The following is a 144179-nucleotide window of genomic DNA, read 5'->3' on the forward strand; positions in this document are numbered from 1 at the left end:
ACAGTGGATCTCTTGGCAGAAACTCTACAAGCCAGAAGAGAGTGGGGGCCAATATTCAACATTCTTAAAGAAAAGAATTTTCAACCCAGAATTTCATATCCAGCCAAACTAAGCTTCATAAGTGAAGGATAAATAAAATCCTTTACAGACAAGCAAATGCTGAGGGATTTTGTCACTACTAGGCCTGCTTTACAAGAGCTCCTGAAGGAAGCACTAAACATGGAAAGGGACAACTGGTACCAGCCACTGCAAAAACTTGCCAAACTGTAAAGACCATCGATGCTAGGAAGAAACTGCATCAACTAACCAGCAAAATAACCAGCTAACATCGTAATGACAGGATCAAATTCACACATAACAATATTAACCTTAAATGTAAATGGGCTAAATGTCCCAATTAAAAGACACAGACTGGCAAATTTGATAAAGAGTCAAGACCCATCAGTGTGCTGTATTCAGGAGACCCATCTCAGATGCAGAGACACACATAGGCTCAAAATAAAGGGATGGAGGAAGATCTACCAAGCAAATGAAAAGCAAAAAAAAAAAAAAAAAAAAAGCAGGGGTTACAATCCTAGGCTCTGATAAAACAGACTTTAAACCAACAAAGATCAAAAGAGACAAAGAAGGCCATTTCATAATGGTAAAGGGATCAATTCAACAAGAAGAGCTAACTATCCTAAATATATATGCACCCAATACAGGAGCACCCAGATTTAAAGCAAGTCCTTAGAGACCTACAAAGAGACTTAGACTCCCACACAATAATAATGGGAGACTTTAACACCCTACTCTCAACATTAGACAGATCAATGAGACAGAAGGTTAACAAGGATATACAGAACTTGAACTCAGCTCTGCACCAAGCGGACCTAATAGACATCTACAGAACTCTCCACCCCAAATCAACAGAATATACATTCTTTTCAGCCCCACATCACACTCATTCCAAAATTGACCACATAATTGGAAGTAAAGCACTCCTCAGCAAATGTAAAAGAACAGAAATCACAACAAACTGTCTCTTAGACCACAGTGCAATCAAATTAGAACTCAGGATTAAGAAACTCACTCAAAACTGCACAACTACAGGGAAACTGAACAACCTGCTCCTGAATGACAACTGGGTACATAACGAAATGAAGGCAGAAATAAAGATGTTCTTTGAAACCAAGGAGAACAAAGACACAACATACTAGAATCTCTGGGACACATTTAAAGCAGTATGTAGAGGGAAATTTATAGCACTAAATGCCCACAAGAGAAAGCAGGAAAGATCTAAAATGGACACCCTAAAATCACAATTAAAAGAACTAGAGAAGCAAGAGCAAATAAATTCAAAAGCTAGCAGAAGGCAAGAAATAACCAAGATTAGATCAGAACTGAAGGAGATAGAGACACAAAAAAATCCTTCAAAAAATCAATGAATCCAGGAGCTGATTTTTTGAAAAGATCAACAAAATAGATAGACCACTAGCAAGACTAACAAAGAAGAAAAGAGAGAAGAATCAAATAGACACAATAAAAAATGATAAAGGGGATATCACCACCAATCCCACAGAAATGCAAACTACCATCAGAGAATACTATAAACACCTCTATGTAATAAACTAGAAAATCTAGAAGAAATAGATAAATTCCTGGACACATACACCCTCCCAAGACTAAACCAGGAACATGTTGAATCCCTGAACAGACCAATAAAAGGCTCTGAAATTGAGACAATAATTAATAGCCTACCAACCAAAAAAAAGTCCAGGACCAGATAGATTAACAGCTGAATTCTACCAGAGGTACAAAGAGGAGGTGGTCTCACTCCTTCTGAAACTATTCCAATCAATAGAACAAGAGAGAATCCTCTCTAACTTATTTTATGAGGCCAGAATCATCCTGATACCAAAGCCTGGCAGAGACACAACAAAAAAAGAGAATTTCAGACCAGTATCCTTGATGAACATCGACGCAAAAATCCTCAATAAAATACTGGCAAACAGAATCCAGCAGCACATCAAAAAGCTTATCCACCAAGATCAAGTTGACTTCATCACTCGGATGCAAAGCTGGTTCAACCTACACAAATCAATAAACGTAATCCATCACATAAACAGAACCAAACACAAAAAGAAAATGATTATCTCAATAGATGCAGAAAAGGCCTTCAACAACATTCAACAGCCCTTCATGCTAATAATTCTCAATAAACTAGGTATTGATGGAACATATCTCAGAATAATAATAACAGCTATTTATGACAAACCCACAGCCAATATCATACTGAATGGGCAAAAACTGGAAGCATTCCCTTTGAAAACTGGCACAAGACAGGGATGCCCTCTCTCACCACTCCTATTCAACATAGCGTAGGAAGGTCTGGCCAGGGCAATCGGGAAAGAGAAATAAATAAAGGGTATTCAATTAGGAAAAGAGGAAGTCAAATTGTCCCTGTTTGCAGATGACATGATTGTATACTTAGAAAACCCCATCATCTCAGCCTAAAATCTCATTAAGCTGATAAGCAACTTCAGCAAAGTCCCAAGATACAAAATCAATGTGCAAAGATCACAAGCATTCTTATACACCAATAACAGACAGAGAGCCAAATCATGGGTAAACTCCCATTCACAATTGCTACAAAGAGAATAAAATGCCTAGGAATCCAACTTACAAGGGATGTGAAGGACTTCTTCGAGGAGAACTACAAACCACTGCTCAAGGAAATAAAAGAGGACACAAACAAAAGGCAGAACATTCCATGCTCATGGATAGGGAGAATCAATATTGTGAAAATGGCCATACTGCCCAAGATAATTTGTAGATTCAATGCCATTCCCATCAAGCTACCAATGACTTTCACCACAGAACTGGAAAAAACTACTTTAAAGTTCATATGGAACCAAAAAAGAGCCAGCATTGCCAAGACACTCCTAAGCAAAAAAGAACAAAGCTGGAGGCATCACGCTACCTGACTTCGAACTATACTATAAGTCTACGGTAACCAGAACAGCATGGTACTGATACCAAAACAGAGATATAGACCAATGGAACAGAACAGAGGCCTCAGAAATAACACCACACATCTGCAACTATCTGATCTTTGACAAACCTGAGGAAAACAAGCAATGGGGAAAGGATTCCCTATTTAATAAATGGTGCTGGGAAAACTGGCTAGCCATATGTAGAAAGCTGAAACTGGATCCCTTCCTTACACCTTATACAAAAATTAATTCAAGATGGGTTAAAGACTTAAATGTTAGACCTAAAACCATAAAAACCCTAGAAGAAAACCTAGGCAATACCATGCAGGACATAGGCATGGGCAAGGACTTCATGACTAAAACACCAAAAGCAATGGCAATGAAAGCCAAAATAGACAAATGGGATCTAATTAAACTAAAGAGCTTCTGCACAGCAAAAGAAATTACCATCAGAGTGAACAGGCAACCTACAGAATGGGAGAAAATTTTTGCAATCTACTCATCTGACAAAGGGCTAACATACAGAATCTACAAGGAACTTAAACAAATTTACAACAAAACATCAAACAACCCCATCAAAAAGTAGGCAAAGGATATGAACAGACACTTTTCAAAAGAAGACATGTATGCAGCCAACAGTTACATGAAAAAATGCTCGTCATCACTGGTCATCAGAGAAATGCAAATCAAAACCACAATGAGATACCATCTCACACCAGTTAGAATAGCGATCATTAAAAAGTCAGGAAACAACAGGTGCTGGAGAGGATGTGGAGAAATAGGAACACTTTTACACTGTTGGTGGGACTGTAAACTAGTTCAACCATTGTGGAAAACAGTGTGGTGATTCCTCAGGGATCTAGAACTAGAAATACCATTTGACCCAGCCATCCCATTACTGGGTATATACCCAAAGGAATATAAATCATGCTGCTGTAAAGACACATGCACACGTATGTTTACTGAGGCACTACTCACAATAGCAAAGACTTGGAACCAATCCAAATGTCCAACAATGATAGACTGGAGTAAGAAAACGTGGCACATATACACCATGGAATACTATGCAGCCATAAAAAATGATGAGTTCATGTCCCTTGTAGGGACATGGATGAAGCTGGAAACCATCATCCTCAGCATACTATCACAAGGACAAAAAAACCAAACACCGCATGTTCTCACTCATAGATGGGAACTGAACAATGAGAACACTTGGACACAGGAAGGGGAACATCACACACCAGGGCCTGTCGTGGAGTGGGGGGATGGGGGAGGGATAACATTATGAGAACTACCTAATGCAAATGACAAATTAATGGGTGCAGCAAACCAACATTGGACAGGTACACACATGTAACAAATCTGCACATTTTGCACATGTACCCTAGAACTTAAAGTATAATAATAAAAATAAGAATTTGTTGATCTTTCTACAAATATTGAATTCTGTGTCTTATACTATTCATCTAAGTTTTTGGAGCATAATTTTGGCTCTTAGTTTAGCTTCAGGCAAGGGATATGTGTGATTCTAAGTCACTTGTGTTCCTAGTTCCATGTTGCTGAGATTCTGTATTTGTCAAATTATTATGTTCTGCCTACCAGTTTTCATATTATGAAGTGATATGGGGACATACATGTTCATATATACATATGTGCTCACAAGCCTTGTGGGTAAAGGAGCGAGCATGTATCTCTCCTTGTACCTCAATTGATAAACCTATTTTCAAAAGCTCTTCTTATGGTTAATAAAGTAAATATTGACATTAATATGTAACTAAAATTGATCATGGTCTATTTCCTTCCTATTACAAAAAATGTTAAATTATTATTATGAACAGAATGAAATGAATGACATCTAGTGCAAAAATAAGTTAAGTCCATATTATTACTACTGAAACTACCCTGAAGAAGATATAATAAATAACTAAATTTAGAGTTTTTAATAGTCTATTTCTTTTAGACTCCTTGAAATAGCCTTTCACATTCAGTAATGCCACCAAGGAGTTATATGGCTTTTGAAGTCAAAATATTCATTTTCAGTCATTTAAAAATATCACCACAGATGAAAATAAGTACAGTTTAATGCTTTTGATAAGCAAAGTTTTAAAAGGTTATAAAAATTTATATTCTTCCCTTTACAAAAATGTTAACAAAGTATGTAAGAAAACTTAAATTGATTCTCACTTTGAAGGTGTTAATCTAAACTGAAATCTTAAGACCCTTTTCAGCAATGCTTTGGGCTTTGTTAATTTTTATGTCAAATTAATCTTCTGTCCTTTAAAAAATTATCCAAGTACAATTTGTTGTATCCCAGGTTTAGACTTTTACATTTTATTTAATTATTATTTTGCTTTGATATAAAAAGAAACTATTGTCTTAAAACTTATTTTATATGTTACTTTTTAAAAAATATAATTATTTGACGTAAGACTCATAGATTAAAATTTTAGAGAGATATTCAGACTGTTTTTAATGAGCATCTATATTCCCTAAAAGGTATTTATGTGTTATGCTGACCATGGTGGGAGTATAGTGACTCCTAGAAATACTAGAAGTTAGAAGGAACAATTCTATCAAGCTTTGGTGAATTTCATTTAGGCAATAACATTTTCTATTAAGATTTCATGTAGAAATAGCAAATAAGTGAGTTACCTGATTTATTATTCTTACATAGGTTAAAGTTTATTGCTTTTTTTTCTGCAGCCCTAATTCCCTATTTCTTCTCACATGTAGTAAACGACGAGGTTTTTTTTCTTTTTCTTTTTTTTGCATGTTTCCATCTAGTAAACATTAAAAAATAATAGAATAAATATTAAAACATATAAATTGTTATGAAGAAATTTTATTTAGAAAACATATAATTTCAAAAGAACTAACAAAATGTTCTTCAAATAAAACCAAAAAGGGAAAAATGTACGTACGTATTTCCTATTTGAATGGAATCATAACTGAAATTTACCAAGAAATGCTTTCAGTAATTAGCCTATGATCTATGGTCATTGTTAAGTTCTTCAAAAAGAAAAAAGACAAAGATTACTGTGCCAAACATTACTTCTTCTATTCTTGGCTTAGAAATATGGTTATGGTAACATATTGATAACCAATCTTCTTCATTAAAATAGTGAGGAAAATGAGTAAATGAGCATAACTCATCATTTGCCTTTCTTTTGACTAAGCTAAACAATTTCATCTTTTACATTCATATAGATTTTTAGAGGCTTTTGGTTTAAATTCTATATAGTCTTCACATACACATGATTATGAAGCCAAGCAATTATAAAATAAAAACCAAACCCTGTGTCACAGCATATTTCTGGATTCCTAGAGCCCTGGGAATCATGTTCAAGTCAAAAAGTCTAAGAAAATCATTGGAATACTTTATGTAGGCATTGATCCCACCCTGATAATCATGCTTGATCAGAGCATTTTCCAATAGAAGTGTAACCTGAGCCATATATGTAATGTTTAAAATCAACTTTAATACTATTTTGTGTTTAGCCTAATATGTTATATTTTTAAATCAAGACATAAAACAAGATGATTTCTCAAATACTAATTCTTTGAAATCTACTTTATATTTTATATGTACAGCTTATTTTAATTCAGATACTAAATTTTCATCGAAAGCATTTTATGTGTATTTAGATTTTATGAATTTACGTTTGAAAAAGTAATTTCACATACGCGAGTTGTTGCAAATATACTCAAAAGTTTTCCAATAAATGAATCAATATGAAGAAAAAAATTTTGCTTTAGTATTTGTATCCACATGAACAAAATGAGTTTCAGTTTTAAAATGAAATTTAAGTTTGTTTTTTTTCTTTGTTTGATTAAAAAAGAAATAGATAACATTCAGAGAGTGTGATTAAATGTAATATTAACTCAGACTGTTAAAAATCTTCTGGGCTGGGTGCAGTGGCTCACGCCTGTAAGCCTGTAATCCCAGCACTTTGGAGGGCCAAGGCGGGCAGATCACGAGGTCAAGAGATCGAGACTATCCTGGCCAGCATGGTGAAAACCCATCTCTACTAAAAATACAAAAATTAGCTGGGCATGGTGGTGTATGCCTGTAGTCCCAGCTACTCGGGAGGCTGAGGCAGGAGATTTGCTTGAACCCAGGAGGCGGAGGTTGCAGTGGGCCAAGATCACAGCACTGCACTCCAACCTGGCAACAGAGCAAGACTCCTTCTCAAAAAAGAAAAAAAAAAATTCTGAAAAAATCAACAGGATACATCTCAGAAAAGCTGGCAATTCTTTGGTGGAAAGTAAGTTGCATACTTATCCAAGCTGCCCAAATGATTATCAAGGCAAGTTTGTTTTTCAAAAATAGGTTTTAACATATATTAAATAAACTATACAGATATTCCCTAACAGTACAAAATTTTGACAATGAAGTTAAAGTATATAGCAAAGCCAAATATGACAATACACATGACTAATTTATAAAGTAAGCCTTTCAATCCTAGAAATCTAAAATGGGGAGAACGTACTGAAGGGTAGCATACATAAAATGAGGACAAATATCAAGGAACAATCTTAAACATTTTCCCAATGACTGACTAAGCCTCAAAAAGACAGCTTAGGAAAAGGATTAATATGTACTTTTTCTTTTTATCCTAGCCAATTCAGTCCTACTTAGATAAATCTGGTTACTAATCAATGCACATATAAATCAGAGGAATTTTTTTCTACTCAATTACTACCATATTTTCCTCTTTCACCTTTTCCCTAATTTTGTCTAGCAACACTTTTCCTTTGGTTTGGTCAGTTGAACCCAAAAGTTTTGGTGCCTAAAATCAGTATCAACTCTTATTGAAATAGCATTTGGGAAACGCAGTCCTAATGAAGGCAAATATTCAACCGAGATGGTTTGACAGAGTTAAATATCCATCTCAATATGACACGTCTCCCAGGTTCATCACTGGGTTAATGGCTGCTCTTGGCTAGATACACGCCTCTGCATAGTGGAATGCTCCCTGGTGAGGTACTGCAGAGCTATTGTGCACAAACACCCTCCAATTTAAGCTTTCAATAAATACAAAGCATCATTTTAAACCACTTCAGTAGAATAAATAAAAAATATTGTCTTTCTATTGGCCTGCTTTGCTTCTTGAGCTGGCTTGGAGTGCTGTTTGTGACATAGAAGACACAATAGTTCATTAGTGGCTACTCCAAGCTCTTTAGACGTCAGCACTTACTGTTCTTCAAGCCTCAGCACTTTTTTGCAACAATAATGGTATTCTTCATTAGCATCGCCACCGTCATGAGGCCAACACCTCCAGGAAGTGGCCTGATGTAACCGGCTTTTTATCTGACTCCTTCAAAATCCATGTCTCCAACCAATTTGGGTTTAGCAGTTACGGGATCTTGAACTCTAGTTATTCCCACATCAATAACTGCTGTTTTTTCCTTGATTATATCTATTGTGAACAGGTTTAGAATTCCTGCAGCGGATCTTACAATATCTGCAAAAATTCTGTTTCTTCAACTGCTCTTTGGGAGTATATCCATGAGATATTGTAACGGTGGCATCATATCTGGGACGTTCATGCACCCCATGTATGTGCAGTGACATTACAATGGGCATTCCAACAATTTTTGACCTTCCAGTCACAACCACATTCTTCCCTAAGGTTGGAATGTCAGTTCGCTTAATTATTTCCTACACACCCCATGGGGTAGCCGGTAACATGGAATATTGGTCCAAACACTTTTGTCCTACATTCATTACAGGAAAGCCATCAACATCCTTGTCTGGAGAAAAAGCATTGCAGATCTTTCTCTCATCAGTGTGCTCTGGAAGAGGCAGCTGAACAAGGTGGCCATCTAATTATCAACATTACTCAGTTTATTTATTAACTTCAACAATTCTTCCTCAGAAATTGAAGCTGGTTTCACAATTGTCTCACTGGTGATTCCAAAATGCCGTGCTGTGGAAGGTGCGAGAGCGCAGGCGGCAGTTCTGCGGGGGACAGAGCAGTTGGGCAGCCAACGCAGACATGAGGGAAGCCACAGCCATAGCCTATGCCTGGAAGGAGGAAATTTAACTTAGAGGCAAATGTGTAACAATTCCAAAAATACCACTTCCTAAGTTAAATCAATCTACTAACTGTGTCAACTCAGTAGCGTTAACATTAAATTTAAATATAGGCATTTGATAAATTAAAATCAACTGTTTATTAATATCAGCAAAGCATTCCTCAAAATTTTCTTAGAAAAAAAGTAGTTTTGCAGCCAATTTACATGACACTGTCAATTACAATAAACACCTTCTGCATATTTATCCTGTTAGAGGAATATGTTATTATCATAGATTTGTATTGTGAAAAATTTCAATTTCTACTAAATTTAGCTTCATATTAGTTAACATATATTGTGATATTGGTGAGAAAGCATAAATCACTTGAATTTCGGGGGGTCTTAACTATCGAATATTGGCATGCATTTCTCTTGTTTCAAGAAAATATTTAATTGGAAATTACAGTACAGAAAATCTGTGTGAAACTTTTTGCCATTCAAACAACAATCATTGGTAGAGAACACAGTATCGTTAAGTTAATTGGCTGGGCACGATGGCTCAGGCCTGTAATCCCAGCACTCTGAGAGGCTGAGAAGGGTGGATCACTTGAGGCCAGGAGTTCGAGGCCAGCCTGGCCAATATGGTGAAACCCCATCTCTACCAAAAATACAAAAATTAGCCGGGCTTGTGGCACACGCCTGTAATCCTAACTACTAGGGTGGCTGAGGCAAGATAATCGCTTAAACTGGGAGGCAGAGTTTTCAGTGAACTGAGATTGCCCCACTGCACTCCAGCCTGGGTGACAGAGTGAGACTCTGTCTCAAAAAGAACCCCAAAAATGTTAATTGACTGCCTTCTTTTTCTTTCAAGATTTGCATAACCTGTTGATGATTTATATATCGCATACACATATTAAATGGTTTTAACAACTGAACATCCATGAAACTTTTCATTAAGTTTGATCAGAAAATGTATATTTTCAATGTGTTTCTAATAGTAGAACAAAATGTGAAGAGGAATGCAGTCTGTTTTAGAATTCTAATTAATAGAAAATGTTGTCTAGTTGGAGCTGAGGACCACCCGTTGTGATAGAAAATAACATCTTTATATCTAGCAGATTATCTTCTTTGACATATGTTAATGATATAATATATGACAAAAGTTGAATAATGTAAGCCACAAATTGACAGCATTTCTTTGCAAAAATTGAAATAAAACATAACCAATGTATTAATTGAAGAGTGCTTTTTATTTCATGTTTCATTTTAGGCTAAAGAAAAATACTTACATTATTTCAATATTCGAATCAATTGATTTTTGATATTAGTAGAAAGATCTTGTATACTATAGACAATTGTTTGATAGCTTTTTGAGATCTTTTGTTTTGTAAAATATTCTTTTCTGGTCTTTTCCTGATAAGTTTTTGAAAAGTTTGAAAAGTTTTCCATACCTGAAATAATAACTATTTTTTTATTATTATTATTACACTTTAAGTTTTAGGGTACATGTGCACAATGTGCAGGTTAGTTACATATGTATACATGTGCCATGTTGGTGCGCTGCACCCACTAACTCATCATCTACCATTAGGTATATCTCCCAATGCTATCCCTCCCCCCTCCCCCCACCCCACAACAGTCCCCAGAGTGTGATGTTCCCCTTCCTGTGTCCATGTGTTCTCATGGTTCAATTTCCACCTATGAGTGAGAATATGCGGTGTTTGGTTTTTTGTTCTTGTGATAGTTTACTGATAATGATGATTTCCAATTTCATCCATGTCCCTACAAAGGACATGAACTCATCATTTTTTATGGCTGCATAATATTCCATGGTGTATATGTGCCACATTTTCTTAATCCAGTCTATCATTGTTGGACATTTGGGTTGGTTCCAAGTCTTTGCTATTGTGAATAATGCCACAATAAACATACGTGTGCATGTGTCTTTATAGCAGCATGATTTACAGTCCTTTGGGTATATACCCAGTAATGGGATGGCTGGGTCAAATTGTATTTCTAGTTCTAGATCCCTGAGGAATCGCCACACTGACTTCCACAATGGTTGAACTAGTTTACAGTCCCACCAACAGTGTAAAAGTGTTCCTATTTCTCCACATCCTTTCCAGCACCTGTTGTTTCCTGACTTTTTAATGATTGCCATTCTAACTGGTGTGAAATGGTATCTCGTTGTGGTTTTGATTTGCATTTCTCTGATGGCCAGTGATGATGAGCATTTTTCATGTGTTTTTTGGCTGCATAAATGTCTTCTTTTGAGAAGTGTCTGTTCATGTCCTTCACCGAATTGTTGATGGGGTTGTTTGTTTTTTTCTTGTAAATTTGTTTGAGTTCATTGTAGATTCTGGATATTAGCTCTTTGTCAGATGAGTAGGTTCCGAAAATTTTCTCCCATTTTGTAGGTTGCCTGTTCACTCTGATGGTAGTTTCTTTTGCTGTGCAGAAGCTCTTTAGTTTAATTAGATCCCATTTGTCAATTTTGGCTTTCATTGCCATTGCTTTTGGTGTTTTAGACATGAAGTCCTTGCCCATGCCTATGTCCTGCATGGTATTGCCTAGGTTTTCTTCTAGGGTTTTTATGGTTTTAGGTCTAACATTTAAGTCTTTAATCCATCTTGAATTGATTTTTGTATAAGGCGTAAGGAAGGGATCCAGTTTCAGCTTTCTACATATGGCTAGCCAGTTTTCCCAGCACCATTTATTAAATAGGGAATCCTTTCCCCATTGCTTGTTTTTCTCAGGTTTGTTAAAGATCAGATAGTTGTAGATATGCGGCGTTATTTCTGAGGCCTCTGTTCTGTTCCATTGATCTATATCTCTGTTTTGGTACCAGTACCATGCTGTTTTGGTTACTGTAGCCTTGTAGTATAGTTTGAAGTCAGGTAGTGTGATGCCTCCAGCTTTGTTCTTTTTGCTTAGGATTGACTTAGCAATGCTGGCTCTTTTTTGGTTCCATATGAACTTTAAAGTAGTTTTTTCCAGTTCTGTGAAGAAAGTCATTGGTAGCTTGATGGGGATGGCATTGAATCTGTAAATTACCTTGGGCAGTATGGCCATTTTCATGATATTGATTCTTCCTACCCATGAGCATGGAATGTTCTTCCATTTGTTTGTATCCTCTTTTATTTCCTTGAGCAGTGGTTTGTAGTTCTCCTTGAAAGGTCCTTCACATCCCTTGTAAGTTGGATTCCTAGGTATTTTATTCTCTTTGAAGCAATTGTGAATGGGAGTTCACTCACGATTTGGCTCTCTGTTTGTCTGTTCTTGGTGTATAAGAATGCTTGTGATTTTTGTACATTGATTTTGTATCCTGAGACTTTGCTGAAGTTGCTTATCAGCTTAAGGAGATTTTGGGCTGAGACAATGGGGTTTTCTAAGTATACAATCATGTCCTCTGCAAACAGGGACAATTTGACTTCCTCTTTTCCTAATTGAATACCCTTTATTTCCTTCTGCCTAATTGCCCTGGCCAGAACTTCCAACACTATATTGAATAGGAGTGGTGAGAGAGGGCATCCCTGTCTCGTGCCAGTTTTCAAAGGGAATGCTTCCAGTTTTTGCCCATTCAGTATGATATTGGCTGTGGGTTTGTCATAAATAGCTCTTATTATTTTGAGATACGTCCCATCAATACCTAATTTATTGAGAGTTTTTAGCATGAAGGGTTGTTGAATTTTTTCAAAGGCCTTTTCTGCATCTATTGAGATAATCATGTGGTTTTTGTCTTTGGTTCTGTTTATATGCTGGATTACATTTATTGATTTGCATATATTGAACCAGCCTTGCATCCTAGGGATGAAGCCCACTTGATCATGGTGGATAAGCTTTTTGATGTGCTGCTGGATTCGGTTTGCCAGTATTTTATTGAGGATTTTTGCATCAATGTTCATCAAGGATATTGGTCTAAAATTCTCTTTTTTGGTTGTGTCTCTGCCCGGCTTTGGTATCAGAATGATGCTGGCCTCATAAAATGAGTTAGGGAGGATTCCCTCTTTTTCTATTGATTGGAATAGTTTCAGAAGGAATGGTACCAGTTCCTCCTTGTACCTCTGGTAGAATTCGGCTGTGAATCCATCTGGTCCTGGACTCTTTTTGGTTGGTAAGCCATTGATTATTGCCACAATTTCAGATCCTGTTAGTGGTCTATTCAGAGATTCAACTTCTTCCTAGTTTAGTCTTGGGAAAGTGTATTTGTCGAGGAATTTATCCATTTCTTCTAGATTTTCTAGTTTATTTGCGTAGAAGTGTTTGTAGTATTCTCTGATGGTAGTTTGTATTTCTGTAGAATCGGTGGTGATATCCCCTTTATCATTTTTTATTGCGTCTATTTGATTCTTCTCTCTTTTTTTCTTCATTAGTCTTGCTAGCGGTCTATCAATTTTGTTGATCCTTTCAAAAAACCAGCTCCTGGATTCATTAATTTTTTGAAGGGTTTTTTGTGTGTCTATTTCCTTCAGTTCTGCTCTGATTTTAGTTATTTCTTGCCTTCTGCTAGCTTTTGAATGGGTTTGCTGTTGCTTTTCTGGTTCTTTTAATTGTGATGTTAGGGTGTCAATTTTGGATCTTTCCTGTTTTCTCTTGTGGGCATTTAGTGCTATAAATTTCCCTCTACACACTGCTTTGAATGCGTCCCAGGGATTCTGGTATGTTGTGTCTTTGCTCTCGTTGGTTTCAAAGAACATCTTTATTTCTGCCTTCATTTCGTTATGTACCCAGTAGTCATTCAGGAACAGGTTGTTCAGTTTCCATGTAGTTGAGTGGTTTTGAGTGAGATTCTTAATCTTGAGTTCTAGTTTGATTGCACTGTGGTCTGAGAGATAGTTTGTTATAATTTCTGTTCTTTTACATTTGCTGAGGAGAGCTTTACTTCCAAGTATGTGATCAATTTTGGAATAGGTGTGGTGTGGTGCTGAAAAAAATGTATATTCTGTTGATTTGGGGTGGAGAGTTCTGTAGATGTCTATTAGGTCTGCTTGGTGCAGAGCTGAGTTCAATTCCTAGGTATCCTTGTTGACTTTCCGTCTCGTTGATCTGTCTAATGTTGACAGTGGGGTGTTAAAGTCTCCCATTATTAATGTGTGGGAGTCTGAGTCTCTTTGTAGGTCACTCAGGACTTGCTTTATGAATCTGGGTGCTCCTGTATTGGGTGCATATATATTTAGGATAGTTATCTCTTCTTGTTGAATTGATCCCTTTACCATTATGTAATGGCCTTCTTTGTCTCTTTTGATCTTTGTTGGTTTAAAGTCTGTTTTATCAGAGACTAGGATTGCAAACCCTGCCTTTTTTGTGTTCCATTTGCTTGGTAGATCTTCCTCCATCCTTTTATTTTGAGCCTATGTGTGTCTCTGCACGTGAGATGGGTTTCCTGAATACAGCACATTGATGGGTCTTGACTCTTTATCCAATTTGCCAGTCTGTGTCTTTTAATTAGAGCATTTAGTCCATTTACATTTAAAGTTAATATTATTATGTGTAAATTTGATCCTGTCATTATGATGTTAGCTGGTCATTTTGCTCTTTAGTTGATGCAGTTTATTCCTAGTCTCGATGGTCTTTACATTTTGGCATGATTTTGCAGCGGCTGGTACCAGTTGTTCCTTTCCATGTTTAGCTCTTTTAGGGCAGGCCTGGTGGTGACAAAAGCTCTCAGCACTTGCTTGTCTGTAAAGTATTTTATTTCTCCTTCACTCATGAAGCTTAGTTTGGCTGGATATGAAATTCTGGGTTGAAAATTCTTTTCTTTAAGAATGTTGAATATTGGCCCCCACTCTCTTCTGGCTTGTAGAGTTTCTGCCAAGAGATCTGCTGTTAGTCTGATGGGCTTCCCTTTGAGGGTAACCTGACCTTTCTCTCTGGTTGCCCTTAACATTTTTTCCTTCATTTCAACTTTGGTGAATCTGACAATTATGTGTCTTGGAGTTGCTCTTCTCGAGGAGTATCTTTGTGGCATTCTCTGTATTTCCTGAATCTGAATGTTGGCCTGCCTTGCTAGATTGGGGAAGTTCTCCTGGATAATATCCTGCAGAGTGTTTTCCAACTTGGTTCCATTCTCCCCGTCACTTTCAGGTACACCAGTCAGATGTAGATTTGGTCTTTTCACATAGTTCCATATTTCTTGGAGGCTTTGCTCATTTCTTTTTATTCTTTTTTCTCTAAACTTCCCTTTTTGCTTCGTTTCATTCATTTCATCTTCCATCGCTGATACCCTTTCTTCTAGTTGATCACATTGGCTCCTGAGTCTTCTGCATTCTTCACGTAGTTCTCGAGCCTTGGTTTTCAGCTCCATCAGCTCCTTTAAGCACTTCTCTGTATTGGTTATTCTAGTTATACATTCTTCTAAATTTTTTTCAAAGTTTTCAATTTCTTTGCCTTTGGTTTGAATGTCCTCCCGTAGCACAGAGTAATTTGATCATCTGAAGCCTTCTTCTCTCAGCTCGTCAAAGTCATTCTCCGTCCAGCTTTGTTCCGTTGCTGGTGAGGAACTGCATTCCTTTGGAGGAGGAGAGGCGCTCTGCTCTTTAGAATTTTCAGTTTTTCTGCTCTGTTTTTTACCCATCTTTGTGGTTTTATCTACTTTTGGTCTTTGATGATGGTGATGTACAGATGGGTTTTTGGTGTGGATGTCCTTTCTGTTTGTTAGTTTTCCTTCTAACAGACAGGACCCTCAGCTGCAGGTCTGTTGGAGTACCCGGCCATGTGAGGTGTCAGTCTGCCCCTGCTGGGGGTTGCCTCCCAGTTAGGCTGCTCGGGGGTCAGGGGTCAGGGACCCACTTGAGGAGGCAGTCTGCCTATTCTGAGATCTCCAGCTGCGTGCTGGGAGAATCACTGCTCTCTTCAAAGCTGTCAGACAGGGACATTTAAGTCTGCAGAGGTTACTGCTGTCTTTTTGTTTGTCTGTGCCCTGCCCCCAGAGGTGGAGCCTACAGAGGCAGGCAGGCCTCCTTGAGCTGTGGTGGGCTCCACCCAGTTGGAGCTTCCCGGCTGCTTTGTTTATCTCAGCAAGCCTGGGCAATGGCGGGCACCCCTCCCCCAGCCTCGCTGCCACCTTGCAGTTTGATCTCAGACTGCTGTGCTAGCAATCAGTGAGACTCCATGGGCGTAGGACCCTATGAGCCAAGTGCGGGATATAATCTCCTGGTGCGCTGTTTTTTAAGCCCGTCGGAAAAGCACAGTATTCGGGTGGGAGTGACCCGATTTTCCAGGTGCCTTCTATCACCCCTTTCTTTGACTAGGAAAGGGAACTCCCTGACCCCTTGCACTTCCCGAGTGAGGCAATGCCTCGCCCTGCTTCGGCTCGTGCACGATGCACGCACCCACTGACCCGCGCCCACTGTCTGGCACTCCCTAGTGAGATGAACCCAGTACCTCAGATGGAAATGCAGAAATCACCCGTCTTCTGCATCCCTCACGCTGGGAGCTGTAGACCGGAGCTCTTCCTATTTGGCCATCTTGGTTCCGATCCCTAACTGAAATAATAACTTATTTCAGGTATAATAATTTATTTAACCACCACTTCACCTAAAACCTTACACACAGAGCCTGAATAGAATTTTATTTAAACAGTATTTAAAAATAAGTTAAAAATAATTTTGTGCATGAAACAAAGTTGTGTACATTAAAACATCAGAAAGCAAAAGTGTCTATCTCAGCTACCTATCTGGATCACTTCTGGTTATTTGACATCCCCATCATTCCTAACTGAAGTTTTATGCTATAGATAAGCAATTATTTTCTTATACATATTCAGACATAAGTACTTAACAGTAAGAAATATGACATGCCATTAAGACAGTGGAAAAATAACGTGTCAGGTGTGGAATTTTCCACTCGTGGTGTTATGTTGGCATTCAAAAACTTCAGATTTTGGAGAATTTTAGATTTCACATTTTTAGATTAGGGATGCTCAATCTGTAGTAGCTTCTGTATCCCCACTCAATTCTGTAGCAGAAGTAAGGTTCGTTTTAAATTTATAAATATGACCATACTTTTTTACTTCAATGAGAAAAATAATTTAATTTGAAGGAAAATAAGTATAAGAAACACTTTAAAATACTTAGTACTTACAATTACATTATCAAAATCTGAGAATTTACATAGATATCACTCTAATCTGCTATGTGAAATGTTCAAATACACATATTACAACATTAAATCATTGTGTTGAAAAGATTCATTTAAACTGAAACAATGCAATGACATTTTCTAGAAAAGTGATGTATTTATGTGTAATACCAGAAACTGCTTATGCATCTGCCACATGAACTACAACTATAAAATCTGGCAGAATGCAATGATCAAAGTGAAATGTAGCTATACCAAACCAATAAACTTGTGTTTAATCAAAAACTTATTTTACACAATTTGTTTTCAAATTTAAATAGTCAATTCAATAATATAAATTGAAAATTCCATTTTTCCATTGAACTGGCTACATTTCATGTGCTCAATATCAACTTACACCTAGTGACTAATATATTGAACAACACCACTTTAGAGTAATGAATACACATAAGTAGACATGCAAGATATCATTTTATAACTTAAATAGAGATGATTGCCAAGTTATGTTGCCCTACTCACTAGAGTCACTTTTTAAATTCTTTTTCATTTGTTTTATAATCAAATACAGTTATTTTCACATGTTTGATATCAGACTCAGTCTTTGCTTTGCTTAGTCACTTTCGGAGATGATAAAGTATATATACTGGCATATGTTCTAAAAATCCATTGACACAAAGCACATCAAAATGCACAGAAAAATTCTTTGGAGACCTATGCACCATAAGATGGGTTTATTATTTTGGAAAATCCAGTCAAAGCTTGGATTTGGAATTGATTTGGAAAGTAAATCCAAGGCTAGGTATGTGAGTCATGTAAGATGACACTATAGTCATTATACTGACTGAAGGGATCACATTCATTTCTTTCCAAAATGTAATATTTCGTATACAAAACCAACTGCAAATATTGAGACTTAGTATCTAGAAAATACAAATGTAGCCACTAAAGCGAGGTGGCTTGTTCTAGGAAATCAACTTAATAAGATGACAATGATATTATTACAACCTTAAGAGCTTTCCAAGAGAATAAGTCACTAACAAAGACTGAAAATGTAAAAACAGTTCCCTGATCATTTTTGTAGAAGTGAAATATTGAGAAACTTCATATTTCAATACAAATAATATGTGAACATCTTATTTTATATAGTCTACGTGTTCTCAGTACTAAATATTAGTTCAAATTTTAAGACACAAACAGAGGATTTTAATACAACAGTTAGGTGCCTTCCCATTGAATTGCTTCTCTGTATTTGCAGATTTTAAATAGCAGACTGATGGCAGAGAGGTTGAGAAAAGTGTTCTGCTTGCCTAAATTTATGATAAAACCAGTTCATAAAATTTACTTGTTTAAACTAATAAAAGTCAAGTAGTTTGGATAGTTGCAATAAGCAAAGTCCTCTCTTAGTAAATGCTTGAATGGTAGCCTTCGACTTCATCTAGTTTGTATATTTTCACTTCTATTCACACAATGATTACCTGATAAGGCTATATTTAGGAAATATATTGCACTCTTTAAGGGAAAATTAACATTTATGAAAAGTATCCATTTGACTAAAGATCTTATGTGCTATGTATCAGGGGGTAATTTTGCATTTACAACACAGAATTTCCGCTCTAACGATGTTCCAAAACTATTCCACCATGGCCACCCTGCAACCATTCTCTCAGTCTACACTCCTTTCCATTCCTGGAGTTTCAGTCTTTTCTTTACAAAACAAATTGTTTAAAAATTGCCTGGAAAATTTGATATAAATGACTTTGTGGTAGTATTAAGTTATATATATAAGAGCTCATGAAAGGACTTGGATATAAAAATATCCAAATGAGTATGAAAGTACAGCAAGACTGCAGCGTCTCATACTTTTGTATAAAACAAACTTTTTAAAGGAGAGCTTAACTTTTATATGTCTCACAAACTGTGGATAGGTGTTAACAAGAATACATTATTTTCAAAATCTGCAATAGTATAAAAGAGATGAATTAAAAAAGTCAAGGATGGCACTAGGTAGATAAGCAACCCAGATACAGTAGGAAGGCATGAGACAAAATGTAAAAAAACAACACTTACTAAGCTATTCAGTTATGTAAATGAAAAAAAGAATGTGTAAGGCTTCAATTCAAGTTTCTAGAAATGAATTGCCTAAAAGGGACAATGCATTTAAAGACCATTAAAAGAATATATAGCAAACGGTATATGGCAACTAAACTTATTTTAATTATGAGGTATTATTTTTAAGAAGATTAAAAAGTCCATAGCTGGACTAGAAGATGTAAAGATAAAACTGGAAGAAAAATATTAGTGTTGGCGGATGTCAAATAACTGCATTTATTCAACCAGAACTGATCATCATTTAGAGTGAAATGATCAATTATTGGAGTAAAATGCATTTCGTTTGCAAGAGAAATAGAGATCATTCCACAAATTTGTCAAAATGTCAAAGTGTTTTTGAGAAAGTAACTGTAGCATTAGAAAACATCATGGAATTTAGAAATTAATGTATTTGACATAATTTTTCTGCTTTCTATCCACTGACTGCTGCTTGGCATGAGTGATGGCTAATGGATTAATTATAACCGTGAATTTAGGACAAAATCAAGTTTAATTGGCAAGATGACTTTCCTGGGTGTTTAAATCCCAAAACTGCATGCTTTGAAAAAAACAAAGTGGAACTTATTAACGAAACAATTGTGTTGCACAATTTGAAGAGGTTGTATATTTGGTATCATTTTTCTGTAGATTACAATAAGCAATATACCATTCCATAGGTAGACTAAAATAAGAAATATATATAGGATACATATACACAAATGCACATACATACATACATACATACATATGGGGGAGCTTATAAAAAAAGATACGCTTTTATGCTTTCTCTATATTTCACAGCACATATTCCACTCTTACTATTTCTAATCCTTTTTCCACACTGTTAACTGAGAGGTGTGACTCATACAAGCCTGACCATATCTGTTCTACCAATGATATCACACTGCTTTTATGATAGAATCAAAATGCCTCTGTACCGTTTGCTCAGTTTATCATTTTAGGCTACATGGATTATTTTTCACTTTACACTTATTACTTCAGTTTGCTCTTTATATTTGTCATACTGTTTCAGTTTATCTGATATTTTCTCTTTATCATTGGCATTTACTAATTCTTTCTTCTTGAAAGAGAGAGAAGGTAAAGCCATTTTCTCTCCCATCCTTCAACATTCCTGATCAATACCTAAACTTGTTCTACTTCTTATTTCCCTGTAGGGAGGTTCCTGATCACCGCCCCAGATGTGGTTTCTCTTCCATATGGGATGGTAACAATGTTTACTTCTTCCATTAAATACATTTTTCTGCTTAATCCTCTAGATTTTATGCTATATGGTTTTCTATGATTTGATCACCATTATATTTCCAAAAGAAGCACACTGCTTATTTTCAATAAATGCTTATATAACAAATAATGAATTAAAAAAATCACAATCCTAGAAGTCTCAGAAATGTCTATTCAATTCTGGGGTTTTACTATCAAACTATGGGTAAGTAAAATAAAGCACAGCTAGATATTTGAGGGTTAAGGAAATGAGTTTAGACAGATAAAACCACATTGTTTTAGTGACAACAGTAACATCTTTGTAGTCTATGAATCTTATGTTTTTCCAGTGATGATACCACTCAATTTTAAACACATGAACTTTACTATGTGTTTTTATTCTGCTGACATCTTTTATTTCTTTTTATGTGCAATTGTAGCAGAAGGTATCTAAAGAAATACCAAAAATGGAGAAGATACGTAAACTAGTAAATGCAGTATATCCGAAACAAAGCTAATAATATGAAAAGAGACCATTTGAGACAGAGCAGGCTAATATTTATTAATTCAAATTCAATGTTATCACCATTATTGAGTGTCTTTAAAAGTGAAAGTATGGATAGATAGCTAGATCAATTAATAGGTTTACATTTATGTGGATTGTAGGTCCATTGGCCCTTAAAAATTTCAATGTGTAAAAACAAAATTTTATATGGTAATTTAACTATAGTTCAATTGGAAACTATTAATTCCAAAAATGTAAATTTAGAATAAAATTAAAAGAATAGTACAAGATCATGCCACATCTTTTTCTCAACTTTTATTTATTATTGTATTAAATTATACAATTAAAATATAAAGTATTTCCATATGACTCTTAACTTTATGTACAATCTGTTCAAGTAGTTTTTCAGCCAATAAAATGAAGCTGCCAAATCTATTTGCTTCAGAAAATCCAGAAAATCAGAACCAAAGATATAGCACACACAAAAAAGTCATTTTATTGTGAAGAGCAAATAAGACTTGCATAAAAATTTAAGTATATTAATAACTCATATTTAACAATGACTGGTTAAATTAGTTAAAGTTATGTTGCTAGCTAGAGATGTTGAATCCAGTGAAGAAAACTAATTGAAATTGTTAATTTTATTCTAGTAAGAACTTACGTTTTTCATCAGAGGCTGGAGTTACATTTCTTTCTTTTTTTGTTTTGTTTTTTTTTTTTTTTTTTGAGACGGAGTCCCGCTCAGTCGCCAGGCTGGAGTGCAATGGTGCGATCTCAGCTCACTGCAACCTCTGCCTCCCAGGTTCAAGCGATTCTCCAGCCTCAGCCTCTCGAGTAGCTGGGACTACAGGCTCACACCACCAAGCCCAGCTAATTTTTGTATTTTTAGCAGGAACGTGGTTTCACCATGTTGGCCAGGATTGTTTCGATCTCTTGACCTCATGATCCACCTGCCTTGGCCTCCCAAAGTGCTGTGATTACAGGCGTGAGCCACTGCGCCAGGCCTGGGGTTGAATTTCTAAGGTAAATAATTTAAAGAGAACTTAAATAAGTATGAATTTTTTATAAGAGTTTAGTGGTTTAAGTTAGTTAGCTAACAGAAATGTTCACCACTGAAAAATTCTTAAGTTTAGGAAAAAATGTCAATACATCCATTGTAGAATATTCCTTATGTTCCAGGAGGTATAAAAATGTAATGTAATTATTACTAGAATGCCAACATAGGATTGTTTGGGAAGTGAAACATGAAGTAGGATGAAATTATCTTAGATTTCATATGAATAAATGAATACTAGATAGATAAGGAATCTTTTGCAAAGATAAATAATAATGGGTGATGAGATTTCCTAGTATCAGAAAAATCTATAATGCCATACTAATTTAATCATATTGGTACAGATATAGAAAAACAATCCATGGAACCAAATAAAGAGTTTGTCCTTAGATCCCATTTTATATTTATATTTATCAGACTAGAGCTATGACTAAAGTAGTTACCTTCTAAGAGAAAAATCACGATTAGTTATTAAAGAGTATTTTATATAAGAGGCTATTTATCTGTAAGAAAATTAAAAAGTTTATATTATTTTATGTCTTATAAAACAAATAGACAAAAGACTTAATATTAAAATAGTAAAATATCCTGAAGAAAATTATGAACTCTATATGTAACATTTTCACTCAGTGTGCTTCAGAATTTATAATATTAAGAAAACATTTACTTAGCAAAGAATAGCAAAGAAAATATATGTTATGATAAAGTAAATATATGATAGATCTGAAATATATTTATAAAGCAGAAGAAAGATTAAAGAGTCAATTTCTATAGTAATACAGAGATCTCTTACAAATTAAGAAAAAATAAAACAACAGATAGGATTTTAATTGATAACTCACAAAAAGCAACCCAAATTATCAAAGAAATGAGATGATAAAATACATTATGAAAATCTAAATTAAATACAATAAGATTCTCTTCCTTTCAGAGTCATTAAAAAATATAATATTTAATTACAGAATATTTAGTTACAGAATCTACTGGTGGCTGGGATGTAGAGAAAATGACACATTGGTCTTAAAAATATGAAGTATTATATCCTTTTGATCATTTATTCGAGAAATACAAATTGAGCTTAATAAATTGTAGTCACACATCTAAGCATTTTGGATACATTGTTGAACAATAAAAAATTCTAAGCACTCTTCTAGATACTTGGGACATATTATTGGATGGCAACAAAGCTCTTTGCAGACCTTGTATTCTAGTACAGTCTCTAAACTCAAATAAGCATGTGCATTTCAACACAGAAATTCCAAACCTGATATTATAACCCATAAAAACAAAGGCATAACTTATTGACATTTAAACATTATAGTATATAATTTTGTAATAGGGAAATCACCTTAAAATCAAGCGAATGCTCAACCTTCAATAAAGGACTAATTATGTATATTCTAGAAAATATTATGCAGTCATTCAAAAAGGTGTAAGAGCTACCTCAGAGGACTTGGAATAATTTATAGAAATTATCTTTGAAAAAATAGCATATTGCAAATAACAGTTTGTTTTTGTAAAACTTAAAAAGTAATGTATATATGGGTGTACATGAATATAAAACTCTACAGATATATGTCAATAAGAGATTATGGTGGATTCTACTGTTATTCTATACTGCCTGGGGAAACAGGGAAGCAGAGTGGCCAGAAAGAAATACACAAAATAAAAGCAAAAATAATAAGCTAAACAAGTAAGTTTGTGCTTATGTAATATATACCTGTTTTTTCCACATAAAATAAAAGAAGCCCTTTGTGACAGACACTCTTTATAAATTTTTATCATTTCCTGGTATCATGCTACCAAATTCCATTCAATCTTCACCCATGTTCTACCAGAGTCATACCATTATTATCCTCACTTGGCAAATGTGGACATGAAGGTTAGAACACTCCCTTCCTTTGTCCATGTTCACACAGCTGGTAAGTGGTGGGACTGAAAATTATACAAAAGCAGTCTACTGTAGTCTACTGCCTTCCCAATGTATTAATATTTCAAAATACAGCATAACCTGGTAAATGCTAAAGGTAAAATGACTTTACAACAATACTGAATAGGAGTTTTATTTTTTTCTTAAAGAAAATGCAATTCTGTCTTTGAAATAAGTTAAATGTCTGCTTTGCAATTTTATCTCAATTTCATTAAAAGGTCATAGCTGAGTGATGCAATCTGTAGTAAGAGTATGCCAAAAAATTGCTTGCGATTATTTATGCAGAATCAGTGGACTTTGTATAATTGGTGAAAAGGCCAATTTTATTTCTTCTACTGTTGTCTCTGTATTATTAATTTTATTCCTATTGACGCCATTTTAGTGAAGCCATCTGTGCTCACAGTTATTATTGATTATGACAGCAAGTCGTTTACCTTTGAGAAACCTAAAGGTGTTGATCTTTACAACACTGGTACTGCCTTCTAACTACGATTTTTTTTTCTAGTCCTACTTGCTACCATGACATGCTAGTGTATTTAACATTTCGTTGGGCATTGCATTACCCAAGGGAGAACTAGTCACGCAATGACTTTGGATTGAATGTGTGCTTTTCTTAGAAGGTAAGTCTCCTTGAATTGTGATGACAAAAGATTTAAAGCTGCTTAATTTATTAAGAAACAATTTTTGTGACGTTTAACCTGTGACTGAGATATCGCATTAGATGTAATAAGTCCCGTCTTTATGTAATTTAACATAAAATTATTCAGAAATATGTATCTATTATTTAGAAGAGTAATATATGATTCTGATATCATGACGACTTTTAAGAATAGAAGAGGTTTCTATTTGCTTTTTATAGGAGGCAGGTACCTAACAATGTGATTTCAAAAAGCCAATATCAACTATTTGCTAACATTTTACTAGAAAGCAAGAGCTATCAGAATAAGTAAAATAAATTAATTAATTAGACTGTTTCCATGTGATACCAGAACATAAAAAAGCATCATAGCCATAATGTTCAAGCACAACTAACAACAATTTTTGTACATGTCAGTAAGTTAATTATAAATTTAAAGTTATCAGTTATATTTGAAGAAAACTTGCACTAATAGTTTTCAATATATTTTTAATATCTTTGCATTTCATTTTGTTACCCTAATAGAATTTTGAGAACATATGTAATTCATTGAAGTTTTATCTCTAAAGTATGTTGGGCAACTTATAAAAATTATTGTAATTTGTATGTGCTTTCCCCATGGAGCATCTGGTTAATTATCTGTCACTAATTGACATTTAAGTGATATTTACTCTAGTTGCTGCTCTTCTAAAAGTCATCTGTCAAAAATAACCTTAAAAATTACTAAACATCTGAAAACCAACTTCAAGTTTTTCCATTTGTAAAGAATAATAATTGTATTCATTTCTCCATGTTACAAATATCCAGAGAAGACTAAATATAAAACACTTTCTGACCTATAGATAATATATAACAAAATGTTTAGCAAAGTATTATTATGGGTCCATTTTTATATAAATTTATACATTTTAAGGCCATGCTATTAGGAGTCCAGAAAATACCTGGGTTAATGAGTTTTTGTGAACACTTTTTGTGGTGTTTCTGAACAGAATACCACAGACTGGGTAATTTATTAAGAAAGGAAACTTATTGCTTATGGTTCTAAAAGATAGGCAGCCCAGTATCCAGGTGCCAGGATCTGGCAAGAATCTTTATGCTGCATCATCCCATGTTAAGATGTTAAGAGGGTAAAAGAATGAGAGAAACAGACAAAAGGGGAACTAAACTCATTTTTAAAAATCAAGAACACATTGCCACAACAATGGCATTATTACATTCACGAAGGCGCTGCCTTCTTAATTACTTCTTAAAATTACTTCTTAAAAGGTCTCACCTGTTAACACTCCTGCACTGTAGATTAAGTTTCCACCACATAAACTTTGGGGGACATATTCAAACCACAGCATTCCACCCTTGGCCCTGAAAATTTATGTCCTTCTCACATGCAAAATACATTCATTCCAGTCCAACACCCCCAAATTCTTAATTTATTAAAGCATTAACTCAAAAAAGTCGAAGTCCAGAGTCTCATCTAAATCAGATATGAGTGAGTCTCAAAGCACAATTCATCCTGAGGCAAATTTTCCTCCAGAGGTAAGCCTGTGAAATCAAAGCAAATTATCTACTCCCAAAATACAATGGTGTAACAAGCATAGGAAAGACATTTGTATTCAAAAAAGGAGAAATAATTCAGAAGAAAGGAGTAACAGGTCCCAAGTACAAAACACAACAACAATGAGCACAACATTAAATTGTAAAGTTCCAGAATAATATTTCTTGACTCCATGTTCCTCCTCCTGGACATATAGCTGGACATGCTGGACTGGGGGTGGGCCTTCAAAGTCTCAGGCAGCCACACTTGTATGTCTTTGTTGGACATAGGCTACACCACAACTCTCACAGGTTGGAATCTCAGGCTTGCAACTCTCCCAGGCTGAAGTTTTATGCTGATAGCTCTACAGTTCTAGAGTTTATGTAATATCCCTGACCCTACATTTCTGCTGGGCATTGCCCCAGTGAGGGCTCTCTGTGGTGGCTCTGTTCCTGTATCAAGTTTCTGCCCTGCCTGGGCCCCAAGGCTGTCCAATACATCCTTTGAAATCCAGGTGGAGGCCACCACAGCCCTACAGCTTGTGCACTCAGTGTGTCCGCAGAGTCAGCACCATATGGATGCTGCCAAGGCTTACTGTTTGTGCCCTCCAGTGTGGTGAGCCAAGCTGCAACTAGGCCCACTGAGCTCTGGGTAGTGGTGGGGGCTGAGAAGTGCTCCACCACAATGCAGTGAGCCAATGTTTGAAGGAGCACAGGATGGTGAATCCTGAGGTCCCACAGGCTCCTCTCTGAAAACTGCCTTCAAGGTTCTGCTCTGGACCAGCCTTGGAAGGGGCAGCCTAATATCTCTGAAATGCCTTGAGAGTTTTACCTCATTGTCCTGATGAATACTACCTGGCTCCCTTCTACCCAATCGTAATCTCTTTAGCAAAGGGTAGTCACTTGGCCACACCCTTGGTTTCCTCTCCTAAACATGCCTTTTCATTCTTTACATGACTAGCCTAAATATTTTCAAAATTTTTACTTTCTGCTTCCTTTTTAATTATAAATTCCATCTTTAGATCATTCCTCTGTTCTCTCCTTTTACGGTGAATGGCCTAAAGAAGCCATGTAGCACTTTCTACCCTTTGCTGCTTAGATATTTCTTCTTCTACAAGATAATTTAGCTCATCTCTCTTAAGTTCTGCCTTGCATAAGGCCCTAAGTCAGAAACACAATTCCAACAAGTTCTTTGCAACTGTGTAACAAAGGTGGCCTCTACTCTAGCTTCCAGTATCTTGTTTCTCAATTTCATTTGAGACCTCATCAGACTGGCCTTTAGTGTCCGTATTTCTACCAACATTCTCATTTCAACCATTTAAGTAACCTCTAGGAAATTTCAGTTTCCCTGCAGCTCTTCTCTCCTTCTGGGCCCTCACCAGAAATGCCTTTAACACTCAATTCACAGCAATTTAAGTTTTTTAAGTCTGCTTATCCAAATTCTTCCAGTCTGTACCCAATACCCAGTTCCAAAGGTGCTTCCACATTTTTTGGGTAATTGCTATAGCAATAAACCAACTTCTGGTACTAATTTTCTGCTTTAGTCCATTTTGTGTTGCTAAAACAGAATACCATAGACTGGGTAATTTATAGAAAAAAATTATTTCTCACAATTCTGGAGGCTCGGCAGTCTAATATCACACTACTAGCATCTGCTGAGGCCTTCTTGATGCTTTATCCTACGGTGGAAGGTGAGAGTGTGAGAGAGGGCAAGAAAGAGAGAGACAAAAGGGACTGAACTTATGCTTTTTATCAGGAATCCACTCTCACAATAGCTAAATTGCACTTGCAATAATGGTATTAATCCATTCATGAGGGCAGAACTCTCATGACCTAATTATACCTTAAACACGCATTGGGCATACATTTCTAACACCTGAGCTTTGAGGGACACATTTAAACCATAAAAATGTGTTGAATCAAAAACATGCTATTTTGTTTCTAAAAGGATCCATTTAGCTATGACTTAGCAACTAGCAGAAATACTGTGTAAGGGAATTCATTTCATTAGGTGAACTCATGACCTCAATTTTCACAGGTAAATAGTAGAACAGTTTGACTAATCTTCTAAAGCCAATCCACTTATATTTGACATGGCAATGCTTGTTAGGAAATATTTCATAGGCAAAACAGGATAGCAGAACTATTTGTGTTTTCCCCTCCAGTGAAATGTGAAACAAGTGACATTAAATAGTCCAAGACTGGTTTTAGATAGAGGAAAAAAATGTATGAATTTAATAACAGTATTATGAAAAATCAGTTTCATAATTGTTAGAGAACAGGATATATTATTATGTGTACCTGAAAGATCATCAAGAACTACAGAAATAAATGCCATTTCTGTTTACTCTCCTATTTGTAGCATTATAAGCAAATATTAAACCTGTATGAAATTATTACATGCAACTATAGTTAAAATTGTTTCAGGAATTATTACTTCAAAACACTTTCTAAGGTGGAATAATTTTAACTGAAAAACAAAATAATTTTGTACTTTGCCTTTTGTTTATTGTATATCGTAGCATACTTGGCAAAATCTCTGCTAATTCTGTCATGTATACATTGACATTATGTGAAGCAAATGGTTTGGATTAAAGAGAAAATTCTTCTTTCATGCTGTGCTTAAAATAACCTAACTGGCTTGAAAACCATGTGGATCAAAACCAGCATGACTGAATGATTCAACCTGATACTTCATAGTACTAAAAGCAGATTGAAACAAAAATGTGTAGCTTATAAAATGCAAACATTATTTTAGAGTATGCAAAAATGCCAGTTCTTGTAAACATCAGTTGGATACCGAAGATGTTTAAAAATTTACCTTTAATATTGGTGTGTAGTCTGTGCTTTTGATGCCTGCGCTTTTATAGTGGTTAACAGATACTTTTAAAAAATGGGTGATTCAATTCAGTTTTCCATTAAAAGAAATAAAAAATGTATACCAAATATATACCAAAATATTTTCGAATTTAATAACATTTTATTAGAGTTCTGTAGTTCAAGCTACTTTTATAATGATTTATGTATAGAAGATTTCTTCAAAAAAAGCTTGTCAATGAAAAATCTTTTCACTTACTAAATCAAGAGGTACTCTATACCTTGCTAAATATAGAAATGCAACGTGACATGTAGCCTAATCAAAAATTTAAAGAGGAAAATATAGTACTTTATTTTCAGATTTTGTAGCATTTTCAATAACATTATTTGACAAACCATGCTACTCTTATAATATCTTTGTTTTTTTATAGCACGTTTGTTAAGATTGGCATACTCAAATGTCTCCAGTTGGATCTATAAACAAAAAGGAGTTTCATGATCAGTTTCTTTGAGAACATCAGTGTTTCTTGGTCTAAGTTACACGCTAAATTAAAACAACATAAAGGGAATATTCACTCTTTTTATTATTATTACTATGACTGTTGTTACTTTTACCTAGCACAGTTGTGAAATTGAGAGACAGAACACAAATGTTGTTAGAAAGAAATGGCTATGATTATTTCATATAAAATGAGGAATGAAAGAAATCGTTAGCTAGAAATATCAGGTATAGAGTGGGGGCTGAGAAGTGCTGTGCCACAATGCAGTGAGCAGATGTTTGAAGCAGCACAGGAAGGTGAATACTGACCATGGTTTTAAGGCAGAAGCAAGATCTGAGAAATAAATCAAAAAGGAGATAATCAAATGTTTAGTCAGATTGTCCCAAAGACAGACATAAGTTATAGCTACATATAAACCCAATTTCTCCTCATTAAAATAAATTATTGGGGAAAATGTTATTCCTAGTAATAGATTGCCTTGACAATTGAAGTTTACTTTTTCAGAAACTTTTTGCCATTATTATTTAAAACAAATAAATTTAAAACAACCCTTATTTCTAAAACATTGCATACATCTAACAGAACTGACCATTTCTTACCTTATTAGCTTGGAGTGCTCTAATTTTTTTTTTTTTTTCAATTCCAAAGTACCTTCTCCCCAAATGCTGTATGTCTAAGGGTCCTTTGCTTTTGTCATTGTTTTGGGAGTGAACACACGGACTTCAGATACTTCTGCGTAACTAGATGTTGGGGGTGGACAATGGCGGCTTCCATCCAAATAGTAACTTAGGTGAAACGATGAAGTCCTTGGTGAAATTTCCACTCACATGAAGTGGAGATATTTAGCAGACAAGGACTCTCAGCAACATGAACACTCATGGTTTACTGTCTCAGTTTGATCCTTCTCACCAGCCCTTAATATCTGAATATTGGAATAAATAACTCCACCTAATATAGCAAAGAAAAAGACAAAATCTAACCTGACTTTTAAGATATGAAGTATGTTGAGGGGTCATATTCTATTAGACATATTTTCTTTTCTTTGTTTTTAAATATACAATTAGTATATTTCAAAATGTTAAATATAATTTAACTTTTCCTTAATTCTAGGTCATATTATTGATGAGGTTTTATTTCCTTTTCCTTGCTTTATTTTGTCAATTTCCTTTTATTTTCTTTTTATTAAACCAATATCTAGCATCATCCTTAACAAAAAAGCATTATGAATAACATATTAGGTAATTAAAAAATTAAAAATATGAAGGGTGTATATTACTACACTTCACAGTTTCCTGGAAGTAGTAATTTATTTAATAAAGCTGTAAATAGTTATAAATATTTGGTAGTTTTAAAAAAGTGGTGAACATTAAAAAGATAGAAGAAATCACATTAAAATACGTTAAAGTATAAAAATATTTTACAAAAAGAATTTAGCTAATATTAATATGTTTTTATATATTTAATTTAGAATATAAATTAAAAGAGTTCCAGTCAATTTTTTTTCTTTTCCTAGAATCTCATATCTGACTTGAATAAGATATGCAATTACATGTATTGGTTATTGCCAATCTTTAAAAAATTATTGAAAAATTACTCTATGCATGGCAATGCTAGGTACTGTAAATAGAGGGTTTATTTATTAGTTGTTTATTTATAATATTTATTAAACTGTTCACAAATTTATTTCACATCATCATTGAAAGGATAATTGTGTCCTTACAAGTAATAGACCTGTATTCATTCTTGGAAAGTGTCTCCAATATTATTTCAGATAGCTAACTTTAAAATTAGAGTCTGTCAATTTAAAGTATTTATTTCCCTCATCCAACAACATCTTATGAGAAAACTACATATAATGCAAACCTACTCTGGATAACCTTGGCAGATGTACAATAAAACAGAATGTCACCATGTGGCTAACATGATTGCCAGGAAGGTGAGAGGATCAAGTTAGAACAAAATCAGGGTAGGTACTGAGGAAACCTACAAAGTCATGTCATTCCTAGCATGGCCATTCAGATGGCCACAGGATTTTACTGGGAGTAGGGTTAGCACTGCTTCGGTGAAACCATTGCTGCTGCACAGCTGGACTCTCAATTTTGATATTATCATCATGGATAATTTTTAACTGTTTCACATCAGGATGACTTCCTTTCCTCTGGGCTCCACATCTCCATTCCTGGTGTAAATGAGGACTGAAGATATATATTCTATTGGCTCCCAATGTTGAATCAGTGATGTAAGCTCTTTCCATCAAAACATGAAATCAATTTCTCTATCCTTGATTTTGGTCTGTTTTAGGAATACATCATGAGAAGGAGATGAGTCATCATAAATATCCCTAAGAAAAAGTTATATAGGCTGATGTTCATTTAGTACATACCTTTCATGGATTGAAAATATGGGAAAAAAATGAAAGGGTACAATGGATAAGGGGAAAATAGATAAAGTAGAAGGAAGGCAGGAAGGAATTATCAATAATATGGCCGGGAGTGTTGGCTCATGCCTGTAATCCCAGCACTTTGGGAGGCCGAGGTGGGCACATCACCTGAGGTCAGGAGTTCGAGACCAGCCTGGCCAACATGGAGAAACCCCATCTCTACTAAAATTCCAAAACTAGCCCGGCATGGTGGTGCATGCCTGTAATCCCAGCTACTCAGGAGGCTGAGGCAGGAGAATCGCTTGAACCTGGGAGGCAGAGGTTGCAGTGAGCCAAGATCACACCATTGCACTCCAGCCTGGGCAACAAGAGTGAAACTCCATCAAAACAAGAAAGAGAGAAAGAAAGAGAGAAAGAGAGAAAGAGAGAGAGGAAGAGAGGAAGGGAGGAAGGGAGAAAGGAAGAAAGAGAGAAAGGGAGGGAGGGAGGAAGGAAGGAAGAAAGGAAGGAAGAAAGGAAGGAAGAGCAAGCCCTCATTTTTGTAGCTTGGTATAATTAAAATAGCGAAATAGTTTAGAGAATGGATCTTTTAGATTTGAAATTGGCTTTTTAACACTTTTTCAATTTTTATAAATTTAAACTCCATTTTTCTTCTTAAAACCTGAGGGAAATTCAACCACAAATGTCACACACCTTTTGGATAAAAATGTACTAGAGTATTGACTGAGAATAGTAAGATTATGTGACAAGAATCAAAGTGTCATAGGCAGAAGTTACTCATCAGCTTCATCAGAGAAAGGATATTGTGTCAACCTGTTTCTTAATCTGATTAATAGCTTTTCTATAGATTGTAATTTATTATCCTCACACCTAATCATTATGCTCCAGTTGAAGCCAGCTGGGAAACACTAAGAGAATTTTAATATTTGTTTTCTAATTAGGATGATCATTTTCAATTAGCCTCCACTTAAAGCTCTTAAATAAAATAGAGTTGCTGAAACCCTCAGACCTGTCATTAAACAGAAACTTGTGGGCCTTTTATTGCATCCCCTATATTTAGCTTTCCAAATTACTCATAATGCTCTCTATCTTCTGCTGGACATTTTATAAATTCTATCCACATACCCAAAGCTGTAAGCTGGGAATAAAAAGAGGACTTTATCACTTGCTAGGGATATTCCTTTCCAGTTAAACTTCCTTGTAGCCAATGAATTTGTCAGATCAGAGGACTATCTTTTGTGAGAGTTCCTCTGAACTAAAGCTGACAGGGTTAGGCTAGGGTCAGCTGTCTGATAAATCAAAGTGAAAGATAACTTAAAGCACTACAGTAGAGAGGGTTAGGGATTAGCACAGATGGCATTATCTGGGAGTTCACATTGATAAAAATCATATTTGTAAGAGTTAGCCTGCAAGACTTTTTTTTTCCCAACTCTTCTATTCCCTGCCCTCTCAAATGACATTCAGATTAATTAGAAAAGTTAGAAAAGAACGGGACTCATAAGCCATTTATCTAACAAGTGGTAAGATTTTTAAAAATTAAAGCTTGATGGTCTTCAATAAAACAGCTTAATAAAGATTAAGGGTTGTCAATCTTTGCTCTAAGCTATCAAAACTAAGTGACCTTAAATTATATTGAAGTGATATGCAGTAACAAAGTGACAGACACTTTATTGAAGGTTACAATTCTGAGAACATTCAGATATTTATTTACTAAAAGTTTATAAATTTTATGAAGAAAAAATAACTTTTTCAAAATATCTATATTTATCAGAAATAATCTTTTGCCTCTAAAGTAGAGTTCATAATTATATTCTTAACTTACAATTTAATTTCAGTAGAAAATATTGCTATGTTTGAGTCTAAGAATTCCAAACGTTGAAGCCAATAAATTAAAACAACTTATGTTTCTAAGTTTTAAAATCAATCATAAAAAACTTCCTAATTTATAGGTAATTTATATGCATGAGATAATACACAATGCATCTAATTGTTGTGCCAAGTTGTCTTAAAATAAAAGTGTGATGAGTGGGTAATACTAAGTCTTTTTTCTCCAGTACAATATCACAGTCATTCTGTGCGGCTCAAATGGAGAGGTAAAGGCATGCAGATCATCAATCGTCTAAAATGTCACCACACACTTTACAAAAAAGAAGACTTATTACTAGCTGAGGATCTGAAAAATGTTAAAGTGAAGTGTTTTCCAAAAATATACCAAAAGACATTCTGTCTCTAACTCTTCTGCCTTCATAAGAAGTCACCAAACCAAACAGGGTTTTTGTTTTTGTTTTTGTTTGCTACTGTTGTTGTTTTTTTCTCATACTGCAAAAAAGTTTCCAAGGAAGGGAACTAATTTAGCGAATTACAAAAATTTACCTCTGTCAGGCCAGGAGCGGTGGCTCACGCCTGTAATCTCAGCACTTTGGGAGGCCGAGGCAGGTGGATCATGAGGTCAGGAAATCAAGACCATCCTGGCTAACACAGTGAAACCCCGTCTCCACTAAAAATACAAAGAAAAAAAAAATTAGCCTGGCGTGGTGGCGGGCACCTGTAGTCCCAGCTACTTGGGAGGCTGAGGCAGGAGAATGGCCGGAACCCAGGAGGCAGAGCTTGCAGTGAGCTGAGATTACGCCACTGCACTCCAGCCTGGGGGACAGAGCCAGGCTCTGTCTCAAAAAAAAAAAAAAGAAAAAAAAAGAAAAAAATTTACCTCTGTAAATAAAAATAAATAAAAATATTTATTCCCATAGGCTCTTGGACTTTTAATTTAGTGACCCTTGATTTTTATGTAAAATTGCAATAAAATATTTCAATAGAATATAAACTTATACTTACTCTATAAGAAGAAAAGACAATTTACTGAAACAGGACAAAAAGAGAAAAAATAAATTTAAAAAAGTTGAGAGTGTATAAGATATTTTACAGTATTCTGTGAATCACAAGAAGTTTTACCTATTAAATTATCTCCAGAATTAAACATAAGAATCTTATAAGTGCTATAGATTTATAAGATTATAAGTGCTATAGGGTTTATGAGATTCAATTTGTTACAAATGATTTTCTGATGAAATATTTGAAGAAATATTATTTCAGATAAATTTAAGAAAATGTGGTAATCAAACATTCATTGCATAAACTTTCTTATAATAGTCAGTTTTACGAAGTTACATTTTGAACAAAATTCCACATCTAAAGCAATATATTAAATAAAACATATTAAATACTTAAAGATTTAAAATAAAAATCAACCGTGAATATTCATTCTTAAATAATTTATATTCTAAGATATTTGCTGTGTTCATATATTTCATATGTCCAGGGAATCTAGATGCAAAGTAATTTCTTGCTTTCACAGGGATTGAAAAAATAAATCTGATAACATAGAGGAGCTTCTTTAAGGTAATTATGAGAAATCAAAATTGAAATGTAAAGTAAGAAAGACTGATATTAACATTCGGATACTTTTTGTAAATAATCCTGTTACTCAATCTTTAGTTCCTCTTTCTCTTCCTCCTTTTTCTTCTTTACTTGGCATAACTTTTTAATTTATGAATTAGAAAAAAAATTTACACTTTTTATGACAATGTAAACAATTTAATCTCCATAATTGGTAAATTAACTGAAAATAAAACCAAAAGATATTTTTAGATGCTACAGTAAATACAGACATCTATCTACTGTTTAAAAGGTATTCTGCATTGTAACCAAAAAATTTATTTTTGTTTTCCGAACTTTACAGTTTGTTTGGCTCAAAAATGCACAATTTTGGGGGGAAAAGGAAAAGTAAGTTGAAAACAAATGACAGTGTCACTAATCAAAGTAAAATATATTTAAAATCTGGAAGTACACACAATTTTTTATAAAAATGAAATTCCTCAAAGGGCTTGATATTTATTCAGGCTTTATGCATCAGCAGGTACCTGTAAGAAAAACTCTATTAGGGTAGTGATGACAAACAGGTATACACTTATGTACTTACATAATATCCAGGAAATTGGAGTTGTTCCACCACAATGAAGAAATGAAGTTTCAGAAGGTTTCTTGAATGAGAAGGAAGAGAGCAAGCAATTCCATCCAAGTGAGCTTGCTTCATCCACAATTGGGTGAGGGGAGAGGGAAAAGCCTATTTGTAGTTTGAGAATAGATTAGAATAAATACTTTTCTTGAATGTCACAAAAAGCTAACTGAGATGGTTTTCCAGGTTCCCAATCCATGGTAAAACATGGCTACTGAACTCAGAGGAAATGAAAAACATGACACATCTGACCATAATTATTGAAAGGTGAGATACTCTAATAGTAACATCAGATGAGGTAAATAGAAGAGGACAGCAAGACTGCTGTTCCTCAATGAAATATTTCCAAATGTTTCTTAAGACCCAATGAATATTTCAGAGATAGCATTTCTGGACACATGAGTCTCATTAAAAGCAGAAGACATAAACATGATAGCTGTAACTTTCATCGCTGGATTAGTCTATGGGTTGAGCCAAAAGCATCATCATGAAAACTGTCATTAAAGATGTACTATCATGACTTACATCAAAGACATATGTTCTTTCCAAACAAATGAAGTATCCCCACATGAATGGGAGGAGAGTTTTTACAAAATAACTCTGTCATTCCTTGGCATTTTTCTTAAATTATGAGTAAAATTGCACCTTACAGTCGATTGCATTAATGCTATGAAACTGAATGTTTTAGGATATATAGCAAAAAAATTACTGGTAATTGCTCATTGCCGAGGCTTCCCCAAATGTAGAAAAGTTGTGGAGCTCTTTTTCAAGATAATTTAAATCCCCTCCCACACTTAGAATAAAGAGAGGCACTTATCCAACATCCAGATCTCTTCTTGGCACACATATTGGAATAAAACATCAGGGTTGAATTGGGCTTTGATGAATAATGGCATGGTTCTTCAAAGGGAGTGAAAGAAAAAAGACATTTGACATCATTCATCAAAGAAGGCTCAAAATGGCACAGATCAAAAGCAACTGTGGTTCCAAACATCTCTAGATAGTTCTTCAGAAATGGGAGAAGCCTCCTGGATTTCCTTGATTAGTTTTTCATCTAGCATTCCAATTAAAATTAAAAGTGTCAAGTCACAATTATGTTCACTTCCGTATGTGTTCCCATTCAAGATTTAAATGATGAAAAAAAAAGTAGGAATCAAAGTTTTTGTAGGCACTTCAGACCACATTGAGTTAGGTGAAGGTCCTTTTTCTCAAAGAAGATCATGGAGATTTTTTCAACAGCAGGAGTGACAGAGACACTACTCTTAAGAATCTTCACCCTATTCTTCAAGAGAAATGGAAGATTTTTTGAGATTTCCGTGTCAGCTTTTTCATTATTCATAAATTATTCACTAAACACTTGCTTTTGAATGTTTCTTTCAGACAGAAATCTCTTGTATGATCTGGATGTTTTTTCATCTCCAGCAAGATTTTTTCTGATTTAATTGGAACCTTACTCTTTTAAAATAAATTATCACAATTGACTAGATGTCATTACTTATGACATAATGATATTCCATACACTGCGCATGTCAACAATATTTTTTATCAAATATACATATTTCATTATTACATTAATTGAATTTTTTCATTCTGTTCTTATAACTGAGAATAGAACATTATACTTTTGAATGTATAGAACCATCGATTACTACATCCTTTGGTACTTCAAATTATCCACTTCAGTAAGGCATGGTGGCACACACCTGTAGTTCCAGCTACTCCAGAGGCTGAGGTGGGAGGATTACTTGAACCCAGCAGTTTGAGACCAATCTGGGAAATATAACAAGACCTAGTCTCTAAAGTAATAATGAAAAAAGAATAAGAAAAATGCCCAGATCACAGACCTTTGGTCTTCACACAATGTATAAACAGATAGACTAGCATATTGCTTCATAGATTTTGGCTAAAAGAAAATACCACTTGCTATGCCATTTGGTAAGACTTACTGGCTTTTATCAGCATTTTACAATATACCTTCTGAGTTTCCGGGCTCCTTTCTTCAAATGCATTCAAATGACCAGCCTCTGCCAACCATGAGGAATATTGAGCACACTAGTGTTTTGAACTTTTCCATTCTCCAGCAGACTTACTTCTTCCTCTGATGTAAAATGGTCTATATTCTCTTCAACTACTGCTATATTAAATTTCTGGCACCTTTTGTGTTTTGTTTGTTTTATGTCAGTAAATACCACAGAGGTTCCATAACGGTAATTGTCATTGAAAATAATTTTTTAACTGCATCCATGTTGGTAGCCTCTTGTCTATTTAGCCTCATAGGAATATAGCGTATTTTGCCCATAACAATTATTATTGTGATTTGAAGAGAACAACAAAAAGACCCACATTTTTCTCACATTATTGATCATGCTGGCCTTTCACCCTAATCTAAGCTTTGAAGACTGGCATGCATCGTGGCAGCATCATGCTAAGAATGAGACATAGACTCAACTGCTCTGCATTCTGCTCCTCATCAAAGAAGCTCTTCATGACAATCACCACCTGCACAGGTCCAGGTCCCTGTGTGTGTGTATGTGTGTGTGTGTGTGTGTGTGTATCTTGGTTCATAAAGATACTTCTAATATTTATTTATATTTAATTTATATAAATATATATTCATATTTTTATTTTTATGTGTTATATTTATAGAGAATAACCACTATTATGAAACAGTAAAACCATGGCTGGGGGCGGTGGCTCACGCCTGTAATCCCAGCACTTTGGGAGGCCGAGGTGGGCGAATCTCGAGGTCAGGAGTTTTAGACCAGACTGGCCAACATAGTGAAACCCTGTCTTTACTAAAAATACGAAAAATTAGCTGGGACTGGTGGCGGGCACCTGTAATCCCAGCTATTTGGGAGACTGAAGCAGGAGAATCGCTTGAACCCGGGAGGCGGAGGTTGCAGTGAGCCGAGATCGCGCCACTACACTCCAGCCCGGTTGACAGTGCGAGGCTCCGTCTCAAAAAACAAACTAACAACAACAACAATAACAACAAAACCAGTAAAACCACACTGTCAGAGCACACAGCACTTACGTATTCTCTCTTTATATATCTATCTATCTATCTCCTACTTTGCTTCAGTCTGCAAATGACTGTATCTTTAAGAGTTATCAGTGTTCCTTAGGTCTCTAGTCACTTCGGTTTTGTGAAGCACATCCTCTAGTAGATTTCTAAAGACCTAAGGAAAGCAATATTCTCTGTTTATTCTGCATTGATAATAACAGGCTGTCTATGCACTTTATCATTTTGGGAATAGACACTGTGAATTACTGGAGAGAGGAGGAGGTGTTTGGTTAAAAAAAAAAAACACAAACTACCTATCAGGTATTTTGCTTACTGCCTGGGTAACAACATCTGGATTGACAAACAATGGTCTCAACTGGAATCCAGATCACTGTCTGTTTAGGCAGACTGCCTAAAATATTCACTATCTGGCCCTCCATGAAGAAAGTTTGGCAACTCCTGGTCTAGATTCCCAAGAAACTTTATTTTCTTTGTGATTAAATATCAATAATTTTATGATAATATATGTTATTAGCCATTCTTTTCAGGAATATTATAAGCTACTTTAATAAGTAATTTCATATCTTTTTAATCCTGGAAAGTTTGCTTAAAATATAGTTTTTAGTATTTATTCTGTTCCCTATTATTTTCATCTTCAGTGTTTCTTTACGTTGAAATGTTGCATATTCTTTATTAATCTTCGTTGTTCATTTTACTTAAATCCCTTTATGTTTTCTCTTATATTTTGAAAATTTAAAAAATGTTCCTTCTTTTTCTTCCATTTCTGAAACAAAATTATCTGTTGCATATAAACAGTCTTGTGTTAGTTGCAGTTTAATCTTCAAATCTCACTTTATTTTGTTCTTTTATTTTCCAAAGACCTGCAATCCAATTTGAGTTTTCTAATTACGTTGTATTTTTCATACAATTTGTTTTTTCAGCTCATTTGAATAGTAGATTATAGTTTCATAATCTGATCGCTTTTGTATGCTTATCTCACTGGTAAATTTGTTTTTATTGTCTGTGGAAATGCCATTCTGCTATTCCTTATCTTGCAACTCTGTTACTTTGTTTCCTAATAAAAATGCTGTAAGGGCTGGGCGCGGTGGCTCACGCCTGTAATCCCAGCACTTTGGGAGCCTGAGGCGGGCAGGTCACGAGGTCAGGAGATCGAGACCATCCTGGCTAACATGATGAAACCCCGTCTCTACTAACAATACAAAAAACTAGCTGGGCGTGGTGGCGGGTGCCCGTAGGCCCAGCTATTCGGGAGGCTGAGGCAGGAGAATGGCGTGAACCCGGGAGGCGGAGCTTGCAGTGAGCCGAGATCGCGCCACTGCACTCCAGCCTGGGCGACAAAAAAAAAAAAAAAAAAAAAAAAGTGTTGTATGAAACTTGACCTTGATTATTTTTGGTAGCTCGCTTTTATATAAAATCTGGTTCCCTAAAAATTTAGAAATTTCATTTCAAGATAATTTTGTGATTTCACAGATCTTCCATTGTTATCTATAGTCTGAAAAATTATGGAGATTTTCTATGAGATTTCCTGGCTCTTTTCCTGTCTCTTATATTTAGCTGGATCGTCTTTTTCTTTGCTGTCCTTTCAGTACAATTTTTATTTAATTTCCAGACATTTCTCTTAAATGTGTAGCCCTTACTTCATATTGCTCTTTGATTCGTCACTTTTGAGTGTAAATTTGAACTAAACTATTCAAATTCCTTCTGACCTTATAGCCACCCTTACTCTCATGCAATGTTTGGATGAAACCCGTCCAAAATTCAGATGCTATTCTCAAATTAGCCTTCAATGTTTTCTAGAAATATCTGTTGCTTATGTATGTATTTTTCCTGTTCTCAGGTCCATCAGACACCTCATTGCTTTCAACCTGTTTCTCTCCAAGAGAAGGTGATATTATAAATATCATGTGCTTGTTTGTTAGTGATTTTTGCCACTCATTTGTTTTTTAGGGTTGTTGAAAATACCTTCTTGGCTAGGATTTTTGCAGATGTTGCCCATGTTATTTTTAGTTTTGATATCCAGATATTCCTGTCTTATCTTCACAAGAAGTTTTGGATTCAAAAACTGTATTACCACCACGATGGCCTCAGTATTTTTTTGTTGTGTTGAAACATGGTCTTGTTTGTCACACAGGCTGGAGTTCAGTGGTGTGATCAGGACTTACTTCAGCTTTATCTCCCGAGCTCATTTGATCCTTCAGGCTCCAGTGTGCCTCCCACCTCAGCTTCCTGAGTAGCTGGGACTACAGGTGTATGTCATCATGTCTAGCTAGTTTTAAAGTATTTCTGTATAAACAGGGTCTTACTATGTTGCCCAGGCTTGTCTTGACCTCCTGAGCTTAAGTAGTGCTCTGACCTCAGAGAATTACAGGCACGAGACACCGTGCCTGGCCCTAGTATTCTTATAAATACCTTTTTTTCTTTTCTTTTTTTTTAAATCAGTATTTGTTCCCTGCCTTATTTTTCTGTGGCTACAGAATCCTAAACTAAAGGCAATCTTTTAATGTCTATCTAACCTACACATTCACTAGACAAAATTAAAATCCTTTACTGTGTCTTTTATAGATATCATCAAAAACATCAATTGATCATTTTCAAAAACATTTAGGGAACTCAGAGCATCATCTATTTTAATATAAATAAATAAATATACAAATCTAAATGAATACAGAATAATTATTTTTTAAACAAATCTGAGGTACCTGGATACTGGTTTTTAACACAAAGAGGAAAACAAAAATATCATAACATTTCTGTTACATATTTCGTTTATCTTCTTTGGGCTTATTAGAAGACCTTGCACTGGGTAGTTATGTAATTACTAGTATTCTATTTTGATTTTGGAAGCGTTTTGGATCTTGTGATCATTTATTTATATTATATAAAGCTTATTTTTCAATCAATAGATACACATATGTTTTTTTTTGCAGTTTGTATGAAATATCTGCTTCAAAACAGGACAAATGCTTGTGACTTTTATTGTAATTTCTGATGTGTTATGATGTCATTTTGCCATAAAAGATGAAGTTTGTTTGTAAACAATTTAGTTCATTCAAAACAAGTTTTAAGTTTCCTCAAAAATAATCAAATTAATGAATATTCAAATATATACATCTATTATGCTCATCATAGACATATTTGCTTCCTAATTTTATGAGAATTTACAGAGGTGGACTTTTTTTAAATAATGCTTCTTTTATCCTTTATCTCCAAAATGATACCTATTTCTTACCCATATAAACATTGTACAAATAACCAATTTACAATTTTATGGATTATATTATAAAGACAGAGACATAATTTTCACTTATTCATGAAGTATTCATAATCTCATTTTTGTAACATTTTCTAGTTGGATCTGAGCACCATTCTTATAAATAAGGAGGATTAATAAGAATGTATAAACATGATGTCCCTGCTTAAATTTACAAATATTGTCAGTGATGGAATTGATAAAATACCTACAACTTGCATAAATGTGCTCATACTTCATATTTTATCTTTTTTAGACAGCAAATGTCTTCCAAAGACTTATTAATCGCATGACAAATGTTTCTTATTTTAAATTATTTTTGACAAATGATAAAGCAACAACTGTTAATATTGAGTAATTGTCCCTTTTAATGTTTTTGTTTGTCTCCTTTCTTTATGCTATTCTTTAATTTACAGGTCAGCAAACTATGACCTATGGGCCAAAGCCTGTCAACTACATGCTGTTGTACAGCTCACAGGCTAAAAATAGTTTTTACATTGTATTAATAATTTAAAAATCAAAAGAAAGATAATACTTTACTACATATGAAGATAAAATTCAAATTTCAGTGTGCATAAAATATTTTATGGAATAAAGTTTTATTGGAAGAGGGCCACAGTTAATTATTTACACATTGGCAGTGTTTTCTGTTCCATAACACTAGAGTGTAGTAGGTGTGAAAGAAACGGTGTGGTCCTCCAAGCCAGAAAATATTTACTCTCTGATCCTTTACAGAAAGAGTTTCCTGAGTACTGTTTTAAATTATTCTGCCTTGTTCAGATAAAGATTTTATAGGGCTGACTAGTCTCATAAATAGCAATGACAAAAAGACTCATGGCTTTTAAATTGGAGCAATAAAAAGCCAATCAAATGAAACGTTTCCAATAGATTAATTGGTTAACGTTATTGAACACAAATTGTTCTGCTATGTTGAATTACTATGAGGTGATTGTGGCTTTGCTCATGGTTAATAGAGTAACCCAGACCATTGAGTTGGAACTGGACAAAACGAGTATCAACTTCTTTCTAACTTGTAGATTTTTGTCACTTCTTAGTTGGAAAAGAAGTCAGAAAAATTAGCATTTTATATATAATGCTCAACGTAGCATTATAATAAACCATGATGTCAGAAAATAAACTGTATTTCTCAATCAGAGCCACGTCTATTGTCCTGGCTCTTCTTGAGATCAAACTCTATGTACTCCCTTTGGCTCATGGCCATAAGATTTGAAAACATGCTGAAGAATATCAAGGAGAATTCTGAAAAGGAAAATGGAGCAGAATCATATGTACCGTAGCTAGAGGTTATAGGTTTGTGATAGGGTAGAATTACTCTCATAATATGGATTTGGTATTGCGACTTGGTAGCACCTCCTTCATGCTCACTGTTCTGCTGGATGGTTGCCCATCTCTCCTGTGCTGTCATTCCACTCCTCAAAGCATGGAGGCAAAAGATAGTGCATGGAATAGCTACACCTAGTGTAGAATCTCCTCATATTGCCAGAGTGATATAAGATAAAGCATGTGGGACTCTTTTCTTTTCTATTGTAATTCTGGGCAATTTACTTTTTGAGTTTTGTGTTCCATATCTTTAAAAGGTGGAAAATACTCATCATGATTGAGAAAAGAGAGTTATATCTAATATGCTTAGCACATAATGTTGAGGCTACTTCCATTACATAACTGATGTGCTAGAAATGTAACATAGTAAAAACCTATACTTTATACAAAAATGTTTTATCACATTGCAGTAAAAAATATTTAGTTGGTTTTGCCATAAATATGTATCTATGCAACATATAGGTGAGCACCAACCTTAGGTCATATTTCTTGTGCTGACATCCACCTGTAATATCTCCTAGCTGTTGGAATTTGGAGAGGTCCCTTCACAGAGCTGAGCTTCTTTTTCTTTTTTTTTAATATAAAGCTGGGAAAATATTACCAACACTTGCATTTGTTAGGAGAATTAAATAAAATACTATATGAAAAGTATATTAAGTGCTCTATACATGTGAAATACATTAATACAAATGCAATGAATCTTTTAACAACTTTTTTAAAGTGTGATGTAAATATTTGCTAAGTGCGTTGGCTACTTGCTGTGCTAACATAACAAATTATTCTGAAAATCTCTGCTATACTGAAAGCATACAGGCATTCATCAAGTACCTGATCATTCAATCTAGCATTAATACTATGGGTGTCTGCAAGCCTCAACGGAGAACACCATGATCCTTTTCAGAATCTGAAAGGTAACTTCCAAGAAGCATTGCCTTTGCAGTTCTGAGATTCACTATTTAAAATGGGACAGGCCCATCGTGGTAGTTCATGCCTGTATTCTTGGCATTTTGGGGGCAAAGGTGGGCTGATTGCTTGAGCCTAGGAGTTCAAGATCACTCTGGAAAACATAGCAAAACCTCATTTATACAAAATAATTAAAGAAAAAAATAGCTGGATGTAGTGCATGCACCTGTGGTCCCAGCTACTTGGGAGGCTGAGATGGGAGGATCACTTGAGCCCAGGAGGTCAAAGCTCCATTGAGCTGTGATCACACCATTGCATTCCAGCCTGGGTGAAAGAGTGAGATGCTGCCTCAAAAAACAAAAACAAAAACAAAACCCAAAACACCAAATGTGACACTTCCTCTCTTTCCACATGTGTCTATTGTTCACATTATATACATTTGTAACAAACCTTCACATGTACACCCTGATTCTAAAATAAAAGTTGAAAAAAATTAAAAAACTTTTTAAAAAGGAAAAATGGTGATTTCAAAAATTGACACATCCAAATACTTTGTCCACAGAACTGCTCTATTAATCCAGCTGTAACATCCAGTTTGTGATTTATCTCCATACTCTAGCATTCCATTAGATTTGTACATGTATTTGGCAATGTTTTTGTAAGTAAATTTCTTGTTATAAAATCAATAAAGTTTCAACAAAAAAAGGCCAGATATCATACCACATACATACAGACATACAAATAAATTAAAATAAGAAATCATTTTAAAAATGAGCAATTAAAATTATCCTTATTAGGAAGACACGTTTATATATTTATATATATATTTATATAAATATATATATTATATAAATATATATATTTATATAAATATATATATATTTATATATATTGATATATATTTATATATTATATGTATAATATATATATTCCAACTATTACATATATATTATATATATTTATATATATTTATATTTTATATATATTTATATAATATATATGTAATAGTTGGAACAGATAATATAACAGGAATATAATAGTTAATATTATATAAATATATATATTTATATAATATATATATGTAATAGTTGGAACAGAGAAAGTATAATGATTTCAAAATATAATTACACCTATGATTTAAAAGTAACAAATTTGAGAAAAATGCAGCTAAAACAATAATTCAGGTAATATTGACTAGATTTTATACACTAAAAGTAAATATAATTTGTTCCATTGGTTCTCTGAATTATATCTTCCATAGAGTTTCTTGATATCCCCACAGTGAAGACCAGGTGATGGATTTAATTGAATTGGGGTAGGTGGTGATGGTAGATTTGGGGTAGGAGCAGACCTGGGCAGTACTGCAAAGAAGTGGGCTCTAATGGACACCTCTGCATGACTTCACGTCATCTTGGCCTCATCTGACTGAGACCTTATCTGATTTCAGCCTCAGGTTTTAACAATAGCTCTGCCTAGGCTTTGTGCCATTTGGGGTTTACACTGACTTACTTTAAACATCTGACATGCACCTCTTCCTTCTATCCTTAGAGATTTTATGATCCCAAACGTGTGGATGTCTGCTGGAGCCCACTCAGTGGCACCACACCTAACACAGAACTAAGGTGGATTAATATCTTTTCACCCCTGCCACCCCAAGACCATCCTTAACCAATAGAAGTTAAGTCAAATACACTAAAGCTTCTTCCTTGCATTACTCAGATAAACAATTGTAAAATATATTTTATAAGTCTACTTATACATTATCAGTAGGCTTGATCACCTGTTACCCACAGTGATAGCCAAGTTTATTTTAATCCTTTATTGGCTTTTCCTAATTCCCTTTTCCTCCTTTCCCATTTCACACACTTCCTAGTTATTCATGTGTGCTAATAAGTGAACCGTCATTTATTTCCAAATAAATTCCCTTTAGGTGAACCCTTTCCTCATGCTCTGATTTTGTGGAATCCAGACAGGGCACATGGTACATGACTATTTGATCCAGTGCTGTGCTAGCACTGGGGATGAAATTTCACATAGAAACACTTCTGTCTTTATCTTTCTAATATGTATTATCCAGTTTTCATAGCTTTTTGACTTTATTCAAGTTGTATAAAGTACAAAAAAAGCCACAATAATTATTTTAGTTAACACATGATCCAGCTGTGTTTCATATATAATCTATTTATTTCTTCTAAGTAAAAGTAATTCTCCTTTTTAAGAAATGCTTTATATCCTGCTTCATAGTTACACATTGTTTGGTTTTTAATTTTTGTCTTCTTTATATAGTACCTCATGTACTTCAAACCAGAGGGAAAAATAATAAGTAATATTAATCTGTTCTTCAGGTTTTTTGGTTGTTGTTCCCCACACACAACATTCTCCTAATCTCTTTACTTTTTCTTCTTTTTTGAGTCTTTAAAATTTTCCTTGACGTGTTTTCTCATAAGCAAGACTCCACACTAATAAGATTGGCCATATACATGGGAAATAAAATATTAGGAAAGTTGAACTGTATTTTCTTTTGGGAAATGTCAAGCTAAACTTTACATTTACAAATATTTTTTACTTATAGATAGAAAACAAATTAAAATTTATTTTCTCTTTCAGGGGATAGTTGGAAATGTTTTGTAGTTACAGTTCCAATGCAGAATACTTCTTCATACATATTTTGCCTAGACTTATAGACATAACAGCAAGGATATATTTAAAAAATCAGTCTTTCAAATATTCAGAAAAGTAAAATGGCACTTTTTAAAATCCAGATGTTAATATTATATCCACATAGCCTCCTAAGAATGTGACAAATTCAGTAAAGCAAACCAGAGACATATATTTCAACGTAAATGTTTACTTGTTTAACAATGCAAGTAAGCTACATCAACATATAGTTGTTATTCACATATGGAACTCCATACACAGTCTTAGTGTATCAGAATTTACTATTGTTGGACAGACATTGAAGATCTTTTCTGTGTAGAATGATATCACTCTACTCATTCACTTGACAAATACCTATGCATCACTCTGTCTTAAACACGGACTGAAAAATATTATTTAACATTCTAAGAAGTCTTGGCGTATTGTTATGCTTTTCTTTTTCATATATTTCCATTGATATTTGTAAATTGTTCCATTATAGCAATTCTTATAGATTGTGTATCATTAAATATTTGTGTCTTCTCATTGCCCTATGTGCTGTCCAGCCTTGGTTCACATGCTCAGCATCTCTTGCTTGAAATATCTCAAGTTCTTTTCTTTTTCCATATGGCCAGATCAATTTATATAACACAAATATATTTATATCAGTACGTGAACCATATGCTAGTTTAAAGTTCTTAATTTGGAGGTACGGAGACCTCTAAAACAATCAGAATTAGATTAAATTATTTTGTCTGCATTTAGTAGTTTCAAAGCTTTTTTTCCCCTAAATATTCTTTTTTGAACAAATCTCCAAATGGAGATATTTAACTTGCATGATCTTTGTAAAGATTAAATGTTGAGCTTTTATTTCATATGCTTGGTGGGTGCATATATATCTTCTTTTGAAAAGTGCCTGTTGAAGTCGTTTTCCACTTTTTAATGGGGCTGTTTGTTTTTTTCTTTTAAATTTGTTTTTCAGTTACTTATAACTGCTGGATATTAGACCTTTGTCAGATAAATAGTTTCCAAAAATTTTCTACCATTCTTTAAGTTGTCTGTTTATTCATAGTATCTTTGGCTGTGCAGAAGATTTTTAGTTTAATTAGATATCATTTGTCAATTTTTTTCTTTTGTTGCAATTGCTTTTGGCATCTTTGTCATGGAATCTTTGCCCATTCCTATGTCCAGAATGGTATTGCCTAGGTTGTCTTCCAGGGTTTTCATAGTTTTTGGTTTTACATTTAAATATTTAATTCATCTTGAGTTGACCTTTGTAAACTGTTCAATCATAAAGGCACATGCATGCACATGTATGTTCATTACAGCGCTATTCACAGTAACGAAGATATGGAATCAACAAATGCTAATTAATGGTAGAATGGGAAAAAAAATGTGGTATATATATACCATGGAATAATATGTAGGAACAAAAAAATTAATGAGATCCAGTCATTTTCAGGGACGTGGATGGAGCTGGAGGCCATTATCCTTAGCAAACTAATGTAGGAAGAGAAAGACCGATACTGCATGTTTTCACTTATAAGTGGGAGCGAAATGATGAGAACACATGGAAACAAAGGGGAACAACAGATATTGGGGCCTGGCTGAAGGTGGAAGGGGGAAAGAGGGAGAGAATCAGGAAAAATAACTAATGGATACTAGGCTTAAGACCTGAGCGATGAAATAATCTGTAAAACAAACCCTCGTGACACAAGTTTACCAATATAACAAACCTGTACATGTGCCCATGAACTTAAAATAAAAGTTAAAAAAAAGATTAAATGTAATGAAAGTATTAAGTGGGTGGCATACTGTTTCACACATTTTAGGCAACAAAACATATGTTTTGTTACTTAGTATCCTCTTCCGTTTATGAAGTCCAAACTCCTTATCATGCATAGTAGACCCAGGCAGCTTTGTCATTACCTCCCTGCTCAGGTTCATTTCCACCACTAATCTTTTACTTCCTATAGACCAGCAATTGTGAGGTCTATATAGCTTCCTAACAAGTCGTGCTGTTAGATGTTACCTTTTTTCTTTTTTGTCTAAATATATTCACATGCATTAAAGGGCATGGACGTACTGAGCTCAATTTAAATATGAATTCTTTACTTTAGCCTTCCTTTGAACATTTCCAGTATTCTCACATTAGGTTATATATCACTTTTTTTCTTTTGCTATCACTACATTCTCTGAAACCTTTTACACATACATTTATAACAGTTTATTGAAATCATTTTGCATAAATATTTCTTCTCCTACTATGAGAACTCCTTTATGGTTTAGGCAGTTCTTCAAGCTTCTTTTAATCCATAAGGCCTAGCACAATGCTTAGGATATTAGGGATACCTATTAAACTGGATCTTGGTAAGTATATTTACATGCATGAGATTGAGAATATGTTTCCCACCAGGCAGCTCTCAGGTTTCCCTAATATGTTAATTCTCAAAATTGGTAGGACCAGCTGTGAATGTCAGAGATGGCATCAAAGTCAATGTTACAAAAAAGGGGTTCCTTGTTTGATGGAGATACAAACTAAAACAAGTCAACTACAAAAAATGGTAGCATGTGTTCATTTGATAGGGGGCAGGTTGGGTGATAAAGATGGAGAGTCATGGAGTTGTATGCCATAATGATAGTTAGGAACCCAAAAGTCAACTTTGTGTCTATTCTTAATGAGCCTATGGGTCATAGGAAGAAAATATTTGTGGCATGAGGGATAGCTGAGGTTGGAGATACCTACTGATACAATATACTTATTTGATAAGGAAACATCTATTGATGGACTCTTTGGAACTGCAGGTTAGAAAAAGAGACCACTTGAAAAAATATGTTCAGCACACTCATTACTAATAATAGAGAACAGAGAAGATTTTTGTAAACCTTACTTTCAGGAAAAGAAAAAAAAGGAACAGTTATGGTAACATTTAAGTATCAAAATGGAAAAAAATCTAGAACTTTTTATCACTTACATCAGAAAGATGAAATTTCCCATGAAACTCTCATTGCTTCATACTTTCATTACCCTTTTCAGTATTTTCAGGTAGTTTTATGTTTGTTTTATTTAAGTTGACTTCTCAATTATATAACCTCTAGGCCCCACAAATATAGAATCTACCCCTGTACCTATATAAAATGTACTGAGAAGCTAGAGATTAGTGTTATTTAAGGAGTCAAAGAAGGTCATCTAAACAAGTGTTTATCTGAGATACATTTTTACACATGGAACTATGGGGAAGGCCCATTGTAGGTATATGGATTTCATCCACATAATGAATATGCAGAGCTCTTACTATGTAATAGGTGCAAAGCTTGACCTTGGAGACAAACACAAATAAGACAAAATCCCATATCCCACAAAATTTTACAGTAGGAATAAAGAATGACATAGTTCTATGTTACAATTCTGATGAAGATATACATGAGGGTTATGAGAGCTAGGCATCTAAAATCACACTTTGTTTTAAGCAAAAGCATCAAAGTGGCTGAGCAACTTTGTCCAAGCCCTGAAGGACAAACAGAATTAACCAGACAAAATGCTAGAAGGATGACTTCTTAGCAGGGTAAACAGAATAAAAACTCTAGATAAAATAAAAAATTCTACATAGAAGGGTTTAATATGTGGCCTACCAAATTAGTTGATAATGCGAATTACTTTACATTTCTTTAACATCAATCATGAGGCATTAATTTTGCTACAGGTTTGAAGCAAAATGATTAGAAACATAGTCATTTTCTAAGAGTTTGGATACTTTATGGGGAGGGAATTATATCAAGTTAAGTTACATAATAAGTAATAAAAAGCATATTCAAAACTCTTGAGTGGTACTAAAGAAAAAATAGCATACTGCTTTAAAGGAAACAATACAGTTTCACAGAGTAATAAAATTTAACAGAAATTTAAACAAAAAGAGCAGTATGTCTCTCTCTGAAATAAGAAAACATTAGAAATAGAAAGTATAATAACATGAAGGTCTGAAACAAGGTAAAATGCTTCAGGAAACAAACTAAGATGAAAGCAATGTGAGATGAGTACTGGAGAAGTACGAAGACTGAGCTGGATGTTTATATAGGATCCAGACTGTTGGCTCTAAGGAAGTAATAATGGATTCTGCATACAGAATCACATTGCCAAATATACCTTTTAGAAAAATAACTATGGGAATCCAGTACGAATTGAAATTAATCATTTTACAAAATTATTCAACGCACTATTATTAGATTAGAAAAACTTCAGAGAAAAAGTAATGTTTGGCGCTTAGCTACTTATGAGGCTTTTTACTGTGTTTTAGGGAGATGATTAAAAGTGATAAGGAGCCAGGGCGCTGTGGCTTACGCCTGTAATCCCAAAACTTTGGGAGGCCAAGGCAGGTGAATCACTTGAAGTCAGGAGTTGGAGAGCAGCCTGGCCAACATGGCAAACCCTGTCTCCACTAAAAATACAAAAAATTAGCTAGGTATGGTGGCAGACACCCATAAACCCAGCTACTCAGGAGGCTGAGGCAGGAGAATAGCTTGAACCTGAGAGGCGGAGGCTGCAGTGAGCCGAGATCAAGCCCTTGCACTCCAGCCTGGGCTACAAGAGTGATACGCTATCTCAAAAAAGAAAAAAAAGTGACAAGGAGAATGATATTTTGAGACAGAGAGAAACAAAAAGAAAGGAAATAAAGTAGATAGTAGTAATGGTTCAAACGACACTATTATTTGATTTAAGGGTGTGGTGAAAATATTAATATGTAAAACAGTCAAGCTTTTTTAAATTATTACATGTTTATGTTAAGGTTATACTGGAGTTGAAGACTATTTCATAATTTTAACTTGTATAATTATAGTTCACTATACTGTTACTCAGTTTAGAAGGCAAATTTGTGGAGTGTCATATGAGTAAGGCATTGTGTTGAAGAAAAAGTTCAATGACTTCGCTGCTCTCAAAACAAAAGTAGCTCCTCTCGCCAGTCAAAAACAAGATATATATATTTTTTTACTCTCAGAATCAATTGCTTCCAAATTTTGGCTGTAATTTACTTTCTATTAATCATTCTTCCCACTAAGGACATTGCCCTATCCATACAGGTGACCTAAACTATATTTGCCGATATCCTTGCTTTTCATTCTGTTTGTGTTATTTTCCTAGCTGATTTGCTCTCATTCTGCTATCCCTGAATCCAGAAATTACACTTCGAAACCATCTCAATTGTCTCATCCTCTTGGGTTTCCTTTTTTGTTATTCTAATTCTATTTCCAAGAATAAATACCAAATATGATCTTCTCTCTCCTTTAGGTCCCATCTTGACTATAAACAATTATTGGTGACTTTTCTTATCTGTGTATGCAAATTTTTACTGCCCTCCCACAATCTCCATAAATTTAAATGTGAACTTTGTAAAGCCAAATATAATTTTATGCACCATTTTATTGTATTGATTTCTTAATGCCTTCCAAACAGTATTACTTAGTATTAATATAAGAATAAGAATTGCTACTTTATTAAAGTTATTTAATGATAACATGCTGGATCCTCAAGGTCAAATTTTCGAAGAAACGTCTAAAAACTTTTTTTGTCACATATCAGCTATTTTTTATTTTTCAATAGCTTTAGGGTTTCAAGTAGTTTTTGGTTACATGGATGAATTGTATAGTGGGATACAATATATCCCACTGGGAAGTCTATTAGTATAGCCATTACCACAGTAGTGTACACATTGTTCCCTAGTAGGTAGTTTCTTATCCCTCACTCCCATCCCAACCTCCCACTCCAATGTCCGTTATATCACTCTGTATGCCTTTGTGTACTCATAGCTTAGCTCCTACTTACAACTGAGAGCATGCAGCATTTGGCTTTCCATTCCTGAATTATTCACTTAGATAATGGCCTCCAGTTCTATAAAAATTGCTGCAAATGACATTATTTTATTCTTTTTTATGGCTATTATTCCATGGTGTATATACACCACATTTTCTTTATCCACACATCAGTTGATGGGCACTTAGATATATCCCGTATCTTGGCAATTGTGAATTGCTCTGTGACAAACATCTGTATGCAGATGTCTGTTTAATATAATGATTTCTTTTGAGTAGATAGCAAGTAATGGAATTGCTAGAACAAATAGCAGATCTACTTTTAGCTCTTCAAGAAATCTCCATACTATTTTCCATATGGAAAATATTAGGTTGTACTGATTTACATGCCCACCAGCAGTTACATTACCTGACTTCAAATTATACTACAGAGCTACGATAACCAAAACAGCATGGTAGTGGCCATAAAAACAGACACAAAGACCAATGGAACAGAATAGAGAACACAGAAACAAATACACACACCTAGCATGAACTCATTTTTGCCAAAGGAGCCAAGAACATACACTGGGTAAAGGAAAGTCTCTTCAATAAGTGGTGCTGGGAAAACTGTATATCCAAATGCAGAAGAATAAAACTAGACCCCTATCTCTTACCATATACCAAAATCAAATAAAAATTGATTAAAGACTTAAATTTAATACCTCACACCATGAAACTACTACCAGAAAATTTTGGGGATAGTCTGCTCATTGATCTGGGCAAATTTTTTTGAGTAATACCCAACAAGCACAGGCAGTCCAAAAAAAAAAAAATGGAGAAATAGGATCACATCAAGTTAAAAAATTTCTTCACATGGCTGGGCACAGTGCTCACACTTGTAATCCCAACACTTTGGGAGGCCCAGATGGGTGGATCAAATGAGGTCAAAAGTTCGAGATCAGCCCAGCCAACATGGCAAAACCCTGTCTCTACTAAAAATACAAAAATTAACCAGGCACACACCTGTAACTCCAGCTACTTCAGAGGCTGAGGCACAAGAATAGCTTGAACCTGAGAGGCAGAGGTTGCAGTGAGCCTAGATTGCATCACTGAATTCCAGCCTGGGTGATGGAGTGAAAACTCCATCTCAGAAAAAAAAAAAAAAAAAAGGCTCGTTCACAGCAAAGGAAACAATGGAAACAATCAATAAAGTAAAGAGAGAGACAACCCACAGAATGGGAGAAAATATTTGCAAACTACTCATCTGACAAGGGATTAATGCAAGAATATATAAGGGGCTCAAATAACTCTATAGAAAAATATTTAATAACTTGATTAAAAAATGGGCAAAATATTTAAATAGACACTTCTCAAAAAGGAGACACACAGGTGACAAACAGCATGTGAAATAGTGCTTGACATCATTGATCATCAGAGAAATGCAAATCAAAACTACAATGTGATAACTCACTCCAGTTAAAATGGCTTATATCCAAAAGACAGGCAATAACAAATACTAGAGACAACGTGTAGAAAGGGAATATTCATACACTGTTAGTGAGAATGTACATTAGTAAAACCACTATAGAGAATGGTTTGCAAGTTGCCCCGAAAACTAAAAATTGAACTACCATATGATCCAGCCATCCCACTGCTGGATATATACTCCAAAGAAAGGAAATTATACTAAAGAGATATCTGCACTTCCGTGTTCGTTGTAGCACAGTTCATAATAGCGAAGATTTGGAAGCATCTTAAGTGTCCATCAGCAGATGAATAGATTTTAAAAAGTGATACTTACACCCAATGGAGTACTATTTAGCTGTCGAAAAAAAGCAGATATCTTGTCATTTGCAACAACATGGATGGAACTGGAGGTCATTACATTAAGTAAAATAAGCCAGGCACAGAAAGACAGACATCGCATGTTCTCACTTATTTGAGGGAGCTAAAAATCAAAACAATTAAACTCATGGACACAGAGAGCAGAGGGATGGTTACCAGAGGCTGGGGGTGGGGGGTTGGGGATGGTTAATGCATTAAAAAAATTAGAAAAGATTAATAAGACCTCGTATTTACTAGCACAACAGAGTGACTACAGTCAAAATAACCAAATTGCACATTTAAAATAACTAAAAGTATAACTGGATTGTTTGTGAGACAATGGATAAATGCTTAAGAGGATGAATACCTCATTTTCCATGATGTAATTATTATGCATTGCATGCCTGTATCAAGATATCTCATATACTCTATAAATATATACACCCATCCTGCACCCACAAAAACTATTGTCTTCTCACTGACAATAGCCAATCAGCCATAACTAAGCAAGCCCCAGTGAAGGACTCCTCTAAACAGGCAATCTTTTCTCTAGAGCTCTGCATTAGTTATTAGAGACTTTTGTCATACCTACAATGAAGCAAGATTGCTCCCCTACACAATCTTGATTTGCTTCATATTCTTCCCCAATAATGATTTTGAACTCCTAATTACATCTCAGCATTGAATATTAGACGACTTAAGCTGTCATATGTTTGAGTTGTCCAATAACGGTCTAATAGTTGTCTAGGAATGGTCTGAAAAACAGGTGGTAAATCAATTTTGGGGGTATGGGTCACTAACTGCCTTCTCAGTATGAAAGACCCATTCCTAAAGTAGAGGAAAAAGCACTGGAACCTTTGATAATTTAGGGATTTGGAATATACAGAGGAAATGATAAATAAGGACAGTGAAAATCACTGTTTGTACTAAGTTGTACTGGTGGCTTACAGGAAGATAACGAAGACCCTGATTCTAATTCTTTGGGATAAATACTTAGAATTTAGATTGTTGGATCATATGATAGTCTCATTTTTACCTTTTGAGAGGTTCCATATTGTTTTCCATAGTGTCTGCACTATTTCTCATTTTCACTAGCAGTATACAAGTCTTCCAATTTTTCTACATATTTGCCAACACTTCTCTGTTCCCTTCTCTCTCTCCTTCTTGCACTCTCCCTCTCTCTGTCTCCCACTTGTGATCCCCCCCACCCCCCGTCTTTTATAATAGCCTTCCTAACAGGTATGAGGTTATATCTCATTGTGGTTTTGACTTGCATTTCCCGGTACAGCATCTATGAATTGCTCTATTTTGGTAAGTTACCAAATCCAGTCAACAATTACATTTGGTAATATCTCTTTATTAAATTGATTCTAGACCACCATAATTTTCCAGTATCCATCTGTCTTTATTTGGAGCCAGAATGATGAATTAAATGACAGTAAGATTGAGACAAGCAATTCTATATGATTTAAGTCTCATGGATAGCATCATTTATCTCCACCCTTCCACCTGAGATACCAAATTGCTTCTGATTTGCAATTTGCATGGGGTAGAGAATACACTTGACTTTGCAACTATTATGACTTTTCTTCCGCAGGTTAGCAAAGCAATGTGATGTTTATATTAGCAGCTAAATTATCCTTACACAATAGCTGCTCAGAGACTAGAGAAATAAATACTGTATAATTCTGTGGGAACCCTTTGTATCTACTGTTAGACCGACTTCAGCTAGGATTCCTTTTACTACCCGGTTTTGGCATACTCTCATTTTGACTAAGAAACATGGTGGCACAGGGTGACCTTAATCTCATGTTGAAGGTAATTCCCAATGTTAGAGGTGGGGCCTGGTGGGAAGTGACGAAATCATTGGGGCAGAATTTTCATGAATGGTTTAGCACCATCCTCTTGGTGCTATCCCGTGATAGTGAGTAAATTCTCAAGAGATCTAGTCATTAAAAAGTGTGTGGCACCTCCCCTCTGACTCTCTCTATCTTTCGCATCTGCTTTTGCTATGTGATATGCCAGCTCCTGCTTTGCCTTCCACCATGATTTTAAGCTTCCTGAGGCTACCCCAGAAGCTGATGCTGAAGCTATGCTTCCTGTAAATCCTGCAGAGCCTTGAGCCAATTAAACCTCCTTTCTTTATAAATTGCCCTGTCCCAGATATTTCTTTATAGCAGAAATGTAAGAAAAGCCTAATACAGAAAATTGGTACTGGGAGTTGGATATTGTTATAAAGATAACTGAAAATGTGGAGGCAACTTTGGAACTGAATAACAGGCTGTATTAGTTTATTTTCACACTGCTATAAAAAACTGAGACTGGGTAATTTATGAAGAAAAGAGGTTTAATGACCCACAGTTCCACATGGTTGGGGAGGTCTCAGGAGACTTATAATCATGGCAGAAAGCAAAAGAGAAGCAAGGTACATCTTACATGGCAGAGAAAGAGAGAGTGAGGGTAAGTGAGGGTGGAAGTGCCACATTTTTAAACCATCAGATCTCAAGAGAACTCACTCACTATCATGAGAAAAACATGAGGAAAATCTGCCTCCATGATCCAATTGCCTCCTACCAGGTCCCTCCCCTGACACTGGGGATTATGATTTGACATGAGACGAGTGGGGACACAGAGCCAAACCATATTACAGACAGAGGTTGGAAAAGCTTAGAGGACTTGGAAGAAGGCAGGAAGCAGAGGGAAGTTAGGAACTATTTAGAGACTGGTTACACTGTTGTGACCAAAATGCTGATAGTAATATGGACAGTGAAGTCCAGGCTGAGGAGGTCTCAGAAGAAGATGAAGAGCTTATTGGGAACTAGAATACAGCTCATGTATGCCGTAGAAAAGAACTTGGTTACATTCTGTTCATGCCCTAGGGATATGTGGAAGTTTGAACTTGAGAGTGATTACCTACGGTATCTGGCAGAATAAACTTCTAAGCAGCAAAGTGTTCAAGATTTAGCAAAACTGCTTCTCACAGCCTATGCTTAGATGTGTGAGCAAAGAAATGACCTAAAGTTGGAACTTATATTTAAAGGGGAAGTGAGATATAAAAGGTTGGAAAATTTGCAGCCTGGTCATGTGATAGAAAAGAAAAGCCCATTTTCAGGAAAAGAATTCAAGCAATTTGCTGAGCAACCACTTGCTAGAAAATTTGCATAACTAAAAAAGGAGACAAGTGCAGAGAGCCAAGACAATGGGAAAAAGGACTTGAAGAAATTTCAGAGAACTTTTCATAGCCTCTTCTATCACATACACAAAGCCTAATAAAGAAGAATGATTTGGGGCCAGCCCCAGGGCCTCACTGCCCTGCACAGCCTTGGAACACTGCTCCCTATATCTTGGCTGCTCTGGTTTCAGCCTTGACTCAAAAGCAGCTAGGTACAGGTTGGGCCACAGCTCTAGAGGGTGCAAGCCATACGTATTGGTGGCTTCCATGTGATGTTAAGTCTACAGGTGCACACAGTGCAAGAGTTGAGTCTTGGGAGCCTCCTAGACTGCAGAAGATCTACTGAAAAGCCTCAGTGCCCAGAGAGAGCCTGTTACAGCAGTGCAGCCCCCAAAGAGAACCTCTACTAGGGCAGTGTAAAGGCAAAATGGGTTGGAGCCTCCACAGAGAGTCCCCACTGGGGCACTGCCTAGTAGTGCTGTGAGAAGGGGACCTCTGTCCTCTAGACCCCAGAATGGCAGAGCCACCAGTAACTTAAAAGCTTACAACCTCAGCTTGAAATGCCACAGGGGCAAAGCTGCCCAAGGCTTTGGGATCCCCCTTCTTGCACCAGTTTGACCTGGATTCAGGATATGGAGTCAAATGAGACTATGTTGGAGCCTTAAGATTTAATGACTGCCTTGTTTGGTTTCAAACTTGCATGGGGCATGTAGCCCCTTTCTTTTGGTGAATTTCTCCCTTCTAGAATGGAAATGTTTACCCAATGGAAGTATCCCCATTGTATCTTGGGTGTAATTAACTTGTGTTTGATTGTACAGGCTCAAAAGTGGAAAGGACGTGCCTTGTCTTAGAAGAAACTTTGAACTTTGGACTTTTGAGTTAATGCTTGAATGAGTTAAGACATTGGAGGACTATTGGGAGGGTATGATTGTTTTTTGCAATGTAAAAAGAACATGAGGTTGGGGATCCAGGGGAAAAATGACATAGTTTGGATATTTGTCCCCATCCAAATCTAATGGTGAAATGTATTCCTCATTGTTGGAGGTGGGTCCTGGGGGGAGGTGATCGGATCATAGGGACAGATTTATTTTGAATTGTTTAGACCATCCCCTTGGTGCTGTCCTTGCAATAGTGAGTGAATTCTCACAAGATGTAGTCATTTAAAAGAGAATGACACCTCCGAGTCTCTCTCTTTCTTTCTCCTGCTTTTGCCTTGTGAAGTGCCTGCTTCCACTTTGCCTTCTGTCATTATTGTAAGCTTCCTAATATCTCCCCAGAAGCTGATGCCAGAGCAGGTATTTTTTCTATAGCAATGTCAAAACAGTCTAATACAGATCTCAAACAGAATTAGCTATTTGGTACTTTACATTTTATTTTCCCTTTAAACCTAACAAGAAACTTAGGAGAAAGATACCTCTATGATCTTTATTTAGAAGAGGAGAAAATTAAAATAGGCTAAATTGAGGGACTAAGTGGCTAAGTTGACTGGACTTCCTGGGTTAATAGGGACTTCCCTAAGGGGACTTTCCCCTAAGCCAAAATGAGTCGTAGCTGCAAGCTAAGGGATTGAAACTTCAACCAATCATATAGGGAGTTTAAGCTCTAGCTGCAGTCTGATGTTTTTAATCAATCAGGACCCCCAACCCACAAGCAGATAGAAAATAAGCTAATCCTATAGGGCAGAAAAAGGAAAAGGGGAGGAGCCATAAGGGGATATAAGCATAAGACACCCAAGCCAGAAACAGCAACTCTTCTGGGTCCCCTTCCACCGCGTGGAAGCTTTACTTTTGCTTTTGCTTTGCTTTCACTTTCACTTAAGTAAATTTTGCTGCCTACACTCTTTGGGTCTGCATGTTTCTCTAATCGAGTTGTGACACTCACCGCTGCAGTCCACGGCTTCATTCCTTGAAGCCTGTGAGACCACAAACCCTTCGATTGAGAAAAACCTTTGATTGGAAGAAGACTTCTCATCTCAAAATAACTCTTTCAGAATTAATTAATAAATTTTGAGAGGGGATTAATACTGAGAAACTTCAGGACACATTACTGCATTTAAACTCTATAGTTCATGCGATTTCTATAGATTCTCATGATGGAAAATTTTATGTCCCCATTTTTTTTTTTTAAAGAGTGCCAAGAGTAAATGTTGAAGTGTACTCTTACTAATGTGATCAGAGTTAGCTTTTGAATAATGTATTAATTTAATACTTAAGACCAATATTAATGATTTCGTTTGCTTCCTTTAGTGTTATTTGAAAATTCTTCAAAAAATAATAGGCAACCAAGATACACAATGCATGCATTGCTATGAAATAGAGACAATTCTCTTTATTTTTAGATAAATCTCTATGGCAATATTGGAGTATTTAAAATATTTTACCCACAGAAATTGCTTTATTTTCACAATAATCTTTATGGAAAGATAGTTTTGAAGGAAACATTTCATATCTCATTAAAACTACATTTGAAAGAAAATCAGTAATTCTGCCACAACTTAGGCATTCTCAGTCATGAATTAGCAATATTTTTAGGCATCTTAAATGGATGAATTGAATAAGAATTCTTTTTCTCTGATTCTGATTATCTTGATCTTAAGAACTGTCTATGTTATATCTTTATTTAGAAGTTCACTTACTATTGGTCATTAATTCAGTGTTAATTTATTCACTAAAATAAGTTTTAAAAATGACAAATGCATAATATAAACATTTTTAGCAATAATTTTGCTTCATAACAAAAAATAATTTTAACCTAAGATATTTTTAAGCATTCATCGTTAGTAGCCTTACTTCTTCATGTCATAGTGCCTTTGTTCAAATAATAGTTTTAATTTTAATTAACTGTTCCCGTTTTCTAAATATCTTGCTCTCCTCAGCATCCAGAATCAGATTTCTGCATCAGCATTTCCCCATAGCATGCCTCCAGTCTATGCTCTAATTAACAAGAGAAATAAACTTTTCACATTCAACCTCTAAACCCATATAGACCAACACTTGCACATTTTTTATTCTTTTCACCGAAATGCTTATTAGACAAAAATGGCTGTTAAAAATCATGCTAAGGTGTCACTTTGATTCAAATGAAAGAAATTGCCCTTTATTTTCCATTTCTCAGCTATCTTTCTTTTAACTGATACTCAGTGTATAATTTTACACCTTATTTATATATACTCTTTTGTATTGCTTCTAAGAGCAATGAGGATCAGTTGATTGGTCTGAAATAGTTAAATACTGTAGTTAGATGGTTTTTTTCTTTATTAATCTACATAAAATAGGTTCATTTTAAAATGCAGAATTTATTATTATTCAGGTATGGTGATGTAAACAGAGCAGGAGATAAATGCCACTGACAAGTTTATTATTCATAGTTTCCAAAAAGAAGGCATCATGCCACATCACACCATCCAGGGCCACACAATGGAACACTGAGATTAGTCCCAGGCAGAGAAAGAGTGGGGAGATCTGAAAGTGCCTTCATTATATTTTCCTGTGGGAAGAAATAGCTGAGGCACAGTAAGCCGTCTAAGCAGGCTTACAGTTGGTTAGTTCAAATAAATTCAGCAGGTTTTGAAGTAGAGGGACTGTCCCTAGTCATCTGACATAGAATCCAGTAGGGGAGAAATTAGGGCAAGGGAAAATGATTGAGAGTGTAAGATCTCAATACACGAGGAAGATATGAACTCTTGATTCATTCATTTGCATATGAAGACACGCTCACAGGAGTGTCATATGCTATAGCTAACCAGGATCCCTCCCAGATCATAAAAGCTCCACTAAAAAATACAAAAAATATTAGTTGGGCGTGGTGGCGGGCACCTGTAGTCCCAGCTACTCTGGAGACTGAGGCAGGAGAATGGCATGAACCCGGGAGGCGGAGCTTGCAGTGAGCTGAGATAGCGCCACTGCACTCCAGCCTGGGCAACAGAGCGAGACTGTGTCTCAAATCAATCAATCAATCAATCAATCAATCAATAAGGTACTGGCAATGAGCTGAAATTTTTGTTTCAAAACAAGAAAAGGGTTAATCCCTTTTCCCAGTTTCTTTGATACGTTAGTGGAGACAGGATTTCACCATGTTAGCCAGGATAGTCTCGATTTCCTGACCTTGTGATCTGCCCGTCTCGGCCTCCCAAAGTGTTGGGATTACAGTCGTGAGCCCCCGCGCCCAGCCAGCACTTTTAAAATTTTACATAAACACACTCTTTGAGGCTGAAAAATATCTAACTGATTTTCAGTTTGAAAATAAAATATTAAAATTATTCTTGAAGTTATTTCTTACAGAAATGTTTTGTCTTTTTAATAATAGCCATTCTAACTGGGGAAGATGATGTCTCATTGTGGTTTTGATTTTAATTTTTCTGATGATTAGTGATGTTGACCGTTTTTCATATATCTGTTGGCTACTTGTGTATCCTCTTTTGGGAAATGTCTATTCGTGTTCTTTGCTCACTTATAAAACTTTTAAATGGGATTATTAGGGGTTTTTGTTTATGTTTTTGTCTTCTGTTGAGTTTCTTGTATATTCTGGATATTTGTCCCTTGTCAGAGGAATACTTTGCAGATATTTTCCACCATTCAATTTGTTGTCTCTTCACTCTGTTGATAATTTCCTTTACTACATAGAAGCTTTTCATTTCATATAGTTCCATTTGTCTATTTTTGTTTTTGTTGTCTGTGCCTTTGAGATCTTAGTCATAAAATCTTTGTCCAGACCAATATCCTATATTATTTCTCCTACGGTTTCTTCTACTAGTTTTATAGTTTTGGGTCTTATCTTTAGGTCTTTAATCTATTTGGAGGTGATTTTTGTACATGGTGAGAGATAAGGGGTCTAGATTCATTCTTCTCCATATCAATATACAGTTTTTTTCACCACTATTTATTGGAGAAGGTGTCCTTTTCCCAATATATATTTTCAGAGCCTTTGTTGAAAATCATTTGCTTGTAAATATATGGATTTATTTCTCAATTTTCTATTTTGTTTCATGGGTCTATTTTCTGTTTTTATACCAATAGCATGCTATTTTGGTTATGCTAGCTTTGTAATATATTTTGAAGTGAGGCAATATGATGTCTGTCTCTAGCTTTGTTCTTTTTGCTCTTGATGGCTTTGGTTATTTAGGCTCATGTGAAGCAACATGGATGGAACTAGAGATTATTACATTAAGTGAAATATACTAGACACAGAAAGACAAATATGGCATGCTCTTACTCATATGCAGGAGCTAATAAATGTTGATCTCATGAAAGTACAGTATAGAATGATAGTCACTAGAAACTGAGATGGGAGTGTGGAGGTGAAGAGGGAAGTGGGGAAAAAGGGAAGTTGGTTAATGGACACAAACCTACAGCTAAATAGAAAAGGTAAGTTCTAATGTTCAATAGCAGAGTAGAGTGAATTTAACAATGAACTGTATATTTCAAAATAATTAGAAGAGAGGAGTTGAAATGTTCCCAAAACATAGAAATGATAAGTACTTGATGTGACAAATACCCTGAATACTCTGATGTGATCATTATACATTCTTTGCATGTAACAAAATATCACATGCACACCATGAAAATGTACAAATGGTATGTATAATTTATAAAAAGACACCAAAGAATAACCAGATATTCTTTAATAATGGATGGATGACTACACTGTAGTTATATCTAGACGATGGTATATTAATCAGCGCTAAAGGAAAGTGAGCTATTGCAATGGCTCCATTGTCTGGGGTATGTACCCTGGCTCTTGGTCTTCATTGAGAAGAAATTCAAGACACAGACACACATGAGGAGTAGGTTTTGGAGTGGGAAGTTTAATAGAAAAAGAAGAAAAGAGAGGGGAAAAGCTTTCTCATGTTGAGAAAGCCCAAAAGAGGGTCTCCAACTGGAATAAAGGACCAGCTAGCGTGAATGTGCCAAGTTTTATAGTCCAGTTTGAAGAGGTGGTGTCTGATTTACATAAGGCTCATGATTAGTTATGGCATCTACATAGTGCCTGGGGAAGGCTGGTCACCCCACCCTAACCTTATTATGCCAATGGACATTAGAGTTGATTGGCACCTTCTTGCTTGCTTCTTACTGTAAACATGGCTGACAAGGAGAAGGGAAGATGGAGCCACCATCTTGAACATGATTGGCACAACTGCTGGTATCTATATCTGCAGCTCGATTTTACAGGCTGCTCTTTGTTAGAAAGACAAATAATTTTGTTAAAAAGAACAGACTTACCGAGGTCTCCCATGCCCTTACTATCTGCCTAAGTAATTTCTTCTTAACTACCATATCAGTATGAAACCATGTAAAGACATGAAGAAAATGTATGTGCCCATTACTGAGTAAATGAAGCTAATTTGAAAAGGATACATACTGTTTGATTTAAACTGTGTAACATTCTGGAAAAGGCAAAACTATGGCAACAATAAAGAGTTCAGTGGTTGCTAGGGACTGTGGGGAGAGACGGATGAATAGACAAAGCACAGAGAATTTATAGAAACTACTCTGTGTAAAACTGTAATGGTGAATACATGTCATCATACATTTATCCAAGCCTATAAAATGCACAGGAGAAACCCCTACTGTAAACTATGGACTCTGGGTGATAATAATATATCATTGTAGGTTCATCAATTGTAACAAATCTAGCACTCTACTGAGAAATGTTGATAAGTGGGGAAGCTGTGCATATGGGGCCTAGGGGTTATACGGGAAATCTCTGCACCTTTTGCTCCATATTACTATGAAATTAAAATTGCTCTAAAAACTAAAGCCTATTAAAAAGTCAAAAGGAAGTCTTTTCATGTTAACTTAATTTTACAAGTTTTTTTTGAGAAAATCTGTGTTGTGTATGTGTGTGTGAATGTGTGTGTGTGAGAGAGAGAGAGAGAGAAAGAGAGAATACTTCTGCCTCATTGGACAATGTATTTTGTTTTGGTCCTTAACACAAATATGTACCTCACATGATGACTTATATGATATTATGCTCATTCAATAAATGTTTTCATATTAAAAACTATTTTCAGCACAAGTAAATGCTTTTAAAGTCACTTATATCTCAAACATCTCCATGTGCTCAAATCTTCCATGGCTATCTTTACCTCTAATATCTTAATAAATGATTTGAGAACCCCTTCTCATTTCTTCACTTCATAATGTTCCTGAGACTTTGAAGGTGGGTGGAAGGGAGTTACATTGCTCTAGTCACTTTGCTCATCACAATCCCACCTCTACTAGTTTGATCCTTGGTCACTATTTCATCTCTTATGGTTGTGGTCTAACCTGTACTCTACCCTGAGTGGCATACTGTTTCCTTTTATTAACCCGAACAAGAGCCACAGAACATTCAGCATAGTCTTAATAGAAGGTTTGGTGAGACTTAGGGATAAGTACCACACATAATCTAAATAACATTGGGCTGTAAAGCAGATATCACCGCTTTTCAAAATTGACTGCTCATCTCTCACCACAACACACCCCCAGAATTTCTCCTTTTCACCTCCATAAAGTGTTAGCTCCCTTATTGTCCATTTCTTCAAATTCTAGTCCTTCAACTCCTCTTCCCTAGTTAGCCTATCTTGGAAACACAATGTTTTTTTCACTTTGTTATGTAAATCCAGTGAAATCTTTTATTTATTTATTTATTTATTTATTTTTGTCTAAAAGCTTTCCTCAAAGAATTTAGCCATGTAAACTCACTACCAATGATATGACTACTGACAGCATGACAAAACAAGGACAGAAACAAAATCAAGGTGTTTTCATAAAGATTTATCTTTCCAATCTTGGGATCATAAACAGCTAACAGAAACAGTCAATTTTTAAAATAACACCCCCAATACAGTATGTATTGTATAAAACTTGTTCTTGAATATAATATATATTACTGGGAGCATAGCTAATCTAAAAATGACTTACAAAAATGTATTTATCAAGGCTCAGAGATTTTAACAACAACAAAATATCTTAATTATCAGTAAGTTCAAATGAAATGAATTTGGTCTTGGAGGTTCTGAAGCCTTTTCCAAGTTGATCCCTCTCTTCCCTCAGAGTTTTCTCATAAGACTTCTTTTAGTTATAGAAATATGATTTTGTGTTAGTATTTTTTAAAATGTCTCTCTTTTGTTAATTCTAAATTCGTAGAGCAGAGGTAACCTGTCTTATACACTGCTGCATCTCCAATGCCTAATGAGTATGTGACACTTGGAAGGTCTCTCTTGATGAATGAATGAAAGTTTGTGGGCTGAAGGGTGAATGTGTTAATCAAAGTAGTATTTTAGTAACCAAAGCTGCTATTTGCTGAAGACCTAATACGTGCCAGCAAACATGGTAAGTCTTATACACTCACAATATATTTTAATATTGAAAATTTTATAATTTAATCCCTACTTGCACATAGAACACAGATTTATTATGACGTTGCCCAGGCAGAGACCAAGCTGACATCAGAACATCAGATCCCGTATTTTCTCTTGTTTTTATGTATATGTGTTAAACAGTTACATATATATTGTTACATATACTTGAGTTTTAAAGCTCTTTTACCCTCTACAACTGAAGAGTGTGAATAATACTTTGTATTTCCTACTGTCTTTTTTACTTCATGTGAAGTTCCCCAACATAAACTGATTTCCCAATGTTCAAATCATCCATACAAATCTCTAAGTTATTGGTTACATGAACTTCTCACTTTATCTAAAATCCTCTGTGTAATTAGTTGGTAGATTAAGCAGACAATGGAGCCACCCACAGGTCCTTTCACTCTCTTGTTACTTATAAGAATATAACTCTCATCCTTACACTTGTGATCTCATGGCTTTGGGGAAATAATTCAAAGAAATTTCCCCAGAAAGGTCGAGATTCACTGACAGAGATGAACCATACTGAATAACTGTGACCAAAGTTTCAGTAAGGGTATTCCCCAAACAATTGTGTTGTCACGAATATTACCATGTTGTAAAATTGATTTCAGACTTACGGAGCCTTGGATATCATCTGGGAAATGCTTAAGTGAGGGATTTATTTACCCAGCTCCAAAGGAGGAGCTGGTCTTTCCCATTGTACTTTTTTCTTGAATAATTTATATTGATCATATTTAAATTATCTTTCTGTGACTAATAATGTGGTGTTACCAATAATGGTGAATTTGAAGACTTTGTTTATATTATTACTAAATCAGTGTATTATATATAAAGATACAATATGATTTTAATTTTTTTCATTAAACAGCATTCTAATTTCAACCCATTAATAATTGTTGGATAGTAGAAACACGCATCTCTTGGAAAACTCCCTGCAATCTGTTAAATGCAAGTAAAGACCCTGAATAAACAGTATCAATTTATTAATTTTTAAATGAATTATATTTATATTTAAATTAATTTATTAATATGAAATTTATTTACATTTGTTAGTATGGTCATGCTATTATATTTGCATTACAGATGGCACAGTGCCATTTGATTTCTCAGAAGTAATAGCCTATGTAGTTTTGGAAGAAAATATAAGCACGAGACACTGTTATTATTTAAAGTGAATTTACAAAATCAGTAAAACTAATAATAAAACATATGCTTTTCATGAAAATTGGGTAGTCAGATATACTAAAGTTTCCTGGGCAGCCACATGGCTTGAATCATTTATATCACTTGGCAAAGCACATTTTTCATGAATAATTAACTTGAATGGCCACATGATACCAAAAACTCTATTGTTGCTCATTTTTAATATCAATGACTTCATTAAAAATTGTTATTTTTTTAAACTATCATATATTCAGATTTGAGAGGCCAGATTATTTGACAATGTCATAGTGAAGCTTACCATTTCAGAAATAGATTACCAGAATACCTGGTTGCTAAGAATATATCATATTGATTACAATGTATATTATTATCCCTTGCTTTTCTTTCAGTCTCTGAAATCATTTTTCAACTGTTCTGTTTTTCACTATAAAAACAATCAAATACATTCGAGTCAAAGTGTTTGAGAACTATAGAAAAATTTGGTCAATCCCATCAATTCAATATTTAGGTATGACCTTAGTATTATGACATTTACATGACAAAAATCTGGCATCTACATATTCTGGCATAACAGAGGCATTAACCATATTCTTTGGTTAAGTCATTCCTCCTGTTCTAGATATGGGCTCATACAAGGTGAGGACAAAATTTTGTCACATAAATTATAAATATGTGTTTTCCATATGTTATAGATAAATAATGCCATGATAACAGATAGAAACCTTTTGTCAAAACTCCAAAAGAACTTCATAACCAGGAGACAGTCATATTCTTGTAACCCTATAATACCATCTCTATAAGAATCCCTCTTCCTGGAGGGAAAATGGTAAATCTGTCATGTGTACATACACCATCTTGCTCATTTTCTTCTCATCTTATTTTAAATACTTTCATTTCTTGTGTTTCAATCAATTTCATCTGAATCAGTCCTGAAAATTGAATATACATTCTGTCACCTAAGAAAATCCTAAGCAAATTTTACAATTATAAACATTAAAAATAACATTATCTGATCACAAGGCCATAAACTCTATATTAGTAACAAAAGAAAAACAATTCTTTCTCTTTGAAATTTGTGATATCTTTACTAAGTTACTCCTAGAAGAAATGTAAATATAAACTGAAATTGCAGAATTTCTAACAAAAGATAAAAATCAAAAACTACATATCAGAATTTATTAGAAGCATTTAAGGGAGTGGTGTGAGGAAAACTTACACAGTTAATATTTTTAACAATGAAAATTTACAAATGGAATAAAAAGTTTAGTTTAAGTAGCTCTATGCAAATAAATGTGAAAACTTAGATAAAATGACTCAATAATATCACCATCTATAAATCACACATTAACTATAAGAGTAAAATGATATCTTCAAATTGACTGATCAGTGGATATCACCTTAAAAAAGTGATCAAAATTAGCATGCCAATACTAGGAACTTTCTGATATTCATGTCCCCTCTGATGTGATGCAAAGAAAAATCCACACTTTTTATAGGATATTATTTTTAAAAACGTGTGTGTGTGTGTGTGTGTGTGTGTGTGTCTGTGTTTCTATGTGTATCCTGACTCTAATGCCAAAACAATAAAAGAAGGTTACATATATCACCAATAAGATCATTGTCCCAGACTCTAAAATATTGTCATTGTCATAAATAACATTAAAAAAGAAAAATATCCATGGCACACATTTACCTATGTAACAAACCTACATATGCTGCACATGTACCGTGGAACTTAAAAATTAAAATAATTAAATATATGTGCTATGTATAAATACATACATTTTTTACTATATAGTGAACAATTATATATATTTATAGTGGTACATTTCTTGGGAATGATCATAGTAGTAGGGTAATGGAGGAATCTATTCTAAAGAATTTAACAGTGAAGTATAATGAAGTATGAAACTTACTCTCAAATTTTTCAGCAAGAAGAATAAATAATATGTGGATAGAGACAAAATGTAGAAAAATCTGGTAAATTGTTAACAATTTATGAATCTGTGAGAAGGATATACAAGTGTTTAATATTTTTGTAGGGGTAAAAATTCTCAAAATAAAAAAAACTCTAAAATAAAAACTTCAACTATTGATATCATGTTTTCATACTATATTAAAGTATGTTTCTCAAACACACAATAATTCTTAGAACCAAAGTCGTGGTATAAATTATAGATTTAATTGGCCATATTTCCTCCCTCTCTCTCTCTCCCTCTATACACACACACACATACACCCCATAATACAACTTGAAACATGGAGTACTGTAATATCATTTTACTCTCTCAGTTTCAAGGAATATTGACTGATCCTGAGTAGAGAAGTAAAACCTGAATGAATTTTTCACCTTAATAAAGAATGCCTATCTAGTAAAAAAAAAAAAAAAAAAGCTTTTGTAAGTGTACTGTTAGGAAGCCAAGCAGCCCATCTAAAGGCAATCAACAGTATTTGAACTAACAAGCCTTGAAAATAACTAATGGTATAATCAACAACTTGTCTGAAAATGTGGTTCACTATGGTGTGTTTGGATTGAGGTCAATGACTACAGGGCAGCATTTGTGTTACCGTGACAATGTGCAATCCTGTCACTCAATCATGCCATTAAAGACAAAAGGTATGCAGGGTTCCCTCCTCTTACTTTTTTTCAGCTATATTCATTATCAGTCAATACTGAGGCTAAGTGTTTACTCACTTGATTTGTTCATTTAAATTCCCAAATGCCCACACGAACTTGCATTTAGCAGCCTGACTTGACATTTAAATGCAAGAGCCTCAGAAGTCTTCTGAGAGTTGACCTCTCTATTAAAATCAGTTTGAAGCAAATAATTTTTGATGAATTTTAATACATAGCACTCACTGTTGCAACTCTAATCCACTTTGCCCTTTTTGGAGTTTGTGTGATGGTATCATTATGGAAAAACACACCATTTTAGATATCTCATTGTGTTAACATATGTCACAATACCTAAAATCTAAAAACATACGACATTTAAAAATATTGCAAAGCACATGTACCCTAAACTTAAAGTATAATAATAATAATAATAATAAATAAAATAAAATAAAATAAAAGAATTTTATCATCCTCTTCAAAAGTAATAGTAAAAACTAATATTGGTGAGAAATACAGCTTAAAATAGAATTTTACCAAGTTAGGGTTTTATTTTCCTCTTAATTTAGGATTTTAATAATTTTAAATAGTACCTTATATAGGATAACACTTCTCAAACCTTGTCCTCAAAATTCTAACACCTCCCAACTATGGTTTAGTAATTACCAAGAAATAAAATGATTCAAATATTTAAAAAAAATTGCAAAGCAACCAAAGGACATTATAAATATTTTAGGTGCTTTCATATTCCCTACTGCATGTAATTTCTCTTTATTATGAGATACACATTCTGACTAGATGATATCTATCAATAAATAAACAGGAACTACCAAAGAAAATAACAAAATTAGAGAGGAGGTCAGTGTAAAAGATGGAAAACTTTAAAAAAGTGTAATATCTTAAATTATACCAAGAAATGTTCTACTGAAATATCATAAAGTGTACAGTTTCTAATTATGTCATGCAGTACTTTGAAGGTATTAAATCCTAGCAAATATGCATTGTTATAATAATCATCATTATTATTACTATTTTTGGCTGAGAACTTTATGTAATTTTAAAGCATATCTAATATCCAAGAAAACAACTTTGAATGATCCTATTATTAGCATTTTAAAAATAAATAAGCCAAAGTTTAAAACAAAAGAATAGCTGGAATTACTACCTTTGATGATATCTGATCAGAGGTGTAAAATAAGAACTGCCCAAATCATGAAGAGAAATTAAATGTCACTAAAAGATTTAATAGTTCTGATTTAATGTGTTCCATTTTGATAGGTCTGAGAACTTTGGGGATCCAGAAATACTGTTGCCAGTCTTCATGGAATACATCTAAGATTAATCAATTATTTGAAACCTGAAAGTTCAGATTTCAAATAATTTGACCTGGTTCATACAACTTGTTCTAAAAGGGATTGTATTCATGTTTAATTAAATCACTGAAAATTATAGGATTCACTTACCACACTAGTGTTTTCCTAACTACTGATCCCAGCTTTGCTTTATATTCAGCTATCTCTTTTTCTTTCAAATTTTAACTTTGTTAGAGGAGATGTAAATTAGCCAGTCCTGCTGTGAAATTCACTAGAGAGGGCTCTTTTTCTTACCTTTAGTTTTTGCAGGTTTATGTGATTTAGTGATGGTAAAATATCTAAGATCCATATCACTCTTTATTTTGAAAAAAAACACAGCAGCAAATTTATCTTCTCTGCAGTCCCATGACTCTTTGAAAATGTTAGCAGGTCTTTTGACTTATAAGTTAAAAAGTCATCTTAGTGCTTTAGCTGTAGTTCAAAAATGAGATGCTGAATTTCTTATCTTGATAAATTATAAAGTTACTCATTGTCCCTTTCTTATTCCTGTGTCTCTGCTCTGCCCTGTCCCTTTCTCTTTAACTTGTCAAATGAGTGATTTCTGTTAAATGAATCATAAAAATATATTTAAATATATGCATGTGCATCCTGAAACAAAGTTGCCAGTTTGTGACACACATAAAAGAGGAAAATGACTTCATTATATATCATCTTTTTATTCACACCTCCTTTGTGCCTGACTCATATGAAATATTAAACAAATGTTGAATAAAGTAATGAATTAATATTTCCCTGATTTTCTGGATACTCCATTCAGAAGTTTCCTCTTCTTTTATGAATGCTTAAATTATTGTTTATCACTTACAACAGTTTAATGTGTTGCTTTGTGCTCATGTTAGCTGAATATTTGACTATTATTATTATTATATTATCCCCATCTCAGAATGCAAGATTTATAAGTAATCATCACTCAGAATCACTTTATAAATCATAATTTATAAGCTATGATTCTCATGTAGAAAAATAGAATGTAGGTTTAATGAAATGCTCATATTTTCTTACAGAATAATAAAGTGTTATATCTTTACTTATATCAAATTCCTGAATCAAAGAATTTATTTGAATGGAGACTTCAGGAAGCACTAAACGGACTTTGGGAAGGCACCAGGGAAGGGAACAAAGCCAATGAAGGATATGTTATTAACAGATCACCGCTGTATGAAACTGAAGCTTTACCTTAATGTGAACATTTGGCAGACATGTATAAGATGCTTCAACATTATTCTGCCTAAAAAAGGAAAAAGCTGGGATATATATCCCCCAAATACAGGCAGGCACTGGAATAGTGAATTCTAAAGAGATACGAATTGGACACCAAGAGTGTCTGCAATTATGGCATCAAAAGTATAGGGGGACACTACTTATTTTCTTGGAGTCAACAGAAGCTATACTAATTTAAAAAAAATAAGGAAAGAAAAGCTGTGGCTCCGATGATCTTTCAACAATAAGGATCTTAAGAGTCCATAGCAGAGGAGCCAATCTGGCTGATTTGTAAAAATAAACATTCAATTTAAGGGGTTAATAGTAAAATAGAAGCTTAAATGTATAAAATGCACTTCTGTCCTGTGCAGTTTCATATTTGCCTATTCCTGTTAGAAGTCAAATTTTAATAGAATTTAATTAATTTAATATTATTAATATCATTAATTTAATTTAATGTTTAAATTAAAGTCATTAACTTATCCTCATAAGTTTCTCCCGATAATGGATGAAGATAGACAAAGAAGCTAACCACATCATTGATTTTAGTTGTTTTAAAACCCTTACTTTGCATAGTAATAAAATTGAAATATGTCCATATTGGTCAATTTGAGTTGTTTATGGTTAATATTATTTGCTTAAGTGATTTATTAAAAGGAATTTATTTTTCACAAAATCTTGCTGATTTTCAAAATGGTTTTATTTCAGAATTTATCTCCAAATCATTTTGTATATTTTTTGTCTGACCTCTGAATGAGCTTCTTACAACTAATAACACTATATGCATTTGAACAAATAAAAATTAATGAACGAATGAGCTAGTTTTTACCAAATTCTTATCATTTTTTGGAATATTTCCACTACTATCATATAATATCACATAATACAATTCTCTCTATTCATCACTTTTACTTGATAATGGGAGCCTTAAGGCCAAAAATATTTATCATTATTCTTTGTAACCTCAGAATCTGATGTATAGGTTCCAAAGAGATAATGGATAATTTTTAAATGTTAGAAGAAAAAATGAATAACCAATAGCCACTTTATTGATTTGTTTTTAGAAACAGGGTCTTGCTCTGTCACTGAGGCTGGCATGCACTGGCATCACCATAGCTCACTGCAGCTTCAAATTCCTGAGCTAGGGCAATCTTCCCACCTCCGCCTCCTGAGTAGCTAGGAGTGGGCCTGTAGGCCCACACCACCATGCTCGGCTATTTTTCAAGTTATTTTTAGAGAAAGGGTCTCATTATTCTTGTTTCCCAGGCTGGTCTCAAACTCCTGGCCTCAGGCAATCATCTCTATCAGCTACTTTAAATCATCTGCCAGATAAGCATCTTAATTTTCTTTGAAGTGGAGTAGAATAATAGTGGGGTTGGTTTAAGAATTTTTGCCTGTCTCTGACCAAAACTCAGCCGAGTATGTAAAAGAGAGCCCTTGCCCTGGTACCAAGTTTAAAACACAATTTAAATATATTGAACGTGCAGGTGAGCCAACTCAAAGACAACATGGAAGGTTGACGTTTTATGCTGATGCATCCGGTGGTGGAACATGAAATGATTTGGTCCCCTGTAGACAAAATTATTTAGGGGTTGCAAAACAGCAGCTGATATGCCTAAACCTATCTTTTCTTTTACTTGTCAAATGTTTACAACTCTTCGAATTTAAATGCCTGCAGCTGTAATAAAGTGTTTATATTCACCTTTAACACAACCGACCACAGCTAATTTCTCTTTTTGGAAATTCTAAAGCTGCTTCATAGATTTCCTTTTCCTATTTGATCATCGACGCCATTGGAGGTTATAAGTTTGTGACCTCTGAATGTTATGTAATGCTAAACAACTATTTGTTATGTTTTTTCACTGTTTTCTTTTAACTAACTTAACCTGTGGTTTTCACATTACATAAACAAAGTCTTACTCTACAGTATTTCCAATATCAATCTTTGCAAGTTTTATTTAAAGTTTACTTCATGTCATTTCTTGAAAAGCATTTTCATAAATAAAAATGAAATATATGCACTGCAACTCCTATACAGAAAGTATGTAAAACACAAGTAAATAATGAAAACATGATGGTGAATTTCCACACTTTAAATTTGTCTCACTTAAATGCTTTAGAATAGTGGTTCTCAACCTGACTGACTAATTTTGCCCCCAGAGGATATTTGGCAGTGTCTGGAGACATTGTGATTGTTAAGCTGGGGGTGGGGAATGCTACTGGCACATGGTGAGTAAATACCAAGAACGCTCCTAAGAAGATTCTACAGTGCACAGGACAGCTCCTCTACCCCATCTTAATAAAGACTTCTCCACCAACAAATGTTAATAATGCTGAGATGAAGAAACCCTGCACAGAGTAACTAATATAAAGCTATTTACTACATTTGCCAAACGTCTAATCCTGTACATTGCTCTTTAGAAAAACCAAAGGAAACTACAATTCTTTTCTCAAATGACCATTTATGCAAGAAGAATAAACAAATATTCAGGAAAAAATAAGACAATAATTCTTTATAAACCAAATAGTTATGTTGAATTAGTAAAGCAGATTTAGCCTTCAAGTGAGGAGCATCAAGTATTGAGAAACTTAAATTGCACATTGTTTCCCTTGTTAAGAAGAAATCAGTGTTGATATTGGGTTAGCTGCTCAGCACTGCCAGCATTAGGGCAGCCCCTGTGTCTCTGCCTCAGGGACTCAAGACCCTTGCTGCACCTTCATGCAAGAAGATTGGCGGGCCGCGATGGCTCACGCTTGTAATCCCAGCACTTTGGGAGGCGGAGGCGGGCAGATCACGAGGTCAGGAGATCGAGACCACGGTGAAACCCCGTCTCTACTAAAAATACAAAAAATTAGCCGGGCCTGGTGGCGGGCGCCTGTAGTCCCAGCTACTTGGAGAGGCTGAGGCAGGAGAATGGCGTGAACCCGGGAGGGGGAGCTTGCAGTGAGCAGAGATCGCGCCACTGCAGTCCCGCCTGGGCGACAAAGACAGACTCTGCCTCAAAAAAAAAAAAAAAAAAAAAAAAATTAGCAGAGGGTAAAAAGGCAGTGTGGTGGTGTTTGTGTAAAAAGGCAGTGTGGTGGTGTTTGTGTAAAAAGGCAGTGTGGTGGTGTTTGTGCCAGTAGTAACCATTCTCTTTTATCAAGAAAAACATAAATTGTTAGCAGAAGCCTCCACTCTACCTCTGGTTACATTTTAGTGGTCAGAAGTGCAATGCATAGGGAGCATGGGGAAGCAATTAGTTAGATTTTCAACCACAATAGTGCAGTAACGGTGAGGAAAATAGTTGAAACTCTATTGAATTGGTCGCCAAGAAGTTTCTACTACAAATAGCTATATGTATTCCACAGTTTACAAAGGAAACTGAGAATGCTGCTTTCAATTGAGAAAGAATGTTTATCTGAATTATATTTAAATGTTTATCTAAAAGGGGTGGCATAATTGATAAAAGTTAACTAATTTCCCACATAAGAATTGCAGACCCAAAGCTTGGCAAATTTGCAATCATGGAGAATATTTATGGCTTTGTTCTTAATCTAAAGCAAAAAGGAAAGTGTGAAAATATAATATATGTTGAAATGCCACATATTTACTGTAAAATGAGTTTGGGAATTAACTTAGTCAACTCATCTCTCAAGTAATGTTTGTATTTTTCCCTTATAAGCTATTCAAAATCAATTATTTTTAAATTAAACTTAATCAAATAATTGTTATTAATAATTAGTTGGTAGTTACCAATATGAATGTCTTACCAAGTTTATTTTCTTGGTTTAAAACCAACAAACAGAAAATTCAGAAAGTCCCTGGGAAGCAAGTATGTATATAGTCCCAAATCAAGCCCTTTGCTTCTAAGAACTAACAAAGCCTTATTTCTGCATTTTGCTGAACTTTATTTTCCTGTTTTCTATATCTCAGGGCAAACATCTCAAGTTCCCACTGACATAGGTTTCCTCTCCGTGGAAAAGCAGCTGTAATGACTCAAAGAAAAATCAAGAAAGAAGGTGATAAAGGTCATAGCCACTGTTAGGAGTCTTATTCCCACAGGCAATACAGATTCTGTAATATCAATCAAAGTTCCCTGAGAAGGCTCACCTTACTGATGTCTTCTTTGGTGTTGCTATGGCCTTTGTTGCTAGGGAACTACCCAGTCCAAATGATTTTCTGAAGAAATGACCTGCTATTGGTACTGAATCATGACCTGAGACTGGTAGTAATATTATGTAATACTTCCCAGAGGCTACCAACCCACGCTCTTCTTTCAGTTTCAGTTAGATGAAAAAAAAAAAAAAAAGGTCACAACAGGGAAAGTGCATTTGAGATGGCCTCAAGTAAGGGACTTTTGTACCATGATGTTAAAATATTTTACACTGTCAATCCTTGTAAATCTTAAGAAACTATGCTATAGTCAAAGATTCTTTGAAATAGTACTTATGTCAAGAAGGTAAGATATCTCTTCTCATAACATTACATAAAGGATGCTTTAATTAAAACAAAGAAGTGAAAAATAAAGGTACATCTGTAATTATTTACTTTATAAATAACTTAAGTAACACTTCTTGATTATAGGTCCACTTTATAAGAATGATTTCATTTATACTCCATAATGTAAATTATTTACTTTATAAATAACTTAAGTAACACTTGTTGATTATAGATCCACTTTATATTACAAGAATGATTTCATTTATACTCCATAATGTAAACCTTTAAAATAGAATATATTTTTTTTAAATTTTGCCTTCTAATTTTACTGATTTTTCAAAAGAAATATGCTTTTATCTCATGATGAATATTTCACTATGAAATTATCCATTGTGTGTTTTTCCTTCAGCATGAAAATGATCATAACCATCATAGGTCATTAGCACCTGATCACCTGATAAGCAATATTTAAAATAATATAACAAATCTGGCAGTACTGAAATTCATGAACTTTTTTATATATGCCATGAATCTCAATTAAGAATTCTTCAAAATTTGACTACGCTTAATGGTTTTGAAATTCCGTTTTACATAATACTCACTAAAGAAATTGATAGACCAAGATATTCTGACTTAAAAGCACCTTCCTTGAGATCCCCTTAGTTTTATTTGGGTTTCTACGAAGAGAACACTTTTAATAAACAAGACCATAAATGTACAATAGGAAAAAGCAGGTTTTGCTATTGTACAGTTTTCACTGTTTCAAAAATAAGCAACCTAATGCCGGAAATCATAGGTATTTAATAAATTTTGAATAATGTAGTTGAAAAGTTAAGGAAAGATCAGGGAGAAATATCAGAGTAGCTCTTATAACTGCTAAAATTTTAGCACAGGAATAAAATTTTACAATAATAAATATGCTAAGTATTGTAAAATTGTTGAAATTCTGTTCTCCAAAAACAGATTAAAGTTGTTCAATAGGATGAAATAGTTCCTTTGTTTTGTTTACACAGTTTTTAATGTATTTATTTTATTTTGTTCTTTCAGATACAATTTTCTTTCCAAATATTCTAAAATGATTAAAAAGGTTTTCCCAAAAAAATGTGAATTGGATAATGAAAATAAATATATAAATTCAATAATTTAAAAGAAATTTATATTTATGAAAACCAATGACACTAAAACCTGGGGAAGTAAAAATACTTCCAATTAAAGTTAAATATGAATGTGTTGCTGACATAAATACTTTATTTTGTTAATATTCATGCATGAATAATATAAATATTATGGTGTAAATAAGTCAGAGGAAGCCTAAATAAAATGTTTTGACTAATAATAGTTCTTAAATCACAAGAATTTTTTAAAAATCCATACTGTTTTTACAGACATGTATTTATTATTTTTAGCCTCACTGACTTTTGTATTAATAACGTTACCACCATATATACTGTACAAATTATTATATAATATCAGAGTTTTAAAATACTATTATTAAACATGAATTAGCTAATAATTCTTCTGACATATTAGCTTAGAAAAGTGGACACTAAATGTATTATTTAAGGTAACCTTGAAATTGATCCCAGAAATTTAAGTTCAATTGTGAAGTGGTTCTTATTTTTTTAATTTTCTCCTACTCTTCCCTTGCCTTGTAAATGTTCATCCAAATTTAATTTCTCTAGTGATGCTAATCAAATTCTCAAGTTAGATAACATTAATAAAAATGTGCTAATATAGCAGGCAGATTTTCCCAATTTGTCACTGCAGTGCTCTTAATGTAACAAACCTCATTCTTTTTTATACAAATAACTTGGGTGGAAAAATATCACCAAAAATGCTTTATATGGCAGAAATGCTAAATATGCATATTCTTGTGAAATAAATTATTTTAACAGCCGTCGTTTTTTATTTTAATTTTTATCACTATGGGTTTTTTTTGTATTCTAAAACCCTAATTCATAAAATGGATAAAAATAATATTTTTGGTCAATTTTGCACAACTTTTTTGTGTAAAGTGGGTGTCACCTCAAAATAATTTTATATTAATATTATGACACAAATATCCCTTCTGCCGTTTACCATAGAAGTATCATTTTAAGAGATATTAAATGCCAACAAGTAGTTCTTTTGAACATTTCTGGTTATTTGGGTGATGTCAGAAGAGAATAATCAGGCAAAAAAAGGAATTTTTTTCTTTTTCAAATCATTCACTATAGAAAAATAACAGCATTCATCTACAGATTAACTAAAGTATATTGATCCTTAAAAGAAATTCTATTGATATTCCATCTGCTAATGGAGCTCACATCTCTCCCATTTTCTTTGGGGATCATGAAAGAAGGATCACGTTTTTCCCATTTATGTTACTAGTACGGGATGAATTTCAGTTTAAATCTTGGCACTTAGCATAGGTTATCTTGATTTCTTCATTCTCATCTTTGTGAACCCAGAGTGTCGTTTCAATCCCTTTCTCTATGTTTCTCTCTGTCTCTCTCTGTCTGTCACACACACACACACACATACACACACACACACACAAACACACACCCCCATCCCTGGAACTAAAACTAAAATGTATATAAGGAATTTGCATGTTCAGGCCCAGTTAGAGGTTATGAAGCTGGAAGAAATTTAAATTATAGCAAACTGTCCTTATTGGTTTGTTTAAGCAATTTGAGATTCAATTATTAGAAAAACTATACATCATATATAGATAGATAGGCACCTATAGATATACGTAAATATATTAGAAATATTAGAAAAGATACTTGTATTAAAATTTTTGTGACAGAAAAATTTTAAAAAAGAATCGTGAAGTGGCTATACAAATAACAAGTTTTTAAATTTGTAAAATTGTCTTTTTCTTATTCCCAGGCATTTTTTTTAATGCTTGCTTCATGGTACATGTGCATGCACTGCGTCATAGAGACATATTTCATGTGGTTATTTTCCTAAAAAAGTAAATTGTGTCAGCAGGGATGAATATGATGATTTGCTAATTTTTTATACTAAAAATCATCTTATGATACATGTTTTATAGAACGTTAAAATGTGTATTGACCATATATTTTCATGTCCTTGTTTTTCAATTACTTTAGTGTCATGTATATTAACTACATTAATTTATGATAAACTTAATATTTTGCATATATTTTTGGTATTTATATAATATGTATGCATACACCCACATTTTATATGTAAATATATATATATATATATATATAGGTGGGTTTAATATATAAATGCCTCATGTGTGCTAATAACTTTATGTGCATATTGGATTTTAAAAATTCAATGAAGTATTATTAATCCTAGCTTACAAAGAAGGACACCAGCCAACCTTTCTTACAGAAGAGATATTTCACTTAACTTATTAGGTGTGACTGCAAAGCACATCCCCTTCCTATGCTGCCTCATTCACCTCCATAGAAAATAATAGTTGCTAGAAAAGACACATAATAGGAATTCTTTCTATATATAAATTCCTATTCTGCATATTATTTTATTTTCTATCTTGCCTATATTTACTACCTTAAATTTATAATATTTAATATACTTTGAGGAGAGTTTCTTCCCCATAAAAAATGTCAAATTCACTGTAAAATTGCTGCATAAGCATTCCATTGTATGACTACAGTATAACCCATTTAAGTATCTAAAACTGATGCATATTTGCAGTGTTTCCAATCTTGCTATCATAAGCAGGGCCTTAATAAATACTCTTATACAGTTATTTTGGCATATGGGCAAGTGCACTTGTAGGATGAAGTCCTGAATAGGTAATTTCTTGTATAAATTATTTATGCATATATATGTTGATATATAGGACCAAACTATCATCCATAAATGCTATAACAATTAAATTTTCCAAAAAGCTATTTGAGCATGATAGCTTATTTACATTCTGGCAACAGTGTACTTGCAAACTTTTTGAAAATCTTAGTCAACCTGAAATTTTAAAAAGAAGGAAATATCTTCCCATTTTAGATTTAATAATAGCTATCATATGTAACAAATAAAGAAGAATCTAAGTGAAACTTCTTTATGAATTTCAAATGATGTAGCTATTGCCATGAAACCTCCAAGGTACATGGCATGGATGAAATCATGAAGTTATCTTAACAGCATTCAAAAATTTAGTAAATATGATGTAATACATAAAGATTTGGTACTTAAGCTTTATAGAGGTAATTTTTATGATTTTAAAATTTTACATAGCATAAATTAATGTTAAAAATGTATTTTCAAAAATGCCATTAGTAAGTAACAGAATAGTCTTCTTATTGAATTAGAAAACATTAACAGCTGATATATTTAGGATATCTCTTTGTTCTTTTCTACCAAAGCTTACAGTAACTTAGTGAATTTGTTATACTAAAAAAAAATCAGCAAACACTTTCCTGCTATTCTCTTGGCAATAAAACTGTTCATAATCATTGAAATAATGGATTATAGTTCCCCAAGATGTTTGATCCTACTTACTTATTATGAAGCTTTGACAGGAATTGTGACTCTAGTTTTAGAATGAGCTTCCCAGGAGATAAGGTCTCAGTGCAGTGAAGGGAAAAGAAGTAACTTCAGGTTTATATCAAAGAAGAATTTCTTCAGTGAGTTATTTACTCTTATTTTCAAATCCTTAGATATAACATTGAATATAGAGTTTAAAAACAACTATTTACTATGTCAGTTTATACTTTAAAATGTGTTGTAGCCAACTTTGATTTATGGTAATTTGCACACAGTACTCATGGCTTTTAACTTGCAGGCATGTTAGAAAGTGAAATTAACTCCATATCTCTACTTTGAAGATAGTATTTTAGGAAGTTTTAGGGAATTATTTTACAGAGTTTCAAGTAGTGTCTTTTAGTTCAATGATCAAATGACACTCTTAAATGTATGTATATATTAATAATCAAATGCTGACAAACCCTCTCCCCAAACAAAAACAAAAATGCTATTTATTTACTATTAAAAAATTAGTGTCAGAAATTGTGGTAGATACTACCTCTTGTTCTCTTATCCTATATTTAGTATGTAAAAATAATATTTTTAACTAAATATTATAAAGTAATGCAAGATGTTAAAACAGAGTCTACTGATTTCATTATTTTCACCTATTTCATTTTATTATGAACAATTTTAGTAAAAATTATATTTTATTTGTTTTGTTAGAGCCAAAAAAATTTTCCAAATTTATTAAGCAACCATTGAGCAACTTAAAACAACTACAAATAGACTATTTGGAGACTTTGGTTATCTAAAAATGCATACTCATGAAAACAGAGTTAACAAACACATGTAGAAAATATGATTGAGAAATACTGGCCTATATCACATCTACAAAATATATGTTACACAAATGTGTCTAAAACCTATAGATTTACATTACATATCCAAACAGACAGAACTGAAAATATGCTATTGAATACATAGTTGCACAAAAACTATATTTGCAACTTACATTTCTAACAAATGCTGAATTTTTTTCTCTGTTGAAATAAAAAGAAATGAAGCTACTTTCTAATGCTACTGTACAGTTTCAAGGGTTTTCAAATGAAAAGAAGTTTCTGTAATTAGGTAAGTATTAAATTATATTTTATGAAGAATTATAAGTAAAAACAAAAGATCCTGTCAAATTGTGAAACAAAATTTGGGATTTAAACAGAATATGTGGAAGTATTAGACTTTAATATTATTGCATGTATATATTAAACAATTTCAACTTTTATCCTAAATTCAGGGGTATAAGTGCAGGTTTATTACATAGGTATATTGTGTGATGCTGAGTATTGGGGTACAGATAATCCCATCACCCAGGTAGTGAGCAGAGTAGCTGATATGGTTTGGCTTGTCCCCACCCAAATCTCATCTTGAATTGTAACTCCCACAATTCCTACATGTCATGGGAGGAACCCAATGGGAGGTGATTGAATTATGAGGGAGGGTCTTTCTCATGATGTTCTCATGATAGTGAATGATTCTCCCAAGATCTGATGGTTTTAAAAATTGGAGTTTCCCTGCACAAGCTCGCTCTTTGCCTGGTGCCATCCATGTAAGAGGTGACTTGCTCCTCCTTGCCTTCTGCCATGATTGTGAGGGCTCCCCAGCCATGTGGAACTGTAAGTCCGTTAAACCTCTTTCTTTTGTAAATTGCCCAGTCTTGAGTATGTCTTTATCAGCAGCATAAAAACGGACTAATACAGTACTCAATAGGTAGTTTTTCAGCCAACGTCTCCCTCTCTCCCTCCTTCATTTAATAGTCCCCAGTGACTACTGTTCCTATCTTTATATCACTGTGTCCTCAATGTTACTCATTGTGTACTCAATATATCTCCCACTTTTAAGTGAAAACTTGCAGTATTCAGTTTTCAGTTTCTGTATTAATCCACTTAGGATGATAACCTCCACCTTCATCCATGTTGCTGCAAAGGACATGATTTTATTCTTTTTTAAGGTTGCATATATTCTGTAATGTATATGTATCACTATTTTTAATCCAATCCAATGTAGATGGGCACATAAATTGATTTCAGGTGTTTAGCATTGTGAATAGTGCAGTGACGAACATATAAGTGCATGCATCTTTTTTGTAGAAGAATTTATTTTCCATAATAAATACAATGGAATTGCTGGGTTAAATGGTAGTTTTGTTTTAGTTCTCTGTGAAATCTCCAAACAGCTTTCCATAGTGGCTGAATTAATTTACATTTTCACTAAAAGTATATACACATTCCCTTCTCTCTGCATCCTTGCCAGCATCTGTTATTTTTTTTTTGAGTTTTTAATAATAGCCATTCTGACTGTTTGAACTTACTCCTTTAATCTAACTAAAATTTTGTATTCATTGACCATCATTTCCTTAAACCTCCTACCCCTTAGCCTCTGATAACCATGACTCTACTCTGGTTCTGTGAGTTCTACTTTTTGATGCCACATATAAGTAAACTTATGTTTTACTTTTCTTTCTGTGCCTGGCTGTTTTACTTAACATCTTTCTGGTTCATCCATTCTGATGCAAATGACAGAATCTTTTCCTTTGGTAAGGCTGAATAGAATTCCATTGTGCATATATATGTATATATCACATTGTGCATATATATATATATATATCACTTTTTCTTTATAAATCCATCTGCTGCTAGACATAGCTTGATTACCTGTCTTTATTATCATGAATAATGCTGAAATGAAAATGAACGTGCAGATATCTCTTTGACATACTGACTTCATTCCCTTTGTATATATACCCAGAAGTGGGATTATTGGATCATATAATATCTATTTTTAATTTTGAGGAGCCTCCATAATGTTTTCTGTAATGGTTGTAGTAATTTACATCCAACCAACAGTGTATCAGGATTCCCTTTTTTCCATGTGCTCATCAAAACTTCTTATTTGTTGTCTTTTTATAACAGCCATTTTAACAGATGTGAGGTGATACTTTATTATAGTTTTAGTCTGCATTTCCCTGATGATTGGTGATGTTGAGCATTTAAAAAATATATGTCCATTGGGAGGCCCAAGTGGGCAGATCACAAGGTCAGGAGATCGAGACCATCCTGGCTAACATGGTGAAACCCCGTCTCTACCAAAAATACAAAAAAAATTAGCCGGGCATGGTGGCGGGCGCCTGTAGTCCCAGCTACTCAGGAGGCTGAGGCAGGAGAATGGTGTGAACCCGGGAGGTGGAGCTTGCAGTGAACCCAGATCGTGCCACTGCACTCCAGCCTGGGTGACAGAGCAAGACTCTGTCTCAAAAAAAAATATATATATATATATATATATATATACACACATATATATATATTTTTGTATATATATACACAAAGAAGGCCATTTGTATGCCTTCTTTGGAAAAATGTTTACTCAGGTCCTTTGCCCATTTTTCAATTGGGTTTTTATTTTTTAAATTTAGAGTTATTTGAGTTTCTTATACATTTTGGATATTAACCCTTCATCATATATATGGTTTGCAAATAGTTTCTCCCATTTTTTACGTTGTTTCTTCATGCTGTTGATTGTTTCCCTGGTAGTGCAGAATCTTTGTGGTTTGATGTAATCCTGCTTGTTTATTTTTGCTGTTGTTGTCATTGCTTGCAGTGTCATATTAAAAAAAATCATTACCCAGATCAATGTTATGGAGATTTTCTACCTTGTTTTCCTCTCGTAGTTTTACTTTTTCAGGTTTACGTATAAGTCTTTAACCGATTTTGAGTTTTTTTGTGTGTATAGTATGAGGTATGGGTCTAATTTCATTCTCTTGTTTGTGGCTATGCAGTTTTCCCAACACCTTTTATTAACGAGATTGTCATTTTCCCATTGTGTGTTTTGGAACCTTTGTCCCTAATCAATTGACCTTTAGTATGTGGGTATATTTTTGGACTCTCTATTCTGTCCCATTTTTCTGTGTCTGTTTTAATGCCAGTGCCATGCTGTTTTGATTATGATAGTCAGTGTAATACCTCCAGCTTTATTCTTTTTGCTCCAGATGGCTTTGGTTATTTCAGGATCTTTTGTAGTCTCATAAATTTGAGAATTGTTTTTAACCACTTCTGTGAAAAATGTCATTGAAATTTTGATAGGGATTTCCCTGAATCTTAGATCACTTTGGGCAGTATTGATACTTTAGTAATATTTATTCTGCCAGTTCATGAACATGAGATGTTTGCATTTATTTGTGTCTTCTTAAATTTTTTTCATAAATTTCTTATAGTTTTCAGCATACAGATCTGTCACCTCCATCGTTAAATTTATTCATATGTATTCTTTTTTGTAGCTATGATAAACATGATTAGTTTCTTGATTTCTTTTTTTTTTTTTTTTTTTGCATAGGTCCTTGTTAGTGAATAAAATAATACAGAGTTCTGTATGCTACAAGATTTTGTATCCTATAACTTTACCGAATTCACTTATAACTGCATTTATTTACTGAATTCATGTTCCTTATTCTACCACCACATTTTCTTGATATTTTGGTTTATATTTTTATTTTCTCTGGGCGTTTTATTTTGTTCCAGTTAAATTTTGTTTGGGTTTGTTATTTTGTGCTTAATTTCTAGGAAGAGAAAAAGACATGTTAAATTTAGAACCCCCATATTCAAAGCAGACATAAAACTAACTTTACATGTTTGAACCAGGAGAAGATAAAACATGTAATTTTAAAATTTTGTTGAGATGATCACATTTTAAAATTAATATTGTAATGAGTACTTTACCTTCATATCAAATGCCATCATCTAAATATCTAAAATATTTTTTATATCTGAGTTTCTTATTCTAAGAGAAGCCATAAAATATGGGTAAGCATTTTGACATCTAGCACTGCAAAAGTAAAAAACTTTGCTTTACAACATATCCTTGTTAGATTATATATAGGGTAATCACATCATAGATTTTGAAATTAATCTCATCATGTTCAGAGTAGATCTTGTATAACCCTCCTGAATTTCACCAGTGTGCCTCAGATAGCTTATCAGACAGAATTGTTCTTGTATAAGTTTTCATGAGACACCACAAATTCAGGATACTTCTACATTTCTCTAGAATGAAATCATCTGAAACTCATTCTTCTACTGAAAATAGAATTTCAGTCTGACTCGCCCAGTTTTCTGATGATTCACAGTTTCATAAATTTGTTGATTAAATTCAATAGGTTTATAAACAGTGTAAAAGTAATTGGCCCCAAAAAAGACTCAAAGTTTGACCATGGTCTCTATAACAAAGCAGCTAGCATTTTCCAGAGTAGGGATAGTGACAAAACAAAATAAACACAAAAATAATGGCATATGTCTTACATGTGTAAACAAACTAAATGATATTTAAAGTAGTTTAAACAAAATATAATAGTCTCTTAATCACATGTGGCAGATACCATCACTCAAAAATTCTAAGAGTACATTAACAGCCTGATTAAATAATTTAGTGGTCACTTATTGGACTGAAAGGCCCTAAGATTTATTTCTTTCCATCTCTATGTGCCATATTACTAGGGAAGACAACCCAGGCTCAGTGGAATCATGAAGCAAGGAATCAATTTCCTTTCCCTAAGAAAAGAAGCCCACAAAATATTTGTACTCACTTACAAACTTAGCCAAAAGGAAAACAGTATAAATTACTAAGGCTAAACAAAACAATGGATCCTTTCTTCAGAAGCACAATGGAGAAGAAGAAAATTCCATTCTATAGAACTAATCAGGTCTAGAAAAAATATAATAAATCAAAGAAATAAGAAAAAGTAAAAATAAAGAAATTTTAACACATAATTTTTATGTAAGTGTTTCATTATCAAAAATCCCTTGTTTCTAATAACTACATAATGTTGGGAATGAAAGACAAGGAATGTTAGAATTGCAGAAGTAAACCTTTGATATTAAGCTATATCTGATACCTATTACATCTTAACAAATCCAGAGTAATTCTGAAAATAGTTTCTATATTAAATATAATTACTTGTTTTATATAAGACACTATATTTTTAAAAAACAAATTTGAATTGAGTTTAATTTTAATTTTTAATTACATTTATGAAATTGAATTTTCATTTTCACTAAGCCTTGTCCTTGAAAAGAAATTCATTATATGCTTATTGCATAAAAGATACAATTAGAGCTAAATGCTTAATGTTTAGCTATTTAAGAAAATAACACTTCACTAATTACTTTCAATCTGTTAGTAAAAGACAATAGATAATAGGTGTGATTGGAACCACCATATTTATAGAATTCTCTAAAATATTATTTGCTTACATTGAGCTTACTTTAAGCACGAGATTTTCAAACATAGAAAGTTATTTTGAAATATACACAAAAAGATAAATGTCAAGGTAAAGGAGTGAACTTATGAGCTGACAATGTAGTATGTTAAACACACTTCTGAATGTTTTAATTACATTTCCTGATTCAATAAATCAAGTGGGAAATAAATATTTTAAATCGAGATTAATAATAAAACCCTCCAGTAGTGAATGTTAAGCACAATTTAGAAAATATATGTATATTTATATATGATTATTTATAATACTCTCCATTTAATCTCCTTCAGATTTCTAAGGACATAAAAATAATGCTTCAAAGAACACTGGACTCTGGATATTAACTAGTTTGCATTTTTAATTTTGCCAGTAAACAGAATGAAACATAAAGCAGATAAATCATTAGTGAAATCTGTCCACATTATAAGTGACCAATTAAATACAATTCCTTTTTGCTTCTGTGGTTTACTGCCTTATTACAGTTACCTTCCTGACATTAACTATTTTTATTTTCACCTTATAAATAAATGTGCTCATTTCTAGTTTCAGCTTTAACGTGTAAAGAGCTTACAATTTCCTGTTCTTAGAAGAAAAAGCTCACTGTTTCTGGATACATTCAAGAACCGAGGTCATAGAGCAAATCACCATTCCCCAAATCTGAAAAGATAGGAGCATCCTGGCATATACAACTATATATACAATATATATAATATATCATAGAAATACGTAAAAAAGTAAACTGATAATCTTTATGAAGTTTGGTAGTATCTATTAAATTTTAGAACACTTTGACCTAGAAATTTTAATTCTATGAATTTATCAAAGAAATGTAGTACTAATAATAAGTTGCAGTTTCTAGTAGGTTTATTGGAGTAAGTTTTATATCAAAGAGAAAAATATAATTAAAAGATGCTTAATATTCCAAAATGATTTTGTCTATGGTGATTAATCTGGAAAATAGTTATATTTTAAACTAAAAAATCCAATTGCAAAAATAAAATGTATAGCGGATCCCATTCTTATAGAAATACAGCATGAAAATGAATGAACAGAGCACAAACATTTATTTTATTAATTGACATATTATAATTATACATATTTATGGGTTACAATTTGATATATGGATACATATACATATCTTCTAATAATCAAATGTTAAAACTCACACATCTATCACTTAAAACATTCATCATTTCTTTTTTGTAGAAACATACAAAATCTACTCTTTCATCTGTTTGAGACATAAAATACCTTATTTTTACTATAATCACCCTGCTATGAACGACTAATGAACACTTATCCTTTCCTTTTAATTGTAACTTTGTACCTGTTAACCATCCTCTTGCATCTCCCCTACCTGCCCCTCCCTAGTCTCTGATAGTTACTGTTCTATTTATTACTTCTATGAGAGTAATTTTTTTAGATTTCGCATATGAATGAGAGCATGTGGCATTGGTCATTCCATGGCTGGCTTATTCCACGTAACTCTATGTCCTCCAGTTTCATCTATGTTGTTGCAAATGACAAAATTCTGTTTTTTAATGGCTGAATAGTACTTTAGTGTTTATATATCACATTTTCTTTATTCGGTCATTGGATGAACACAAGTTAATTTCATGTGTTGACTACTGTGAATAGTGTAACAATAAATATGGGACTTCAGGTATTTCTTCAACATACTGATTTCATTTCCTTTCAATATATACCCAGTGACGAGATTTCTGAATCATATCTAGTTCTGTGTTTTTTTTTTTTTTTTTGGAACTTCTCTACCTGTTTTTTATAATGGCTACGATAATTTACATTTTCACCAACACCGTGTTGTGGCTCCCTTTTCTTCACATCCTCACCAACACTTGTTATGTTTTCTCTTTTGAGTAATAGCCACAAATTACTAATATTTTAACTCAAATTCTAAACTGTGATTATTGTGAATTTATATAATTAATTTGAGGCAGAGGGACACTTTCAAATATAAATGTAAAGAATTACACATGGAAAGATATGCTCAAATATGAACATTATTTTGGTGTATACACTAATAATTAACATGTCAAATGACTGTATTCTTGGGCAAGGATTTGCCTTGTCAGTCAGCCAAAATGATCTGAGAATGGATTGTAGGCCAGATACTAAGTAACATAATATTTTCTTTAGAATATACTTTTTGTTCTTTAGAATTAAATAGTTTAGTAAATTATGTTACCTTGCAGCTTCCTTTTTGCTAAGTAGTAGTGCAAAGAAAGAAAACAAAGCAACATTTCAACTAATGTGAATGGAATCTATGTGCAAATTTTTATGCTAAGCAGTAGTTGATTCGAAAATAAAACAGACTCAACATCTAACATTGGAGAAATAAATAGACCACTAAGAGCAGTTAAATAAGCATGTTCCAATGTATGTCATGAATAAAACTTGCCATCAGCAAAGCAGTCTGAAAAGAAATGAGAGGAAACAATTTCATTCAGCAAGTACTAATTAGGAGATTCGCCTCCATGATAAAATGGTAAGGCTGTGACTGGTCACAGACCCTCAAAAGACCTCTTCATTCTTTTAATTAGCTGTCCAGCTCTTCTCAGTGTGAAAGGATGCAGCGTCTCATATTGGCTGCTTGCTTATTCTCTTGCCTATATAAAATACTGGCAAATGACATTTATTAAATTAAGTTATTCTAACCAAACATGCTGCCTATTGCATTATATGAAAGGATGTTTTTTAATTTAACTGTTTTTCTGTGGGATGGGGCTATATTTTTTACATGTAAGAATTGACTCAAAGATATAATAAACTAAGAATACAAGAGGTTTGGTTTATATAAGCTATTTTTAACTTACTTTTTAGATTTTCAGAGTTTCCCATCTCCATTAAAAAAATATATCTATTAATTAAAAAGACCATCCAGCTTTGAGATTCTGCCTCCTTTGAAGTTTGCACTCACAGTTCCAATTCTAGGTTTTCACAATTACATTGATTTAAATGGCAGGTGTTTAATCTGCTGCAATGCCACATTTCAGAGCATATGATTTTATTTCACTTGTACATCAAAGCTTCAAAAACAATCACTGTATATTAACTCATTCATAAGCACGACAATTCTTATAACTGGAATTCTAACATGAGCCTATTTTGTTGGTCTACTTCTCAGGTTCTTTTTCTTCATTTTTCTTATTTTCCGTTGAACCAGTTTGGCAGTTAAGATTCTGGTGTCTATCTATGGATAGCATTTTGACTACAATGTCAAATGGCTGGTTGCCTTTTCTTCCAAATATCAGTAGTCCAGGTCCTCTGTCTTTGCAATAATCAGCATAGTAACATTTGGTTGAAAGAACATCTGAATTAGTGTGAGTCAGATCTAAGTCTAATTTTCCACTTTGGTCTCTAGTTGTGAGAACAAGCTCTAGGATGATGGGTGTATCACTTAGCATTCAGTAAAGGAAAAAAGAAACCATACCAATTCTTCTAAAAGAGAGAAATCAATATTTTAAAATGTGTCAATTAGATAAAATTATTAACTAGATGACTTCAAAGATAAGAAGATAACCTTAAGGTATTACAGAGGTGGCAAATGCAGGAAGTAGGTACCCTCCTAGATCTGAAGAAAGTTGGTAAGAGGGTGGAAAATTTAGGAATGAAGAGCGGTACCTTATGAAGCTCAAACTCTGTCCTTCGAGGAGAAGGTATTACTTTTTCCATGAGGTATCTCAACTCCGAGGAGCCTCGTTGGCTTGGGACAGAGACCTTAGAAGAAAAGGCACAAGCTGGCTAGTGCTAACGTCTTGGATAGAAGTGTCTGTGAGAGTTGTAAAACCTGCAATTGGATTCATCTCCTGCCACAGAAAAGAACTGCTGTGAAGGATGGATAAGCATTGGTGGAGTGATACTCCGAAGAATGAAGTCAGAAAGCCCACAGAAAACGCATACGAAGCTGAAAGGGAATGGAAAGAAACTTTTTTCTTCTGTAGCTTTCCAGTCTTCCTTGAGGATCCCCTATTTTCAGATACTAACAAGGAGCCATCTGGAAAAACAAAACTATGTTTTGCAGCAAACAAGTATGAAACTCTCTAAAACTGATGTTATTTTCATCATACACTACTACACTGATTATTACAAAGACAGGGAACATAGATTAATATTAGGAAGAAAGATATCCAGCCATTTGACATTGTAGTAGTTTATCCAGAATTTAGCTGCAAAACTCTATGCAGCATCACAGAGCAGAGTATAGAAAGGTGAAGGTTGGAAGCTGAGAGATTAATAACTTAAAACTTGTCACCATAGGGATAATATGATGTGTTTAGAAATAAAGAATAGATAACTTGTGACATGTAATATATAATATACATAATGGCAGACACTTAGTGTGTGAAAATCGTACTACTGATAATAATGATGATGATGTTGGTGGTAATAAACTGAACATCCTGATTCTTTGCCTGGAGATTATTATAACCTTTAAAAATATTCAACCCTGACATTAGATGGTTCCCTCCTTCAGCACCAGCATTAATTTTCTTGAACTTTTTATACATTATCTTGCTGTAAGTAACCATCTGTGTTCTAACATATTTAAATAAGAAAACTAGGGAGAATTAAGAATATATAAAACATATAAATAATAAAATACTACCTAATAAACTCAGAGAGAATTTGTGTCTTTCAGTTCTTTCGGCTGAAATCCATTTGTTATTATCCATAATATAACTAGTCACATTGTGTGGTGATAAGTTGTAGTATAGGAGCATTCTATAATCTGCCAGTGAAGTCTATTAAATCTCAGTCTTATAGTGGATATGTGTGCCAGGGCTGTGACATTCACAAATGTATCTTTATTCATGTAGAGTTCTTCCCTCTGCCTGCTTCTTCTTCTGACTAAAGCATTCTCAATCTATATCCTTGCAGTCCCACACTTGTTGATCATTGCCAACCCCACCAGATGAGACAGAAAATTTGAAGGTGACTGGAACGGGGAAGAATGTCCTTCCTCAGTTATGAGTAAGTTTCACAATTGTCCTCTGTCAAGGTGCTTTAACCTGGAGAGTAGGCTTTTTTATGTAGAAGACTCTATGTGTATTTTACATCAGTTACTTTCCCCCTGTGCCAGCCATAGCCTATAGGGGATCTTTCTTTGATCTCCAACATTGTAACCTGATATGGTTTCAGGAGAGAAAGCCCATGAAAGTATGGGGGCTCCCCTAAGACTGTGATCTCAGGAATTCCTTACTCTGAAGCTGTTCCATCCTTACCGGCCAGCAATTTATAGTTATCATTTAAGTGTTTCTACCAGTTGTAGCTTCAGTGGCTTCTGCTCCAGGTAAGCAGGTCTTAGTGTGTATATGAAAATATTTTAATCTTTTTTTCCACAATTATTATTATAGGATTATGAATTATGTAGCTTGTAAAATAGCTTAGAAACCATAGAGCCCAACACCTCACTTAATCAGAAATTTTGTTTAACTTCTACAAGTCAACTATTACTTAATGCAGTTGTTCTATTTATACTGTTGTTAGCAAAAGATAACTGAGCAAATTGATTTTTATCTGATCATTTAAAATCACTAACTCTATTTACACAGGTGTGTGTTTATGTGTGTGTGCATATTTTAAGTAGCTTGTCTCCACAGTACCTGAACATATAAATCATATTTTAAATAATAACTAATCTTGAAGTCATCTATGATATGCAAATAAATGTAGCTTAATGGAGGAATGCAAAACCATCATAAAAATTTTCAAATATTTGCCCTATGGAAGTTAGTTTTTAAATATAAATGAGTAGAGAAATATTGTACATATATACTATTTGAAGGTTTCCTTTGTTTTTTTCTTGATATGATGTTATAAAAGGATTATTGAGAATTATTAATTTGTCATGTACATATAATAGTAATAGAGTTAACTAGCATTGTATTTGTTCAACAAATATATATACTTATTGAACACTATGAATCATATTAATTCAGACATTTGATAAAAATTAGACACCTAGTATATATAAAATCTTTGGTTTTGAAAGTAAGTATAGAATTATATGCCAGTACAAAGGCATGAATATTGCCCTTATACTTTTATGTACATTATTTAAATCACAAAAAAAAAGAATTTAAAATTTCAGTTAGAATGTGAATTATAAAGCATTGTTTTTTTGCTTGTATTTTCCTGTTGAGTACATCTTTATATATATACCAATTGTCTGTGTGGAAACTATCTTTTGAGATGTGCCTATTTATGTCTTTGGCCCAGTGGTCTTTAGTATTTTTGGTCATTTTTAAATTAATTTATAAGACTTTCATATACATATACTGAAAAGAAACTTTTGTTGGTTATATATGTTTGTTTCACTATTCATGTTTTCCATAAAGTAAGTGTTTAATACATAATAATTAAATAAATTTTTAAAATATTTAATTTTTCCAGCAACATTAATTTAGTAGACTATTATTTTCTTAATGTGCTGTAATAACATCTCTGAAATATAACACAGCATTTTAAAATTCTCAGTTTTTCACAAATGATGTACCTTGTACCAATACAAAATTTTTAAATTATTATGTCTTTACTTGCTATACTTATATACTCTGCCATATCTCCTTCTTCTTAATTTCTATTTCCCTTCTTTTTCTTATTTTTATTCTTCTTTTTCTTATCATCTACTTTCTAATTTCCTTTCTTCCCTTCTATTCCCTATATTCCCCTGGCTATCCTTAACCCTTACACTTCTTTCTGAATTTTAAAGTCAGCATATATTTTATTTAAAAAACCCTGTAGAAATTATATAGAAATTTTATTAAAAATCACCTTTAATTTGTAGATTAATTTAGGGACAATTTCCATCTACATTAAATTTAGTCATGTATCCGTGTCCATGATATTTCCCTATTTATTTAAGTCTTGTTATTTCCTCCAATATTTTTTTCTAATTTTTTTCTGTAATGTTTTGACAAATCAGTCCCAGCTTACTTGTTTTCAATTTTAATTTACAGAAGATAAACAATTTAAAATCAAAAGTGTGTTTTAGTATGATACCCTCAAAACTAAATATAAAATTTTAATTTAAAACATTTTTGAGAACTTCTAATCTGGACAATGGCATAGACTTGTTTCTTTTTCTCACCCAATAAGTGTAAATCCTAGAAATAATGCAAAAGAAAACCAAAGGAGAAATCTAGGTGGTAGAAAGAGGGATGCAAACTGAAGTGAGACCCCAGAACTTGAGGAATAACATAAAAACAAGGGTTTTTTTGTTTGTTTGGTTTGGTTTGATTTTGTTTTTGTCCCTGTACCCAATGGAAGAAGGCAATCCAGGCCTGACATTTTCTGATCCAAAATTTAACAATGGAAGGCATCCTAAGTAGGTTCATTCCTTTCTAGGATGGAACTGGAGTCCCTCACAAACACCAGAGAAGCCTTACCTCACCACCAACCATGTAAGACCTCAGCAAATAAATAGAAGTTGTGATCAAAAAGAAACAAAAGTAAATTATAGAACTTCAAAAATATAATAACAGACATTTAAAAAGAAACATGCTGCATGGACTCAATAGTAGACACAGAATGACAGACAATGAAATTAGCAAAGATGAGGAAAAATCAATAGAGTTTACCCAATCTAATAACAGAGAAAACAGATTTACAAAAAGTGAAGAGACTCAAGCACCTGTGAAGACCTAACAAAAGATCCTATATTTTATCACAAAAATCTCAGAAAGAGAAATGAAAAAGAATTGGGCTGAGTGTTTGAAGAAAATGACCAATAATTTCCAAATTTGGTAAAATACAGAAGAGATTTTTAAGAAGCTAAGCAAATGTCAAACAGGAACAATTCAAAGAATTCTATGCCAAGACATATCACAATTCAAACTTCGAAAAACAGAAGACATAAAAAATGCTGAAAGCAGGAGAGAAATCAATCATTAACTACGGGGGACACCAATTTTATAACAAAGGATTTTTAATTTGAATCCAACGAAGCCAGAAGAAAAGAAAAAACTTTCAAGCCAGAATTCTTATCTAGTAAAGTAATATTTTCAGGATGAAGTTGAAATAAAGACACTCTTAGATAAAGAAAATATAAAAGAATTTGTCGTTAACAGACTTACCCTGAAAAACTGGCTAAAGTTTTCTTCAAACAAAAATGACATGATAAAAAGAAAACTTAGATTTTCAGGAAAAAAAATACCAATGGAAAGAAATATGAATTCATGCAATTATGTATCTTATGATATTCAGCACATCATAATATGTGGGATGCAGCAAAAACAGTGTTGAAAACGTATAGCAATAAATGCTTATATTAGAAACATGAAAGGGCCTCAAATCAGTAGGTTAAGTTGCAATCTCAATAAACTAGAAAAAAAAGCAAAAAAGTAAAAGGGAATAGCAAACATAAAAGTAGATATCAATATAATTAAAATAGGAAAATGGAGAAAATCACTAAAAATAAAGCTAGTTATTAAAAATAAATAAATGAAATTGATAAACTTCTAGAAACACTGTCGAAAAGAAAAAGAGAGAAGATACAAATCACCCATATGTAGATTAAAATAGGAAATACTGTGACAAATTCTGAAGTCAATAAAAATAATGGAATACTATAAAAAATGGTTTATGATTCAACATCTTAGGAGAAATGAATCAATTTCTTGAAAGCCGCTGTGTTAATCCATTCTTACATTGTTATAATGAACTACCTGAGATTGGATAATTAATAAAGAAAAGAGGTTTAATTGACTCACAGCTCCTCAGGCTGTACAGAAGCATGGCTGGGAGACCTCAGGAAACATACAATCACAGCAGAAGGTGAAGTGGAAGAAAGCATGTCCTACATGACTTGAACAGGCAGAAGAGAGCAAACGGGGAGGTGCTACACAAATTTAAACAACCAAATCTCATGATTACTCACTCACGATCATAAGAACAGCAAGGGGGAAATTCACCCCCATGATCCAATCACCTCCCACCTGGCCCCTCTTCCAACATTGGGGATTACAATTTGACAGGAGATTTAAGCAGGGACACAAATCCAAATAATACTGTTCTGCCCTGGCTTCTCCCAAATCTCATCTCCTTTTCACAGTGCAAAATACAACCATCCTTTCTCAACAGTCCGCCAAGTCTTAACTCATTTCAACATTAACTTGAAAGTCCACAGTCCAGAGTTTCATCTAATACAAGTCAAGTCCCTTCTGTCTATGAGCCTGTAAAGCCAAAAATAAGTTAGTTACTTCCAGGATACAATACAGGTACAGGCATTGGGTAAATACACCTGTTACAAAAGGGAGAAGTAAACCAAAACAAAGTAGTTATAGGCCCCATGCGAGTCCAAAACCCAGCAGGGCAGTCATTCAATCTCCAAGCTCCAAAATCATCTCCTTTGACTTCGTGTCTTACATCCAGGCTGCACTGATGCAAAGGGTGTGCTCCCAAGGCCTTTGGCATATCCTCCTCTGTGGCTCTGCAGGGTACGGGCTCCATAGCTGCTTTTGTGGACTGGATTTTAGTGCAGAGGTTTTTCTAGGCACATGGTGCAAGCTGTTAGTGGTTCTACTATTCTGGGGTCTGAAGGATAGTGGCCCTCTTCTCACAGCTCCTTTAGGCAGTGCTCCAGTGAAGACTCTGTGTGTGGGCTTCCAGCCCACATTTCCCCTCTGCTCTACCCTAGTAGAGGTACACAGTGAAGACCCGGCCCCTGTAGCAGACTTCTGCCTGGACATCCAGGCTTTTCCATACATCCTCTGAAATGGAGTCAGTGGTTCCCAAGCCTCAACTCTTGTCCTCTTGTCTTCTGTGCACCCACATGAAAGCTCCCAAGGCTTACAGCTTGACCCATTGGAGCGTCAGAATGAGACATATCTAGGACACTTTTCGCCATGACTGAAGCTGGAGTGGCTGGGATGCAGGGAGTAGTGTCCTCAGGTTGAGCAGAGCAGCAGGGTCCTGGGCTGGCCTGGCCTACAAAACCATTCTTCCCTTCTAGGCCTCAAGGCCTGTGATGGGAGGGGCTGCTGTGAAGGTCTCTGAAATGTCTTCAAGGCATTTTCTCCATTGTCTTAGCTATTAATATTCAGGCCCTCTTTACTTATGCAAATATCTGCAGCCGGCTTGAATTCCTCCCCAGAAAATGGGTTTTCTTTCTTTTTCTTTTTTTTTTTTTGAGATGGAGTTTTGCTCTTGTTGTCCAAGCTGGAGTGCAATGGCACGATCTTGGCTCACCACAACCTCCACCTACTGGGTTCAAGTGATTCTCCTGCCTCAGCCTCCCGAGTAGCTGGGACCATGGCCAGACTGCAATTTGCCAACACTTTATGCTCTGTTTCCCTTTTAAACATTAGTTCAAATTTCAAACCATCTCTTTGTGAATACTTATAACCGAACACTTTCAGAATAAGCCTCTTGAATGCTTTGCTGCTTAGAAATCTCTTCCACCAGATACCTTAAGTCATTTCTCTCAAGTTCAAAGTTCCACAGATCTCTAGGGTAAGGGCACAATGCCACCAGTCTCTTTGCTAAAACACAACAAGAGACACCTTTACTCCAGTTCCCAATAAGTTCCTTATCTCCATCTGAGACCACCTCAGCCTGAACTTTATTGTCCATATCACTATCAGCATTTTGGTCACAACAATTTTACAAGCCTCTAGGAAGTTGCAAAATTTCTCTCATCTTCCTGTTTTTTTCTGAGCCTTTCAAACTGTTCTAACCTCTGCCCATTACCCACTTCCAAAGCTGCTTCCAAATTTCAGGTATCTTTATAGAAATGCTCTATTCCTAGGTACCAATTTTCTGTATTAGGCTGTTCTCACATGGCTATAAAGAACTACCTGAGACTAGGCCATAAAGAAAATAGGTTTAGTTAACTCTCAGTTCCTCAGTCTGTACAGGAAACTTGGCTGGGGAGACCTCAGGAAATTTACAATCATGGTAGAAGGCAAAGAGGAAAGAGGCACAGCCTACATGGCTGGAGCAGGAAGAAGAGAGCAAATGGGGTGATGCTACACACTTTTAAACAGCCAGATAAACAGCCAGATATCATGAGAACTCACTCAGTATCATGAGAACAGCAAGGGGGAAATCTTTCCTTATGATCTAATCACCTCCCACTAGGCCCCATCTCTAGCACTGCGGTTTACAATTTTAAATGAGATTTGGGTGGGGACAAATTTTAAACCATATCAGCCAGAAATAACTGAGACTCAACATATTTTATAGATAATGTGAATAGTCCAATAACCATTAAAAGGAATTAAATTTATATTAGAAAGCTTCCAAGAAAAATAATCAGATTCAGATGGTGTCACTCAAGAATTCTACTAAACATATAAAGAAGAATTACACAAATTGTCTACAATTATTTCCAGGAAATCAGAGATAAGGAAGAACTTCCCACCTCATTTTATAAAACCAGTATATTCCAGATGTCAAAATCATAAAAAGAGTGTACAAAAAAGGAAATAAACAAACTAAAATTATCATGAACTTAGATGCAAAATTCTAAATAAAATATTAACTGTTTCTAATAAATATGCAACAATATAAAAATAACTATATACCATGACCAAATGTTATTTATTCCAGGTGTGCCAGGTTAGCTGAACATTCAAAATTCAATTGCTTTATTTATCATATAAATAAATCATATATTTATGTATTTATCATATAAGCAAGCTAAAGAAGAAAAATTATTATATATAAATTAATATGAAAGTACATTTAACAACATTTGACAATCATTCATTATTAAGGAAAAAAAACTATCAGAAGCCTAGGGAAAAAATTGAAACTTCTTCAACTTAATAATAAACAGCTATAAAAAGTCTATAGTTAACATTGTCTTAATGGTGAAAGACAGAATATTTTCTCCCTAAGATTAAGGACAAGATATTCATGGCATGTCTATTTCACAATTCTGATTCTACATTGTACTGGAAATCTAGGTAGTGCAATAGGAAAATAAAGGAAATAAAATGTGTACATATCAGAAAGGAAGAAAGAAAATTATAGTATTTTTAGATGACATGATTGTTTATGTAGAAAAAGCCAGGAATTTTAAAAGAAAAAGTTTTCCTGGAACTAACAAGTTTATCATAGTCACAGACTGCAAATTCAACAAAAACATAAATTCTGTTTCCACATACAATGATTATGTGGACACTGAAAAAAATACAATAATATTCACAAACAGGCTGGGTTCAGTGGCTCACGCCTGTAATCCCAGCATTTTTGGAGGCCAAGGCCGGCAGATCACGAGGTCATGAGATCGAGACCATCCTGGCTAACACAGTGAAACCCCGTCTCTACTAAAAATACAAAACATTAACCGGGAGTGGTGGTGGGCGCCTATAGTCCCAGCTACTAGGGAGGCTGAGGCAGGAGAATGGCGTGAACCTGGGAGGCGGAGCTTGCAGTGAGCCGAGATTGCACCACAGCACTCCAGCCTGGGCGACAGAGCAAGACTCTATCTCAAAACATAAAATAAAATGAAATAATATTCACAAACAAATATTTAAAAATAAATTACTTGAGTATACATTTAACAAAATAAAACAACTACAGGATCTGCACCTTGAAAATTTTAAAAGTTGTGAAAGAAATCAAAGACCTTGAGTAGGCACAGTGGCTCATGCCTGTAATCCCAGCATTTTGGGAGATATATATATATATATGTTTAGTTTTACAAAATATCTCAAAATCATTCCTCAGAGTGGCTGTATATATTCTTTCATTGCCATCATCAATATATAATCAATTTTTATGTATAACATATACATATGGGCACACACAAACACACACACACACACACACATATATATAAAGAGAGAGAGGTATATGTATATCTATATAGATCATAGATTTAAATAAAAAGATATAATTTTTTTAAACCTAGGAGGATGTTGTCTGTTTAGGCCAAGACAGTAGTTTTTTGGGTTTTTTTTGTTTGTTTTTTTTTTTTTTTTTTTTGAGACAGGGTCTCACTCTGTCACCAAGACTGGATGCAGTGGCACGATCTCGGCTCACCGCAACATCCGCCTCCCAGGCTCAAGCGATTCTTCTGCCTCAGTCTCCCAAATAACTGGGATTACAGGCATGCACCACTACACCCGGCTAATTTTTGTATTTTTATTAGAGACGGGGTTTCACCATTTTGGCCAGGCTAGTCTCGAACTCCTGACCTCAAATGATCTACCTGCCTCGGCTTCCCAAAGTGCTGGGATTACAGGTATGAGCCACCGTGCCCAGCGAAGTTCTTGGACAGCAAAACAAAATCGCAATCCATAAGAGCCTAGATAGATAAATAGACACAATTTAAAATATATCTCCATAAAAGCCCATGTAATGTCAATGAAAAAGGCAAAGACTGGAAAAAATATTTTCAAACCATGTATTTAAAAAGAACTAGTAACTAAAACATAAAGAACTCTTGAAACTGAAAAGTTAAAAAACAGAGCAAAAGATATGAAGAAACATTTCAATAAAGAAGACAGATGGATGGCCAAAAAGAAAATAAAAAGATTTTCAACATCATTAGCCTTCAGCAACATGCAAATTAAAACTACAATGAAATATTACTAAACGTGTATCAGAAAGGCTAAAACATAAAATAGTCAGCTACAAAACGATGGTAAGGATGTAGAGAAATTAATTATGTATTGATTGTGGCAATAAAAATTATATAATCACTCTTGGGAATAATGTTGTGATATTTTGCAAAACTAAACATGTAGTTATCATGTAACCCAGCAGTTACACTTTTGGGCATTTATCACAGAGAAGTGAAACTTGTACATGAATATTCACAATAGCTTTATTCAGGACAGTCAAACACTGGAAACAAGCTAAGTGTCCTTCAACAGATGAATGACTCCACTATGGTATGTAGCACACAGATAAACTATGGTCCAACATTTTATAGAATACTACTTATCAATAAAAAGGTCCAAACTATTGATACATGCAACCATCTAAATCAATCTCCAAATAATTATTCTCAGTGAAAAATGCTAATCCCAAGTGTTATGTACTCTATGATTACATTGTATAATATTTTGTATTATGTTTTTATAAATGAAGAGCGTATCAGTAGTTGCAAAAGGAGGAGAAAGCGATAGTAAAAGGGCAAGAAAAAAGGATTCTTGTGGTAATCAAACTGTTTGGTATATTATGTCATTGGATACACAAATAAATTACATGGAATTATATATATAAAACACACACACATACATACACATTTCATAAGTATAAATGTGAAATTAGAATAAAATTGGTAGATTATCTCAACGTCCAAAAATATTGAGCCATTAATAGTAAAGAAAAAATAGAAAAAATACATACTTTTTGTTTTTGCACTCTGCATGTAATTTCATCTCAGTTCAGAATCTTATAAATGCTAGAAATTAAACATTGGCTCAATGTATTAGTCAGAAAATTAGAACTAATAGGATGTGGACACACAGACAGGGAAACAGAGAGACGGAAACAGAGAGACAGAGGCAGAGAGACAGAGACAAAGGGACAGAGAAAAAGATTGATTTTAAACAATTGACTTAATTGATTGGCAAGTGTTGAATTTGAAGAGCATGCCGGCAGACTGGAGACCCAGGGAAGTTTGATCTTGAAGTTTGAAACCAAAATCAATCAGAAGGCAGAATTCCCTCTTCATCTGGAAAACTGGCTTTTTTTCTCTTAAAATCTTCAATTAATTAGACAATGCTTCACACATTATAGAATGAAACCTGCTTAACTAAAAGTCTATTGCTTAACTAAAAGTCTATTGATTTAAATGGTCTTCTCTAAAAGCTATTACAATGACATCTAGAATAGCATTCGATCAATTATTTGAGTGACCACAGCCTAGCCAAGATGATGTGTAACATTAACCGTCATGTTCAGTATTACTGTATTTTAATTGGGATTATTGTTTATACCTAGAATATGGATTGAAAACCAAATTCCCACACCTATAGACTTGTTTTTAATTATGATAAAGAGGAAGGTATCATTAGATTAAGAGTAATTTCAGAGACATCTGTGAAAATTTCCTACCAATTAAATACGCCAACGGACAGTCAAGAGACCCATAGCCATCTGTTATTTTGCCTGAACAGAGTGTAAGGCAATATGAAGACTTTTAGATAAAACATGCATTCCTTAATTTGGCCAAGACCTCCATCTCCTGTCTCTTATGTTTACACCAATCTCAATTCACCCAATCCCAGGAAGAAATCTTATTTAAAGTGAGGCTTGCAGGATTGTTAGAATTTGCAGGAGTAGTTCAGAAAGAAATGCGATTTCAAAGGAACTGATTTAGAAATAGCATATGGGTTTTTAGGGCAATAATTTATTTATTATCCTTCTTGTGAAGAAATGATCAAATATCTGTAATATTTTTTGTGTGTTCTAAGAACTGGAATATTTTAGAAAAGATAAAAATGTACTGCATCACATGCAAAATGTAATAAAATTAATGGTTTATTGTATATCAAGTTAAAAGGAAAAGCATTTATAGGAAAGTTAATATTTTACTTTATTACTTCTTTTGGGGCCATAACAAAAATGTATCATTGTGTTTTTACATAATATAGAAGTGCAGACATAAATATTTTTGTAAAGTACTCTAAGAAAAACTTTTATTTTGTCCTGATTTTATAAATAGCTACAAAACAGAAGGAAAAAAATTCCTTTCTTATCAGAGCTTTTTGCCCATTCACAACAGATGTTGTTTCCACAAATTAGTTTATAATTTCTTTCATAACTCAGAGAGAACAACCCTTCAATTTATAGTCAGGAATAGATAGAGTGCTGCATATAATTCTGGTAATTATGTAACAAAACTGCATGCACTTTGCTATTTGAAAACCTTGGCCATCAATCATTCAGTTTAGTGTTGGGTTAACTTAATCTTCTGTTGCACCAGCTGTGCAAGGCTCAGCCACAAACACAGCGGATTTGCAGGACTTCTACTGAGTAAAGTGTAAATTATCAACGTGTAAGATAATAGGTAACTAGACACCTAGCCATCTAGTTAAATAGAATTGATCTGCAGTATATGCAACGACTGCAAAACTTTTTGGGGATTTGGGGGGTGGGAAGGCATAATCAATTTTTTACCACATATCACATCAATACAGTTGTTGCTTAATTTTTTAAAACTGTGTTTTTTTTTCTAAACATGACTCATGGCTCAAAATATTTTCATTTATGCCATAACTTAGAGTCTTGGGTTGAGATAACTTTATTTTAGATACCACTGTTCAGAACAAAAGAGTTGTAATTTATAAACAGCATGTAACTTATAAACAGTGTGTGGGAGAGGTTAGAAATTAGGATACTTTGTCCAGAAAAGCTGCAACTCCTAAATTAAGAGCCGATGCTCACTAGGTTTTTTTAATTTATGTAGTATTGTGCTCATTTTATATCTTATAGACATGAAATAAAATTTCATTAAAAGTAATTAAGCTGAATGTACTAGAGAACCATTGCTCATCTTAAAATTAATGTTGGTTAATAATTTACATTTTTCATAGTATTTTCTATTCATTAATTTATTTGAAACTTGAAATATTTTGAAAAATAATTTATGCAAGATTACTTATCCATATTACAGAAGATATTAAATTTCAGAGTAGTAAAATGACAGTTCAAATCTCACAGTATGCAGGAGGGAAAGGCCAAAATACAAGTCAATTCTACAATCTTGGCAATTTCCATTCGATGACCACATAAAAATATATATCTTTGTTATTTATAATACACATAAATTTATTACTTTTAAAACATAAAAAGTATTATATTTTTATAAAGTATAAAAATATACTTTTTAAAAAGCACAAAAATATACTTTTTATATTTTATGTATATTTTTAAGTGAACCTGCCGTATTGGAGGTTATATGTTCCATGCCCTAATTTAATTAATCTAATTTGTGTGAAGTCAGGATTCAAAAATACATCTGGATATTGAGAAGGAAACAGGACTTTTTGAGATATATAAAATATTGATTTAAGCTTGGCATGCTGAATGCTAACATTTTAAAATTAAATTGTAAAATTATTAAAATCATTAACACATTAGACATTAGCTGGAGAAAGCAAAGAAATGCCAGAACTTGCAGGCAGGCATGATGTCTCCACTTAGAAAGTGAAGACAGAAGCTCAAGTGTTACAAAGTCTAGGTTTCAGATTTTGGTGGTACTAATAGTTGGTATTGAAAAAGAGATATAAAAAGGAGGCTCTACATTCAGTCATGATAATAGGATACATCTGTTCACATTTCCCTGTACTTTTACATAATTCTCATATGGATCAGTGCCACCAACAGGGAAATGACTCGCATAGCAGGACAGAGACTTTGCTACAGTAGATACTATCCCACGTTTAGGGCAGAAAAAAGGCACAGACACAAGATAATTAAGATATGACTTATGATTTTGAGGGGACTCTCCTGTGATTATCTTCCCACAGAAATATCAATTTGAACAACTATCCACAGCCTAAATTACCTTCACAAGCATTCGGAAAACCGAGTGAGAGATCACAAAACCTAGTTGCAGCACAGTAATAAAAAAAGATACATTGAAAGGAGTAGGAAAGACAGACTTATATTACCTGAATTACCTCTTCCTCAAGCACATTCAGTACAAAGTGGTGAGTAATAGCTTCCACTTGAGGGAAAGAGGAAAATGAACACAGTACTTTGCCTTAGACCCCAACACTGGATCAACACAGTAAAATCCAGTATTGCAAAGATCCCTATGCCCACATATTTCAGGACAGTATCTATGGACAAAACCTCTAGACCTGCCCTAGTACCAGACAGAACCACACAGCCCAAGGCTTCAGTCTTGTATGATAGTCTCAATATCCAGGCTGCATTTCAGGTGGGCTGATTTCAGTGGTCCTGGGCTCCAGAGAACCCTCACTGGTAGGCAGCTCTCAGTAGCCCTAGGCTTCTGGCACAAGTGCTCTATTAGCTGCATCTGCCCCAGGTTTCTGGCCCACCCTAGTGGCATGGCTGCCGTTATGGGTACCAGGCTTCTTGCAGCATCAGGCCATACACAGCTGCCCCACACTTCTGACACTTCTTAGTGCCATACCTGCTCCAGGGCTTTCCCAGACAAAGCCCGTCTGTGAAGACTGGAATAACACCTACTTCATTACGTGTGTAGACATCTGCATATAATCACAAGGACCAAGAATAATCAGAAAAACATGACATCACCAAATGGACAAAATAAAGTAACAGTGTCTATCTCCAAAAAAATGGAGATCTATGAATTGACTGACAAATAATTCAAAACAACTGTTTTAAGGAAGCTCGGTGAACTTCAATAAAATATAGAGAAATAATTCAATAAAATGAGAAAAACAGTATGTTAACAGAACAAAAAATTTAATAGAGCCATTGAAATAATAATTCTAAAAAATGAAACAGAAATCAGAGCTGAGAAATACAATGAACAAAATGAGAAATGCAACAGAATGCATCAACAACTGCACATGGACTGAGCAGAAAAATCTGTCAATTCAAAAAGGGGATTTTAAAATATACCTTCAGAGGAAAAAAAGGAAAAGAATAAATAGGAATGAAGAAAGATTATGGAATTAATGGTATAGCATAGCATCAAAAGAGCAAATATTTGAGTAATAGCAGTTAAAGAAGTGGAAGACAAAGATAAAGATATAAAAGCTTATTAAAGTAAATAGCAGCAGAAAACTTTTCAAACTTAGGGAAAGATATACATATCCATGTACAGGAAGGTTAGATGTTTTTAATTAGATTCAAATCAAATAATACTATCCCAAGACGTTTTATGATAAAACTGTTAAAAATTAGGGACAAAGAGAGGATCCTGAAAGCAGCAAGAAAATAAGATGCAAATAACATATAAGGGAATTCAAATATGACTAGCAGCAGACTTCTCAGCAGAAATCTTAGAGGATAGGGGAAACTGATATTTGATGAAGAAAAATAAAAAGCATATGACAACCAATAATATTATACTCTGCAAACCTGTCCTTCAGAAATAAAAGACAAAAAAAAAAAAAAAGATTTTCCCAGGAGAATAAGCTCAGGGGGTCCATTACCTGTTTTACAAGAAATGCTGAAAGGAGTTCTTCAAGCTGAAAGAAAAACATGCTAATGCATAACAAAAAAATCTGAAAGTATAAAACTCACTGGTAAAAGTACACAGTTAAATTCGGAATACTTTAACACTATAATACTGTTATATAAATCACTTATAACTTTAACCTGAGGGTTAAATACAAAACTATTAAAAAATTCCTACAACAATTTGTTAAGGGATATGCAATGTAAAAGGATACAAATTGTGACATCAAAAATTCAACATGATGGTGAGAGGGAAGTAAAAGTGTCAATTTTTATGTGATCAAAATTAAGTTGTTATCAGTTTAACGACTTGTTATAACAAGGAAATTTTTTGTAAGCCTCATTTTATCCACAAGGCAAAAACCTATGATAGATACACGACAAAGTAAAAAAAGAAAGAATCGAAACATATCACTAAAGAAAAATCACCTAGCCACAAGGAAGACTGTAAGAAAAAAAAGCAAATAAATAATGTATAAAACAACTAGAAAACAGTTAACAAAATAACAGTTGTAAGTCCTTATGTATCAATAATTACTTTGAATGTAAATGGGATAAATTATCCAATCAAAAAACAGTGGCTGAATGGATAAAAAATTAGCTGCAAACTATGTGCTGCTTACAAGAGATTCACTTAACCTGTAAGGATACATATAGACTAAAAGTGAAGGGATGGAACAAGGGACTTCATGCTAATGGAAAACAAAAGTGAGCAGTAATAGCTATACTTAAATAAAATAAACTTTAAGTCAAAAGCTGTGAAAAGAGATAAAGTTATTTTATAATAACAATGGAGTCAATTTAGAAAAAGGATGTAATTGTAAATATACACACCCAACATAAGTGTATCTAAATATGTAAAGCATGTATTAATAGATCTGAAGGGAGAGGTCAATTGAAATACAATAATAGTGAGGGACTTCAATATTCTACTTTTCAGCAGTGGACAAAACATCCAGACAGAAAATCAATATGGAAACATGGAATTTAATCTACATTCTAGAGCAAAAGGAACTAACAGACCTGTACAGAACATCGCATATACCACATGCAGAATACACACTCTACTCAAAACTCAATAGAGGTAAGTGACACTGGTAAACTAAGAACAATATAGGACCCTGAGGAGACAAAGTCAGGCATTTCAAGTAAACAATGCCCCTTTGAGTTTTGGAGAGGTGACATGTGTCCACTCTCAGCTAATGTCAACCAAACTAAACTAGCAGCTTAGTGCAGGTTTAGGTATCTAATTTCAAACTTAAAACACTAAAGACTTGAGAAATTCATGGAACAATATCTTTTGAAATTTGACATTTGGTCAGTTGACTATATGCACAAAGTAAAAATCAGTGAAATTAATTATGTTCACAGTGGTCTTCCATTAAAATGGTGCCACCAGAAAGATTACCTGAAATTTAGAGAATTTTTAACAATTTGTTTTAAGTATGAAGTAAAATTTGTATTTTCTAAATGTATAAGTTTGATATATCTGGTAAAGTTTTTTTTTCCCCTGATTTATAATGTAATGTTTAGGAGACTCCATGAAACACAATTCAGGGTCATATACATAGTAAAAAAATATAGAGCTATACTTTTTTCACCTAATGATTGTAAAATAAAATTTTTAAATAATCACATTGTTTTATAATATCTTTCTTGACACATTAAAGAGAAATGAGAATTGACTAAGCCTATGCATTTCCCCAAATAAACATAATTATGGAGATTCATTTTATTGGTAAATAGTTGAAAAATATAACGGAAGAATACAAAAATAATAAATATTAGGGCTTTTGAAAATCTGAAACAATACATGGTTAATTTCAGAAGCTCCCAGGATTTAAGGAAATTAAGATTGTGAAATAATTGATGCCCTCTTCCTTCCTTAGAATGCACATAAACTACTTCAGTCCTACCAAAAATTTTTGCATATGATAAATGTAGGTAAATATCTGTGAAGACAGTTTGTTTTTCAAACTAAACTAAGCTGCTTAAACTCCTGGAACAAAAGAATTACAGGTTCTTGAGCTCTTCTTTGTATTCACTAAAAATCAGGCCAGCCTAAGTACATCTTACTTGAGAGTTTCAAAATTATATAATTTTTGTCTCACTGAGAGAAAAAAGAAACATAAGAGATATGCTTGATTTGGGAACTTAATTTTAAACCAAGTAAAACAAAAAAAAGGTTTTGTGATGTGATATTACTTTCTGATGGGAAATTATATAAATATCATTCCTTTTAGTTTTTTTAATTTTTTTTATTATACTTTAAGTTCTAGGGTACATGTGCACAACGTGCAGGTTTCTTACCCATGTATACATGTGCCATGGTGGTGTGCTGCACCCATTATCTCGTCATTTACATTAGGTATATCTTCTAATGCTATCCCTCCCCACTCCCCCCACCACACAACAGGCCCCAGTGTGTGATGTTCCCCTTCCTGTGTCCAAGTGTTCTCATTGTTCAATTCCCACCTATGAGGGAGAACATGTGGTGTTTGGTTTTTTGTCCTTGTGATAGTTTGCTGAGAATGATAGATTCCAGTTTCATCCATGTCCCTACAAAGGACATGAACTCATCCTTTCTTATGGCTGTATAGTACTCCATGGTATATATGTGCCAAATTTTCTTAATCCAGTCTATCACTGATGGACATTTGGGTTGGTTCCAAGTCTTTGCTATTGTGAATAGTGCCACAATAAACATACGTGTGCATGTGTCTTTATAGCAACATGATTTATAATCCTTTGAATATATACCCAGTAATGGGATCACTGGGTCAAATGGTATTTCTAGTTCTAGATCCCTGAGGAATCGCCACACTGTCTTCCACAATGGTTGAACTAGTTTACAGTCCCACCAACAGTGTAAAAATGATCCTATTTCTTCACGTCCTCTCCAGCACCTGTTGTTTCCTGACTTTTTAATGATCGCCATTCTAACTGGTGTGAGATGGTATCTCAGTTTGGTTTTGATTTGCATTTCTTTGATGGCCAGTGATGATGAGCATTTCTTCATGTGTCTTTTGGCTGCATAAATGTCTTCTTTTGAGAGGTGTCTGTTCATATCCTTTGCCCACTTTTTGATGGGGTTGTTTGTTTTTTTCTTGTAAATTTGTTTGTTCTTTGTAGATTCTGGATATTAGCCCTTTGTCAGATGAGTAGGTTGCAAAAATTTTCTCCCATTCTGTAGGTTGCTTGTTCACTTTGATGGTAGTTTCTTTTGCTGTGCAGAGGCTCTTTAGTTTAATTAGATCCCATTTGTCAATTTTGGCTTTTGTTGCCATTGCTTTTGGTGTTTTAGACATGAAGTCCTTGCCCATGCCTATGTCCTGAATGGTATTGCCTAGGTTTTCTTCTAGGGTTTTTTATGGTTTTAGATCTAACATTTAAGTCTTTAATGCATCTTGAATTAATTTTTGTATAAGGTGTAAGGAAGGGATCCAGTTTCAGCTTTCTACATATGGCTAGCCAGTTTTCCCTGCAGTATTTATCAAATAGGGAATCCTTTCCCCATTTCTTGTTTTTGTCAGGTTTGTCAAAGATCAGATGGTTGAAATGGCAAACCAAATCCAGCAGCACATCAAAAAGCTTATCCACCATGATCACGTGGGCTTCATCCCTGGGATGCAAGGCTGGTTCAATGTACACAGATCAATAAACATAATCCAGCATATAAACAGAAACAAAGACAAAAACCACATGATTTTCTCAACAGATGCAGAAAAGTTCTTTGACAAAATTCAACAGCCCTTCATGCTAAAAACTCTCAATAAATTAGGTATTGATGGGACGTATCTCAAAATAATAAAAGCTATTTATGACAGACCCACAGCCAATATCATACTGAATGGGCAAAAACTGGAAGCATTCCCTTTGAAAACTGGCACAAGAAAGGGATGCCCTCTCTCACCACTCCTATTCAACATAGTGTTGGAAGTTCTGGCCAGGGCAATCAGGCAGAAGAAACAAATGAAGCGTATTCAGTTAGGAAAAGTGGGAGTCAAATTGTCTCTGTTTGCCAATGACATGATTGTTTATCTAGAAAACTCCACTGTCTCAGCCCAAAATCTCCTTAAGCTGATAAGCTACTTCAGCAAAGTCTCAGGATACAAAATCAATGTACAAAAATCACAAGCATTCATATACAGCAATAACAGACAAACAGAGAGCCAAATCATGAGTGAACTCCCATTCACAATTGCTTCAAAGAGAATAAAATACCTAGGAATCCCACTTACAAGGGACGTGAAGGACCTCTTCAAGGAGAGCTACAAACCACTGCTCAATGAAATAAAAGAGGACACAAACAAATGGAAGAACATTCCATGCTCATGGATAGGAAGAATCAATATCGTGAAAATGGCCATACTGCTGAAGGTCATTTATAGATTTAATGCAATCCCCATCAAGCTACCAATGACTTTCTTCACAGAATTGGAAAAAACTACTTTAAAGTTCATATGGAACCAAAAAAGAGCCTGCATTGCCAAGTCAATCCTAAGCCAAAAGAACAAAGCTGGAGGCATCATGCTACCTGACTTCAAACTATACTACAAGGCTACAGTAACCAAACAGCATGATACTGGTACCAAAACAGAGATATAGACCAATGGAACAGAACGGAGCCCTCGGAAATAATACCACACATCTACAATATCATACTTTTTAAAATTTCAACTTTTATATTAGATAAAAGGGGTATATGTGCAGATTTGTTACATGGGAATATTGCATGATGCTGAGGTTTCAGGTACAGACCTCATCACATAGGTAGTGAGCATAGGACACTATAGGTAGTTTTTCATTGCAAGCCCTGCTCCCATCCTTCTCCCTCTAGTAGTCTGAAATGTCCATTGTTCCCATGTTTATATCCATGTGTGCTCAATGTTTACCTCCCAGTTATAAGTGAGAATATGCAGTATCTGGTTTTTTGTTCATTTCTTAGTTTGCCTAGGATTATAGCCTCTAACTGTATCTATGTTGCTGCAAAGGAGATGATTTCATTCGTTTTTATGGCTGCATAGTATTGTGTGGTATATGTATACTACATTTTCTTTATCCAGTTCATCATTGACAGGCACCTGGGTTGATTTTATGTCTTTGCTACTGTAAATAGTGCAGTGATGAACATACAAGTACATGTGTCTTTTTGTAGGATAATTTCTTTTCCCTTGGGTATGCAACCAGTAGTGAAATTGCTGGGTCAAATGATAACTCTCTTTTAAGTTCTTTACTCAGGCCTGCTGGGCTCATGCCTCCCACTCACCCTAGCAGGCTTCGCTTGGCTCGTGCTACTTGTTCAGATCCTATGCCTGCCAAAGGTGAGCCACACAAAGAGTGGCAAGGGGTGTGTGAATGAGTGAGTGCGGGATCTGGCCACTGTGCACAGCCAGGCATGCCAGCTGCTGTAGAGAAGCAGGCAAATCCAGGTGCTGGCACAGGCGCTGGCTCTGTGGAAGCCTGTGGCTGGATCAGATGCACTGCAAGCAGCTTTCACTGGGGGTACCTGCATCTGCATGAGCAGAAAGCATTGGTTCCTGGAAGCTTGAAGACACCAGAAACTCTAGAGCCCCAAAACGGGTGTCACAGCCTTGCCTCTGGAAGTCCCCAGGTCTGGGATCCTGGAAGGGTTGCAGCTCTTCTCACTTGTTGCCTGCAACATGGTGACTGTGTGTGTGTGTTGGGGGGGTGTTTCAGGCCTTTTTGTGTTATAGCTCTTTCAGTCCCACCAATTGGTGGGGCCTGAGTTCTCGTACCACATCCAGGAAGAATGAGGTATGCAGACAACTAGAGGGTGGACAAAGCAAAAAGGTGACTTACTGAGCCACAGTACAGCTCTCAGGAGACCCAAAGTGGGTAGCTCCTTTCAACAGGCAGGTCATCCAGACGAGAATGCACCCCTCAGCAGAGAGGAGGCCTGGCAGGCAAGTTGTCCTCAAGTCTCTGTGAGTCTGTCTGAGACTGGGGTTTTTATGGGCTTCAGAAGGGAAAAAATGCATGCTAATTAGTCCATGGGTGACCATAGATGGGCCCAGAAAAAGCACCTTTAAGTACTCTCTCTGGGCAGTGGATTTCTCCCAGAACTGAGAGCCTAGGCTTCAGGCCTCCCCTCGCTTGAAGGTGGGGCTTCACTGGGAGCTTGCCCCTTTTCACCCACAACCCTGTCTGCCTCCTTCCACCATCTATATGTCATTCATGGTACCCCCACTACTTGTGCAAAAAGGTACCTGTAGGCCTGCACTGAGCCACCCTTAGCCCCTCATTTGGCCTCCCTCCCATGATCGTCAGTGCCCAAAGCCTGGAGGGAGCTGAGGCGGCTGGGTGCTGGCATGTCAGCACCACCCCACCCTGAGCACATGCACACCTGGCTGGGTTGCCACAGCACGCAGGCTCAGCCACAACTTTGCTCTGTCCCAGAGCAGAAGCCAGTAGTCGGGAGAGGCCAGGCAGTGGGGATAGGCACTTCCAAGCTTGTGGGTGTAGGGGGGCTTCCCAGGTTCCTGAGAGCACAAGGATGCCCGGGTCTGCAGCTGCCTAGGTGGCTTCAGCTGTGCCCAGGAGGGCAGGGCTCCCAACCTGCCAAGTCAGAAGTGTGGGGTGGCGGGGGGAGCTCGCCTGTCCCCAGCTCCCACTGGCTTCCAGGAGCACACAGCCCTGGCTGCGCCTTTCCTGCTGCAGCCTGCTTTTCTTTGTGGTGGCTGCCACTGCCATTAGTATAATGTTGGCTGTGAGTTTGTCATAGATGGCTGTTATTATTTTGAGGTGTATTCCTTCTATGCCAGGAAGAGCTCCTTCCTAACTCATTCTGTAAAGTCAGCATAAGCCTAATAGCAAAACCTGGCAAAAAAACACACACACAAAATAAAATTACAGGCCAATATCCCTGATGAACATAGACACAAAAATCCTCAATAAAATATTAGCATACTAAATCCAGCAGCACATCAAAAAGTTAACACACCACAATTAAGTAGGCATTATCCTTGGGATGCAAAGCTGTTTCAACATATTCAAATCAATAAATGTGACTCGACATATAAACAGAATTAAAAGCAAAAATCCTATGATCATCTCAATAGACAAAGAAAAAGTTTCCAATAACATCCAACATCTCTTCATGACTTTTTTTGAATTTCAATTTTGTATAATAAAGATTATCTCAAATGAAAGTTTTATCTTTTATCTTAGCTAGTCTCAGATTATACAGGATACATGACTAGTTCTAAATGTCTCTGTGGTGACTTTGTCTTGTAATAATGTGCTTGGCATTTTATTGTACTTTTACTATACAACAATTTTCCAAATACATGTTTTTATTCAGAGACTATGATTGTGACATACTATGTTTGTATTTTTGTATTTTTGCCATATTTCTAAAAGTATTAATGAAATTAATCAAGATTCTGACATTGTAAGTAAATAAGAACATAAACAATGCAAAGAAGTATATATTTTAATATCATACGTATTATACTTAAAGAGTATCAGTGTTTTTTTTTTGGAAAGAGTCTCACTCTGTTGCCCAGACTGGAGTGCAGTGGTACAATTTTGGATCACTGCAACCTCCACCTCCCAGGTTCAAGCAATTCTCCTGCCTCAGCTCCCTAGTAGCTGGGACTACAGGCATGCACCACTGCACCTGGCTAATTTTTGTATTTTTAGGAGAGACAGGTTTCACCATATAGTCCAGGCTGGTCTGTAACTCCTGACCTCATGATCCACCTGCTTCACCTTCTCAAAAAGCTGGGATTACAGGCGTGAGCCACTGTGCCTGGACAAGAGTATTAGTGCTTCTTAGGATGCATTTAAATGAATTATTTAATTGAAACTATTGACATTGGAAATTGAAGTTAAAATGAAGCTACTTTTATCATTGGCTTTAATAGTTGTTCTCTGGCTCTATAGTTAGCCAGTACTAACTTGAACCTCAGTTCCTAAGCAAATTACTTAAATCTTCTAAACAACAATTTTCTTATTGATATGGTTTGGCTGTGTCCCCACTCAAATCTCATCTTGAATTGTAGTTCCCATAATCCCCATGTGTTGTGGAAGGGATCAAGTGGAGATAATTGAATCATGGGAAGGGTATCCCCCATCCTGTTCTTATGATAGTGAGTTAGTTCTCACAAGATCTGATAGTTTTATAAGGGGCTTTCCCCTTTGCTGGGTACTCCATTCTTCTTCCTGCTGACATGTGAAGAAGGACATGTTTGCTTCCCATTCTGCCATGATTGTAAGTTTCCTGAGGCCTCCCCAACCCTGCAGAATTGTGAGTCAATTAAACCTCTCTCCTTTATAAATTACCCAGTCTTGGACAGTTCTTTATAGCAGCATGAGAACGGATTAATACACTTATTGAATGAAAACAATGATAGTTCCCCCCTCATTAGCATTATGCATAGATAGATATATAAATACTCTTATTGACCTCTAGCAATTTCTCAGAGATACTTCTATTATCAACATCATTCTAGTTGTTAGCAGTTATTTTTCAGATTTTGCTCTCAGTCTAATTTGGTCAGTAGATTTAATTTAAATTTCTCCAACTTTAAATTCAAACTGAATTCAAGATATATATTTGCAGTTTATGCATTATGTTACTTTATTTTTTGGTTTGTCTGGATTTAGATTCTACATTTGCTCAAAAATTACAATAATACCTTACCAACCTTCTCTACTGAGGTGCTGTGAAAAGCAACCAAAAGGTGAGAGACAAAAATGTTCCTAAGCGGTAAACCTCTAAGTTTTATTAAGGTGATAATTTTACAGAGAATTCAGAAGTACTACAAATATAAAATATACAAAAAAACAAAAAATGTACTAGTCTATCTTAATGCATTCTTTACTTTTAATATTCATACTTATAATTTTGAGCAGCAACTAATTTTAAAGCTATGAACATATAATGTCTTAAATGTTCAATAATACTCAAAATTATATACTACTTTGTTGAATAATAGTTCATAGAACTTTATCTGATGAGAGAACAATTTTTTTCTAGTATGCTACTAGCTTTATAAGTCACATTATACTTACAAACGTAATAAGAAATAAACTATTCTCTGTTTCACTGAAAATATGCACAATGAAATATCCTTGAATGTGTTTTTTTTATCATTGTCCCTTTGTAAGACAGTATACTTTTTCTAAGTCTCTCATCTTTCAAAAACAGGATAGAGAACTTAACTTTATCTTACAAAAGAAAAAATCATATAAAGCAGCCTCTTTTTCATAAGCTATCTTAATAGCTTATGCAGGAATGTTATGAAGTAGTGTATAGGAAAATGTAAAATAATGCTTGATTTTACTTCTGTTTTACAAGTATATCGTCCACTAATATTTCAGCTCTACAAAAACAAGTATCACTACCATTTTCCATTTAAGGAACTGACATAAGTAAGGTCACAAAGGTAAAGCCAGTAGTAAAATTCTAGGCTTATGACTTCAAAAGCTCTGTCCAATCAATATAACTATCATTAACATGCACAGTAACTGTTTTGGTTATACTAAGAATAGTATCAGAACTGTAACAGTACACAGTGCAACTCAATGTAAATGTACCTAATCAGTTTAAAACTCTGCAATATTTCATATCTCCTAACCAAATTAATGACTAAAAGAGATGTCACTTTTGATCTAGCCCATAATTTAGGACTAAAGTTTCCCAATCATTAACACTACATTTCATTTATAAAAATATGCGATTAAAATTTTGATTTGGAGAACAGAGGAACATGCATAGATCAGAGTAAAAAAGAAACATATATTTTGCAACAGTGGGTTGAAAAGCTACATTTAGATGAAAAGGTACCATGATTTTAGCAAAGTTTATAAATCTCCACCTGAGTAATAGTTGTAGCTTCCAAGTGGCAGCAGAGGCCGCTAATAAGAACCACTGGGACAAGTTGAAAAGGGAAGGTGCAAGTTCCTCTGTGTCCTATAATGAAGGCAAGATTTTAATCCAGGTTTTAAAGTATTAAATCCACAGTTCAGAAACTGTGTAGTGTCTTCCTTTTTCACTGATTCATCCATAGTGATTTCTACTGATGATTTTCTGTCGGAAGGCAACCATGTATGCTGTCTAGATACCCTGCTGTATGCATGTATTAGAAATTCTGATAAAGATAATCTAAGACTTCATGAAATAAGATGATAATGCTAAGTAACTGTACTATAGTATTATAATTAAATATGATGAGTCTTGATAAATGTCACTTATTAGTCCATCATGACATTTAATTGATCTAATACTGGGCAGAATTTTAAAAGGTTAAAAATTGAAGTCAGTGAAGGGCAAACAGGTTGAATCGTGCCTTATGTTTAAAAGCATACTTATTAGAAAAACCATTAACATTCTCATCAAAGTTAAAGAGACAGGCATATTTGAAGTCAAACACACAGAACTGTTGTTTAGGGGAGTAGACACAGCATTATTCTGTTGAGAAATAGGACACTTCTGCTACTGAACATACTTGGCAGCCATGTCTAAAGTGCTGGTTTTATTTTTGTAGGTGCCATAATTTTATAGAGAATTGACTTATTTCCAAAAATAGACAATAAAGGAAATAACAGAATGAAATCATAGCCTATAACACAATTTGAAAAGATAGAGATGATTTAAAATATGGAAGATACATCTTGGAGGATGCATATCATTTATCTTCAAATCATTGATTTGTTGGCATGTAGAACAAAGTGCAAACGTTTTGTATTGTTCTGGATGTCCCACGTTCAAATATCAGTACTCCCAGTCCACACAGAATTGAGCATAAATTGTCCTGTGTTCATGCTGAAATCATACCTGTTGTGTGTTTTTTAAAAAAATTTCTCCTTCATAGCCAATTCCCATTTCAATAACTTATTTAATTCTCATTTTTTCTTGATGTATTATGGAAATGAAAGGTTGTTTTCTGACACCTAGAATCCTGTAATAACCCTAAGATTGATAACTGGGTTTGATATTAACCATAAACAGACACTGAAAACAATACCTTTATGACTGTCCAAATATTATCTGTCTGGATTATCCATTTCTGTGGGACACTCCCTTTTTGAGATCTACTTTTCAATTTTATGTCTCTATTATATAATGTGTTAGAGATTCCTGTGCACGAGAATACTGTGGGCATACTGAAAATATCCCCAGCAATAGTGTTAAACTTTTACATTTATGTTGCCTGCTTGTGGAATTCTGGATCCCAGTCCTAATGTAGTCTAGGCCTTAGTCTGTTGCTACATGGTTAAGTTGGGCTGATGAATCTCCAGATATTATAAACATCCTAATTTCTCACTTTGAGTCAAATATATTTTTCCTCCACTGGCTTTCTTATATACATATATTTTTTTTCTATCGTTCTAATTTTTGGTATCTCTAGGACCATGCAGTGGTGAAATTTGGGCTCACTACAATCTCTGCCTCCCGGGTTCAAGTAATTCTTCTGCCTCAGCCTCCCAAGTAGCTGGGACTACAGGCGTGCACCACCATGCCCAGCTAATTATTTGTATTTTTAGTGTAGATGGGGTTTTACCATGTTGGCCAGGATGGTCTGGATCTCTTGACCTCATGATCCGCCACCTCGGCCTCCCAAACTGCTGGGATTACAGGCGTGAACACCACGCCTGGCCCACAGTTATTACTCTTGTTCCAGTGTCATCTCATGCTTCTTTGCAAATTGGAAAATTCTCAGTATATTTTTCATTAGAAAATAGAAATTGATCACTTTAATCAAGGTTGATGCTATGAGTTTTTAAAGTACAAATTCCAGTGCTTATTATTAAGTCCCTACTTGTCAAGAAAATGAACTTAGAAAAAAAATCTAAAACCAGTGATGCTGAAAATAAAGCACAGATATTGTGACACATGTTTTCTAGTTCATTTCTGAATTTTCAAAATGACCTTTTAAAAATATTCAGTAATATTTTCACAGGTAATTTTATGTTTTGGAAAATAAAAAATAGGTTTTTGGTGCCTTAAAATGGAAAAATAGGCCAGGTTTCGTGCTCCACGCCTTAATCCCAGCACTTCGGGAGGCCGAAGTGAGTGGACTTAATGAGTCCAGGAGTTCCAGGCCAGCCTGAGAAACATGGCAAAACCCTATCTCTACAAAAAATTTAAAAATTAGTGAGTCATGGTGGTACACGCCTGTAGTCCCAGCTACTTGGGAGGCTGAGGTGGGAGAATCACCTGAGCCTGGGAAATCAAGGCTGTAGTAAGCTGTGATCTCACCACTGTACTCTAGCCTGGGTGACAGAGTGAGACCCTATCTCTAAAATAAAATGGAAGAATATTTGGAAAGCAAATATACTATTAATGTTTTATATATTTTTAGGTTCAAGATTTTTCCTAATGAGCTAAACACTGAATAAGAATGGTAAAGCAGACTAACACAAATCAGTATCAAGTATTTATAATAAATTCAAGAATATAAAAAATGAAGAAACACAAAGTGAAGAGACGCCAGGCATCATGAGCACAGCTGCTAGCATCTTCTTTCCCACATCAGATTCACATTTTAAACAAGAATAATAGGCTTCTAAAACAAGTGGGCAGATTACAACACACAAGAGTTTTAGGGTATGAAATATCTGCAGGTTCCAGTAGTTTCATATGTTGCCTAATATTTCTTAGCGTTCCATGTATTCTTGGTTTGTTTATAAAAAGTAATTATATACCAAGACTATCATATCAAAAACATTTCTTATTTAAGGAATCTTCTTTTGACAAATATATTCTATACACTAGCCCATTATCATTATGCTTACAAGGAGCTTTGATCTGATCATCTATCTTCTTTCATTCTTAGGATGTCCCTGATAATGAAGAGAAATGAAACTCTGGCCAGTTCATTTAATTTTTCTGTCTCACCCTACAAAATTTAACTTGATCCTAAAAATCATAAGTAAAGTACAGATAACATTACCAACTAAATAACCCAGATCACTCACCTCACATTGATGTAGCTAGAACAATAACATGGTTGCTACCAATAAGGTTCTTTTTTTAAGTTGTCTGTCTCAGTACACTTTTTGAAAATTGTCTCCAACAAAATGAGTTTTAAGGACAAATGACAGTTCTTCTAAAATGATTTTATGAGATTCTGCGATTGTCTATAACTTCTTACAAAAATATAATTTATAAATTTAAAATGGCTGGGCGCGGTGCCTCACGCCTGTAATCCCAGCATTTTGGGAGGCCGAGGCGGGCGGATCATGAGGTCAGGAGATCGAGATCATCCTAGCTAACACGTGAAACCCCGTCTCTACTAAAAATACAAAAAATTAGCTGGGCATGGTGGCGGGTGCCTGTAGTCCCAGCTACTCGGAAGGCTGAGGCAGGAGAATGGCTTAAGTAAACCCGGGAGGCAGAGCTTGCAGTGAGCGGAGATGGTGCCGCTGCACTCCAGCCTGGGCGACAGAGCAAGAGTCCATCTCAAAAAAAAAAAAAAAAAATTAAAAAATCTCTTAATTTTAGACTCCTATAGCAAAGGTAGATTTCTCAATTACTAAACCTGAAAAAGTATTGGTAAAGTCTCAAGTTTATGAAACTTACAATACTAAAAGTTGAAAATAAATTCAAAGAATCAACCTTTAAAACAGAAGTGTACTTATCTCACTTGTTGCTTTAAAATATAGATAGCTCCCATAAAGACCTGTTTCTTTCTCTTTTTTTTCCTTCGACTTCCATGCTTTCATTTTTTAAAAATCATCACACATCTCCATAGGGTTTAAGGACCTGTTTCTTTCATCTAATTAGTACACAATAAGACATTCAATGAGGACCTACTGTTTAATTAACTAATGGCATAAAAGTAAAAATAGAAAAAGGAAAGTGTGATGAAAATTTTTAATTAATCTGCAAATAAATTTATTTTCAATTTAATAATATATAATATATCAAATGCCATGGAAATGTGTATTAGATAATACTTATAAACCATGAAATTCATATGGTTTCAGAGTGGTAAAATGGATTGAACACAGTTTTCAAGAGGTAATAAAATTATTCAAATTTATATTTCTCTGAGAACATTAAAAATACATAATTTATACAGTGGAGTAATATTTAAAATTAACTTCCTTTAAAGTACCAGTTTCTTTGCAGCTCTTCTTTATCAAAATCCCAAATTCTAACCCTAACCTTAGCCATGAATAATTTCCTCTTCTTCTGAATTCTTTTTCTTGCAGTGAAGGTAGACTTGGCCTCTTAATTCTAGGAAGTGAGAATCTTTATCTTGAAAAGTTGAGATGTGGAGAAATCCCCTGAATAAACACAGAACACTACTTAGCTGATAAAGGGATAGGAAGAGACAATGTATTATGAATTTCTGAAGTCTTGTTTCTATCTCACTTTAATATTTCATACTCAAAAACTAATATAAAAATGAGAAAATTCTAAGTTGTCAGATATTTGAATTACTTCCTGTAAAATTTTGACTCTTTTAAAGGAGATATTGCAAAGAAACATTAAAAGCATTGAACTCAACTTGAAAGTTTTATCTAAGAGTTATTTCAATTTTTTAATTAAAACCAAAATGATCTTCAGTTGATACTTATTTTGTATAAACAGGTTAATCTTGTGTTATTAGAATGCTTATATGAAATTGATTTTAACAACCTTCACTATAATCTGAAGCAAAAAGCTAAAAAAAGTTCATATTTTAAATGAAATATTTTTCTGTCCTACAAAGAAAAATGGAATCTTAGGTTTTAAGAAAATTATATTGTTCTATATTATATTTAGCTATTAATAAAATTTTAAATCGGTAAAAGTAACATGTAGCAGCTGAGTGTTGTGGCTCACACTTGTAATCCTAGCACTTTGGGAGGCCGAGGCAGGCAGATTGCTTGAGGTCAGGTGTTCAAGACCAGCCTGGCCAACATGGTGAAACCCTATCTCTACTAAAAATTAGTGGGGCATGGTGTCGCATCCCTGTAGTACTGTAGCTGGTAAGCTACAGGATGGCTGAGTCACAAGAATCACTTGAAGCAGAGAGGTGAAGGTTGCAGTGAGCTGAGATAGTACCACAGCACTCCAACCTGGGTGACAGAGCAAGAATGTCTAAAAAAATAATAATTAATTAATTAATTTTTAAAAGTTAGCTTCATTTATAGGTGTTGAACAAATTATATAGTCATAAAAAATTTTGGAAATTTTAAAAACTTTCATAACATGACAGTGAAGATTATGATTAAAAATATAGTAAATACTTTTAACTTATTTTTTTCTGTAAAACAGTTAGTAAAAAATAACTCTAAAACTTTTAAGTAATTCTATGTTCTTTGACATACAAAGAGGGGCATAAGCTACAGAACATTCATAATAGCATTTGTGTACTTTCTTATCTAATAATAGTGGGATAATAATGAATTATTTCTAACCTGGCTGTATGTATGGCTTCCAATAAGGTATTTATATATGCATAATAGTACATATCACAATGTTTTAATTAATTTCTAAAAACGCTTTATGAAAATCTTCTTATTTAGCTTACAGAAACGCTTCTTGGTTAATTAGATTTTATGGAGTAAGTCCAAGACAGGAAATAGCAAAATATTATTATTGGCCATGTATTTTACACTAAACATATATTTGATATAACATCATTGAATTTGTCTTCCTCTCAGTTACCTATATTATTAAAAAATTTTAGAGATAAATTTATATTTAATAGGCCTTTGTAGATCATGTTGTAACTTGACTTTAGTTTGTTTTATTTAAAAGTTACCTTACTTCAAAACATACTACAAGGCTACAGTAACCAAACAGCATGGTACTGGTACCAAAACAGATATGTAGACCAATGGAACAGAACAGGGGCCTCAGAAATAAGACAACACACCTACAACCATCTGATCTTTCACAAACCTGGCAAAAACAAGAAATAGGGAAAGGATTCTCCATTGAATTTAAAGGGATTTATTAAAGGATTTAATAAATGGGTGGGAAAACAGACTAGCCATATGTAGAAAACTGAAACTGGACCCCTTCCTTACACCTAACATGAAAATTAACTCAAGATAGAAGAAAGATTTAAATGTAAGACCTAAACCCATAAAAACCATAGAGGAAAACCTAGGCAATACCATTCAGTACATGGGCATGGGCAAAGACTTCATGACTAAAACACCAAATGCAATGGCAACAAAAGCCAAAATTGACAAATAGCATCTAATTAATAGTTTCTACACAGCAAAAGAAACTATCATCAGCGTGAACAGGCAACCTACAGAATGGGAGAAAATTTTTGCAATCTATCCATTTGACAAAGGGCTAATATCCAGAATCTACAAAGAAATTAAACAAATTTACAAGAAGAAAACAACCCCATCAAAAAGTGGGTGAAGGATATGAACAGAAACTTTTCAAAAGAAGACATTTTTGCAGCCAACAAACATATGAAAAGAAGCTCATCATCACTGGTCATTAGAGAAATGTAAATCAAAACCACAGTGAGATACCATCTCATGCCAGTTAGAACGGCAATCATTAAAAAGTCAGGAAACAACAGATGCTTGAGAGGATGTGGAGAAATAGGAACGCTTGTACACTGTTGGTGGGAGTGTAAATTAGTTCAACCATTGTGGAAGACAGTGTGGAGATTCCTTAAGGATCTAGAACCAGAAATACCATTTGACCAAGAAATCCCATAACTAGGTATATACCCAAAGGATTATAAATCATTCTACTATAAAGACACATGCACATATATGTTTATTGCAGCACTATTCACAATAGCAAAGACTTGGAACCAACCCAAATGCCCATCAATAATAGACTGGATAAAGAAAATGTGGCGTATATACACGATGGAATACCATGCTGCCATAAAAAGGGATGAGTTCATGTTGGAGGGACATGGATGAAGCTGGAAACCATCATTCTCAGCAGACTAACACAGGAACAGAAAACCAAACACCACATGTTCTCACTCATAAGTGGGAGTTGAGCAATGAGAACAGATGCGCACAGGGAGGGGAACATCACACACAGGGGCCTGTCGGGGGTTGGGGGAGGTGAGGGGGATAGCATTAGGAGAAATACCTAATGTAGATGATGGGTTGATGGGTGCAGCAAACCACCATGGCACATGTATACCTATGTAACAAACCTGCACGTTCTGCACATGTTTCCCAGAACTTAAAGTATAATACAAAATACCTTAAGAAAAGTTTTAGATTCTAACTTGTATTTGATGAGTCATTATTTATTTATAAACAATAAGTATCTGAAAATGTTTGGCAGTTTAAACTCAGTTTTCTTGGTGGAACTCAAATATTGACTAGGTAGAGCCTTCTGGTCATTAATATTGAAGACAAGTAAATACTGTTTTGTTTTGCCAGTTTTGAGGGAGACCTCAATGTATGCTTTTCCCTATTGTCTATATATTTTCTTAAATGCCACTCTAGTGTTTCTGCTTCTGAGCATATTCTAGTCTAAGTTCATACTTTTTTTACAGGTACACCTCTTGCATAAGTGTGAAAACAATGGCTTAGAATCAATGTAGTCTCATCTGTGTATTAGAAATATTTCCTTTTATCAACAGTTGAGTTCTGAAAATTGCAAATTCAATAGAAAATTTAGAATGTTTTGAGGAATTATAATTTCTCTAGAAAGAGAGCACACTTTAAAAACACACATAGACAAAACAGATCTCAAATATATTTGTAAGGTGATCTTACCTCTATGATGTTGAATGCTTGGAAACACTAAATGAAAGTCATGTATGGTTTTTAAAAATCTGTATGAAGTATACATATGGTTACTAATTTTCTGTCTAGAGCTAGTCTGAGAAGTAGTGTGTGACTCTATAAGGGTCATTGATAAGTATCTACCAAATAACATATACATTTGTCATTCCCTTGTTACTAGATTATATTCTGAATTCCTTTTGTGTTTTTTACTTATTAAGAAGAAAGTCAATCCAAAAGAATGTGGTGAGAAAATGTGTAAACAATGTTGTAGTCTTTTGTCCATCTTTTTTTAAATTTTTTTTAAAATTTTACTTTAAGTTCTGGGATACATGTGCAGAATATGTAGGTTTGTTATTTAGGTATACATGTGCCATGATGGTTTGCTGCACCTATCAATATTGCATTTTTAAAAAGCAAGAAAATAGTTCTTTTATAAAAATGCCTTTGAGAAAAAAATTGAAAAATACTTTTTTCAAAGAAAAAAGATTGAATCTCCAAACAGAATTTACCATATGGCCTTGTTGTAAGAGCAGTATGAAAGTTTGAGCCCCTCTCCCTCTGTAATTTCCTAAATGGGTCCTACACGTGTCCTGTTAAATACTAAGTGTTCCAAATTAGTTATGGTCAATCCCTGTGAGTATAATACTTATTTCCTGCCCCATTTAATACAAGGGTTCTATTACATATAAGAAGGCATCTTCTTAGTTCTAACTTTGTGTGTGTGTGCGTGTCTGTGTGCACATGGGTGCACATGTGTGTGAGTATGTATGTACCTGTGTGTCTGGATTTTAGAGAAGCCTGAGAAAGTTGTACATCAATTGTATATAGATTTCAATTTATTGTTGTTTTGTAAAAAAATCTGATGTTTCTTAAGACGCCCTAGTTTAAGAAAGTATGCTGTAAAATTTTTCTGTGCATTGTTTTATTCTCAGAGAACAGTAAAGGAAACCTAATTATCTCAAATTGTTTACAAGGTTTTATAGAAATAAAACACACCATAGAGTTTTGGTTTGTCATGTTGACAGTTGAGAAACAGTTGATCTGATTATTCTTGGAATAAACCTGTAAGGTAATTTTCAAAAGAAAAAACTTAAAAACAATAAATCTAATTATTAGCAAAGAATTTAATTATTCTGATTTTAAATCCCCAGTTCTGACTAAAATAAAAATCTTATTGAAAACATAAAAGAAGGAAACACATTTTTCTACATAATGAATAGAAATATAAGTGACAGTCTTGTTCAGAGTGCCAGTTCTGTACTAAAAATATGTTCCAATTCATAGAATTTTACTTTCTCTGGTTTTATTCACTGTTTACTCAGATAGTGAGCAGCAATGCATTTTTGTTCTGACAATAATTCCCTTGACTGTTGCATGTTATTTGTGTTTAAAAAAAAAGTAAAAGCCAAAATCAAAAAAGCCAAGCATTAAGAAGTTGCAGGTGCACTACTTATCAAGAGAGGAGACACGCTAGGAGTCCTTATTAGCAGTCTTGGCTTAGCTTACCGTTCTTCAGAATTTTTTTTTTTACTTCTTTTAAAAAAATGTTTTATTTTAGATTCATGTGGTACCTGTGCAGGGTTGTAACATGGGTATGTGTGTGATACTGAAGTTTGGGCTTCTAATGATCCCATAGTCCAAGAACCGAACATAATGCCTAATAGATAGGTTTTCAACCCTTGCCCCTGTGCCTCCCCTCTTTTGGGATTCCAAGAGTTTATTGTTCCTATGTTTGTGTCTGTGTGTACCCAATGTTTAGCTCCACTTATAAAGGAGAACATGCAGTATTTGGTTTTCTGTTTCTGCATTAATTCACTTCAGATAATGGCTTCCAGCTGCATTCATGTTGCTGAAAAGGAAATGATTACATCCTTTTTATGGGTGCATAGTATTCCGCAGTGTATACATACCACATTTTCTTTATCCAATCCAACATTGATTGGCATCTGTGTTAATTCCATGTCTTTATTATTGTGAATAGTGCTGTAATAAACATGTAAGTGCCGTTGTCTTTTTGGTAGAATGATTTACCTTCCTTTTAATATGTACCTAATACTGGGATTGCTGGGTCAAATGGTAACTGCATTTTTAGTAATTTGATAAATTTCCAGATTGCTTTGCACAGGTGCTGAACTAATTTGCATTCCCACTGACAGCGTATAAGTGTTCCATTTTCTCTGCAACCTTGCTAACATCTGTTATGTTTTGACTTTTTACTAATAGCCATTCTGACTGGTGTGACATAGTACCTTATTGTGGTTTTGACTTGCATTTATCTGGTTATTTTTTCATAAGTTTGTTGGCTGCTTGCATCTCTTCTTTTGAGAAGTGTCTATTCATGTTCTTTGCCCATTTTAAATGGGGTTATTTATTATTTGATTTAAGTTCCCTATAGATTATGGATATTAGTCCTTGTTGGACGCATAGTTTGCAAAAATGTTCTCCTGTTCTGTAGGTTGTTTACTCTTTTGATAGTTTCTTTTGATATGCAGAAGATCTTTAGTTTAATTAGGTCTCCATTGTCAATTTTTTTTTGTATTTGCTTTTGAGGACTTAGTCATAAGTTACTTGACTAGGCCAGGTTGAGAGGTGTATTTCCTAGGTTGTCTTCCAGGATTTTTATAGTTTGAGGTCTATACAGTTAAGTCTTTAATCCATCTTGAGTTAATTTTTGTGTATGGTGTGATGTAGAAGTCCAGTTTCATTCATCTGCATGGGGCAACCCAGCTTCTCCAGCACCATTTATTGAAAAGGGTATCCTTTCCCTATTGTTTATTTTTGTCACCTTTGTCAAAGATCAATTGTTTGCAGGTGTGTGGTTTTATTTTGGGGCTCTCTATTCTGTTCTATTGTTCTGTGTCTGTTTTTGCACCAGTATCATATTGTTTTGGTTACACTAGCCTTATTGTATAGCTTGAAGTCAGGTAATGTGATACTTCTGACTTTAATTTTGCTTAGGATTGTCTTAGCTATTGGGGGTCTTTTTGGCTCTACGTGAATTCTGTGGGAATTTCAGAATAGTTTTTTCATCACAAACACAAAAAGTTGCTATTCTGATGAAATCCTTAGACTACAAATGAAAGTGATTTTTTGGAAAAGTTACACTGATAAAATGGTTACTTTATGACTGCATATTTTGTATACTTTGGACAGAGGACTCAACTTGTTAAGCAATTTTTTTTAAGTTCCTCTAGTATTCAACCTTCTTTAAATGACTTTATGGAAATAAACAAAACCAAAATATATTTCTCAATACTGTTTAATATTGTTTGTGGGCTGGTTGAGGCTCTGTTTCCCATTTTATGTAATTTTAGGGCCCAAGGTGAAGAAGCAGATAATATTGAGGATATTCTACACTTATGGCACACACAAAAAATAAAACATTATTGGTCTGAAGAAATAGTTTAAAAGTTAACTTCAAATGTATCATAATTCATTTCTACTTCCATTTCATTGGTCAAATCAATTTTCATAAAATATCACGTTACATGCAGCAATAAAGTATGTTTATGCTTGAACAGAGATTGTCTATAAATAATTTAAAACAATAATAGAATCTACCAAATGTCCCCCAATATGCAAATATTCACATTTACTTGCCAAATATACTTACTCCCTAGCACGTATACCACTGTAAGAAGCAAAGACTGCAAATAATTCTTTTTGAAAATAAGTAAAGTAAGAATGCACAATATTGACTCATCCATAGTAATTTTAAAATTCTTCTAAGGCTCGTGTTGACATTGAAAAGTTTCCTGCTTCGAAGATTAAGATGGCCTTGATGAGGCCATCTTCTGCTCCCTGAGAGCAGCTCCCCAGTCTTCTTTCTTCCATGGCTCTCGTGCTGCCATCTTGGTGGTGCATCTTTTATCATTAATTTCGGTGGCCTCATCTGAAAATGTCATTGGAAGAAAGAAAGATTTCTCATTTTGCTTCATGCTCATGGTAGATGGGTGTCCATATTTCATTTTAAGTCTTAAAGAATCACAGTATTTTTATTCAATTTAGTAAGACTTCTGGTGGTGCAGTGCTGAAATATATCTGATTTTAAGTATTTCAGTCAAGCAATCTTTATGTGCTAATAATTATACCAACAATTATTTTTGAGCTGTGCCTTCTGTCCCCATATGTATATAAAAAAACTTGTTTTTTAAGAATAGTATAGAGATTTTACATTCAACAACTACCATGTATTCTACACCCAGACCAAAAATAGAACACTAGCAGACCTCCAGATTCTCCCATTATACTCCATTCTAGTTGTAAATTTCAAAGTATAGCCAATATTCAATTTCAATATTCATCACTATGTTTATGTGAGACATCCATATTGTGCGTAATTATAGTTTATTAATATTCACTGCTATTGTTGCAGGAATCAGGAGACTGGAGAGACTAATAGGTGGAAGCAAAGGATTTCATTGAGTGCACTCAGGCCCAGCAGATTAACATCCAAAGGCTGGGCCCTGAACAAAGACAGGGCTCGACTTTTACACACACTTCTGAAAGACAGTTGGCTAGTTTGAAACAAGCTTACAGTGGCATGAAGCATAGTTGTGTGAAAGCAAGTGTACAGAAGCAGAACAAAGGCCGTTAATCAAATTGTGACAGGTTTATAACTCAGGCTTTCATGTGACTCTTGCTATGCGGCCCAGATGGCTGTTATCTTAGCTTGATTAAGAGCCTTTCACAAGCTTATCTTATATCCTTTGCTACGGTGCCCAGATGGCTGCAATCTAGGCCTGCTCAGGCATGTCTCATGACCTTCACTGTGCTACTCACATAAAAAACAGAAACTTACAATCACTAGTTATAGAAAATAGGAATCTATACACTCACAAAACGTGCAGAGGAGGGTGCAACCACACAAAGTGGGGAAGGATTCCAGAGGGAAGTTTACTCATACCAAAGGAGAAAGGAAAATGGGATTTCCTTTTTCACATTTCCTGCTTCACTATACAGTATGCATTTGTAAATATGCAAAAATTTATTTATTCATTATACCATAGATAGGTATTTAAGTAGTTTCCAGTTTTGGTCTAATATATAAAACATGCTATCAGCATGACTGTGAATGTACCTTGGTGAGCATGTGTGATGTACATGCATTTCTATAGAAGTGAATGACTGCGTCATATATTATACACATGTTTAGCTTTAATAGATACTAACTGAGATGGTTTGTCTTTGTGACCCACCCAAATCTCACCTTGAATTGTAATAATCCCCAAATGTCTTGGGAGGGAACCAGTGGGAGGCAATTGATTGATGGGGGTGGGTTTTTCCTGTGCTGTTCTCAAGACAGTGAATAAGTCTCATGAAATCTGATAGTTTCATAAAGGGGAATTCTCCTGCACATGCTCTCTTGCCTGTCACCATGTAAGATGTCTTTCTGCTCTTCCTTCATCTTCAGCCATGATTGTGAGGCCTCCCCAGTCAGGTGGAACTGTGAATTCATTAAACCTTTTTCCTTTATAAATTACCTAGTCTCAGGTATGCCTTTATTAGCAGCATGAGAATAGACTAATACAGTAAGGTGGTACCAGGAGTGGGGCACTGCTGCAAAAATACCCTCAAACGACTGGCAAATTGGATAAAGAGTCAAGACCCATCAGTGTGCTGTATTCAGGAAACCCATCTCATGTGCAGAGACACATATAGGCTCAAAATAAAGGGATGGAGGAAGATCAACCAAGCAAATGGAAAAGAAAAAAAGGCAGGGGTTGCAATCCTAGTCTCTGATAAAACAGACTTTAAATCAACAAAGATCAAAAGAGACAAAGAAGGCCATTACATAATGGTAAAGGGATGAATTCAACAAGAAAAGCTAACTATCCTAAATATATATGCACCCAATACAGGAGCACCCAGATTCATAAAGCAAGTCCTTAGAGACCTACAAAGATCCTTAGACTCCCACACAATAATAATGGGAGACTTTAACACCCCACTGTCAACATGAGACAGATCAATGACACAGAAGGTTAACAAGGATACCTAGGAATTGTACTCAGCTCTGTACCAAGCGGACCTAATAGACATCTACAGAACTCTCCACCCCAAATCAACAGAATATATATTCTTCTCAGCACCACATCACACTTATTCCAAAATTGACCACATAGTTGGAAGTAAAGCACTCCTCAGCAAATGTAAAAGAATAGAAATTATAACAAACTGTCTCTCAGAACACAGTGCAATCAAACAAGAACTTAGGATTAAGAAACTCACTCAAAACCGCTCAACTACATGGAAACTGAACAACATGCTCCTGAATGACTACTGGGTACATAACGAAATGAAGGCAGAAATAAAGATGTTCTTTGAAACCAACGAGAACAAAGACACAACATACCAGAATCTCTGGGACACATTTAAAGCAGTGTGTACAGGGAAATTTATAGCACTAAATGCACACAAGAGAAAGCAGGAAAGATCTAAAACTGAAACCCTAACATTACAATTAAAAGAACTAGAGAAACAAGAGCAAACACATTCAAAAGCTAGCAGAAGGCAAGAAATAACTAAGATCAGAGCAGAACTGAAGGAGATAGAGACAAAAAAAAAAAACCCTCAAAAAATCAATGAATCCAGGAGTTGGGTTTTTGAAAAGATCAACAAAATTGATAGACCGCTAGCAAGACTAATAAAGAAGAAAAGAGAGAAGAATCAAATAGTCACAATTAAAAAAAAGATAAAAGGGATATCACCTCCAATCCCACAGAAATACAAACTACCATCAAAGAATACTATAAACACCTCTATGCAAATAAACTAGAAAATCTAGAAGAAATGGATAAATTCCTGGACACACACACCCTCCCAAGACTAAACCAGGAAGAAGTTGAATCTCTGAATAGACCAGTAACAGGCTCTGAAATTGAGGCAATAATTAATAGCTTACCAACCAAAAAAAGTCCAGGACCAGAGGGATTCACGGCCAAATTCTACCAGAGGTACAAGGAAGAGCTGGTACCATTCCTTCTGAAACTATTCCAATCAATAGAAAAAGAGGGAATCCTCCCTAACTCATTTATGAAGCCAGCATCATCCTGATACCAAAGCCTGGCAGAGACACAACTAAAAAAGAGAATTTTAAACCAATATCCTTGATGAACATCGATGCAAAAATCCTCAGTAAGATACTGGCAAACCAAATCCAGCAGCATATCAAAAAGCTTATCCACCATGATCAAGTGGGCTTCATCCCTGGGATGCAAGGCTGGTTCAACATACACAAATCAATAAATGTAATCCAGCATATAAACAGAACCAACGACAAAAACCACATGATTATCTCAATAGATGCAGAAAATGCCTTTGACAAAATTCAACAGCTCTTCATGCTAAAAGCTCTCAATAAATTAGGTATTGATGGAATGTATCTCCAAATAATAAGAGCTATTTATGACAAACACACAGCCAATATCATACTGAATGAGCAAAAACTGGAGGCATTCCCTTTGAAAACTGGCACAAGACAGGGATGCCCTCTCTCACCACTCCTATTCAACATAGTGTTGTAAGTTCTGGCCAGGGCAATCAGGCAGGAGAAAGAAATAAATGGTATTCAATTAGGAAAAAAGGAAGTCAAATTTTCCCTCTTTGCAGATGACATGATTGTATATTTAGAAAACCCCATCGTCACAGCCCCAAATCTCCTTAAGCTGATAAGCAACTTCAGCAAAGTCTCAGGATACAAAATCAACGTGCAAAAATCACAAGCATTCTTATACACCAATAACAGACAGAGAGCCAAATCATGAGTGAACTCCCATTCACAATTGCTTCAAAGACAATAAAATACCTAGGAATCCAGGTTACAAGGGATGTGAAGGACCTCCTCAAGGAGAACTACAAACCACTGCTCAGTGAAATAAGAGAGGATACAAACAAATGGAAGAGCATTCCATGCTTATGGATAGGAAGAATCAATATCCTGAAAATGGCCATACTGCCCAAGGTAATTTACAGATTCAATGCCATCCCCATCAAGCTACCAATTACTTTCTTCACAGAATTGGAAAAAACTACTTTAAACTTCATATGGAACCAAAAAAGAGCCCACATTGCCAAGTCAATCTTAAGCCAAAAGAACAAAGCTGGAGGCATCTCGCTACCTGACTTCAAACTATACTACAAGGCTACAGTAACCAAAACAGCATGGTACTTGTACCAAAACAGAGAGATAGACCAATGGAACAGAACAGAGCCCTCAGAAATATTACCACACATCTACAACCATCTGACCTTTGACAAACCTGACAAAAACAAGAAATGGGGAAAGGATTCCCTATTTAACAAATGGTGCTGGGAAAACTGGCTAGCCATATGTAGAAAGCTGAAACTGGATCCCTTCCTTACACCTTATACAAAAATTAATTAAAGATGGATTAAAGACTTAAATATTAGACCTAAAACCATATAAACCATAGAAGAAAACCTAGGCAATACCATTCAGGACATAGGAACGGGCAAGGACTTCATGTCTAAAACATGAAAAGCAATGGCAACAAAAGCCAAAATTGACAAATGGGATCTAATTAAACTCAAATGCTTCTGCATAGCAAAAGAAACTACTATCAGAGTGAACAAGCAACCTACAGAATGGGAGAAAATTTTTGCAATCTACTCATCTGACAAAGGGCTAATATCCAGAATCTACAAAGAACTCAAACAAATTTACAAGAAAAAAAACAAACAACCCCATCAAAAAGTGGGTGAAGGATATGAACAGACACTTCTCAAAAGAAGACATTTATGCAGCCAACAGTCATATGAAAAAATGCTCATCATCACTGGCCATCAGAGAAATGCAAATCAGAACCACAATGAGATACTATCTCACACCAGTTAGAATGGCAATCATTAAAAAGTCAGGAAACAACAGGTGCTGGAGAAATAGGAACACTTTTACACTGTTGGTGGGACCGTAAACTAGTTCAACCATTGTGGAAGACAGTGTGGTGATTCCTCAGGGATCTAGAACTAGAAATACCATTTGACCCAGCGGTCCCATTACTGGGTATATACCCAAAGGATTGTAAGTCATGCTGCTATAAAGACACATGCACATGTATGTTTATTGTGGCACTATTCATAATAGCAAAGACTTGGAACCAACCCAAATGTCCATCAACGATAGACTGGATTAAGAAAATGTGGCACATATACACTATGGAATACTATACAGCCATAAGAAAGGATGAGTTCATGTGCTTTGTAGGGACGTGGATGAAACTGGAAACCATCATTCTCAGCAAACTATCACAAGGACAAAAAACCAAATACCACATGTTCTCACTCACAGGTGGGAATTGAACAATGAGAACACTTGGACACAGGAAGGGGAACATCACACACTGGGGCCTGTTGTGGGGTGGGGCGAGGGGGGAGGGATAGCATTAGGAGATATACCTAATGTAAATGGTGAGTTAATGAGTGCAGCACACCAACATGGCACATGTGTACATATGTAACAAACCTTCATGTTGTGCACATGTACCCTAGAACTTAAGGTGTAATAATAAATAAATAAATAAATAACATACCCACAAACGTGGAAGCAACTTTGGAACTGGGTAACAGTCAGAGGTTGGAACAGTTTGGAGGGCTCAGAAGACCTCCAAACTGGATAGGAAGATGTGGGAAAGTTTGAAACTTCTTAGACACTTCTTGAATGGCTTTGACCAAATGCTGCTCATCTCAGATGGAGATGAGAAACTCAATGAGAAGTGAAATAAAGGTTTCCACTTCTATTAGCTATGTTTTAGCAAAAAGATTGGCAGCATTTTGTGCCTGTCCTAAAGATTTGTGGAACTTTGAACTTGAGAAGATGATTTAGGGTGTCTGGTGGAAGTAATGCCTAAGCAGGAAAGCATTCAAGATGTAACTTGGGTACTGTTAAAAGCATTCAATTTTATGTTTTTACAAAGATATGGTTTGGAATTGGAACTTATATTTAAAAGGGAAGCAAAGAATGAAAATTCAGAAAATTTGCAACCTGATCCAATAGAAAAGAAAAAGCCATTTTCTGAGAGAAATTCAAGCCAACTATAGAAATTTGGATAAATAACAAGGAACCAAATATTAGTCACCTAGACAATGGGGAAAATGTCTCCAGGGCATGTCAGAGACCTTCCTGGCAGTCCCTCCCATAATAGAAATGGAGGTCTTGGAGACAAAAATGGTTTTGTGGGCCAGGCCCAAGGCTGCCCTACTGTGTGCAGGTTAGAGACTTGGTGCCCTGCATCCCAGTCACTCCAGTCTTGGCTAAAAGAGGCCAAGGTACAGCTCAGGTCATGGCTTCAGAGGGTGCAAGCCCCAAGCCTTGGAAGCTTCTGCATGGTGTTGAACCTGTGGATGCACAAAAGTTAAGAATTGAGGTTTGGGAACCTCCACTTAGATTCCAGATGATGTATGGAAATGCCTGGGTGTCCAGGCAGAAATTTGCTTCAGGGGAAGGGCCCTCATGGAGAACCTCTGCTAGTGTAGTGCAGAAGGGAAATGTGGGGTTGGAGTCTCCACACAGAGTCCCCATTGGGCACTACCTAATGGAGCTGTGAGAAGAGGTTCTCCAGACCCTAGAATGATAGACCCACTGACAGCTTGCACCATCCACCTAGAAAAGCCACATTCATTCATTCAACACCAGCCCATGAAGGCAACTGGGGTGGGAGAGGCTGTTCCCTGCAATGCCACAGGGGTGGAGCTGCCCAAGTCCATGGGAACCCACCTCTTGCATCAGTGTGATCTGGATCTGAGACATGGAGTCAAAGGAGATCATTTTGGAGCTTTAAGATTTGGCTGCCCCACTAGATTTCAGACTTGCATGGGGCCTGTAGCCCCTTCATTTTGGCTAATGTCTCCCATTTGGAATGGGTGTTTTCACCGAATGCCTGTATCCCCATTGTATCTAGGAAGTAAATCACTTGCTTTTGATTTTACAGGCTCATAGACCGAGGACTGCCTTGTCTCAGATGGGACTTTGGACCTGGACTTTTGGGGTAATGCTGGAATGAGGTAAGACTTTGGGGGACTCTTGGAAGGCATGATTGGCTTTGAAATGTGAGGGCATGAGATTTGGGAGGGGCCAGAGGTAGAGTGAAATGGTTTGGCTCTGTGTCCCCACCGAAATTTCACCTTGAATTGTAATAATACCCACGTGTTGTGGGAGGGACTCAGTGGGATGTAATTGAATCATGGGGGTGGTTTTTTTTGTGCTGTTCTCGTGATAGTGAATAAGTCTAAAAAGGAGAGTTCCCTTCCATATGCTTTCTTGCCTGCTGTCATGTAAGTCATCACTTTGGTCTTCCTTGATCTTCAGCCATGATTGTGAGGCCTCCCCAGTCGTGTAGAACTGTGAGTCCATTAAACCTGTTTCCTTTATAAATTACCAGTCTCAGATATGTCTTTATTAGCAGTATGAGAAAGGACTGATACACTAACAAAATTTTTTTAAAGTTATTATAAAAATGACACTTTCACCAAGGAATATGAAACTTCCATTTGTTACAAATCAATTCCACAATTTGTTTTTATATCTGTGTGTGCGTGTGTGTGTGTGCACGTGTCCACAGTGTGTTTTTAATGCCACACATTAGGTTTCCTGGAAAATGGACTCTAGGATGTAGATTTGTAGTCAGGCACTCATAAAATCTTACCTCCTTTATCTCTAAAGTAGGTTAGATAGGAGAGGTTTGGGAATAAAGGGAAGTTGAACAGATTTTCAAGTACCATAAAGGCCTCAGCCAATATTACAAGGTTGCTCTGCAACTGGGAAGGCACTTCATAATACTACCAGTCTGGGATGAGGGTGCTGGACCTTTGTAACTTGGAGACTTTGGACAAAGTGTATCTCTTCAGCAAAAAGGAAGCCCCAGATATGGATTCATCTATGAGATCTTCATCAAGCACAGTGTAGGAGAAGCATCACGATGGCACATCATAACAATCATATTCCACATCTTTATTCCTAAAATTGTTTCTCAATTCAAGTGATTTCATAGAAAAAGTTCTAGGATTATCCTCCAAGATTCTATTCGCCACTTTTCTTAGAAAACCCTTGCAAAAGAAATGTGAAATGAACTAAAGTCTATGCCATTCCAACTGCGTTCAAGGCTGTAAATGATACTCCTTTTCTACCTCCTCTATCACTCATTCTAGATTACACTGACTTCTGGTGGCAGTCCCGAGTATCTATGTTATTATCTGTATGTTGATGAAGATTCTCATTTCTTAGGTATCTAATCCCAAATCATCATGCTTTTCTTGGATCATAGCTACTGCACTTTTTCATTTACCTTGACAATTTGTCAAAGGTTTATTGAAAGATTTCTAAGTTATTATCTTGGTACCATACTCTACCCCTTCCCATTGAGTAACATCAGCCTGACTTCACTCTAATGACTGGAGTCAATTTTCCAAGCTAGGATTAAGACTCTACTCTTTCCCTGTCCTGGTCCCTTGGCATCTAGTTGCTGATTTGACTGGGTGGCATTATAACTTGAAATTTAAACAGAACTTTGTTATGCATTATAATTGAAACATTATCCCTCTAAGAGTCTAGACTTCCAAACTCCAGAGTCTAAAGTTGTAGATCCAGTATTCAGTTTCAAGAATATGGCCATAGCTCCTACATATATTTCTAAGGTAGGTCCTGTGGAAGTATTATCTGCTTTTTCACATTTACTATAAATATATATATATTTATACCATAGAAATATATAACTATACCATATTTATACTATATTATTATATATTATTATTTATAGTATATTATTTATAGTATATTATATTTATAGAATATTATATTTATAGTATATTTATTATTTATAGTATAAATATATATTTTATACTATATGTTTATATTAAGTATAAATATACTATATAAAATATATATTAAATATAATATATATTTTATAAAATACATTTATCTTTATACTGTTATACATTTATATATAAATACATATATTTATGGGCTATGATTTTGTCAGATACATGTATTCTTGAAATATTTTATTCTATGTAATGAAGCTCTCTCTCATTCTCTCATTAATGCTGCCTTGTGATGAACAGAAGTGGTTTCTCACAGTGTTGTCCAGCATATAAATTTTTAAATTTTTAGTGAGATATATTTGCATTTTGTTTAAAAATGCATTTGCCTACTCTATGGTGAGTAAGATGTTCCATATATTTTCCTCTGTAGAATGCTCTATTTTAACACATATTTATTCTGCAATCTACTTGGAATTGATTTTTCTGTACAGCATGAAGTATGAGAAAATATTTTTTCCGTGAGGATATCTTATTAACTCAGTGCCACTCACTGAAAAGATGAAGGGGCATTTTAAAAGTATATGTTTGTTTCTCTCAGTATTCTAGAATAGAAGGAAATGGATAATGAATCAACTTCTTCTCAATGTAAAATGTAAATGACTATAGTAAAATTAAATAAGACTGAATACCAAATATAATAGCTAAGATACAGAACACAGAATGGAGCCTTTATAGTTGTATTAGCCAATCTCCCCCTGACAAAATACGGAAATATACACATATTTAAGAGCAACTTTAATAAATTAGCTTCTTTGCCTGGTGAGCTTTAGTATTAAAAGTGTTCTTGTTTCAAAATTCATTTTCAGTATTATGTATTCATGTCTAGCTAGGACAATATTTAAGCATTTAAGGAAAATTGCAAAGTTTATTGTGTGATACATAAAATCATTCTCAGGATATCAGCTTAGATAAAATTTCTTCAGTTCTTCAGGTGACTCTGGACTCCCTACTTCTTTAAATATATCATGATGTGCTTAAATCAACTGAAATGTTGTGTGCAATGATAAACCATGAACATAATGGATACATAGGATATAATTTCTTGCCCAGATCTTCTTTCTATACAAAAAATGAGGACTATATATGTACATTATTACATAACAGAACAAGAATATGTATGAGGAGTTGCTGAGCTTCTACTTTAACTTAAAGGATTACTGGATCAGATTCTTGTTTTAAATGTTACCTTATCACTGAGATTTACACTGCCCAGTCACTGAAAACAGCAACAATCTTTTTAACCTGCTTGTATTTCCATAGAACTTCTCAACTTAGATTTCCCTATTTATTAAATTTACTATCTGTTTACCTCACCAGAATATGATCTCCTTGAAGCAGAGATTGCTACTTGTTTGGCTCACAGCTATTCCTAAATCACAGAATAGGTCTCCATGTTTTTGAATGTATAAATTGTAGAGGAGAATAGAGATTGCAGAAGAGAAAAAAAATGATAAATATACCCTATCCATGTTCTTTGGAGACTTTGATTTATTTTATTATTAGGACTGCAGTTACAAAATAATTTCTCTATTGTTTATTTGTGATTATTCCAGCCTCAAATACATTAGAAAATAATAGGCAATTTTCTTAATCCAGTCTATCATTGTTGGACATTCGGGTTGGTTCCAAGTCTTTGCTATTGTGAATAGTGCCGCAATAAACATACGTGTGCATGTGTCTTTATAGCAGCATGATTTATAATCCTTTGGGTATATACCCAGTAATGGGATGGCTGGGTCAAATGCATACACCATGGAATACTATGCAGCCATAAAAAATGATGAGTTCATGTCCTTTGTAGGGACATGGATGAAGCGGGAAACCATCATTCTCAGCAAACTATTGCAAGGACAAAAAACCAAACACAGCATGTTCTCACTCATAGGTGGGAATTGAACAATTAGAACACATGGACACAGGAAGGAGAACATCACACACCAGGGACTGTTGTGGGGTGGGGGAAGGAGGTAGGGATAGCATTAGGAGATATACCTAATGCTAAATGACCAGTTAATGGGTTCAGCACACCAACATGGCACATGTATACATATGTAACAAACCTGCATGTTGTGCACATGTACCCTAAAACTTAAAGTATTAAAATAATAAAATTTAAAAAAAAGAAACAAAAAAAAATAACAGGCAATATAAGAAGTTGTTTAAGACGTCATTAATTGTTGCCTATCTCTGATTATCTGCTGCATTGACTTATTAAGATTATATTTAGAAATGTCACTCAATGTCAAAGCCAGGGATCAGAGATATCTCAATGTAAAAGGTTTTATTAGAAAATAATTTATACTGAAGTTTTAGTTGAGGGGCTTCTAATTATTATGAAAGTTGATCTATGTCTTTGGATTATTCTGCTTTGTAAAATTGTTGGGGCTCAGAAAACATGCTCCAAAAGGTGGTATTTTGACATGTTGAACTGAAGAAATGATCTCAAGGTCTCTCTCTGACTTTCCCTTACCTCCCTCTCTCTCTGATCCTCTTTCTTTTCCAAAGCACCAAGATGGGCTCTCTCTGGAAGTTTCATTACCTGACTGAGAAAATGCGATTTTCTTAAATCCCGATCCCTAGGAATCTCATTCAACAACCAGGAAACATTACCATCTGAGAAACGAAGAGACAAGGAGTCTTCACCATGCCTTTACAGACTTTTCATCTGTCCTTATAAAGACAGCTCTGAGAAGTCATTGGGGGATCCGGATCTTCATGATAAGACAACCTTTATTCACAATACAGTTCCACATTTCCCCCACCTTTTCATAATTTGTCCACAAACTATTGTTAGTCCTTCAGTCCTATTCAGTGCCCAAAGAGAATCATTTACAAACCATCTTCTGGACTCTGGGCCCAATCATTACTCACCACTTCCTTCTCCCCAGTGGAGAGGGTATTTAAGTATCAAACATCTGGCCCTCTTTTTGGAGTTTTTAATATTTTGTATTACTCTCATGCATATGTGTGCATGCAATAAATATGTTATAGTTTTCTCTTGCTAACTTTTTGTTGTTGTTATAGTGGTGTCAGCCATAACCCTTTATAATGGGGAGGAAAGGGATCACTTCTTTTCCACCTCTACAAATTCTTGTTCAAAACACATGCTCACATGAATTTAATATGAAGATGTAAGTCATGCTTAATCCATAATCTTACACTTATCTGAAGAATTCTCTTTAGAAAAAAAATATAGTCTATATTCAGAAAAAAATAAATGCAAGAACTGATCATATAGCTATATTTAAATCATCTCTGCCACAAATTATTAGAGACACTATTTTGCATACATAAACTATGCTATTCAGACATCTCCAGAGACTCCAGACTGTGAAAATAACTCCTTCTCTTAAGACTTAATAAAAATTATTTGATTATTCATCCCTCAAAAGAATGAAAATCCAGCTTTGCCTCTAAACTCTAGGTATATTACAGAGTTAATTATATTTCTTGTTATCTCTTGTTTTGATGTTATCTTCTTTCTAAATTCTTCACATCACCTGCCTTGCCTACTGGGGTTGGTACAGATAATTTTACATTTACATGTTATTCAACAAATATGGAACAGAATAGTGAAACACTTCTACAGAGTTTTACAAAACACTATCAGTGTCAGGAAGGTATTTTTTTACAGCAGGATATTAATGGAAGATTTTTGTTAATAGAGAAATTATATGGAACAACAGAGCAGTAAGTACACCATGCATCTGTTTTCTTAAAGTGTTTTGCTACTCCTGAGTTTCCACATCCAAAGTTTTTTATGAATTAACTTGATCTTCAGACAAATTGTCTGCCTCATTGTTATTTAGGACTTCTCAGATCTCTTTCCTCTTTTTTTTTTTTTTCCAGGAGGATGCAGAACTTCACCCTTTCTCTCTCTGGCTTCATTCCCAAAATTCAGAATTGTATTCATTTTATGGGAACCACTGGCTCACTAACCTGCACCAACCTCAAGATCTCTATTTCTTTATCCAAAAATAAATTAAGGTATTGTGATAATAAAAAGGCCAACTAGGTCAGGCCTCAAAGCATTTAGTTGTTCAAAAGAACTAGCAGAGCTTTTAACATTTCATTCTTTCCTTGACAAGAGCCAATGTTAAATATGGGTTTTCTTTCCCTTTATCCCTATAAAATGTGTTCTTTATTTTAGAAGAACTTCCATTCAGTCACCCACCTATTCAGAATAATCAGCTATAATTATTTTTGTCTTAAATAGCATTCTACTTATTTTCAGCTACACTTACACAACGCATAGTGTCATCACTGCACGGCATCAACTTCAAGAAATGCTTGAATAAAATCTCAGGAGGAAACAAACAGTTTCTGGAGAATGTCTACATCAATAATAGAAAAAAATCTGAAACAAAATTAAGTACAATTAAATAATTTAAAAGTCATTTTTGATCAATACTGAAAAGAAATGAAACATAGAAATACAAGAAAAACAACCATTGTGTGAATCCCAGAATATTATTTAGACTAAAGTATGGTTCACATATATTTATATATATAATGGTCTACTATGAGATCAACGAGGTGCTCACAATTTCTCAGAAATGTTTTCAGTTGTCCATTCCATGTTTCTTCGAACACAGTGTCAGAATTGTTAAATGTATCCCTTTCATACTTGGTCTCATTTTAAATCAGTAAAAGTATTGTCTAGATCTTCAAGGTTTCATTCCATATGTATTTTGCTGTGAAAATTGCTCCATTCATTTAGATAATGTGACACCAAATTATAAGCTCTAAGCAGCTGTCACTCTTTGCCAGACACTCAGAAATCCTGATGAGAACTGGCATGCCATTTATCTCACAATTCAGTGTCAACAGTAATAAAATATACGGGCTTAATACATTAACAGTTTCAAGGAGTATCTGAGTTAAAATGAAAACTTAAAAGTATTTTAGTGCATCAAAATAACTGTGTACAGCTGATACTGGTATTGGTGATATATTAGTTTGCAACTGAGAAGATGTAAAGCACTTTGTGAAAATAAATATTGTATTAAAAAAGGGATATTTTTTCAAATGACTCAAATGTATAATAAATAAAAATTACACATTATATTTATGAAAACAACTAAGCATTTAAGCTAACTTCTTTTATTTGCTTAATGCCTTAAAATACACAGATTATTCATGTATACATTTCACCTGATGATCCACAGGTCTCTTGGAAATCACAGGCATATCCTCACTTTACCTATTGAGATATTCGGTCTTGGGGCATGAAATAACTTCAGATTCTCCTAGTTGGCATGTGTCAATCCTTAAAATAAAATATAGAAAATATTTCTTTTTTGTCCAATTTTCTAGATTTGTATTTTACTATCTCTCTTGCTTCTTCCTTTTAATTCGTACTATTTTAGAAGTCTTTCATACAGATTCAGAATTGCAACTTAATTTTCATTTTAACACATAATAAAGAACTATAAAGTAAACAAAAATCATAAATTTCCATGTCATGGTTTCTTTTTTTAAATTTTAAACTTTTTCCAATTTAAAACAAATTGTAGTTTATTTAACATTATGTCAAATAAAATATGAAACAGATGGCAAAAGATTAACAGATTTATTTTATAACAAAATTAAATGTATCATTCTCATTATCATATTGTGTTTTCAAATTTCCATTTTTATTTTAGATTCAGGGGGTACACGTGCAGGTTTCTTACATGGATATATTGCTTGATGCTGAAGTTTGGGGTGTGGATGATTCTGTCACCCAGATAGTAAACATAATACTCAATAGGAAGATTTTCAGCCCTTGTTCCCCTCTCTTCTTCCCTCCTTTTGGAGTCACCAGTGTCTATGGTTCTCATCTTTATGAGCATGTGTACCAAAGATTCAGCTGCTATTTACAAATAAAAATATGTGATATTTGGTTTTCTATTTTTGCATTAATTTGCTTAGGATGATGGCCTCCAGTTGCATCCATGTTGCTGCAAAAGACATTATTTTATTCTTTTTTTGGTTGTGTAGTAATCCATGGTGTATATGTACCAATTTTCTTTATTGAATCCACCACTGATGCACACCTAGGATGATTCTATATCTTGCCATTGTGAATGGTGCTGCAATGAACATGGGAGTGAGCATGTGTCTTTTTGGTAGAATGTTAATATAATCACTTCCAATAGTGACCTGGAATTTTCTTTTATTACACTTATTACAACTTGTATTTATTAATTACTATTTCTTAGAGACAAACTTCATAGTTTAAAGAAACAGTTTTCACCACTGAATCAACAACCTGTAGCAAAAAGTCTAGACCACGGCAATAATGTCCTAAAGAATACATTTCCCAATTAAATGAACACCCTCAAGTCAAAAAAAAAAATCAGAGACCAATAAAAAATTAATGGAAATTTTTATTTTTATTTTTTTGTTAACCAATCCTTAGGGTTCTTCAGACAAACAAAACCAATAAGAAATATATGGATATATAAGAAGAGATTTATTATGGAAATTGCCTCATGCATTTATGGAGACTTAGAATTCCCACAGTAGGCCATCTGCATGCTGGACAACCAGGAAAACCAGTGGTGTAATTTTAGTGTGAGTCTGAAGTCCTGAGAACTAGGAGCTCTGATGTCTGAATGAAGGAGGACATGAATGTTCTAGCTCAAGAAGAGAAAGAATTTGTCATTCCTCTACCTTTTTATTCTGAGCCCTCAAAGGGTCAGATGATACCAGCCTACATTGGGTAGGGTGGGTCTCAGTCTACTGATTCAAATACTAATTTCTTCCAGAAGCACCCTCACAGGCACACCCAGAAATAATATTTTGCCAGCTAACTGGGTATCCCTTTGCCCAGTCAAGTTGACACATACAATTAACTGAAGTCCTTTATAAACCTAGATGAATACAAGAAAAAGAGACATAATATTAAAAAGTAGAAATATTACACAGAAATCAAATTCATAGATGAAATAAATTTTCTACGTAATATTCTATTTCTAGAATGAGATGCTTTGACATTTCATTATGAATT

The 144179-nt window shown here is 34.5% G+C and overlaps 1 long non-coding RNA gene and 1 pseudogene across 1 annotated transcript; both read right to left on the reverse strand.

Moving 5' to 3' along the window:
- Positions 1-8025: 8025 nt before the first annotated feature.
- Positions 8026-20268, reverse strand: LOC100615699 (bifunctional methylenetetrahydrofolate dehydrogenase/cyclohydrolase, mitochondrial-like; annotated as a pseudogene).
- Positions 20269-21336: 1068 nt separating this feature from the next.
- On the reverse strand, positions 21337-76573 carry LOC134809578 (uncharacterized). Its single transcript, XR_010155657.1, has 3 exons — positions 76474-76573; positions 35711-37023; positions 21337-21904 (listed from the first exon to the last, which is right to left on the reverse strand). It is a non-coding gene; the product is annotated as an uncharacterized LOC134809578 (long non-coding RNA).
- Between the last annotated feature and the right edge of the window lie 67606 nt (positions 76574-144179).

Source organism: Pan troglodytes, chromosome 2 (genome assembly GCF_028858775.2).
Source record: "Pan troglodytes isolate AG18354 chromosome 2, NHGRI_mPanTro3-v2.0_pri, whole genome shotgun sequence".
Taxonomy (NCBI): Eukaryota; Metazoa; Chordata; class Mammalia; order Primates; family Hominidae; genus Pan; species Pan troglodytes.